The 144,179-nt window shown below is 42.4% G+C and overlaps 4 protein-coding genes across 4 annotated transcripts in view; 3 read left to right on the top strand and 1 right to left on the bottom strand.

Annotated features, from left to right (window-relative positions):
* Positions 1-26,722: 26,722 nt before the first annotated feature.
* On the top strand, positions 26,723-27,262 carry LOC125376090 (probable serine/threonine-protein kinase kinX). Its single transcript, XM_048387686.1, has one exon. The coding sequence runs from the start codon at positions 26,723-26,725 to the stop codon at positions 27,260-27,262; it is 540 nt and encodes a 179-aa protein (XP_048243643.1).
* A 15,172-nt stretch (positions 27,263-42,434) lies between these two features.
* On the top strand, positions 42,435-102,205 carry LOC124149612 (biorientation of chromosomes in cell division protein 1-like 1). Its single transcript, XM_046521314.2, has 16 exons — positions 42,435-42,861; positions 49,722-49,837; positions 74,894-75,053; positions 80,703-80,736; positions 82,057-82,195; positions 84,028-84,753; positions 86,371-86,535; positions 86,880-86,965; positions 88,140-88,240; positions 90,804-90,874; positions 91,563-91,670; positions 91,981-92,051; positions 93,710-93,830; positions 95,176-95,340; positions 95,725-95,818; positions 96,251-102,205. The coding sequence occupies exons 1-16, from the start codon at positions 42,450-42,452 to the stop codon at positions 100,267-100,269; spliced, it is 6,588 nt and encodes a 2,195-aa protein (XP_046377270.2). The 5' UTR covers positions 42,435-42,449; the 3' UTR covers positions 100,270-102,205.
* Positions 102,206-116,035: 13,830 nt separating this feature from the next.
* On the top strand, positions 116,036-116,992 carry LOC125376089 (proline-rich extensin-like protein EPR1). The gene has a single exon (XM_048387685.1). It carries the CDS (start codon positions 116,036-116,038, stop codon positions 116,990-116,992), a length of 957 nt encoding a protein of 318 aa, XP_048243642.1.
* A 26,715-nt stretch (positions 116,993-143,707) lies between these two features.
* LOC125376088 (extensin-1-like) overlaps positions 143,708-144,179 on the bottom strand; it is a 1,056-nt gene continuing 584 nt past the window's right edge. The window contains exon 1 of the mRNA XM_048387683.1: positions 143,708-144,179. This exon is cut by the window's right edge and continues 584 nt beyond it. Coding sequence (XP_048243640.1) covers positions 143,708-144,179 — 472 coding nt within the window.

The following is a 144,179-nucleotide window of genomic DNA, read 5'->3' as shown; positions in this document are numbered from 1 at the left end:
AATTGCCACCACAGTGGACATTGATAGGACAATTCGTTTATTCCGGACGCTGTGTGCAGACTTGAACTAAGGGTAGAGTGAAGATGACGGCGTGAACTATCAGAACTATAACGTATAAAAACAAATGTCTACTGTCGTAGATTAACAGAAATAACGTTTTCTTACCCAAAGGCTGTTCTAACGGAACTAATGGCTGCTAAATTCAAAGACGGTTTATCAGAAAAAAAATGACTGTTACATTTTAACACGGTCTATCCCTGATAATGGCTGCAAATTGACAGGGTCTTTCAGAACAAAGAGCTGCTATCGCAAAACGTGGTCTATCAGGTCCGAAGATCGTGATGACTTCTAGAGCATCACGCGGTCTATCAGGTGCGAAGATGGTGATGACGTCTAGAGCATAACGTGTTTTATCAGATCTAAGGATGGTGATGACTTCTAGAGCATCACGCGGTCTATCAGGTGCAAAGATGGTGATGACTTCTAGAGCATCACGTGGTCTTTTAAATCCGAAAGTAGGGATGACTTCTTGAGCATCACGTGGTCTGTCAGGTCCGAAATTGGGTGATGGGGTCTAGAACATCAAGTGGTCTATCAGATCGAAGATAGTGATGACGTCTGGAGCATCACGTGGTTTATCAGATCCGAAGATAGGGATGACTTCTTGAGCATCACGTGGTCTATCAGGTCCGATAATGGGTTGTGGGGTCTAGAACATCAAGTTGCCTATCAGATCGAAGATAGTGATGACGTCTGGAGCATCACGTGGTCTATCAGATCCGAAGATAGTGATGACGTCTGGAGCACCACGTGGTCTATAAGATCCGAAAATAGTGATGACGTCTGGAGCATCACGTGGTCTATCAGATCCGAAGATAGTGATGACGTCTGGCGCATCACGTGGTCTATCAGATCCGAAGATAGTGACGACGTGGTCCATCAAAGGGTGTTCATGGCTCCACGTCTTTCAGAATTCCCGTGACGGATGTTTGGTATATGTACGTATCTAGGAGACGGTAGAACAATTATACGGTGTCAAAGACAACACTTTCCTCTAACGCATGAAGGCGTTGATGACATTAATAGACACTTTAAACAACTCGAAGAGTATAGCCAATCCAATCGAGTATTTAAAAAATCCATCGATATGTGAAAACTTGGTCTGTAATGACATATCATTGTCATGGATATGTTACGAGGAGATCAGAGAGTTTTGAGACTGGCATTTCTAGGTCGTTGTTATGGTTACGTGTGGTATATATTAGTATCTCCCCATGTTTGTTGAACCATCTTGTACAAATTGGCGTTATTCAGTCCAATGTCTCTGACTCTGATGTACCCTACTACTGAGCATTGATGCGGACAAGACGTGTGAAGATCCGGGGTAGAATAGGTCTTCAGCAACCCATGCTTGCCGTAAAAGGTGACTATGCTTGTCGTAAGAGGCGACTAACGGGATTGGGTGGTCAGGCTCGCTGACTTGGTTGATGCATGTCATCGATCCCAATTGAGTGGATCGATGCTCATGATGTCAATCACTGGATTGTCTGGTCCAGCTCGATTATTTACAGACCGCCGTCATATAGCTGGAATATTGCTGAGTGCGGCGTTAAACAACAAACAAACAAAACAAAACCTTCAGTGTTGTAACCGTTGTGACAACGAACTGTGTCAAACTTAAACCTTTTGATCTAATAAACGCATGTTCATTACATGATATACATAACCTTGGCCCGGTCACCTTGCTTGTATTACGAAGTTAAATAGTGTTCTTCATGTCCAAAATAATAAAAATATGACATCTGAATGTCACAGATACAATTCATCTAATTTAGCGACATTTACGACATACTCAATAGACTCTTAACATATGCAACTCTTTCCATGCACGACGACAGTGTTGGTTCTTGACGATTGCTCTGACATAATAACAACCCAAATGAGGTCAAGAATATTACACACTTGACCTGGAAAAAGTCAGCCAGTCATGACTAAGAGAAAAACACCCTCAAATGATTGATTTATACCATAGCAACTCGCAGTGTATACCTGAACAATATTGACGTCATTGACAACAGGTGTGCGTCCTTATTGCTAATATGACACCGACAGACAGGACGAGTGTTATAAACAACAAAATTGTACGATCTGGTTTAAACGTATGTTAAACTTAAAACAAAACGTTTTCATCTTTGCTCAGGTTATTAAAACGATTTAAGAATGATGTTTTTTCCGTGTTATCAATAATGTTGGATTTTTATTCTTATCAGTTCTAAGGACAATATTATCAGGAGTTTAGCGGAAGAGTTATCTTTCCTTATACAGGGCTAGAGAAACATTAAGTCTCAGAAATAAAGGTATCTTATTGAAAAATATGGATCTACAAAATACAAAAATAGTGTCCATATGGGGCCAGAACAATGCTTAATTTCATAGAGCTAAATCAATCTAGATTTGCGAAAACATTCTCGACGTGGGTTGGATTTATTTTAATATTTTAACTAGGGTCTTGGAGACACGTTAACACTGGCCTCCATAGTCGTTTACGCGTTGTACGCATGAAAGGGAAAGTAAACATACGGTGACCTGATCGTTCTGAAAATAATCAACATTATTTTTACGATAAGAAGCCATTTTAGGATAACTTAAAGATTCAGTGCTTCCATCCCACTGTTTTCTGTCTTAACGAAGCTAGTTTTCACTGCCTCAAGATGAGGTCTCCCAGTTTGATGAACTCACCGAGGGTTAGCGGAGTGTTGTAAGTAGCCGTGCCTGTACACCTGTACTAAATATGGAAGCTGCTTGTCAGCGTCTAAACAAAGCTGACCACATCGGTTCCATTCCTGGGGGGAATACATCTCTTATCGTTCATACTTGTCGATCTATCACCACGAGTTTGCGATAGTCAATCAGATCCCAGCTGAGGGTCTAGTGATCGTGGTCCAAACTAAGATAGGAATGCGTAACTGTACCCCTCAGCACCCCCGGGCCATCAACGTCACCGATCCCACCCTTCCCCAATAAACATTTCCTCACCAGTCTTCTCCGTGGCATTCAAAACAACCTGTTCCAACACATGCGTCTTCGTAATTGTGGATATGTTTGAAGCATGGTCTTGCAGCCTGACCGTGAATCTATCACTCATCCCCGGGCAGTACACCCCTCACCCTCGCCATTTCAGCAATTCCGCTGACCATCTCCCCCCAAGGCACGTGCATGCCATGAGTTCGGACACTCGCCACTCTGAATATAAGAGGTGTAATGTTGGTTGATGGGACCTTATGTTGCACGTGTTTTCCATGCTTTTCGTGTTTGATATTCGCCACCTGTATTTGTATATTGTCATAAACATATTAGTGCTTTGGTTGTTTACATACATACATACATACATACATACATACATACATACATACATACATACAGCGGGATATCCTGACTAAGGGTTGGTATCCTTCCTTGTGTACAGTTATTTCAATCTCATTAAGACCGCATCCTTGGTCTAGTGGGTAGAGTGTCTGCCCAGATATCGGAATGTCGGGGTTAGATCCCATACCAAAAGACATTTAAAGATGGTACTTGTTGTTACCCTGCCTGGCGTTCACATTAAGGGGCTAAAACAAGGACTGGTCGGCTCGGAGTCAGTATAGTGTGTCTGAGTTGGGAATTCGTGTTAAACAGAAGCGTGGTGGGCTAGCACAATATAAATCGGCATTAGTCCGGACTAGTACAAGCATCCACACACGCACACACATGCAAGCACGCACGCACGCACGCACGCACGCACGCACACACTGCGCTTGATAAGTGCAATGGCCTTGAACCTGACGTTAAATACCATTGACCTCACCTCAATCCATTAAAATCGTATCCAAGTAGGGGTAGCGAGCACTAAGATCTGATTTTAATGATATTGACTGTCGATAAATACTTGTCGAAATGTATGTCAGCACAATTTAATGACAACGATAACACACAAATCACCGGCAACAGCACCAGATGTTCATGGAACGTATCTCATTGATGTAACCCCTTTCAGAAATACCTACCCGGTTTATAGAAACTCGCCTCATAAGATACCGATTTGATTTTTTATACGTTAAAAATTGACCCAAACGTTTGTAGTTTTTCAGTTTCGTACCTCAGCCTTGCAATTTATTCCTAAACGTCTTGGTACGATGTACGTTTTTCACAAATGTATTTCAATACTTGAACTTCACCTGCATCCATTGAAGCAAATCAACAAACGAAATACAGACGTCAGGTCTGAGAGGAGACATCAATACCCACATCAGTGGAAAATTACCCCCGTTGATAGAAACGAATAATAATAGTCATTTTCGTTACATTGTTGCCGCTGAACCCTGCATTGGCTTTTATTCAAGCATCTTTAAATTTAATAACTTAATGCGTAAGTCCCGCGCCATAGAGGGGGCAGAGGACTGATACATTGAAGATAAGCGAGTAGAAGTCATTCAGAGCGCACCTCGCCACAGAGGGACATACGACTGGAAAATATCTCATTGTGGGACTTGACTTTCTGTTGTCAGTGCTGGTTCATGGTGTATAACTATTGCCATAACGAGATAACTACTAGTGATTGTCAGGCTATTGTTGTGGGATGTGGCTGAGATCGGCGGGTGGATATTAGCAGCTCAGATGAGGATGACTCATCCATGCTCGCGCATCGCTTCCTGATCTGGGCATGCTGGGTAGATACGGGTCGATGTGTAGGCAGTGAAAGTAGTTTTAGGGTAGGTATGGCATGAGTCACAGTACTGATAGCTCGTAAAACGTATGTAACAGAACTGCCCTGAGACCTCCAGTAAATTAAGAACACAACAACATACAAATATAAACTAAAAACAATGTACAAATTAAAGGGAATTGACAACGGTATGAGGATTTATAACCAAACGTCGCCCATACAGTAAATAAAGAAATTGCCTCTACTAAACATCCGTCAACTTCTAAGTAATGCCTTTAAAAAAAATGTGCTCTGGAAATAAACCGAAGTGGCAGTTAATTGCCTTTACATCAAGTTGTTAACTGAGGATGTTTAATGTCGGCTTTTTAAAAAAAATGCGTGTCAAAATGAATTACTGTGCAATGTGGTTATATAAAAAAGTATTATTAACATGCATATCGTTATTATATATATTAGTCTGTCAGCTATCTTAACACAAAAACCGGGTACAAAAGACGTGTATTAATTATAATCACTTAGCACCGAATATATCGGCTGTGTTAGACATAGTGGCAGGCGTCGAAGATTTCTTAGCACTAAGACTACTTTAACCCTGGACAATCTTACACAGGTGCAGATACAATGCCGGGTAATGAAGGGGTTGGTTTATAGAGTGTGTTGTTTTGGAGAAGGCTTAAGAAGGCTATAAAGGCGAGGGCCGGTGTAGAGGGAGATTATCATGATGTTTGTGATGGTATTCTCATTTTCTATAGTGAAAATGTCGCTAATAATAATAATTGGCATTTACCTATTAATTACCGTCTTAAAACAAATACGAGAAACGATATTTTGAAGTTTTGCAGTGAGTCTCTCGGTAAAATTTAGCAATCTTTACATCTCCTTTTTCATTATTCCCAACCTGGTTCTACCTTTTACATGTAGAAGAGGCATTTCTCCCCCTCCCCTCAACATCCCCTCCCTCCCCCTAACTGCTAGTCCCTGAGTGTACTTTTCCAGCATCATTAATTGCCTGTTAAGACGACGAGAGCCGAGAGAGGTTGACGTGTTTGTGATTTGGGAGCCAAATGTAGTCAAGGTGCTTACTTATCCGCCTTGTGTCCATGGACAACTTGCCTCGTCAGCCTAACATTAACACGGGTGAATCATACCCGTTTTATTTTCTGCCGTAGTTTCTTTGTCGCCTCCGTCTATCTACAAACTTTATTATACACACACACTCAGTCAGCATCTGACAAAACGTAAAAGAGCCCTCTTTACGTTTGACACCCATGTGAAACTCTCCGCGCCTTTGATAATGCTGCATTACTGGAACAGCTATGTAATCAGGTCAGCCACTGCGTCCACACAACACTGACCTACTCCACCACCACGCCCTATATCCCTCCCTGCCTTGACCCCCAGCGTTATCAGTCGCCACGGAGACCAACAAACTCTTCAAAACATCCACACCTCAGGAAATGCTCTTTTGATTTCGGAAATACGTCCGGTGTGATATAGATTGGACAATCAAAAGAGTCGTTAATTTAGGAGTGAAGTGTATTGAATCGCTGAAGGTTTTGTGTAATGATGGGATGATAGCGTCAAGGTGAGATACCGGTATTGTCGGACAGATAGGGCACAGGGATACGTGACAAAGAGCCAGCTTTGGGAACCTTGCCTCGCATGGTGACAGCGTTATTGTGAATATCTAGCTGTTTATTGACACCTGAAAAGGTAAAACAAAGAGAGCCATGAGTTTTTTTAAGCACCTGTGTGCTGTTTGCAGGACGTTACACCCGTTTAGTGTATACTTGAAAGTTGGTATTGGGGTGTCACACTTCGCGATCTTTCTTCTGGTGCACTGGCAAATATATGGCTGGAAAATATCAACAGCACGAGTTCTGGGTACCCATTGATTGTCTGCTACTGTTTCAGACACAACTTTACGTATAAGACTCATAAATCTTCTTTTTCCGACTTCTCTTAAAGCGCTCGATTCTTACTGTTTTCATTATTTTGTTTATGAAATTCGGTTCCGCTTCCGTTTGTTTATAACTTTCATTCTACAGTTGCACTTTTTGATTTAAGCCACCATGACGATGCGCACTGACGCATGTAAAAACGCCCGATACAAATTGTTTTCATTATTTTGTATTTAAATTCGGTTCTGTTTCCGTTTGTATATAGTTTTCTTTCCGCAGTTTCACTTTTTGATTTAAGCCGACATGACTATGAGCATTGACGTACGTGATTTTTCAAAACGGCGCAGGCTTTCTCGGTATCCCAGTGGGGGCGGTCGGGTAGCCTAGTGGTTAAAGAGTTCGCTCGTCACGCCGAAAACCCGGGTTCGATTCCCGACATGGGTACAATGTGTGAAGCCAATTTCTGGTGTCTCCCGCCGTGATATTGCTGGAAAATTGCTAAAAGCGGCGTAAAACCATACTCACTCACTCACTCACGGTTTCCCAGTGGTTGACCACCCGATCCACCTTAAGTCGGCTTGGGGCAAGCATGGGCCTGGACTCCTCATTCGTTTTGTATAAAGATTCGACATGTATCTCGTTGTATGATTTGGGGCCACGGGTTGCCCAGTCGTCTAAGGCGCCGCGATTCGCTGTGCAGAGTTGCGTCCCTTGGAGACGCCAGAAACCTATGATTGTGGGTTCGAATCCCGGTTTGCCCCGATTATGTTTCTAGGTTTGTCAGAACCATACCCGTGCTCGTGGGTTTCACCGAAGTGGTAAACGTCTGAGACCTGCATCACTTCGGGCTTTCCTCCCACATTAAGCTGACACGCCGTGATATAACTGGAATACTGTTAAAAGCGGCGTTAAACCCAACTCACTCACTCACTCACGTTGTGTGATTTGTTTGTTGTTTGTTGTTTAACGCCGCACAATATTCCAGCTATATGACGGCGGTCTGCAAATAATCGAATCTGAACCAGACAATCCAGTGATTGACATCATGAGCATCGATCCACGAAATTGGGAAACGATGACATGCATCAACCAAGTCAGCAGGCCTGACCACCCGATCACGACAAGCATACTCGCCTCTTATGACAAGCAAGGATTGTTGAAAACCTATTCTTGTCCGGATCTTCACATATTTCTCTCGACTCTGAGGACATGTCTCATTATACACGTCCATAAAAATGTCATTCAGAAAAGATCGTGACATTGCGCACACGCTGTTGTCGTTCCGAAGAACGTGACACAGGACAACCACTGATTTTCGGGCACCTTTTTTATGAAATCCATGACCTTGAAACGGACACCATGAATGAAGACGACACAAAAATATCATCCCGTCACGATAAAGAGTCACTATCAATACCTCCCGAATAAGCCGCCATTGTCGTCTGCCACACATGACGACCACAACACTATGTCCCCCTTGATGAGTTTCCAAACAATAGTGTTTTCCTACGACTAATATTGACAGAGTCACACACTATTTACCTATATGCTACTCATCACCCATAACCGACCTTAATTCATCTGTGCGCGGCCTCTAACCCCCGCCTCACGTGCCGGAAGTCATCTTGATGTCCCAGAATGCCAAGTAACTCATCCCTGTAACTGCTGTCTTTGAGCACACAATTACTTTTAGTGTCTCCCCTCCACCCTGATGCCCAAGTCAGGGTTCTTCTCGACTTGCCTTACATCTATCTCACTTAAAAGTAGAAACACGCCGGGTTGAGAGGGTGCATGGCAGAGCTTGAAAGTGTCGATGGGGTTGGAGGTCTTTCAAGACAATGCCACCTTGATGCAGTCTTGATATCGGTTTCGCCCAGAACAAAGACCGACTTGACCTACTTCTCCAGTCATGATATATACATCAGTGGAGGGTTACCTGACACATGGGGCAACAAGCCATATAAACAACATCTGTCTAGTGCAATTACATGTATGCCAAACGTAAATAAGTTTCTACGTGACACAGGTCCTACCCCAGACTCTTGATACATGGACTAGTAACAGGGCAACCATAGATGTCACAGTGAGTGAGTGAGTGGGCGAGTGAGTGAGTGAGCGAGTGAGTGGGAGAGTGAGTGAGTGATTGGGCGAGTGAGCGAGCGAGTGAGTGAGTGAGGTTATGGTGGGTTCGTTGATGGGTGGCTGAGTTATTGGGTGAGTGAGTTAGTTAATTAAACGGTATTGTATAATATCGACTAGACTTGAAACAACTGGAAGTGTAAAATGTTAGATTCAAAATTCATTTTAATACCTGCTTATAACGTTTAACACTCTATAAGACCGACAAAATATGTTTTCGTTCACCACTTTAAGGCAAACATTTGTTTTGCTCTTAAAAGAGGAGCCGAATAATTTTGAAATATATTTTTTTTCACAGGCATATAGCATCTCCAGGGAACAATTGTTTTTTATTTGATAATTTTGTATGAGGGTAGGGGGGTAAAAACTGAGTATTCTAGTATTACTGAAGCATTTCTTCTATATACTGACGAAAAGAAATCAGGGTACAGAGATTTATATATATTTACTACATGCAGGAGTGACTAAGTTTGAGAATGCAGTAATGCAACTTTTCAGTTTTGTTAACTAATAATTCTACACTGGAAAAGAGCCCACGCTGCATGGCATTGTGTTTTCTTATTAAACACCATCAGTATATATGCATTAAAATTCGCTTTCTTGCAAAAGTAGGGCTCATATTCCCTGTTGTGATCATCGCCATGGAGTAGACATGCTGGGCGTTTCAGCATACCCGTTGGCAAGATTTGTGAAGATGATATGCTCGTCTGGGAAATGCGAGAACATTATAGAGAATACATACACGGCCATAAAGGGAACATAAAATGTGCTTCAATAGAACCCCTGTTGTTGAATCATTGAGTGTCATAGGACTATTATATCATAGGGGGTTGTGACGAAACGCAATACATGTCTACGGGATGCAACTCTGGGCATCTACACTACCGGCCAAAAAAAGTATACACTTGAAAACTTCGAATGTACGATGGTTCGGTGTATCTGGTCGTTTAAATCTTTGCCGTGAGATAATTATTACGGCAGTGCGGCCAGTATCATTACTTCGCTTGTGTCGAAGTACGGATAAGCCGATATGTCATCGATGGTGCGCAGGACTTCGAATGTACGATGGTTCGGTGTATCTGGTCGTTTAATTCTTTGCTCTGAGACAATTATTACGGCATTGTGGTCAGTATCATTACTTCGCTTGTGTCGAAGTACGGATACGCAGATATGTCATCGATGGTGCGCAGGACTTCGAATGTACGATGGTTCGGTGTATCTGGTCGTTTTATTCTTTGCTGTGAGAAAATTATTACGGCATTGTGGTCAGTATCATTACTTTGCTTGTGTCGAAGTACGGATACGCCGATATGTCATCGATGGTGCGCAGGACTTCGAATGTACGATGGTTCGGTGTTTCTGGTCGTTTAAATCTTTGCTGTGAGACAATTATTACGGCACTGTGGTCAGTATCATTACTTCGCTTGTGTCGAAGTACGGATACGCCGATATATCATCGATAGTGGGCGGGACCAGACAGTCCACTGATTGACAACGATCCACGCGATTGGGATACAATGACATGCATCAACCAAGTCAGAGATTCTGACGACCCGATCCATTAAGCTTCTTGCATAGGTTGCTAGGGACCTATAGTCTTACCCGGAATCGCTACGCACCATTATGATCAACAGGAGCCTGACCAAGTCTACATTCCAGGTGAGCTAACGGGTTGTAGATGTTATGTATCCGGGGAGCGTCAGTAGATCGCCGCAGTAGACCATGTCGGTAGACCGTGAATGTGTCTGTGTGTGACACCATCATCTCATACCGTATATAATAACAACATGTACGCGAGTGTCTGAAGGTGAGGGGAAATAGGGTTTAAATTCTCGTCCAAGATTATTATTAAATCTGACGGTGCCAAATTTGGTGAATACAGAGAATGCCCAATGAGTTCAATGCCACAGCCCATGCATTGCAGCCATGGCGACAAGAGACTTGTGTACAGATGCTTTGTCCTGGTTGGAACAACATAACTTCATTGAGTTTTCCACGATGTTTAGTCTTTATCGTCTCACGCAGTTACTACGCACTCTCCCTACCCTATGTACTCAGCATACTACGCACTCTACGTACCCTACGTACTCTGCATACTACGAACTCTACGTACCCTATGTACTCTGCGTACTACGCACTCTACCTGCCCTACCTACTCTGCATACTACGCACTCTCCCTGCCCTACGTACTCTGCATACTATGCACTCTCCCTGCCACACGTACTCTGCATACCACGCACTCTCCCTGCCCTACGTACTCTGCATACCACGCACTCTCCCTGCCATACGTACTCTGCATACCACGCACTCTACGTACCATACGTACTCTGCATACTATGCACTCTCCCTGCCATACGTACTCTGCATACCACGCACTCTACGTACCCTACGTACTCTGCATACCACGCACTCTCCCTGCCCTACGTACTCTGCATACTACGCACTCTCCCTGTCCTACGTACTCTGCATACCACGCACTCGCCCTGCCCTACGTACTTTGCATACTACGCACTCTCCCTGTCCTAGGTACTCTGCATACTACGCACTCTACGTACCCTATGTACTCTGCATACTACGCACTCTCCCTGCCCTACGTTCTCTGCATACCACGCACTCGCCCTACCCTATGTACTTTGCATACTACGCACTCTACGTACTAGACGGACGGTTCTCTACAGTGTTTCTCACAATCCTGTCTTTACCAGAGATTCCTATATTTAGCATAAATGTCCGACCTTAGAAGATCATATCACCACATAGGTCCGTTCTCGCGTATTTGACACGTTTACCGGCAGTACGCGCAGAACAAAATCCAATGTTTACCGTACATGTCCGCATTCACCATATATGCCTGTTATCACTATATAGGAACTATATCTTCACCTTACGTCGTAACATTCAGAATTTTCTGTTGAAAGATTATTATGTTCATGAAACACACATGTATTTACCACAGATATGTTTTAATCCACGACTTGTATCAGTTTATTTACCTGTACCCAATAAGCTCACTAAATATCCCACATCAGTACCACACCATGATTATAAATAAATCCTCAGATTCTTTCTATATTTACGGTATCTGTCATGCATACGACGTTAATCCAGTCAACAATGACAGAAAGTCAGATAACCGACATTTTAGTTTTGACGATTTGATATGAAATTCTCCATGAAGCTATTAGAACAGTATTTTTTAACATGTGATCATGCATAATATCTATCGCTTGAGTGATTGTCTGCCAATTTACATAGGAAAATAGTTATGATATTTAAGACTCGTCATTGTGATTTAACTGTGCAGGGAGATTTATGTACCATGCTTCATATTCCCCTGACTTGTTGTGGGCTCCAAACAGCGTGTCGTGACTGGAATAAGCGCCAGTCCCACACTGTGTCGGATAATTAAATCAAACTGTCAGATTTAACATGACTACACACAAGCATTACTGGGTTCCACACCATGAGGTTAACATTTGACATACGCACCTGCAATCTACATGCAGGATACGGAACGTCCGGCAGGCCCAAATTAATGCAAAATTAGTTTTTTTAAACTAAAAAATGAAAACAATTTAAAATTAAAAGAGTAACATTCAACTCAGATGCGATGGATTTTCGTCACGAATGTAAACATATTTTTAACTGTTGTTGATTTATCGGTACAAATATTTTCATGTAGACATTGGGATGAGTTTGTATGAAATATTGTAAGGGACATTCTTGCGATCTCGCATTCTCGCGATAGCATTTTGGCCAAATCTCGCGTTCTCGTGTTTGGGGCATATTTAGCTCGTTTCCAAAGGTCGAGATCGCGAGAATGCGAGATCGCGAGAATCTCCCTTGCAGTATTCCATAAGTTTGTGTGTTTTTCGCAGCTTGTAACAATTACCACAACAGGAGATACATACTATGGGTTTTACACTTTGTTTCCGTGTGGAGAATCGAACTAGGGTATTGGGTGTGACGACTAGACGCTTTAACCACAAGACTGTCCCATCGCACCTTTAGTTGTGGGATTTCCATGGCATTTGAAATGCAAGTCACTACTTCCTTGTTCAAGAATACCGTGCCGTCATGTGTTGTACATTTTACGTTATGTACTTACACTCTAAGCAATGGCCCTACAGTACTAGTCGACTCACTCGACACCGTGACACACACTTGGGATGGGGCATAGATCGTTGTAAAGTCTGGGTAAGAACAAACGAAACTAAATAGACGGAAACTATGTGTCTAAAATGAAAGTCACCGACGCCATGTGATTTTGAAACGGACGCTAATAATAACATCACGTCTTAACAGGATCCCAGACATATTTTTAATAACCACAACAAAACTTTAAATCTTTAAAACCAGCTTAATGACTGATACATATTCATTATATATGAAACCATGACTTAAAATTGTCAACGTGGTGGTCATCCCCCCCCCCCCCCCCCCCCAACCCCAACAACAACAACAACAACAACAACAACGACAACAACGACAACAAAATCCACCTCAAACAATAATATTCTTAGTGGATTGGACATTATCTGCAATCGAAAACAGTCATCATCAATCTTATTTGATTTGTAAAACATATTTGTGACTGATGGTTATCAGTATGAACCAATTCACACGTATCGAGTTTGGCGAAATTCCGATCTGTATGTGTTTAAATACGAAAAAAAAGCTGCTCGAATAACATCCAAAGGCAGTTGTCAGACAAATCTATTCACAGTCCGCCATTGTCAGACAAGGAAAAAACGGAAATGTCTACGTTACTAAACCGGGCAAAATAAGAGAAAAGGAATCGTTAACGGTTGCTTATGTTCGGGTCTGACATTGAATATATCTCCACATTTCTCTGCCATAATGCGCCGTTGTCACTGCAGTGAATGAGACATCGTCCAACTGTAAAAGTGTTTTCCACACCACTGCTTTTTAAACAATCCCAGATCACCAAAATGTGACCCTGGCTTTATTTCTCCCCTCGAGTGATTAATTAACAAAGCAAGACTATCCTATTCCTTCTCAGTTACCTTACACAGGGTTGCAGGTAGGTCCTGCAAACCGCATTGGTGGGGGATCGTCAAAGTCCACACCTGTAGCGTTCACAGCACAGGTTAGCAGAGATGAGCCTCTATAGAAAGGCAAACGTGTCCCTCACCTTAATCTCATCCCTTACGTGAGCTATATGTGGCGTGTAGACCAACTATGAAAATATTGTCTCAGAGGATACAAGCCTTTCTCAAACACATAACTATATTGTCTTGAGACTAATACTAGTTATCACAACCTCTCAAACACCATACGATATTATTGTTCACCTTGGAATAATATTTGTTTAAAACAAGCTTGAAGGAGATTGATATAGCCGGTTATATGACACGTTCGATGACGTTATGAACTCAGAGAATGACGTTGAAAGCACGAGGGTCTTCCATGATTATTTCTTAAACATATTGTTATGGAAAGGGGTTGGTCGTTTTTATTAACTACGGGGGTTCGAAAAATTGAATATGGCGTTTGCTGATGACTATACCTCTGTGAAGACTGTTATTGGTGTACATTGTCCAGGTATAGGATGTGGTATAGCCATAATAAGAATATGAAAGTACAGCGTCTCATCTTAAAGGTTTTAAGTTGTTTGTATAACATTCGAGTTTATTGGTAGCGTTCTTATTAAAACATATGACTAACTCAGCCTTGTTAGAATGAAGTGCATATTCTTCAACATGAATTATGAATCTCCGTTATATAATTATGAAATGCAAACACTGCCTCATATTGCCTCAACGAAAGAAAGAAAGAAACAAACAAAACATGAAAGAAGAAATACTAATTTGAAATGTTGACTAAAAGTTATAAAATATAAAATACCACTGAAAAACGGTTAAAGGTCACCCGATTCTTTTTATGTAAAAAAAGTTTATCTGCCATGGCTTACTTGTAGGCATATGGAATAATCGGGTACCCTGAACCTTCAGAGGTTTTTTTTGCATTCGGAACACACCCGGACGTTGAAAAGTTTCCCTTTCCGTGTATTATTATTCAAAATATATTCTGGAATCGAGGACTGCTTCCAGTCTATAATTGTGAAAATGTATGGTCATATGTTCGTCTGGTTTTTGCTGGGATGAGCGCTGCTTCAGTTGAAATATTTTTCCCTGTCTCCGGTGGTTGATGCAGCTCGCATTGTGACGTATTCAGGGTTATAATGCTTGACAGCTACATGAATAGTTTATACCAGAATCCTGTCAACCCTTACATGTTTTAAGTGGCATAAATAGTTCAGACGGGAATTTAGACCACAGACCCACAATAGGTAATTAGATGTTATAAACCTGCTAAAACCCCGAACCTTTTAAATAAAGTATTTAAAACATAAAATTCAAATTCTTAAAGAGTCTAAAACGGAAGGAATTGTTTATGTTGATCATGTATAATCTGAACAAACATCGTTATCAGAACACACAATGTTCAACCTTCTAGTTCACAGGGGGAACCCTTTTGTCGCGATAAGGGAATATGTTTTACCTGTGCAGGTAATATAGATAGATATGTAGATAAGGGAGACTGCTGCTTTCACTGTACATCAAAGAGCCCACTATTCTAGTCTCGTTCTCGGCATATTTCGCGTTAGTGCAGATTAGCGACGGCCTATCCCGTCAACCGACTGTCCCCATTCTAGTGCTTGGCTTCTTGCGTACCTGTGTTAGAGGACTGTGGGTAGGGTGTAGGATTGCGTCTGAAATTCTTTATATCACCAAGTATGACCCTGAATATTTAATGAAACGTGTCGGGAGAACATCTGTTTTTTTAATATCATCTAGTGTGACACTGAATATTTGATGTAAAGTATCGGGCCAGAATCTCAATATAACAAATTATTTTGAAACGTGACGTGATGTTTACAAAAGGCGTTGAATTTCTATCTGTTTGTTATTTCAAATTTATTTTTGAAATTTCATTGTCATGGTATGATTTTGAATTATTTACACCAATTGGGAAATAATAATTTTTTAAAAAGTTATTAAAAAGGTGTTTTCATGTTTCATAAGTAAGGAAATACATGAACGCCAAGCACTAAAGGTTAGAAATGAGGTAACTGTTATTCGTCATGAGCATAAAAAATATACTTATGACATCATAATCGTGTTTTCCTATTTTCGATTTGTTTCAAACTACAACGTAATCTGTTGATAAACGTCCCAGATTTTGAAAAATATGAAATGTACCTAATAATATTTAATACCTGTTTTATTGGCATGAATACATGTGATGAATACATAATTTTCAATCTTAAAATATCTGTAAGGCTTATGGTATTCTCATTTACCGTTGTAACGGACAAAGTTTCATATTCAAACAAGTCACGTGATCACTTGAGTGAGAGGTCAGTTATTTATCCTAATGTTCACATGTGATAAAAGTACGACTGGGAGTGGCGCAGGGGTGGGGATATATACACATATATGTATACCGGGTACCGCAAACACCATGGACAAAGATCTTGAGTCCGCCCCTGTTTAAGCTGTTGTTAACACATCTCTCTGTTCCAACAATGGGATTGACAAGCAGAACACTCAAGGTGTGGGTGTACTATGTACTGGGGTTTGGCTACAGAGGGTAAATTTGAAAATTGATTCAGATAATTTGCAGGCAAATAGATGTCAAATATTTCGGAAATCAATATTTTTAGGACATAATATACTGCCAGGCAAAAGAAAGTATAAACCCATGGTTGATGGTGCTTAAAATGAAACAAACAAAAAATGGTTATTCGATGGTGATGAATTCGATACGGGTATCACAGTTGTGTTTTTGACTTTACGTTTGCAGTGTTTCAGCGACTGTATTCAACCTAGTAACTTTTTGATGACATTTCATTGTTTTGTCAAATCCAATTTTTAAGTGTATACTTTCTTTTGCTGGGCAGTTCATTAAACCGACCAGTTGGATAGCGTGATGACAAATATACTGTTTGTTGTTTATATTCATCCAGAAGTCACTGAGTGAGTCGTGTTTTACGCCGCTTTTAAACATATTTAAGTTATGGTTTTATGTGGGAGGAAACCCGAAGTGATGCAGGTCTTGGACGTTTACCAGTTTGGTGAAAACCACGTCCACGGGAATGGTGCTTGCAAACCAATGATCATTATCCTGGAGAATCTTAGATTCGAACCCTCGATCATACGATCATGTCATACCTAACGCACGCAAAGCTGCAAATTACAGCCTACGCGACTAGGTAATAATACTGCAGACGAGCACACGAATGTGTGTCTGTCCATTGCTTGTAACGGTGAATCAACAGTTTATTGATAAAATTATTACAAAAAATCTCACATTGTCGTAGATTTAGGTAAATTCAGTTCAGTCCACAGTGGTGGATTGGTCCTTCAAACGTCAGTGTCCAGTAATATTAAGCAAGGGTTCTGTATCAGTTATGAATTGTCTGCTTAAAGGGGTGTAAGAAGGGAACGGTCGCAAACGGGTCATCGCAGTTCAAAAGGCGACACCAGGTGCTCGCGAAAGGGCTCACCATGTTCCACCGTACAGCCAGCACTAACGGTGCCTGGATGAAGGCTGCTATTCAGATGGACGTTGGTCTTACTCGTGGAATAGGTGATACCACGTGGTGTATCCATGGCGGAAGAAGGGCCCCAGTTGGAATAATGAATGATTACAAGAACACAACACATGGTTGACTCCAATCACGGTAGTTAACGAAGAACATTTGTTATTCAGTGGAGCTTAGATGAGTTTCAAACACCACATGGCCACTTCCTGTTCTTGTATGTTTTCTTCATATATAATTAATTATATTTCTTTATGAAGTGATATTATGCATGTAGACAGATGGTTTGCTTGTGTTGTCTAAGGCATGGTTCCTTCACAGATGTTCAAGAAAGAGTATTGTTTTACGCCGCTTCTTGCAATATTCCAGCGATATCACGACGGGGGGACACCAGAAATGGGCTTCACACATTGTAAATCGGGATCGAACCCGGACCCTTCGGCGTGACAAACAAACGCTTTAACCACGAGGCTACCCCATGTCCCCCAGATGTGCAAGGACATGTGAAGGACGAACAGATAGAGAGAGAGAGAGAGAGAGAGAGAGAGAGAGAGAGAGAGAGAGAGAGAGAGAGAGAGAGAGAGTGAGTGAGTGAGTGAGTATGGTTTTACGCCGCTTTTAGCAATATTCCAGCAATATCACGGCGGGGGACACCAGAAATGGGCTTCACACATTGTACCCATGTCGGGAATCGAACCCGGGTCTTCGGCGTGACGAGCGAACGCTTTAACCACTAGGCTACCCGACCGCCCCAGAGAGAGAGAGAGAGAGAGAGAGAGAGAGAGAGAGAGACACACACACACTTTGATTGGGATGACTAACAACAGTTCGTCGAAGATTAGGATCATTTTGTCACTCATTTCCAACTTTAATAAATATGATATTAATAAATATACAAACTAAAAATATATATTTTAAAACAGATATCATTGATATAAGAGATTTGAACAAGAAACCAACATCCATGTCGACCTCAGGTGTTAACCTCGATATCGCGATATAGGATCATACCTTGTAATATCCATATTCAAAACAGACACGATGATAAAGCATGACATAGTTACAAAGCCGTGGTTATTTTAAGAATAACATATCTCTGATGAAAGAGGTTTCAGCCAAAGCCAGCATTCATGTCCGCCTACTGTATGTTGTATGATCAGAGACCATCTATTATATGGTCTCTGGTATGATGTACATGAGACATGTATCTAACTTGTACTTCTCGGGAGTGTGTTCTGTACAGTGTCAGGTAGTGTCTGTAGTCAGAGCAGGTCTCAGTAGGTCGCCCTACCTGTTTATACGACAGGGTCCCCATTATACGCCGGTGATGCTTGCAGTCAGCAAGTGTGGGAGGAGGGGAGAGTGACGCTCTGGCCCAATGAAGCAGCTGTTTCAAGTCGGGTTTACTTAATTAATGCCACACAACTTCAAGGCAAGGGTCGGACCAGCGGAACGGGATGGACCGCAATCCTTGTGTCCAAATATCACATCGTTGACTGCCTCCCTGCTTCATGCCTCTACATAACATTTAATGGAATCATAAGAAACTTCCATAATGTAATAGCAAATATTTATGGTGATGCTGGGTTGCAGATGTTGTGGGAGGATTTTCAGTGGGATGGTTTTCTTTAATCTACAGCATCAATATACTGATGGGCGAAAGAAAGTACACACCCATGTTTGATGGTGGCTGAAATGAAACAAATAAATAAAAGCGACAAAACTCTTTCAATATTCAATAGAAATCTCTGCTAAGAGCAGAGTTGGTTGTATGATTCCGACTATATTCGCGTGTTTGCGAAAAGGTGAGCGTCATAAACACACGCAAAGGCAAGTCAATTGTTTATAGAAATGGTTATTCGATCGTGATGTATTTGGTACGGGTATCATAGTATGGACTTATGTTTGCGGTGTTTCGGAGACTGTTAGCCTAGTTACGTTTTGAAAACGTTTGCAATTTGTGGGTCAAATCCACTTTTTAAGTGCATACTTGCTTTTGTCCCGCAGTTTAATTCACTGAATGCTCTGAGACCAGCATCACTTTGAGTTTTCCTTGCACATGAAGCTGACACGCCGTGATATGACTTCAAGATACATATACTGTTAGACCGCCTCCGTGGTCTAGTGGTAGAGCATCCGCCCGGAGAGCGGAAGGTCCAGGGTTCGAGCCAAAATACGTTAAAAGATGGTACTTGTTGTTGCCCTGTCTGGCACTCGGCATTAAGGGGCTAAAACAAGGACTGGTCGGCTCGGAGTCAGTATACTGTGTCTGAGTGGGGTATTCATGTTAAACTGAGGCATGGTATCTCAGTGAGCTAGCACTATAAATCGGCATCAGTCCGGCTAGTACAAGCAGCCACACACACACATACACACACCTGCATGCACGTCGCTATATAAGTGCAATAATCTTGAACGCGACGTTAAACCCCATTTCACCTCCACTCACCTCACATATACTGAAGTGCGGCAATAAAAGCTGACACTAAATCATATAATTTATGGGCAATGGGTAGCCTTGTCGTCATTCTCAAGATCCGGGGTCGAATCCTAACGTGGGTACAAAACACGAAGGTTTAGCTGCGGTTACCATATCGCCTCTTCCGTTCCTCGTTAAATGTTTTTGTTCTGTACGTCATTACGGGGGTTGGAGGAGTTACGGATCGTAAAGAAAGTAAACGGATTTGTGGTCTAGGATAAGATCGCTCTTCTACATCTCCGATTGGCTACAAAGTTTAATACATCTACATACCAATCTCTTCCATAATCACTTACCTCTAAATACGTATCATCGAAAGTGAAGTTTGAGTAAGGTTTCCAGATCGAAAACATGGGCCGCTTTCTTGTTTTCTAAATCCGAAATCACTCACCATTTAGTTCTGATCGAACTCTCCTATCTCAACACGACGAAAGAACCGTTTTGTCCGGACAAAAGTTTTACAAATTATGAGCATACTCGGCACTTCGGTTGTCTCGGATTTCGGATACATCGACACATATTCGATAGTTGAAGTACTTCCGGTAACGAGGATTTAGTCAATAAAATAAAGAAAAACACATTTTCATAATCACTAGGAATGTCTTCTAAAAGTCAGTCTACTGTCAGACTATATCATAAGCATGTATTTATGAATCATTTTCAAATATTGATAATACGAGATTTTCAAAGAATGAAGAATTTCAACCACCGAAAACAGACAACACAAAAATCGGTTTAGTTCTCCCCTTTTCCAGCGAAAAATATATGTGTCATCTGATGACAATAGAAAATGGCCTGGGGACGCTTAGTGCAGGATGTCGCGCCGCGCCGAAGGCCAGGGTTCGATGCCCCAAACGGATACAATGTGTGAAACACATCCTTGGTGTCCCCGACCGTGATATGACTGGAATATGACTAATAGTGGCACAAAACGTTTTATTCCTAATTTCTACTTCAAAAAGACACTTCTCACTTATCCTTATCGAGCAGTCGTATTCTTTCATCTCCATAATTTTGTAATCAGTCACAACAGTTTATCACGACAAATGTAACTCATAAACTTATCAAATGAAGTCTTTGATGGCATTAAGAAGTGATACACATACGGAGAATTTATGGATGTCAACTTCTTTATTGCGAGGAAACACAACGTTTCGGAGTACATATATACTTACTCTTTATCAGGTGAAGTAGTAAGCATATACTCAAAAACGTTGTTTTTCATCATAATAAAGAAGTTGACATCCATAAATTCTCTTCCTTGTGATCAGGGGGCACGGGTGGCCCAGTCGTCTAAGGCGCCGCGATTCGCTGGGCAGAGTTGCGTCCTTTTGGCACGCCAGAAACCTATGATTGTTGGTTCGAATCCCGGTTCGCCCCGATTATGTTTCTAGGTTTGTCAGCACCACACCCGTGCCCGTGGGCTTCACCGAAGTGGTAAACGTCTGCATCACTTCGGGCTTTCCTCCCACATTAAGCGGACACGCCGTGGTATAACTGGAATACTGTTAAAAGCGGCGTTAAATCCGACTCACTCACTCACTCCTTGTGATCAAATCAACCAAAATCGACCGACTAGGTACATGTTTGAGTGCTTATAAGTCTATTTGGCTGTAGTGTATTCCTAAAGTCGCTTATGACTAGTCCTGATATAGAGTGTTGTTAGTTCACGTCGGTAAAGCACGTCCGTCATATGGAGTTGCCAAGAGAGCCATAATCTAAAGACTACATTCCGCACCTTACATTATATTAAACCTGTGTGTTGGTATATTTGTACTTATATAAGCGACCTTGACAGGACAATCCCTTAGGCGACTCAGGTAATAATCAATAAAATATTGGAGACTTCTCACAACATCCGGTAGGCTTTGTCATCGACATATTTACATTTCACTTGATTGAGGTCTGGCAAAAACAGGTGGAAGTGTCACTGTCTGTTTGAATGGAGGACCGCGCCGTCTACTGTTGCTCGTGTGTTGTTGGTGGAGCGAGGACAGGAAATATGTCAGCAACAATCATGTCTATTGATGACAACTGGTCTATAGTAGTTAATTCGGTTAACGTCTTTAAGTGTGTTAAATGTGTTAAGAGGACTGACTGCATAACCTGTTAGCTCTTAGCAGTACATTGATAACAAAACATGCGGGTCGTTGACGTGTTAATAGTGATCGTTACGCTACTGAAACATAAACCCGGGTGCAAGTACTACCACTATCTCTACCACTACCTCTACTACCACCACTACTACTACCTCTACTACCACCACTACCACTACCTCTACTACCACCACTACCACTACCTCTACTACCACCACTACTACTACCTCTACTACCACCACTACCACTACCTCTACTACCACCACTACTACTACCTCTACTACCACCACTACCACTACCTCTACTACCACCACTACCACTACCTCTACTACCACCACTACTACTACCTCTACTACCACCACTACCACTATCTCTGCTTCTACCTCTACCTCTGCTTCTACATCTACGATTACTTCTACTCTTACTACTACCACTACCTCTACTACCACCACTACCACTATCTCTGCTTCTACCTCTACCTCTACGATTACTTCTACTTTTACTACTACCACTCCTCTACTACTACCACTACTACTACTTCTGCTTCTACCGCTACCGCTTCTACTAACACTACATCTAATGCTACCACTAACTCTATATACTACCACTACTTCTACTCCTACCACTACGTCAACTATTATCACTACATCTGCTACTACCAGGACCACGACCACTACCTCTGCCCCAACCACTACTTCTACTTTTACTAGTTCTACTACTACTACTACTGCTACTACTGCTACTACTTCTACTACTACTACTGTTACTACTACTTCTGCTACTACTGCTGCTACTACTACTGCTGCTACTACTGCTACTACTACTGCTACTACTACTACTACTGCTACAACTACTACTACTACTACTACTACTACTACTGTTGCTTGTACTACTACTTTTTTGTTACAAACCACCACCACAACTACTACTACTACTACTACTACTATAATTGCTTCTACAATTTCTGCTGCTACTAGTATAATTATTACAACTACTTCTACTGCTGCGGAAACCATTAATGTGCCACATGTGCCTGCGTGTCTGTACGACCTCGTGTACCATCCACCACCCCGTTGATATGTAACTGTGTGACCTCGTGGACACCCTCCTACCAGTTAGGTGACCTAAGCAAATCTCAGTGAGACGTTTAAATTAGATCTGTCAGTGTCATAAAGAATTATCCACTCAAACCTGACTTTTCATTAATAAGCATATTTATCATTCATAATCGTGCGTGATGAATGGTTTATTTATTCTCAGCGATTTCTACACAGGAGACACGGGTCCGGGTAAACACTGAACTTCTGTTTTTACCACTTGTGACAGCTGACATTTTTTGGCATAACACATACGATTATTTTACTTTGCAAAAACATATTGAGACATCTGCGATAATTGTTTTACGGCTTTAACAACAACTTGGCAGTTTCCGCTGAATGTATTGAAGTGTGGTGTTTAAAGGCAAGCTAACAAGTAGCCCTGCCCTGTTATAGCTCCAGGTGTAGGAAACAACTGATTACGAGTAAAGTGTTTCTTACCGAAGGTAGAACACAGGCTCTGTATGTTTCTTTGATGTTGAAAGTCCACTTTAAACGCTCTCTCCCGTAAGGGACACCGATAATAATAACAGTAGTTATACGTAGGACAGTATTTAGATATTATCCAGTTCTTAATTTGAATGGACTAATGTTGAACTTAAGTGAGTGAGTGAGTGAGTGAGTGAGTGAGTGAGTGAGTGAGTGGGTGAGTGAGTGAGTGAGTGAGTGAGTGAGTGAGTGCCCGAAGTGATGCAGGTCTCAGATGTTTAACACTTCGGTGAAACCCACGAGCACGACTATGGTGCTGACAAACCTAGAAACATAATCGGGGCGAACCGGGATTCGAACCCACAATCACAGGTTTCAGGCGTGCCAAAGGGAGCTAACTGCGGCGCATTAGACGACTGGGCCACCCGTTCCCCCGAATGAATGAATGAATGAATGAATGAATGAATGCATATTTTCTTATTTCTTCTTGTCAATTCTTATCTTAAAGGTATATATAAATTAGCTTCTTTAATGCTTAAAACTCCTGTTCCTCGATGTGGAGAGGAATTTCAATGATATTCATGGACGGTAGAAAGTTTCTGTCACGTTAATAAATGGACAAAACAAAGGAGTGTGTATCCCTGTTCTTCAACATGTGAAGGTCCCGTGATCGAGTGGTTCAATGTCGTCATTCAAGTAGTTTTGTTTACGACTATAAGGTGGGCTCGTCACCGGTAAAATGCTGGGCATGCAATATTGAGTCAGACATTTCAACAACACTGATCGCAAGTTTGATACGAAGAACCGTCATATGAAATGGCTGTTTGTGTTAAGTAAGACGGGACGGTGTCTCAATTCCACACAGAACACTGAGCACAATTGCTAAGCTTATCCTTTTAATAGACAGTAAGACTCATTTTATATCAAAGTTTCTCAATAGCAACAGTTTGTTGTATACTACACAAAGAAGTTAAGGAACATGTGATTTTTTCATATGACTATAGTTAAGCTGCATCAGAAAATCTGCACTCACCCTGTTCTGTGCTTCAACACATAGAGACTTCTCAAGTACATGATTATATTTATAACATCCGTTATTTGACGGAGGTGGAATAAACGTATATATTTCCTTTTTCTCGAATTCGAAATAAGTAAAAAGTTTTTGCGACTTAACCGTAATTTCGAATAATCGAAGAAAAATGTGCAGCCGATGTCGTATAAATGTGTTTCTTCCAATATTTATGTTAAATTAATCTTATACGAAGTTTTATGTATCGAAAGATCGGCTACCATGAACTGAAGTTTATTCGCCAAGCAGGAATTATGGTGAAAGTTATTTTTCATTCGAGTAATCAATTTCAGGTATAACGGGGTTTTTTTATATGTAAAGTTTTCGCTATATCCGAAAATATCAGCAAATTGTAATTACAAGTCAATGTATATGGTTTCACTGTCTTCACTGTAATTACGTATAATCTGATAGACATTTTACATTGATCATATTTTGTCTTTGCCCAGTGCACCAAGAGCGAAGCACCTATCTGTGTAGATTTGCGTCCCTTTGTGGTACTAGCATCCGTCGATGGCGGGTTCGAATCCTTGTTCGGTCCGATTATGATCCTTCGTCTTTCCTCGGTATAAATATAAGGCAATTATACCCTTTCCATAAACATGAAAAATCCATTGGACGATTTCGACTATATCATATGCACGTGTTTACAAATCACAATCACACAGTCATGATAGCAGGTTCTGATGGTCCTGCCCCATCGGTGGCACCGGCCACAAACACATGCAAAGGCAAGTCAATTATTCACCTGAAAAAACAACAAGGGAATATATGATCATGTCAAACAAAGGAATTGCATTGGACATCATTTTGGTCACTGATGCTTCAAATTTCGAAATTTCATCCACATGCCTTCCATAAAACCTTCTTTTTTTAAATCCCTACTAAGGCACCGAATGCAGTAACCCTGATCAAACAACTTTTGAGCAAGAGTCGCATGACGCCGTGAAATAACTGATTACTGTTTAAATCGACATTAAACCCCTCACTCACTCTGTAATGGACATTTCAGGACGTTCAGACCGCAGATCGTGTGAACACGCTGTGTCTTCTAAATCTGGCTATTTACATGTAATCTCGGGCTCTTCTCGCGAGAGGAGAGAAAGCGAGCTCTCGAAGACTCCGAGATTAGGCAGTGGCGGCGACGACGCTTTGTTCCTTCTCCCTGGTTGGCGATATAGATATTTTCCCCACCTTCCCAACCCCCCTGAGGACTTAAGAGCTCGTTTTAATACATCCAGATCTCTCTAGTCCCCTTGAAAGTCAGATCAATTGAAACTGTTTCTTTACCCATCTATATCTAGTTATTATACTATTTAGAGATTAGAGCGCAGTATCACCTTCAAGAATACTCGACAAACGTGCAAATGGTCACAAGACACGTTCGCATCGAGCTATGTAGATGCCTAGGTCGCTTAGGCTACTCTTATTACATGGGTTTTAGTGACATTACGACAGTCTTATGTTAAAAACCAGTTTGTTTTTCTCATATTTAATTACTACAATTCGTGTTCAGTGGCAAGCCATTCCTCGTCTCGCAAGGTCTTCCTAATGAAACATTATTGCAATACTTTCCTGTAAAGTTAATCTGAGATATTGGTAAGTCGTGACTTGGTTCTCTCACAAATGATACGTTAATGATTTATATTTTTAGTGTGCGAATGTAAGGATTCCTTATAATCTGTCAGCAGGGCCCATAATGCCTTAAATGTGTCTACGTGAAAACCTTTATTGCAATATTTCGTTAGGCAAATAGCTTATTCCAATAGAAGTGCATGTTACGTCAGGACATTCCATTACGCCATTAATGTCTTATGGTCACGTCTTGAAAGAAACGTGATTACATTTTTGTTGTGAATATTTTCATTGTAAAAAACCTGCAGTTACGTAATCAGGTGATGTATAAACACAACGTACGGAATGGACAAAATATTAGCTTGTGATATTGGAGAATGTTTTGTCGCCGAGCACTTGTGTTTCGAGACATGTGACAAAGCCCTTTCCAATATCTTAAGAAATGTCTGCTAAAATCGGATTCTTTGTACGATCCTGACAATATATGTTATGAATCACTATCAAACAGTGATGGTACAAGGTGTCAGCGTATCCTGCCCCGTCACAAACACATGCAAACGCAGGTCAAGTGGTCACCTGAACAAACACGGGGATATATGGTACAAGTTAAAATATGGAATTGCCTCGGATATCAGTTTGGTTGCCGAAACGTAAAATCTGACAATGTCCTCCCCATCAACCTTTTCTATGCCCGTGAAACGTGAAGACCTCGTGAAACGTGAAGAGCCCGTCAAACGTGAAGAGCCCGTGAAACGTGAAGACCTCTTGAAACGTGAAGAGCCCGTCAAACGTGAAGAGCCCGTGAAACTCGTAGATCCCGTGAAACGTGAAGACCTCGTGAAACGCGAAGAGCCTGTGAAACGTGAAGAGCCCTTGAAACGTGAAGAGCTGGTGAAACTCGAAGAGCCCGTGAAATGTGAGGAGCCCGTCAAACGTGAAGAGCCCGTGAAACTCGTAGATCCCGTGAAACGTGAAGAGCCCTTGAAACGTGAAGAGCCTGTGAAACGTGAAGAGCCCGTGAAACGTGAAGAGCCCGTGAAACGTGAAGAGCCTGTGAAACGTGAAGAGCCCTTGAAACGTGAAGAGCCTGTGAAACGCGAAGAGCCTGTGAAACGTGAAGAGCCCGTGAAACGTGAAGAGCCCTTGAAACGTGAAGAGCCTGTGAAACGTGAAGAGCCCGTGAAACGTGAAGAGCCCGTGTAACGTGAAGAGCCCGTGAAACCCATTGGGACGTCTGTAGGAAGGTGTCCCGTCCATATGTCCTCCACTTAAAATATGCTTATGAGTTGTTTAACTCTTTGCTTATTCTTACTTATTCATTCTGATACTAAGCTTATCGCCATGCTTCTGGTTCTACGTGCTTCGGGTAGCCCATAGAGTAGTGTGTTCGCTCCTTGTCGCTAAAGACATCGGGTCGATTCTGTACATGTAAACCACATTCTTGATGTGTCGTGATATAGCTCTCATATATATCTTGGATGGTTGGTTTGTTGTTGGTATTTGTGTATCGCATTTGACACAGGGATTCATGTTTCGATCAAAAAATCGACATGTCATTATCAACAGTACTTGTGTTTTGAATCAGAAATAACAGCACTTGTGTTTTGTTTGTTTGTTGTTTAACGCCGCACTCAGCAATATTCCAGCTATATGACGGCGGTCTGTAAATAATCGAGTCTGGACCAGACAACCCAGTAATTGATATCATGAGCATCGAAACACGAAATTGGGATCGGTGACATGCATCAACCAAGTCAGCGAGCCTGACCACCCGATCCCGATAGTGGCCTCTTACGACAAGCATAGTCGCCTTTTACGGCAAGCATGGGTTGCTGAAGACCTTTTCTAGCCCGGATCTTCACGGGTCTCACATATATCTACCTTCACTGGAGCGAGTGAGTGGGTATGTTTTTTACGCCGCTTTTACTAACGAATGAATGTTGATTTAAGCCGGAATCAGCAATGCCTCACGTCAGACTGTAAAACATACAGTCGGGACAAAACACCAAGGGGCTGATCAATGAGCAACCACCCACGCCGCCGGAATACATGACACCGGCCTGGTTGCACATTAGTCGGGGCTTGCATCTTGTATCCACCTGACCCGCATCAGTCGAGGGTTGCACGTTGAGGCACCTGACCCGCATCAATCGGGGGTTGCACACTGTACCCAGCTGACCCGTATCAGTCGGGGGTTGCACATTGAGCCACCTGGCCCGCATCAGTCGGGGGTTGCACATTGAGCCACCTGGCCCGCATCAGTCGGGGGTTGCACATTGAGCCACCTGGCCCGCATCAGTCGGGGGTTGCACATTGAGATACCTGACCCGCATCACTCGGGGGTTGCACATTGAGATACCTGACCCACATCAGTCGGGGGTTGCACATTGAGATACCTGACCCGCATCAGTCGAGGGTTGCACATTGTACCCACCTGACCCGCATCAGTCTGGGGTTGCACATTGTACCCAGTTGACCTGCATCAGTCGATGGTTGCACATTGTACCCAGTTGACCTGCAACAGTCGATGGTTGCACATTGTACCCAGTTGACCTGCATCAGTCGATGGTTGCACATTGTACCCAGCTGACCCGCATCAGTCGGGGTTGCACAGGAAGCATGGGGTATGGGAACCTGGCGTGACGCGGAGATGATATCGCGAAAGACAATATCAAGAGGTCTGTCCTGCACCGGAGTTGTTGTTATGGGGCTTTTTATACTTCTTTTCCTTCCTATGTTTTTGATGTTGTCACTGGTTAGGAATGCTCTAGATTTGATGTACCGGTGCACGTACCACATTCTCCCACCAGCCATAGCGTTACTCGTGTTTCTCTCTCTCTCTACCTCATTCTTTCTCTCTCTCTCTCTCTCACCTCACACATACATGCACAGACCCCCATCTCTCACACACACACTCTCTCTCACCTCACACATACATGCACAGACCCCCCCCCCCCCTCTCACACACACACTCTCTCTCACACACACATACTCTCTCTCCCTCAAACCTCTCATTCTTTCCCTCTCTCACCTCACACATACACGCAGAACCGCCTCTCTCACACACACTCTCTCTCTCTCACACACACACTCTCTCTCCCTCCCACCTCTCTCTCACCTCACACATACACGCAGATCCCCCTCTCTCTCACACACTCTCTCTCACACACACACTCTCTCTCACCCCACCTCTCTCTCATTCTTTCTCTCTCTCTCACCTCACACATACACGCAGACCCCCCTCTCTCTCACACACACACTCTCACTCTCACACACACTCTCTCCCCCCCTCTCTCTCTCACACTCTCTCACACATACTCTCTCTCACACACACTCTCTCTCACCTCACACCTCTTTTTTTCCTCTCTCTCTCTCTCTCTCTCTCTCTCTCTCTTGCTCTTCTACACACACTCTCTCTCACACAACCCATATTTATATATATATATATCCCTATCTCTGTATAGTGGAACTCCTACAATGCTCAAGAGTACCTATGGTGTCCGGGAGATGTTATATTGCTCTACACCGCGCGACCTCACACTCTGGCCACGCTGAATACATGTGGCCACTCATCGCTCGAGCTTCTATCTGTCCTCATGGACGACCAGGCTTTCATGTTTGCTCGATTAATCAAAGAATGCATAGAAAAAAACATTTCATATACAGTACATAAGGGCATGTAACCAGTAATTTATTGGAGTAAATCGTTTCTTAACCTGATATACTTGTTTACCCGAATTCGTAAAATGAAGCGTATTTTCCATATTGTACCAGTGATGGAGGTCGACCAACGTGGGGAGGTAACGTTTTCATCACATGGCTTACCTTCACAAAAACATTGTTATTGAGCACCCACTCCCACCAAAACGTCGGTCATGAAGAAAAATGAGTTAATATTATTTGTGAATAGTGATGTTAATAGTTAACACGTACAGCACACTTGTTCAGTACCAATAGTTCATCGGCGTAATAATCTTTTTACCAGACATAGTCGTTAAGGAGAAAAGCGAATTCGTGAATCAAATGGAACTACAGTACACTACGGTTAAAACGAACACGCTTATAACGAACTGACGGATATAACGAACTTTCTTTTTGGTCCCGACTATTTGCTGTAGTTATGCTGTATATATGTTTATAACGAACTACGGTTATAACGAACTAAAGTTAGTAGTCCCTTTGAGTTCGTTATAACCGTAGTTTACTGTACTTTTAAGACTCACATTTTACATCCGACTTACAAACAATGATCATAATTGATCCATGAACAAAATCACGAAACTGACAATTTGATCTACTTACATATAAATAATAGCGACACGGCAAAACCCTTTACATATTAAAAAAACATATCTGCTGAAAGAGTCGCTTTAGCATTGCGACTGTATCATGCTTGTGCTTTGCACTCGGCATTGGGGAATAAAACAAGGACTGAACGGCCCAGTGTCAGTATACTGTGTCTGAATGGGTATCCATGTTAAACTGCGGCATGGTATCTCAGTGGGCTAGCACTATAAAATAGGCATCAGTCCGGACTAGTAGAAGCAGCCACACACGCACGCACGCACGCACACAAACACACACGTCGCTATATAAGCACAATAATGTCAGTGGGCTGGAACTATAAAAATGGGTATCAGTCCGGACTAGTAGAAGCAGCCACGCACGCACGCACGCACGCACGCACGCACGCACGCACGCACACACACACACACACACCTCGCTATATATGCACAATAATCTCAGTGGGCTGGAACTATAAATATAGGTACGTATCAGTCCGGACTAGTACAAGCAGCCACACACACTCACGCACGCACGCTGGCACACAAAGACACAGACACGCACACACACACGCGCATGCACGCTCGCACACCTCTATATAAGTGCAATAATCGAACGCGACGTTAAACCCTACACCTCCTCTCCTCACCACCTAGGGTGTTATGAAGACGTAACACAACCGACTGGCGTTAGCTTTTGTTAAGGAAAGCCATCTGAAGGTTCAGCCACCCGCCACCTCGGCGAGAGATACGGAACTATTAATCCCGGGTCTCGATGTCAAACTCAACTTCTGTTTTCTCGAATTGGAAGTGACATGTTTAGATCCCCTAAGTCGATGTAACACATGGCTTGGATACACAATACCTACAGAAGGTCCCTGGAGCTGTCGACTGATGCGTCACTGGGGCAATTTAAGAGACTACCTTGAAAGACGGGCGTATTATCAGAGGAGGATCTTCTCCAGCGTTGTTGAGGCTGTCAGAGAGTCGTCAGATCGTGGCCGACACAGGATCATTACGTTGCTTGGCCTAGCCCAGTTTTCTTTAATACAGGCAATTAGAAGTCCCCGTGTGTCTACATTAGCGACGAGTCTTGAAAACAGTTGTAAGATCGGGACAGGAAGATGGTGATTTTCCCAAATTGTTTGACTGTTTGGTAACTTTGTGACGAATGATACTAATCACGTGATGTGTTCGGTGCCAAAATGAACTGCTGTGTCATAGTTGTTAAAAGTTACGGTACTGACGTTTTACAAGGTTTGTTCAGTTATTAAAGGCGCAAATTTAATCATAAAAATACAAGAATAATCAAAAATAATTAATGTTCAGTGATATGAAAGCATGTCGGTTTGATTTGGGGCAAAGTAGGAAAGTGATGCAATCGGGATGTGTGCTAGTTTGGTGAAACCCACAAGCGCGGTACGGTGCTATCAAACCGATGATCATAAAGAAGGGCGAATTTGGGATTCGAACCCACGATCATAGAATCACTTCATGCTCAAGGGACGCAACTCTGCAACCAGTGCGACACTCTGACTGTTTAACATAGATTTACGACGTACGTAGCTTGGATTTCTTGAAATGGGGTCCAGGGCCCATTTGCACAAAGCGAACGTCCATACGTTAGCCTTAGCGGTAAGGTTGCTTTGTGCACGTAGGCCCAGGTCACCAAGTATCCCATGAACGTCTTGCTTGTAGACCCGTGAAGATCCGGGTTAGAATAGGTCTTCAGCAACCCATGCTTGCCGTAAAAAGCGACTATGCTTGTCGTAAGAGGCGACTAGCGGGATTGTGTGGTCAGGCTCGCTTGATGCATGTCATCGTATCCCAATTGCGTGCTCATGATATCAATCACTGGATTGTCTGATCCATACTCGATTAACATATTTACTCGATTTACAGACCGCCGTCATATAGCTGGGATATTGCTGAGTGTGGCGTTAAACAGCATACAAACAATAACCAGTCTTGCTTGTAAGAGCAGAGTAGTTGTGGTATAAAAATCATTTAAATGGATGATAGCGTGTCATGGTGCCCCGCACGTAGATAGGTTTGCCTGACCAAGATTCGATTACAGGTGGCCGTGATATAGCTGAAATATGCTGATTAAAGTGTAATACCAGGTGAGATGAAAAGGGTTTAACGTCACGTTCGACATTATTGCGCTTGCATAGCGACGTGCATGCACATATGTGTGTGGCTGCTTGTAATGGTCTGCACTAATGCCGGTTTACAGTGCTAGTCCACTGAGATACCATGTCACAGTTAACCTGGATACCCCCTCGCAATTATTATACTGGCTCCGTGATGACCATTGTTTGTTTTATCCCCATAATGCCGAGCGCCATAAAGCGCCATTTTTTAACGACTTTTGGTATGACGCGACCGGGGATCGAACTTCCTCTCTCCGGTCTGACGGTCTGTCCACTAGACCACGGAGGCGGTGATGAATTGCCAAATTCACTACCATTGGTTGTGTTAGCTCATCTTGACTCATTCATAGTCGACCGCCTCCGTGGCCTAGTGGTAGAACGTCCGCCCGGAGAGCGGAAGGTCCGGGGTTCGATCCCCGGCCGCGTCATACCAAAAGACGTTAAAAGATGGTACTTGTTGTTACCCTGTCTGACGCTCGGCATTAAGGGGCTAAAACAAGGACTGGTCGGCTCGGAGTCAGTATACTGTGTCTGAGTGGGGTATTCATGTTAAACTGCGGTATGGTATCTCAGTGTGCCAGCACTATAAATCGGCATCAGTCCGGACTAGTACAAGCAGCCACACACACACACGTGCAAGCACGTCGCTATATAAGTGAAATAATCTTGGACTCGACGTTAAACCCAATTTCACCTCACCTCATTCATAGTCGACACGTCAATCTTCACAGTACTAATAGTAGACATTTGGATGGTTTTGTCTCCTATCTGTCAACATCGCCACATGAATCAAGTTCGTATTTGTGTATCGCATTTGACACAAGGATTCATGTTTCGATCAAAATCGACATGTCATTATCAACAGTACTTGTGTTTTGAATTAGAAATAACAGCACTTGTGTTTTGTTTGTTTGTTGTTTAACGCCGCACTCGGCAACATTACAGCTATATGACGGCGGTCTGTAAATAATCGAGTCTGGACCAGACAATCCAGTGATTGACATCATGAGCATCGATCCACGCAATTGGGATACGATGACATGCATCAACCAAGTCAGCGAGCCTGACCACCCGATCCCGTCAGTCTCCTCTTACGACAAGCATAGTCGCCTTTTACGGCAAGCATGGGTTGCTGTAGACCTATTCTACCCCGGATCATCGCGGGTCTGTGTCTTGTGTGTTTCATGTGAAGCCACCATCAAACGTGGGTGTATACTTTCTTTTGCCCGGCAGTATATGTGCATATTTCGGTACAAGTCGACATGGACGGCTGTGAAATATGACATGACAGGGAAACAACAAGGATGACCTTGTGTTTATACATATAGTGTAGCACTGCGTAGCAAAGGGATGTTCATATACACGGCACGTACGTCCGCTAAAACAACACTGGGCGGGCATTACAATCAGCTGCATGTGACACACGTCGTAACATCGGTGCATCTTTCGTGGGTTTTATTGCTTTGAAATATGTCAGACATGTAATCTAATACATTGAGGAACAGTAATCTACATCATGGCGCAAACAACTGTTCACGGTCTTTTCAAAGTGAGCGAATTGTGTCCGTGTCAGGTTTCCGTAACAAGTGTCAGGTAGAGCATCCCAGGAATCTAGATTCAACTTCATGACTGACACGTGCGCCATAGTTGGGTGAGCATACTGTTGCAACATCATCTACGGAACGTGAACAGTGCCGTTCAGTTGTCGTTCTTGTGTCATCGATGTTGAGATTGGCTGTTATCATATCGATGCGATAAATTTTATTTCACGTCCGACATGCAAACGAAGTCATCTGGCAAGAACTATATTTAAACTGCATACATCGATGCAATGTCTGCTTGCTTGATAAAATATTTGACTGAGGTTCCCAAGAAGTTTTGATAGGGCATTATCAATGTGTGTGTGATTCTGTAGACATACATCGTTGCATATTATTTGGCACTATATAATAAATAGGGCGGTTCACCGCATGTATTCATACACTGTTTCCAAAATTACGTTATTGAGCGTCATTACGTCTTAAATATCAATTGACATTATATGAAAAAGAAGGTATTACACTTATATATCAGAAATGACAAGATATGCATTATGCTGGGGGAATTTCGCTCGAACCATTTTTCTTGGCTAAAGTGAGTGAGTGAGTGTGAGTTTTACGCCGCTTTTTAGCAGTATTCCAGCAATATCACGGCGGGGGATACAAGAAATGGGCTTCACATATTGTACCCATGTGTGGAATCGAACCCGAGTCTTCGGTATGACGAGCGAACGCTTTAACCACTGGGCTACCAGACCGCCCCTCTTGCGATATAAGTAATGAGTGATATATAATTATTATAATAATATTATAATGCATGTATATCCGAAAAAGTTAGAGTTAAGTGGAATAATATACTGTCATTACTTCAATTAATTCAACCCAAATGATCAATTTTGAAAGGCGAAACGTACTTGCGGTTACCTGGTTCAATAGAAGGATTGAATGCAATTTGACAAAATTAGCATCACAATGATGCATTATTACTTAATCTCATTAAAACACCAGTAGCCACAAACACTGTATCAACATACCAAAAACGTACATGTGAAAATTAATTACATTGATTAACATCGCATTACCAAACTAATACCTACCTGCTTCTCTAATTACGTCTGTCAACACACGTCAAAGTTTAATACAGGTTAATAAGGACCTTTGTTTCTATTTAATTTGCTCTGTAAACTAGTCACATGAAACATGAAACATGAAACGGGTGTAGGTGTGTGTGTTAGTGGCTAGGCTCACCTATTCACTAAATAGGTTGCTAATTACGGGAATATACAAAAGGATAACATCATAATCTGACGGATGCTATTAATTACCCGTTAATTAGGCTCCGGCTAAGACAACAACGCTGATCGCTTTGGGATGACGCTGCAGGGGGTAGCTATGGTGACAAATTTCATTTGAAGTTTACCGACGATAAATCCATATTAAGAAAAAGATACGCGCATTTATTTACTTGATTATCAACAGTGTAATTTTACATTTATTAAATCAACAATGCCTTCATTTTCAATTCTCCGATTCCTATTAAACCACAAGATGTAAAAATATTAGAGATTTATTGAATGCATTTTGTTCGAAATAAGAATACCAACAAAGTTCTTCTGGAATAAAATTACTACAAGTCACACAGCTGCATTAATACATTCACAAGAAACATCTGAACCCTCAGCATCAATGGAGATTAAATATGTTTATTTGTATAAGCATTATGCTCAGAACACCCCTGACGCCTTGTCTTCACCGTAACACCGGTACCTCGAGGCTAGGCTCGCAATACGGCCAATCAGTGTCACTGGCTACAAGCCGATATGGACGACAAGCGAAGGTCATATACAAACATAAACATTGAATTAATTTGTATTATTACTTAAATCTGACCTAAACAAACATGTCATAGTTAATAACAAGAGGTGAGGGGTCATGCTCCATCTGTCGCGCTCCGTGGCTTATTCTTGATTGAAACATTATAGCACCTGACAGGTTGGAGTTACTAAAAAAAGATTAACTGGACCCTTTCCCTTCTGACCTAAATTAACGAATTTTACCGGTCCCACAAAGTTATCTAATATTTTATATAATTATTTGATTCAAGATCATGATGTAACTGCAAAATCGTTTAAATGGATAGCAACAGTGAAAAAAATACTAAATGATGTCGGACTGTCAGAAGTATTCATAAACCCATCTATTTGCTACACTTCATGGCTGGTTTCAGAGCTCGAGAAATTTCTTAAAGACCAATTTATTCAACAGTGGCGAGAATGTATCTTATCAAGTTCAAAATGTTTGTATTACCAACACTTTAAAGAATTACCAAAATTCGAAAATTTTCTATTACTTCCCAAAACTATCTACCTGCCGATTTTACATTTTCGTACATTGAATCCTTATTTGCCTATTGAAACCGGCCGATGGCGAGGGTTACCGAGAGAATACCGCGTCTGTACACTATGCAATTTATTTGCTGTTGGAGACGAGTTCACTATGTTTTTAAGTGTGAAGCTCTTCGCCAACAACGACTTCTTTATATCCCCAACAATTCTTATATCTGGCCAAATATGTGTCAAATATCACCTAATAATATATCCACTTTAAAACATCTGTTCATATTTATTGTACATCACCTATATATAATTATTAAGGCATGTTACTATCTTGATCTGCATTGAATATCTATTGCGATCACTTGTAATCGGTGGATATCTATACGTGGCATTCTAGAAGACGGAGATGACTTTTTGATTTTAACTTCTGTATTATTTCAATGCGATGTTTATCCAGATCATTGCGCACGTGTTTATGAATCACAGTTCGCGAAAAGGTGCGCAAATCCTGCCCCATTGTTGGTACCTGTCACAAACACATGAAAAGGCAAGTCAATTCTTCACCTGAACAAACACGGGAACATATGGCACAAATAAAAATAGAGAATTGCATCGGACATAATTTGTGTCACTGATGCGTCAAATTTGGAAATTTCCTCCACCTGTCTACCATAAAAAAAATTGAAAGCTTTACCGAGGCCTTGAATGTTACAGCCTTAATCAAACAACCTCTGACAACAACAAGAAGAGTCGTATGGGGCTGTGTGAAATCTTTGTGGAAAGAGTATGCTCGATTGAATCTCAAAGGTTGTGAAATGTAGACACCAAAGGCTGGAGCTGCTGGAAGATGAAACATCAGAAGTCCTCTCGTACAAACAAACATGCCTACATTAAAATGATATCTTAACTCTTGACCTCATTTGTTCCTTGAATATTGTTGTTGATGGAGATTTTCTCTAAACACGTAAGCTCGTCTTTGATATGAGATTATCTCCCTTAACGAAAACCGATCGAGGCTGTTCCAGTGTCCAAGCACAATAACGACCTGACCGTCATATTTATATACGACAGTAGAAACCTCCCTCCCTCTTTCCGTGCCACCAGTAGTTTTATAAGTCGCAGATATTTCATCACAGTGTATCAATATATTCAGGCATATTAGTTGAGTGTGGAAATTGTGTCCCTTAGTCGTGACAGGAACCGATGATTGGGTTTTCGAATCCCAAATTCGCTCTGACTATGTTTCTTGGTCTATCAAGAAGCGGCCTTTCAGATAAGAGGTTATTGTTCAAAGCTGCGTTAATCAAAACTGGAAAGGCGCAAAATTGATCGAATAATGTTTTCTAAACAATGCTTCAGAGAATGATTAAATATCAGCAAAGAGACAATACACCGTGGTTCCGTGGTTTCATTTCAAGTCTAGTTCTTGACATTTATATCAGACGTCATTTGTGAAACTGAGACATCGCCTCTGTTTAGTTAGGAGGGGGCACGGGTGGCCCAGTCGTCTAAAGCGCCGCGATTCGCTGTGCAGAGTTGCGTCCCTTGGGCACGCCAGAAACCTATGATTGTGGGTTCGAATCCCGGTTCGCCCCGTTTCTGTTTCTAGGTTTGTCAGAACCATACCTGTGCTCGTGGGTTTCACCGAAGTGGTAAACGTCTAAGACCTGCATCATTTCGGGCTTTCCTCCCACATTAAGCTGACACGCCTTGATATAACTGGAATACTGTTAAAAGCGGCGTTAAACCCAACTCACTCACTCACTGTTTAGTTAGGGTCATCACTGAATATTAGTAGGGTACTTACAGTTACATGTAAGTCAGCATCACGGGCAAAGAGACTTGACTCAAGACTTGAATGAAAGTTGCTTGGGTCGACAGCGCTATGTTATGCATAGAACTATTGCTGGCCTGTTTATGATATTCAGCATTATCATCGATGCACAAATACATTGAGGTATCAAGAGAAAAGAGATTTGAAGAGAAATTGAAATTCGTTCCATACCCATGACGCAAGATTTCAAAAACTGTAAAAACCGTTTTCATATTTCAATTTTAAAAGTGCAACTAGGTAAAAGCTACGGAAATATATAATAACAAGTCTATACAACTGTCGTTTCTTACAGAATCACTTACTAATAATTTTCTTTCTCTACGTGAAGCTGATAAGCATACGATATGCTGTCTCTGGTTCAAGAAGTAACGCCCCTTTGTTTATCAGTCAGTGGAAGTCAACGAGTAAGAAGATAGCAGAGTCTTGGTAGCGTCATGACGTAACATCATCGCGTCCATTCAGATAGTCATCGTGACCTCCTACGTCGAGGGTCTTTGTGACCAGGTCAGCCTGTCCCGACCCCCACGGCGCTGTCCCCGCCAGGACATGTAATTAGAGAGTATTGATCCTCATTAGGGAGAAGGATTAGTGATGAGGACACGGGATTATCTCCCCTTGATACAAGGACATGGGATTATCTCCCCTTGACCCTACCGCCCAATACGGGTTGGTAGACCAGTTGACCCCGGTTCCTGAGTAATATAAGCATGAACTCGTACAGTGTAGCGGATTAATATGGAGATGACGTAGTTTGTTTGTTTGTTGTTTAACGCTGCACTCAGCAATATTCCAGCTTTATGACGGCGGTCTGTAAATAATCGAGTCTGGACCAGACAATCCAGTGATTGACCTCATGAGCATCGATCCACGCAATTGGGAAACGATGACATGCATCAAGTCAGCGAGCCTGACCATCCGATCCCGTTTGTCTCCTTTTACGACAAGCACAGTCGCCTTTTACGGCAGGCATTGGTTGCTGAAGACCTATTCTACCCCGGATCTTCACAGGTCACGTAGTTTGACAAGAACAGGAGGTACTGTTCTTGACAATAAGGGGCTGTAGGGTAGCTTAGCGGTTTAAATCGCTCGCCCGTCACACCGATGCTTGGGTTCGATTCTCCACACAGGTACAATGTCTATTTCTGGGCTTCCGCGCCATGATAATGCGTAAATATTGTATAAAGCGCCGTAAAACCATACTCACTCATACTCGAAAAAGTATCAATGACACCGTGTTTGTATTGATATATCATATTACATAACTTCCAACAGATAATCCTTTGACTGAATGTTGACAAAAACTTGCGCTTTTACTTGGTCCGTCAGTGTGAGAATGACTTCAACCTTCGCTTTCAACCAACTGTATACTCACATTTTAAATTGCGACTGTATGAGACCCTACCCCCAGCCCCTAGGGATATGATTACCCGAACACCGCGAGCGCACGTAATGTGACGTAACGTGACGTGCGTCCATCTCATAATCGACCGTCATGCTGATATTGTCGCTTATCCTTTAACGTCATGCACATCTTTCGCATACTTTAACGTCATGCATATAGATATAAAGCAACGCAATGCATACAATTTTTACACTGTCACGGGACGGTCGGGTAGCCTAGTGGTTAAAGCGTTCGCTCGTCAGGCCAAAGACCCGGGTTCAATTCCCGACATGGGTACAATGTGTGAAGCCCATTTCTGGTGTCCCCCGCTGTGATATTGCTGGAATATTGCTAAGAGCGGCGTAAAATCAAAGTCACTCACTCACTTATACTGTCACATCATGCATATACTGTTCCCTATACTTCAATACCATGCATATCGTTCTAATACTCTGTAAAGAAATATCAATATTTCTACCTATGCTTTAACGCCATGAAACCTTTTCATATACTGAAAAGCAATGGATACGTATCTTATTGTCCGTGAGTGAGTTGGATTCTACGATTAACAACGTTCCAACAATACCACAGTGGAGAACACAAGAAATGGGCCTCACAAATTGTACCCATGTGGGGATTCGAACCCGGGGCTTCGGCGTGATGAGAGAACGCTTTAACCACTAAGCTATCCTACCGCATACACGTTGTCTCGATGCATATGTTCTGTCGCTGTAAAGTCAGGAATATCTTCATAATACTTCAACACCAACTAAATAGTTTTTTCACGTAAACACTTGAGATCTTTACCAAATACAGTAACGTCTTGCAGACAGTATTTTATATCTTTGAATTTTATTATATTTAGACTAACATTTAGTCTCTGAAATCTTATATTACACAATATCCTTCTTGACTCTAAAAATAAAATTAATTTCCCTAGCTGATTTGTGGAATAGAGATAGCTTGAGCTGGCTAGACTTGCTTTTGTATGCATTTCTAGATTATCTTTTTTTCATAAAATAAATATATTCCACGGTCATCGTGCAGGACTATATGATATTTAAAGATCCAACTTATTAAAAATCATCTGAAGAAACCATTCCCTATACAGTAAAACCTTGTTAGTCCGGAATCCCGTAAAACTGACTCGGTGTTCGGAACGTTTATATTACTGTTTACCCAAGATTCCTTAAACCGGAATATTGTTAATCCGGACGATTTCACGGGGGTATGTACGGTACGGATTAACGGGGTTTAAAGGAAATAAAGTCAAACATGATAAAACGTCTCTTACAATATCTCTCATGCCTCGTTACCGTATGGAACTGGGACTATTCCCTGAGAGGGCATAATGAGTGCAGACATACTAGTAGTCAGTCTTACAGACCCTGATACAAATATATATCAAATACAGCCCATGCAAGTCTACAATGTTTGGCAAGTCTAGATTACTGCACTATCAGGATATCTGAAAATGAAGAGAGTCACTGGGCTCCCTTTTATTATATTTTTATTAAGATAACTGAACAACTGTTTTTTCTGTACGATATGTTCATTTCAGAGACTAGATGTTAGTCTAACATACTAGGTACTTCCGTGTAATTGCTGGAGTTGATAGAGGCTCACTCAACCATCGGCGTTGTGCAGTACTGCATGGTCATGTTCACACTCTGTCTCATCCCGATTGTGGCCTGCTTGTGGCCTGTACATGCACACAACAACCTACACAGGGTCATATCAGCTTTAGCATCACATACATTATGTTCACGGTTACTACCATACACTATCACCTACGTTAGTCAACTCGATTCATCGACATTAGGAAATCAACAAATGAAATTCCTACAACAAACCAGGACACCGTTCGTCAATAAAACGAAAAGAACAAACGATTACTGTTTTGAATGTTTAAATACAATAAACGGAATTTTGCTAATTACCCAAGATTCGATAATCCGGAATTCTGTAAATACCGTCGATTTCAGTACAGTAATGTTCGGGTTAACGAGGGTAACGCTGACTGAAATAAAACGAAAACGTTTAATTTAAAAATAAAATTAATGTATTAATCCAATTTTATATTTTATTAATTTTGTGTGTGGTTAAAACTGTATAATTATCGAAACTTCGATAATTGAACATTTTCATTTTACCTGGTAGGCACAGCGAGCATGTGGCTACTTTAACAGCTTGTTTAAAGCGTATAGCGACAAAACCGTAATAAAATGTCTCCGCTCTTTCATACACAAGTCTGTCAAATATTTGAAAAATAAATTTACATATCAATACACAACCGAGGAATTTCAAGATAGAAAATCACAGAGCGTGATGGCTTCGGTAAACGCATCTGTGCCCTCCCTCGTATTATGTTTACTCAACAAATGCATATCCACGGGAGTTCTGATATATTAGACTGAAAACTAAACTTGTAAACACAGGTATGTTTCTAATAATAAACCATTGCTCATTATTTCACATGGCCGTGACATGGCTTCTTTATCCCCCAGAAATGTGATATGCATGCCACTCTTTCCCAGAATTATGAAATCCTCCAAATATTGTAATTTTATCGTGCTAGGCGTATGTTGGGTATTTTCAACACAAAATAGTAAATAAAGTGCAGAAAACCTTTCAAATGCCAACCACATATTAGTTATTATAATTACAATTATAACCTGACGCGCATTTGTCAACATTCATTGTTTGGTAAAATTGTACCCACATTAGTTTGTAAATTTTGTTTAATATAAATTATAATACTTAGTTCCTTAATCATACTATCGAATATTATCGGTCGTATCATATAAGTTAAAAGCACTAATCACATCTTTATTTCTTTATTTTCAGGTGTATGAAACTTTCAAAATGGACGAAAGTTACCATCTCGACAATGGCCCAGGCTTGTGTAAGATGAAGCGTGTGATTGGTTACGCTCTTAACCAATCAGCGACGACCTGTGCAGCAGTAAGAGCAAACGATCCACGCATTGAAGTGGAAACCGCCTTAGCGCTAGACCGAGCGCCTCGCATTCAAACCTATATCGCGCTGAAGCGCAAACTGAAATGCGACGACGAATGGCTTTCAGATTTTCTTCACAATCATGGATTGGGGATACTGTTTAAAAGTTTGGACAAGTCTAGAAGACAAAAGTGTGGGAGATTTTACTGTGTGGTACTTCGAATTGTGATTATTCAGTGCATACGGGCAGTCATGAGTTCTCAAACCAGCTTGGATTATATTATAGAGAACGAGGACTTTATACGCAAGTTCTCCACAGGTAAGAACATATCACAGAACACAGGTGAAAATCTGACAACTGCCACCGTAGTCAGAGAATTGCACCACATATGTCCCCGGACAGTCTCACTGCTCTTAGCCAGCTTGTAATGTTTACCGGGTCTAGGCGGCAGCTAACACGGAATTTTGCCTTTAAGTGCGGTTTTAATCACCAATGTGTTGTTTAAAAGCGACAGATGTGCTAATAATTATTAAGGAAGCTGTTTGAGAGCCGAGTTAGAGCTATAAGAACTGTAGGTGATGTTGGACGTATAGAAATGACTGTGACAAGACAAGAGACAACCATACTGTCAACACAAGTAGCCTTTAGGCCAGGTGAAGTGAAGGGGAGGGGGGGGGGGGGGGGGGGATGTTTGAACGCTGTGCGGCGGACGAACGTTCTGGCATTTTGTTTCACCTGAAGAATCCTTTCGTCTCGGGGGACTGGATCATTCAGTTTTGTGAAACTTAAAATTTGAATTATCAATAGAATAGACAGTTCTAGAACACACACGTCATCACCTTTTTAATATGATTTCAACACTTTCTCTACATGTGTCGATAATTATATATATTTTTTTAAATTAAACAATTTTGATTGAATTGTATTTCAATTTTAGACACAACCGCAGATTAGTCATCGGTGGTTTTACTCTGTGGGATCCGTTTCTGTTTCGGGAAAATGTTTCATAAAAATTCTCATATTTTCTCAAACGTAGAACATATCGTTAAGATTATCATTTTTATTGTTTCAAAGTGGAATGTCACCAGATGCTGATACAAGGAAGATTAGATTGCAGTGAAAATGCGAGACTGAGAACACCAGTCAAATCGAGAGCTAAATACTGTCTAATTAATCGCAATAGGTCCCCAGGCTAATATTCGTAAAACCTGGCACGCAGCTTAAACAATACTCCACACCCGGGGATGATGTTTTCGGCCCATCCATCATCACCTAGAGCATCTCGCACCTGGTCTACCTGAGCGACCTACCTGTGATACCTGTCCTTTCAGTTTTACCTGTAGCGTTCTCCCTGGAGTCGAGCCAATTCGGAGTGGTGTGGAAATATTCCTCTGCTGACTAGAGGCGATGCCGGCCAGTTTGACACACATTTTCAAGTGATGACAAACGCAAAAGCGACTCCCTCACTCTGGTTCAATCGTAGCTTTAATATAGTCCCTCCAAATTGATTCGTGTTTTGGTTGAATATTTTATGTATTTAAAAGTGTTAGTTTAACTAATAAGAGAATAAACAACATGCTGTTAAATGTCACTTCACTATCCCCATATTAAACTTTTAAATTATCATATCATGCTCTACCTATTGTGATGATTTTATAGAATATAGTACGTGCATTAAACTGTTATTTAACTTATATTTAACGCTTAATCACTGGTGATAAGTAATACAGTCTTAAACAAACGTGAACGTGATAGTGGTATTTCATTTTGTAACGCTAGGATTAGTCGAGTTTGGCACGGAGTAAATCTACATGTGCTTACTACGTATATTAAATGATATCGTTTTGCAATTAATTAATATATATAATAATGACACACAATACCTGGTATAACAATATACATTCAGATCAAGCGAATCTCTTTGAACTCACAGGTAACCCCTAGGCATCTATGATTCAGTGGTTGTTACCTTTAGGTGAAATGATTCAATAACTTCCGTGTTGAGAAAAACAATTCAGTCAAAATTTAACTGAACCTATACTGCTAGTATTGTAAAATACTGACACGAAAACCTAATTCATAACACAAACGTTGTCTAACCACAAATACAAACAAGGTTAAATTTAGTTTAATCCCTACTTTGTGCGGTAACATTGGTTTAACTTACCAACATGCATAATATATGAATCATACTTGAATAGTTATCGGATATTTTAAATGATCCCCTTAACACGACACTGTTCAAACACTTAGATACATGTGCAGACTCGGTACATGTTCGTTCGTATTCGGCCAGCTTTAGTCATGGTGTTGTATTAAACATGTATTTGCGTTGGGATACTATTAAGTATATTAGTATTCATTATATTCTTAAAGTAACTTCTTCAATGGCTATGCTTGCCCGTTGTACGCTGTTCGGGGTTCATGGTGAGACGTTCAACGTGAGGTGAACAGGGCTATAGAAGGGGTGCTAGCGTTAAGTGTATGGCCTGTGTGTGAATGGGTAGCTGACTGGCTACCCGACGCTCGCTCTGGTAGTTGTGATACCTCATCCACCCGGAGCGTCTACCCGTTTCAAACAAGTCCGCGCCATCTGGTTCGGAAAAGGGCTACAATGATAAAAAGTATAATTTTGATCAAGAATAATGATTCGATTGTATAAAAAGCATTTATTAGATTCACAAATGGTTTGAAAAGTTATTGGTGGATTGAGGTGGAGTTTTTTAAATATTATATTTCAGTTAATTGGGTACCATCTGTAATTGTACAACATTGACGATATGTACATTTAAGGTCCAACAAGAGGCACATTTGTCGCTTCCAGGTTCTTCCTCTATAGCAGAGCGACAAGTCTTGATTGTGAACCACGATTATTGAACTTGCAGTTGCCACACTAACACAGAGAAGTCATGAAGTGATAGTTCTCTAGTTGTTTCAGGGTGCACTGGAAACAGTGTTAAATTGCAACACGGGTTTGAAAATGTGGTGGAAAAACATTTTCATAATTCGTTTTTTCCCATGACGTGCTGCTATCTGTTGTGGATTTACTCAGTCAATACGGCAGATGGCGATGTTGACGTTTTCATTTGGGCTTGTAGGAAAACCAATATGTCTGCGTCTAGCTAACAATGGCGACTTCCCCTTCATGCTTTAATTATGGAACTCAGATATCGCTGTCTGGAGACGTTTTCCTTTTGAGACTGCAGTTTTATTGCTGATGGCAGGTTTCAAATGGTTAATGCGAGGTATAACACCCCCCCCCCCCCCCCCCCCCCCCCCACACACACACACACACTCTCTTATCTCACAAGAGTAAACACAACCCCCGTTCCCCGACTCCCAGAGATCTACCCCGAACACACAAACATCGTTCTCGGTCCTCGTCATCGACCCTATCCCTTCCCCCAACGTTACAAGTAAACAAATGTTATATTTGGGATAACACCTTCTTAGTTAAGTACAGATTCTAGTACTTTTTGGAGTTAAAAAACAAGATTTTTTTTTCTCAATTTAAGCCTCCACGAAACAATCCCCACCCCAAGTGACCGTTCCATCACCCAACCCCTGACGCGGTCATGTTGTTCCATCGCTGAAGCTTCCACCGTCTGTTGATCATTTAGGTCTCTATTCATCTGTCCTTCCTTTACATTATATTCGTCCTGTACCAGTCCTTCGTTCCAAAGACTTAATACCCACATGAACACTAATCCACATTTCTTGTTGGTAACACTGCTCTGTGATATTGTTTGTTTTGTTGGTCTGTTATCCCATGACCTATGACCCGACGGGTCACCCAGACAGTGAGCGGTCACCCCGGGTGGACAAGGAGTTACCTGTCCTGTACCTGTCCAGCTGGACCGTCCAGACACTGGACAATACCATGGAGGGTTACATGGACCTCCAGCCACAGACCGACGTGGATGAGGACAAAAGAGTTCTTTTTGAACGTCCTTCTCCCTTCAAACCTCAGAAACCAAACAGCGACACCTGATGTGAATTCTATCAACAAGCAATATGTTTGATATTTGAATAACTCTAGAAATTGCATATTCATTTCAGATTCTTTTGTGTTTTTTTAAGCGACATTCGTTGAAAGTTCTAGATTTGATCCTGCACAAATACATTTTCAAAGGGCCTTTACATGGAATTACGTTACAGTTGTGGATTAGTATTTATTGAATCCCAACGCAATTTCAAATACTCACATCACGTATTTACCTTAATCAAAGGGGTATTTTCCTTCCGCCACCCGGAGAGGACGTGAGCGGCTTTGAAGTGGTCGTAGAAGCTGAAGACGATAAGGGGTGAATGAGTCACTGTCACCCCCCCCCCCCCCCCCCCCCCCCCCCCCACACACACACATAACCACTCCCCCTCTCGTGTAGTCCGACGTCTACACTATGCCATCATCAGCCAATAAACTACTGCGACAACAGATGCTGATCTTGAGCATCGTCTGACTTTAAGAGACACGTATAAACATAGCCTTTAGTATCTCTCTTTAAATTCATTTTTGTCATGATTGTCTCTGAAAAAAGTTGTTATTTTGAATATACATCAAGTGTGACATGACCCTAACACCATCGTAGCGTTTGATTGAGCGGTGTGGCATTTTTGGACAAACCCCAGTGTGATACTTAAAAATCGTACGAGCTGTTATACTTCAGTAATGTCGGTCCTTACACGTGCTGGTTTTATTGCCAACACTTTCTGGGGACATATCCGAATATCCAGTGTATTATATATCCCTTTTATTATGATCAAAGCCCTGTACCCATTCGCCACCGTAGCCTCTTTACGGAAGTGACGTCACCGTCTCCATTTCGAAAACAACGTCGCACAGAATTTCTCTCGAGTGTAATTTGATTGGATGGCTATTTTTAGCTTCGTTTCATTCGAATCGTGCTCCAAACGACGTTACGTGGCGAATGGGCCTTGGTTTTTTTATTCAACATAATGGGGATATTATACCCTGGATAATTGGAATTAGTCTGGAAAATACTCATGGGATATTTATATCTAACACATGCGGTGATGTATATTAAGATGTTAAAGACAACGCACTCTGAAGTTAAGAGACACGTACAGTAAACTACGGTTATAACGAACACGCTTATAACGAACTGACGGATATAACGAACTTACTTTTTGGTCCCGACTACTTGCTGTAGTCATGCTGTTTATGTACTTATAACGAACTACGGTTATAACGAACTAAAATTAGTAGTCCCTTTGAGTTCGTTATAACCGTAGTTTACTGTACTCGGAAACAAAAGACAACGTCCTCAGACATTAACAACAACGAACACGTTGGCAGTGTTACCATACATGGGCAATATTATAAAGTTGACTGACGTTTGCCTGCTGCATGATGAATCAGAGACTGCTGTTTGTATTCTTTGTGCTGCGTGAGCCCATCCATCGATCGATTACCAACCGAAGTCTAATTCCTGTGTCACACCGACTCGTCCCCATCTCCGTAACACACAGATCTATACAACAATGAGGCAGCTCTGTTGTGGAAAAAAACAGCAAACAAAATTCCCACGTCTGTATAAACACGGAAGATCATTGGACTAAATTTCTTCAATACCATCGCCCATCAGAACAGATATAGGACGTGATGTAAGAATCGCTAGTCTAGTTAAAACTTTAAAAATAGGGAATAATGATATTTTGTAAATGACTAATTCAAGAATAAGGTGTCAAACCTGGTTGGGTGTTTTGGATAGTAATACACCTAAATGCACCACGGGTTCACCATTGATGTCGTGGAAGTGTATGTTTAAGCAAATACAAAGATATGAGCTGGGTTTGTCTTGGCAGAGCCAGGCCCTATGTTTCGAGGTGACATTCTCGGATGATCGCCAGTGTCCGGTCAGTCCGAGATGACAGTACGGACAGATGCGGCGGCGACATGAAAAGGGTCACCTCTGCACGTGCCATTGTGGTCAGCTGATCTCAGGGCGATAAACCACAAAGGGGCGCATGATGACCACGCGGACATTCAACCGGACACAGAAATAACTAGTCTCCGTGTAGTTGTTAATGTAAATCTTACTGTCACAGGTCATTGACGCGAAGCAACAAGGCAAACCATATCTCTATTCAATAAAGAAAATGGGGGCTAGTTCACAAACATGGATATTGAAATCGGGGGAGCTGTGTATGGTACTAAGGACTAGCGCTTCTACAGTATTCTCACGGAAATCACGCCCAAAGCATGATCTGGTAACTACCAGTAGCGGTTCAGGAAGGTGTTTGGATGGCGAAAAGGACACACCGTATACGGAGTTATAATTCATATTAAAATTTTTGTGTTCATTATTTTAAGTTGTTACAACAATTGATTTCGATAAGATTTGGTTTGGTTTGTTTGTTGTTTAACGCCGCAATCAGCAATATTCCAGCTATATGACTCGCGGTCTGTAAATAATCGAGTCTGAACCAGACAATCCAGTGATTGACATCATGAGCATCGATCCACGCAATTGGGATCGATGACATGCATCAACCATGTCAGCGTGCGTGACCACCCGATTAGTCGCCTCTTACGACAAGCATTGGTTGCTGATTTTGAAAAGAAATATAAAGAAATAGCATATGACTTTAGGGGTAATCAAGTCATTTTCTTAAATATATAACCTCAATAAGAAAAATCGGTCACGGGTAGGCATGTCCTACCCTTTTAGCTGCCACTGATGCAATTTGCATAACTAAATACTTGTTTGTGTGTTGCCTGACAAAATGACAGAAAAACGACCTCACATTATTTTTTCTTGCCAGTGGTGGATTTGAGATAATACTGCCATCAACCAAGGTTTACGTTATTTACGCTCGTCCTAATGAAGTGGCATGTTGTAGACGTTGATGAGGGATTAATTAATAAAATTAGTAACACATTCCCGAAAAACAATCCTTTTTGCGCAGGCTGATGCGAGATGATATGGCGTCGAACCAAGGCGTATACTGATTAAACTCAGGCTGTGGACGAATTAATTGCTAGTATTTGTCGTTGGTTGCCCTTATTGGCAATGTCAACAAGTCAACAGAGAACCTGACGACTAAATGCTCCCCTCTCGCCCTTCTCTGTCCCCTCAACACGCCGCTACCCCCCTTCGACTCTACAACCTCTGTATGTGATTAACTGTTTGATCAATATTGACACTCTGTTGCAGGTTTGGATACGGGCGACATTTCAGTGAAGAAACAGATCTTTGAACTTCTGTCGGCGATATGTGTGTATTCCAAGGAAGGCTACGCACGCGCACTCGCAGTGTTCGAACAGTACAAGGTAAGGCTACTTCCCATACAACCATTCAATTCATTTCATTACCGGAAGTATGATGGCGGCAGATTAAAGATGTTGTCCGCAGTCTGCCTGCACAGACGATGTATGACTAGACGAACTTGTTTCTGCTGCACAGTCTATATGTAGACGGATCGGAAAAAGGAAGCATGTTTGGGGCTCCAAAACATTAATGACGTGTTCGGATTTTTGTTTTTTGAAATGATACATAGTCCTTTTGAAACAAATTGTTTTGGCTTTCTTCTCAAAAGAAGCACCGACACCTCATTATCCCGAACCTGTTAAGTAAACAACAGTACACGATTCAATGCGTTGTCCCAGATACCAATGATGGACATTTAAGGACATTTAAGGACTTTTACTCTTGGCTCTTGTCTGTTTAAGAGCATTGTTAGAGGAGCTTTCATTGCCAGCGAGGTTTCACTGTACCTACAGAAGTAGTTGTCTCGGAATAAGTCAACACCGCAACGATACTGTTTTATAATCAACACCCAGGGGAAACTTATGGGTTATGGACTGTTGGCTTCGTGGTGATGGTTAAACACCTTGACGTACGTGGACTCGCTGTCCGAGTTGGCTCAAGTGTGATGACTGTCCACTTCGGATTTTTGGCCTCTCAAGAATCATGGCTGACATTCCCTGAGGGGGTTCAGGGGAGTACACACATGCCAAGACTCCAAACAACACAGCTACAATCCAGGAACTCGCCATCGGGGATGGAATGAAGTAGTATTAAAACAGTCATGCATAGATTCAGCACGTTAGTGTATTGAACGATGATTTCTATGTTTTCAGTACATATACCAGCGTGTTCGCGAATTTATATCAATTCGTTGACTATATTGGACATAAAGTCAGTACATCATCCCCTAGACACCTTATTCTGAAACGACCGCCTCCGTGGTCTAGTGGTAGAGCATCCGCCGGATAGCGGAAGGCCCGGGGTTCGATCCCCGACCGCGTTATACCCAAAGACTTTAAAAGATGGTTCTTGTTGTTACCCTGCCTGGCGCTTGGCATTAAGGGGGTAAAACAAGGACTGGTCGGCTCGGAGTCAGTATACTGTGTCTGAGTGGGGTATTCATGTTAAACTGCGGCATGGTATCTCATTGTGCTAGCACTATACACCTACATTAGTCCAGACTAGTACAAGCAGCCACACACACGTGCGTGCAGGTCGCTATATAAGTGCAATAATATTTGACGCGACGTAAACCCCATTTCACCTTCACCTTACTCTGTAACGTAAAAAAACGTCAGTACACCATCAATACACAATGTACAGTTACAGTCATGTCGTAGTTGAACCTGACCTACATATATTCTGAAACTCAAAACGTCCACACACCATCAATACACTCTACACAGTAATCAGAAATGTAACCGAACGTGACCCAGATACAATATGTTCTGTAACCATGCTCAACATGGCCTGGTCGTGAAGCAGTAAAACATGCGTTAACACTACACTATAGGTGTAACAACATGACGTTGTCAGAGACACACTTCACGCTTTGTTCTAACGAACATCACACAGCACGTTGTCCAGACGCTGAAAGTCCAGCCCCGGGGGATGGGGGGGATTGGAGTCCTCCAAAGCCTTCAGTGTTTTCCCCGATGTAATACTAAAGCCTCGCCAGGGTTAAACTGTCGTAAGCTGTTTTGGTTTGAGTGGTAAAGCCTTGATGATAGGGCATGGACATGGGGCAAGGATATCTCAAAGCATTGGGAGAACAATATGGAAGCTCATTGAATGCTCTTTCAATGCGGGTCATTTGGCGCTGTTTTCTCAAGTACTTGACACACATTCAAACACAGATATAAGTTAAGAAGGCGTACAAGAGCTACCCGTCCCTACAGTACAAGCTCTTGACGTAATATTAGCAGATGTGTTTGAAGCTTGTTTCTTTGTTGTAGAATGGGCGGTAATGATTGGTGAATGTTGTCATACATGTTGGTTGTGAATACGACTAGGAGTCTCAAAGAGACTTTAAGACCTTACCACTTAACTGTCGGAGGACATAAACGTCTGGCTATGTAACACACACCTCCAATAATCACGATGTTTCATTACCATGAGTTGGTTGGCATATTTCCAATGGGTTCCATAAATAATCGTGATTTTATTGTTCCAAAGTTTATTTTATTTTCGAAATATTATTCTAATTTAATATTCAGCCATTATTATTCTTTATAGTACTTGGGCAAAATGTCTCTCTATTCAGAGTCTGAGCGGGAATAATCCAGAAATCTAATTCTCTCAATTTCGCATTTTAGATGATCTCATTATCAATCACAGCCATACCTAATGGTGCAATTGTCTGGAGTCGTGTGCAGCACGTGCGCCTGCATATGGTGTGTTGTGCCACGTCACGATGACTGCATATTATCCAGACAATATGGCATCGACACATTACCATAGGAACGGGGTGGGTGGGGGGAATTGAGCACATGTGTTGTTGCATCGATTGTGTCAACATTAAAATTTTTAAATACCCCAACTGTCGCGCAGGACGTATTAGTCACGCAGTGTCCAGAGCTAAACATCAAAAGTGGCACACATTCTTAAATTTCTATCTCCAACATGTCTGTAATGATATGCTTCATTTATAACTATTAAAACACGGTTCACGTATTATTTCGTTTATGGACAATGCCTGAACACAATGCCCAAACTCATCTTGCATTTTGTATTCTTAGCAGGTGTTCTTTCCTCAAACTCAGCAAACCGGTTCATGAAAACAAAAACACAATATCGAAATAGACACATGACAATTAGCTTTGCACTTTCAAAAGGCTCCATGCTTTTTACACAATTTATTAAATAATTATATAATCATTAAGAATATTTCGCCTTCCATGGAAATCCGTTGTGTTATTGAGAAGTGGAAAGAACAACATCTTAATCGCCATGATGTTATGAATTCACTTTTGATGACATTTATTACCTCAGACAAAAGACATTCCCATGTATTTTCGTATTCTCCCATGATAAATTATCATATACACAGTCCGTAGTTTACGTCACCCACTGTAGATAGTTTGTCATGCAGGCATCTGGCTTGTTCCAGTATTAAACCGGTTCGTTCTAGATTTGACCTCTCCTATGGACCATCATCAACTATGTCGTCCTTGCTGCCATGACGCCCATGTTATGCCTAAAACTGACATTGAATGATAAACGAGTTTAATATGAAAATGAAGTGTATATGTGTTCCTAATACCAGTCTCTATAAGCTGGTATGTGTAATTTAGTTGTTAGTCATAAAACAGTTTTTAATTTGAAGAATCGTCTTCTCGTAACAAGCAACAACTAATCTAATAACACAGAGGTTGATCTTTGTTAAAATAACCTAATTGTGACAACATTAAGCCATTATTATGAGTCCAGGCGCCTATTGGCTGACAAGAAGCAAGTCATTTGACAGACTGATGTGTCACAGCCCCAAGGAATTACTCTCGACCCAGCCCAGAAAGCTTGAAGCATGTTAAAGTACTTTGATTTGTACACGCGAAAATTAACCCTTTAATGTCCATCTCACACGAACGCGCATGCACATGCACACGCACGTACATTCATTGCACACATTGACCACCTGTTCATCTGTCACGCAAACAATATTTCTCGATCTTTTATGTCTGACGGAATATTCCGGGAATACCCGATATAACAAAGGCGAGTCTGCGCGAGCACCTGTTGCACGTGGCCCAGGGAAAGTGACAATGCTCGATAAAAGCAAGTGCCACGTGCAGACAGTGATAAAAACGCGGTGGTCGGCGTGACCAATGGGGCATTAGTGACTCATTAGTAACCTGTGAAAAAGGCCTTGTCCCCGGGGGTAAGGCAAGACCGAGTACCTGTCGATGTCACCGAGATTGTTCACGCTCTACATGTATGTTAACTTTCCAGGTCAAAAGCGATATGTCACGTTGTCCTATAATGCTGTGATATGCTTCAAAATTTGGAAACTTTTAGACTTGGGGAAATTTGAATATGTGCTTAACTGTTTTGACACCGATGTCGCGATGAATTTTAAGGCACTCGCGGTCAAATGTCCATTAAGTCTCAGTCAAGTTTGTGAAATTCTTAACCACAGACATTGTCTCCATGTAATCAGGATAATCACTACCGGTTGTCTAAGGCGCCGCAATTCGCTATGCAGAGTTGCGTCCCTTGGGCAATAAAGAAACCTAGTTTCGAATCCCGGTTCGCCCCGATTGTGTTGCTAGGTTTGTCGACACCATACCCGTGCTCGTGGGCTTGACCAAAGTGATAGACATGCGAGACCTGAATCACTTAGGGCTTTCCTCCCACATTAAGCAGACGCTACGTGTTACACCTGGAATAATGTCAAAGCGGCGTTAAACCCATCTCACTCATTAACTCATACAGTGATTGATAAACACGTACACCAGTTAGCGGATAGAATAGTCACGTGACTTGACTCTTAGGACCGCAATTGGCTAGAGCCAAGCTCCCCTTTAAGAGAGGGACTTTTAATTGAAGGTACGACATTCAGCGTGATTGTATTTGAGTTGTAGCAATTGTAAGCGAGGGTATTGGGAAAAGATAGCTCACACATGTCCTATTCGCGGTGCATGTACATTTACTCAGGTGTGCAGGTAAAGATATACAGGGAGAAGTCACGTACAACAACCTCCATCCTCTTTCATCTTAAGCGGTTTCCCCACGGAGGCAGTGGATAATAAGGCACACACAGGCTCGTCTTTACATGTGTTTCACTGCAGAACGCACCTATACAATCACTAAAGAAAGGGTAACGCACCTTTCTAGCACCTGAAGTTAAAAAACAACAACACACCTGTAGCGTTTTTCTGTCACAACACACGTTTTTAGGTGTAATGATGAACGGACACCGATCCGCGTGAATGGGAAGACTAGCGATGGTTTCGAGTGTGGACGGGGAGGGGGACCGGCGATAAGACTTTCCCTGTACGTGACATTGACAACATGGTAGATGTGTGACATGCCTGGTCTGTGGTCGACTCTGTGACAGCTGTGATCCACGGGGTCACACACATTCATCGAGTGAGGTAGACACAGTTACAGTGCTGATACGAATATTCGCGATGCTTAGACCACACACATACATGTGTATAGTATTATGAGGCACACTTTTGCATTGAGTACATCCAGGCACAATAAGCGCACACTTGTGAGTGAGTATGGTTTTACTCCGCTTTTAACAATATTCCAGCAATAATACGTCGGGGGACACCAGAAATCGAACCCGGGCCTTCAGCGAGACGAGCGAACGCTTTAACAACTAGCCCCACACACTCATGAGATTATGCACAGACTCGATAAGAAGATAGAGTTGTATACACAGTCACATTAAGCACACACACATTCACTTAGTCACTATTATGACACACCGTCTCATTCAGTCACAATAAGTACACATAATCACACGAAATCACAATAATTATTCACAGATTCGTACACACCGTCACAAGGAGCACACGCAATCACACTGAGCAGACAGATACAGTTATTCAGTCGCACAACATATACACATTCATGCTTGCAGTATGAATAACACTAACACTAATTCACTACATTGTTTGCATACTCCTATAGTTGATATAACTTGTACTGCTTATGGGGGCGTTGGGGTAGCCTTGTGGTTTAAGCGTTCGCTCGTCACGCCGAAGGCCCGGGTTCGATTCCCCACATGGGCACATGTGAAGACCATTTCTGGTGTCTCGCAGTGATATTGCTGGAATATTGCTAAAAGCGGCGTAAAACCATACTCACTCACTCACTGCATTGCTCATGACAGGATATGACGTAATGAGACATCTTTTGTCCAGATTTGTGATTTGTGATACTTGACCGACAGAACCACAACACTCCCTCTCCCTGTGCTACCTACCCCTCAATCACTCCCCACACAACTTAATCCCTACCCCTATCGCATGTCCCCTATAACTCTAGCGTCCCCCCATATATGTCAGCTGTCCCAGACCTTACTGTCACTGTACGAGACACCGGTATTCAGAATATTTACAATAGCTGCTTAATTCTGATGAACGGGAAAGTTGGAAGGTTAAATTAATTTCACAAGCGTCATAAAAATAGGTTAATGCGGTCAGAGTTTGACGTGATTAATAACTCGCTGAATGTAACGCGTGTCTAGTTATCCCGTTCCGCCATTATACAACATTATACATTTTCATATAATGTTTAGATTCCAATGAGATTATTTTATATCTCAATATCCATATTAAATGCATGTATGTCTCACATGATAAGTGTTACAGCAGCGCCATTGAAACAAACAAGTTCCAAGAAATGCTATTATCAAAGGATATTACATAATATTGTGTCCTTCTAATAAGCCATGTGCATTTAGTCGACGAATGATTTGTTAGAAATAAAAGGAATACAAATCAAGATATATCTGAACTTGTCTAGACCACGGGCAAGATGGCGACAGTTTGGGGGTCACGTGACAGGAATTTGGCACCCAACTGTGCATGCCGGGAGATTTAAGACCTTTTGTATCGCCGTGTCTCGTTCTAAAGAGCCGGTGTGTCATTTACATTTACACTCCAGAGAACAGCTAAAACCCTCAAATTTAATTGCTTTAAATGCCGCCTGTTAGTTCAATATAACGCAAGTATGACATAAAACGTTATATGAATTAGGTGGTACCTGGGAGTATGGTTTATCCCCTATCGTTTTCTGCAAGAGTGGTTTCTCAACTAGTAGCTAAAACGAACAGGGCGTTTGCTACGGAGATTCAGTCCCAGAATTATGTGTGTACATGCCAACGATACCTTACTATGAACCTTCACAATTACCAGTTATGTGACAATAATTTGAATTTTTTTTTGCAATTGGTTGTGATATGTCATGACGGTTCTTTTCCCACTTAAGTCGAGGGTCATATCCGTTCAGATCTCATGACATTGACACGTAACTGTCGAAGTATTTCCACTGTTTTTTTATACCTCGTGTTAGGAATGCCGTTGCCAATATAACATTTTAGGAAACCCAGACAATTGTTATCATCAGAACTTCGGAGCCACACTAGCGTAAGTCTATCCAGCTAACTGTAGATAGCGACGGTTCCGCAGTAGGATCCCGAGATTGTATCGGACTTCTTTCAAGCAATACAATACAAGTCTTAGGTCATATATCGTCCCCTTTCATGCCAAATCGCGCTGTTTTTATGCTAGAAGAACTTTATATGCAGAGATTTGACCAAAAATACATGATGTTACATTTCTTAGATCATATTGCGAATTCGAGCATGCCAAAAACGTATCCATCAAAATAATAAATGCTATGAGGTGTCAAAGAGATCACCATTAGCCTTAACATTGTTTTTGGGTAATAGCGTGTGTCAATTTGGAAAAAAATCCAAAAATATAATTATATGTAAATTATGTTTTGAAATTATTCAAATATTTTGTGTAGGTACCGTTTTCAGTGTAACTTGATCGAGTGTATATTACATTGATGTTAATCTGAGTCTCAGCCTGTGTTAGTGGTAAATCATTTATGTTCTAGATGGGACATACGTTTCGGTTTCAATAATGGTCCGTTCTGGTAACGTATATGACTATTATAGCACGTTCCCAGTGGTTTGCCGTGACACCTGGATCTAACCCCCAACACATTCCAACTCCACCCCCGGGAGCCCAATCATTGCCCCATGCTTGTCATGATAAGTTTCATTATGTGACGTAAGGCTGACTGTGAAGGCATGAGGTAATTTGCCGTCATTATCATAATGACCAAACACGATCTGTCATCAGATTAAACAAGATCCTTGCAATCCCCGGCACATCTACCTTGGTTTATATGGTCAGAGATTCTATCGGGATCAATGGTAGGGGTGTGGATGTTCGTGCACTAGAAATCATAGTTAGTGAGTTGGGTTTTGCGCGGCTTTTAGAAACATTCCAGCAATATCACGACGGGGGACACCAGAAATAGGCTTCACACATTGTACCCTTGTGAATCATAACGCTCTGGGTATTCTAAGGGATAAGAGCAACGTATTTGGTCTTGAACGTATAAGATGCATTGCGAAGTTGAATTGAACAGGATGCCTTTGTACAAAGCGATCTTAGCGCTAAGGTGATCGTAACTCCCATACCATAACATAGACTTACGACAGTCGTAGCGCTGAGGTTGTTTTGTATAATGCACCCAGGGCCCCGTTCCACAAAGCGATCTTAGCGCTACGATGATCGTAAACCTATGTTAAAGTAGGGGACTTACGATCACCTTAGTGCTAAGATCGCTTTGTGGAACGGGGCCCAGGACTATAAGTACACACTATTTACAACTATCATTGTTAGGAACAGAAAGGTCGTCGTAGCTACACACATTCCAGACACAAGAGGTACACGTGGACATTCGTATACACAGTCACACCACGTACACACATATTCGTAAACACGGAACAGTACGTACACACATACATCCGTATACATAGAGATAACAGAATCTTTGATATGATGTGAGAACTATTGATTAAGGCCGCTGTGTTCCTTCGCGATAGACACTGTTTCGCGTTGACCAGGCTCTCGATCCACAAAGGGTTCGTAGAGTTACGACCTGTCGTAAGTATATAGTTCACCATGTTTACGACTGTCGTAGTGCTGTGAACTCTTTGTTTATCGGTGGTCCTGGGTTCTGTTGCACAAAGCGATCTTAGCGCTAAGACGACCGTAACTCCTGTACTTTAGCATTGACTTACGACAGTCGTAGCGCTTAGATGGCTGTTGATCCAGGTCCTGGCTGGGAATGTGGCGTTCCTCCTGTATACTGTTCATGGTTATTGACCCGCCTATGATAAATGTTCGTATTATCCGCACACCATATCTGCCTGAACGGACGTATTCATATTTCAGATATGTTAATCACTTTTGAGTTTATATTTTACTTTGACATCATATACACACTTGCACCCGAAACGTTTTGCCGCGACTCACCAACATGTCTATCCGGTACCGTATCAGAAAGTTTGTGTGACTTTGGACAACCACCTCGCAGTCAATATTCAACATAAAAAGATTTTAACTATTATATGTGAACAACGGATTTATATGTTTGTATTTGTCTCCACCACCTGGGTAGTCAAACCACCCAAGCAAGACAATCACTTTGTAGTCCAGTCTTCAAATGCGCCGGCTATGGTCATTTTATCAGCGATACCTGGCCGAAATGACGGCCCTTCCCCTCCAGTTTTCATATTCTATAATCGCTGTAAACAAAGCTGTGAAGGCAAGCCGTGAACGTCCACCTACCCTCTTCACTCTCGGATCATAAACTCCAAAGAGATAGCACCATCAACTGTTGGAAGTCATATTGTTGGTATTTTATTGTTACGGTCTTCGTATGGGCCAGTGTCTGCATATATACTGACGGAAAGAACAAACGAACGTCTCTCTCTCTCTCTCGCCCCCACTCTCTCTCACACACACACATACTCTCTCTCTCCCAATCCCACCTCTCTTTTTTCCTCTCTCTCTCTCGCTCTTCTACACACACACACACACACACACACACACACACACTCTCTCTCCCTCTCTCTCTCTCTCGTAAACGTTTATCTGCAATTGGACGAGACTTTAAAGCCTAACCAGGAAGACATATTCGGCACTTTGATAATGACAGGCTGTCCGCTTTGTGCTGTGGGTTAGGTTAACGTTGACTTGTATGACGATAACAAAATAGATCCTTAGAGACTGTCATAACGTGATAACACAACAAAAGAGTATAATATATTGTAATAATTCAACGTGATAAGGTAGTATAGGCTTTGGAAGTTTTACAATTAGATCGACTATGATTATAAACCATTCACACGAATATAATGCAAACACGTCAAACATGAATGATAAACATTCCTATGAAATGTATTTGTATTAAATGCATGACTGACAACTGCTAATATTTATCAATGTGGGTTGTTTTTCAGAGGTTGTTTTGTTTGTTTGTTGTTTAACGCCGCACTTAGCAATATTCCAGCTATTTGACGGCGGTCTGTAAACAATCGAGTCTGGGTCAGACAATCCAGTGACTGACATCATGAGCATCGACCCACGCAATTGGGATACGATGACATACATCAACCATGTCGGCGAGCCCGACCACCCGACCCCGTTAGTCGCCTTTTACGACAAGCATAGTCGCCTTTTACGACAAGCATAGTCGCCTTTTACGACAAGCAGAGTCGCCTTTACGGCAGGCACGGGTTAATGAAGACGTATTTTTACCCGGATCTTCATTGGTTGTTTTTCCAATGTATCTGCCCGTGTTAATAGCCTATCCTGACAGGTCTCACGGTAATCGGTAATCCTCAGTGATCTGTTCCCGTCAATAACCATGACTGTTTAGTTTGTTTTCAAGCTGTGCCGTTTTGATTTAGAACAACTGGCAATGTGCCTTGTCTATGCATACGTAATACGCATTGTTGAGACTGTCAAAACCGCACAAAGAACGTCTGGAATTGCTGGCCACGAAAGAAATTTTAATAATCGCATTCTTAAGACTTAAATGATTTACAGTACGTGACGTCAGCGCCTCGTTTCTGATAACGTGACCTACATTAGAAAGTCTTCTAATGAGACTCGGTTGCGACGGTCTACCGTGTGTTTAGCGGTGGCGCGTTATCCGCCGTCGACGTCGCCAGTTTCTGCCTCATCACACCTTTCACTTCTTCGTCCGCCTTAACAAGAAGTCCCTACACCACATCCGCGTTGGGATACGTCAAATGTATGATACGAGTTATTGAACTGACATTCGGAAAACCTCGACCTAGTTAGGAATTGCGCGTGTTCTTATACCCATGGTTTAAATACGTGTGGGAAAAACACAATCGTGGCTATAGCGAGGCACAAGGGAAGATGGAGAGCTTGATCACGAGAGGAAAGAATTTGCGATTCGACTACCGCTGTGTTTTCCTTCGACTTGTTGACAAAACCTGTTTAGTCAGACGTCTGGCTCAATGGTGTTGTGAGGGATCGCTTCATACCCTGACCTCCAGTATGACCACTCCTACTCCCCATATCATCACAACCCCAACCCGTTACCATCCCCACCCCCATTTCTACATCCCATCCATCCATCCATCCATCACAACTTGCTTTGGCATGATTTAGCTCCGCGTTGACGTCAATGCATTCTTTCATGACAAGTTAATGTCAGAGTCAGCTAAACCGCTTCTGTTTCAATCTGTAAGTACAGTAAACTACGTTTATAACGAACTGTTTTTTTGGTCACGCTATTTGCTGTATATATGCTGTATATACCGAACTACGGTTATAACGAACTAAAATGTGTGGTCCCTTTGAGTTCGTTATAACCGTAGTTTACTGTAGAAGGAAACCAGCCTTAACCAGACATACCAATGATTTCCGTGAGTCCCCTCCAAATTCTGTGCATACTCAACAGCCACTGTGACAACCAAATACACAATTTTATCACCGTGCTTGCCCCGGAATCTCCACCCAATACACAATATATTCACACGTTCTTGTCCCGGAGGGGCGGTGGGGCAGCCTAGTGGTTAAAGCGTTCGTCGTCACGGCGAAGGCCCGGGTTCGATTCTCACATGGGTACAATATGTGAAGCTCATTTCTGTGTCCCTCGCCGTGATATTGCTGCAATATTGCTAAATGCGGCGTAAAACCATACACACTCTTTTCCCGGAATGTCCACCCAATACACAATGTAGCAGCACATACTTGACAAACAATCCCCACGGGTTCTCGAACACCAGATGTTCCTAGTGTATTTACGCATATCGCTCATTTCCCATTGTATTCCAGTTGTATACCAGCTATACAGGTGGTGTCAATACCATGCGATGTCTCATGTCACGGATGCTATGTTACGAGGCAATTTCCCATGTCCAAGTGCAATGTTACATCGCACATGTTCGTGTGATTAATTAGAACACATCAACAAGAGGATCTTGTTCTGCCAGCCAAGAGCAGTGTCCTGCTCCATGTGGTGCAATCCCTCAGCGTGGCAACCAGACTATGAAGTAGTGTTCGCTTCGAGGTGTGGGGACGGGTAAATATATACCCCCTACACCGTGTGCTTGTCGTCTTGTGCATGATCCATGCACTCCTCCTGTTTGTTTAAGAGTTACATTGTCCTTGTCTTTGACCTTCAAAGCGAAAGATTATCGCACGTGACCTTGACATATGAACATGGAGCCCTTGACGCTAAGTTAAACGTGGTGGCTTAAAGTACTGCGAAAACGTGGACTTCATTGACATGCCTTCAATTCGGGTCCACGTCTACTCTGGCGTCCCACATGAGTCATAGAACGACCTTGTTACAGATCAAGAAAGGTGACAGTGACAATCTGAAGAGCTTCTCGTCAAAGATAAAGTTATTTATAAATAATGTCATATAAGGATTAATAAAAGGGAACCTATGGTCTCTTAATGTCAAATCTAGGTCTTATAAGGGTATGGCAAGGGGATGCTAGAGCTGGAAGGGGATGAGAATAGAATTGAGGGGTGTTATTAAATATATGTTCTGACCACTCAGCGAGGGAGGCAACTGGATCATAGCGAGCCTCGATCATGCACGCTTCCAAGAACTCTTTGTCTGAAGGCAACGCTGTTGTCAACACGATCTGGGAAGGGGCCAAACTCGATGGCCAATTTGCACTTGCTCACCGCCTGGACTGACCACTGATCACCTGGACGAACCTTGTTTAAGTAACAGGTGCCCGTTTTGCCATGTGCTCTTTTGGATGAATCCCTAATCTGAAAAGCAGGTGACCGTTCGGTAATTCCCTTTCTTGGCCCCCACCCTACCCTGAATTGGCTAGACCGAGGCACCGGAGTGTCCGTCCTTGTGGTCACTCAGGCGAGGTCATTCCTTGACCTAGCGGGTATTAGTCACACCCACGTGTGCACCCCTACTGACACGGGGTCAGAGATACACGGGATGGGTGGGGTGGGGTGAGTGGGGGTATGGGATGACGATCAGAGCTATGGTTCCAGGTGGGTGGCTGTGTCCACATATTGTCTTTAGAATCACGTACAGCATGATCATTGTGAAGGCTTTATCAGTGCAGAAAGATATCTGAAACCGAATGTTGTGTCTTAAAACAGGTGTGAATGGTAGTGTGAATTTCACACAGAAATTGCTATTGAACTTAATACTCCATCTGACATCAATAATCGCTGTGCAATACTCACCTGAGACGTGAAACGAGACATGGTATTCATTTCAAGATTAATGCTGTCAGCTCAATTACCTGTACGCTATCAGTATCCCCGGAGCGCCTCATCAGCTACCTGTGACTCAGCCCCCTCCCAATCAATCCCCTTTGGGATCGCTGCAGGCTTTGTGGGAGTTAATAGTGATCCGTCACTTCAACTCAGGAGAACAGTTCCCGTGCGAAACTATTGTCCTGACACTCGCGTACCACAGAAGCGAGTTTGCCTTAGCCATGTCCATCCCTTAAGACTGCGGCCTTATAACCCCCAAACACCCACCTTAATGTGAAGGCAAACACCCCTGTTGGTCAGCAATGTCGGACTGAGCGCTGGCCATCTTAGTCAATACTCAGAAGGCATGATAACCTGTATTCATCATTTCCGAACGGTGGAAAGATGTCCAATTAACCTGTTTACCTGTTAAAAGGTTGGGGAAAGATTGAATGGGAAACGGAATCTCAGGTATGGATTAAAGTATCTTTGAGTTGGCAACAATACCCCCAGATCCCGCGGAATGCTCTTTGTAACGTGGGGTTTCTTTTGAGTAAACTTGTCATAAGCAGTAAATCTTTTCGGCTGTCTTTCTCAGTAATTTACACCTTTTTATGTACACGGGCCCGAGACGGCTTGTTGAACCAAGGCGCAAAACATGGCATAGACTATTTGTCCGGTCTATCTTATAATCTCGAAATGAAAGTTATAAATTGTTGTGTGTAGCCTTGCAGACAGGTGTTACCTCTAATTTCTTGAAGGCGTATATGGATTTGATCGTCTATGTTGAGTGGCAAATGACAACGGTTCATCTTGAGTTTCACAGTGACTGTGAAAGTTTGGGGAAATAGTGAAAGGACATTGAAATAGTATCGGGGGTACTTTTAGAACATCATCAGCCTCCGGGATAATTCATTCCCTCCCCGACGGATGAATGATGGCCTTTATTCCGAATCAAATGAAATGCTCCAGGTGGCCATATTGAGTCTAGTCACGCATGCGCAGAATAACAGAGAACGTAACCGCCTACTTCGTGCTATTGCACACGCCAGTCATAGCTATTTTGAAACATAATAACGCGGAGAATTTGATATCTCCTATTAAATCTTGATGGTCGTCGTTTTTTTCGGATTTGGTTTATTCACTGACTGAATCGTGAAAAATGTTCATCAAAGGTACATGTGGTAAGCGACTTATTTATAATGCAGTCACACGTTCAACGCGTGATAGTGAATGCAGAATTCCACATCCATATCAGCCACCGCCCAGGTACAACAGTGGAATCTGTGACCTGCATCATAAACACATTTGCATTTTAATATGTGCAAACAATCCTACATCCAGCTTGCATTTCAATGCAGTAGATGCGTTTTATCTTGTCAAAATCAAGAAACCCGGAGATGGTGTGTGACAAGGTTGCAGTCTGCGCCCTGATCCATTCTTTATTTTTGCGGATTTTATTATCTAACCGCCTTCCGTAATACAGTACGAAAGACACAGTGTTATGCTCTGTAAACTCGAGCTGAATATGATATACATGAATATTTCGCCTTTAAAATTCGTGGCGACATCGCCGTCCAGAAGGGATGGCCACATCAGTAACCTGCTGACACGCATAATGCACCCCTGTAGCTAAATAGCCGCTGTCCAGCTTAAATGTCCACAATTGACATTCAGTGGATTGGTATAAAAGTTAGGTCAATAGGCCGGGATCATTGAATTGACGGGATTGGAAATAAAGCTAAAAGTGGGACTACAGAATTTTCGGTTTTTCACATGTTTGTATAACTTTACACAATACCTCATTAATAATACATGTTGTTGATATTCACATCGTTGTTTTTATTAAGTCATTGAAAGGCATTTAGAAGTGATACACATTAGGAAGAGAATTTATTGATGTCAACTTCTTTATAATGAGGAACGCAACGTTTCGGGGTATATGCTTCCTCCTTCATCAGGTGAATGAATGACATGAGGCAGAGAGCATATAGATGTACACGTAAGAACAACAAAAGTAATAAGATAACAAAAGGTGGAAACTTAAGGGAAACCTACGGATAATTGGCGCTGATACATAATAATTATATAATTACCATCGTGGTTTGTATATCAATGGCAGAGTGGTACATCTCGACCATGCCTACTGCACTTGCTATCATACGTTCAAGCATGATCATTTGCAATAACAGTTCGTCATGCTGTAACATATTCAAATATGCAAACAATTTCGGTGTTGGCTTTTACCCTTCACCATCTCGTCACGGCTGCTATTTGTCAATCTGTCACTCGCTATTGTTCTAAAACAATATTATGAATAGTAGACATGTGACGTGTAAGACATGTACTATCAATAATTGATATCCTCACGTAACATAGACTACCGGTACATAGATCACCCAGCGAGTCAGCTCCCCGCTTTGCATGTTGGCAACGCCCGGTGGGCGACCAGATTCACTTTCAGCGCTAGACGCCATGTTCTGCGTGTGAATACCCCCCGAGGGGGTCGGGTGACACGCTTATCTGTCTGCCACCGTAGCTTGATGACCCTGATATACGGGAGCCCGAGGGTGGGGGCTGGGTGGGACACCAGACTCAACCCAGAATCTACATGACCCGTGGGTGAGGTCTACGTGGTCTTGCGTCGGGTCGACAATGGCGTTGTGACACTGGTAATGCTGTGATGGTCATAACCGCAAGATCGGGCGATTATTCACCACGGGCGTTACAGTCACGGCAATAAACGTTGACTTAGAATACCGTCCACGTCGAAAAGAAATTAATCTTCATTACACGACCAACGACACCGTAAATCTGTACGCATTGTTCTTAGTAACACAAGCCTGGCATATTGACGACATTTAAGACATTTAATTACCACGATGTTCGTAATGGACAAATACGTTGTAGGCATGGCGCATATTGCAGGATATTAAAGACAATTCCAGCAAATCATATCCTTGAAGTATTTACGCAGATCTTACAATAATCCGTTGATGTTGGACAAGTGACACAGCTTGAAAACAACGCCTCTCGAAGCTCATGGAGAATGTTTGTTGAACAGGGTATGGACTAGGGACTTATTCTTGTGACAAGGAGCACACTGCTGGCTATTGTATACTTGGAGAGCATTCCTCACAGCCAGCAATGTGATAGGCCATACGTAATGCTGCATAAGGGTTCTTGGATCTGATTAAGCTACATCTGACACTCAAACTTGAACATATCAAGTGTTCCTTCAGTGGCGGAATGGCGTAACGGGTTTATCTCTGCTGTAACCTGTACTACGGTTATAAGTAATATCTTTTACATACATTGTTGACATGTACCTGTCAGGCTGGACGCTGATTTGTGGATGGATCTGGTAAGGCTGGCTTCTGAAGCCTGTGTGGTGGCTGTACGTCCTCTTCGCCCAGAACAAATCTTTATTTAATTTCCCTTTGGCTTAAACTAAAGATTTATGGCTGTCATTGCTGTTACGGAAGCTTAAAGCTCTTGAACATCTCCAGGAAAACGATGCAAACTGCGGCTTTAAGTGTCTACCTTGTACTAGATACTCACTCCTAAAGGGTGGAGTGCGCTATGAATACAGTGACAAATTGGAGATACCCGAAAAACCAGGATGCATGTGTGTCCCATTTAAACCAGTCCAAATCAATCATTAGGTCGAAAACTGTTCACGAGTATCTTAAAAATACTCAAATGCATGATAATCTATTTTTTTCGCAACACCTCTTTTCCATGTCGACAAGTTTAAAGTAGCTTGTTATGAAAACAAAAAGTAATGTATAATATTTTTTTATGATCCTTATGAAAATTGTGCACTGTTTCACCACCCTCTCCATGAAACTGTCACGTTTTTTTGTGTGTCATCTGTTGATTCTCCTCACCCCCATTCCCAACCCCTACAATTAATGAGCAATATGTGTAACATTTGAAAACCCACTGCTGGCAGCCCCCGAGGGCAATCTACTACCGACATAGTCAACCGCCTTAGTTATATATGCATCTATTCACATCCATAAAATGTTACATTGACATAAGATTTCTCTCTGTAAACATGGTCTATATAGTGAGGAAACCTGGCTATTGAAAGTGTTTGATTGGCAAAAGCATGGTCACACTTGGCGGTGTCTTACCGGTGTACCTGTATAATCATCCCCGGATCTTTTTCAATGGTTGTCAAAGTTCGTTGTCCCTTGTCTGACGATACGTCATTAACAGCAAGCAATCGTGCTATCATCGTTACAATAGGCGCCGTTTGAGTAGCTATCACCTTGGTCGACAGCAGTTATATTGGTGGATTAGTGATTACAATGGAAATATATGTTTCATTAAATAACAAAGGTATAGAATTATGGTTTTTATGCTTAGATTTTAACAAAGGTGACTTGAGAGCTCGGGACGATAGCCATAACGGTCAGCCATAGATCACCTATATAGTCAGCCATATAACCTGTCTATTGTATAACGTAATTAGGACCATCACGGAGGATGGTATGGGTGTCAGGTGGTCGTCTCCCTGTGTCAATCCACTCACATACATCAGCGTAATAAACAATCACCTAGTGTTTTTCTCACTCGTAATGTCACAAACTTGTCGAACGTCCAGGCCTTCAATCACTGGTTTACTTAACAAGTTCGCCTTTCTGTTTACTTATTCTTCGAACTGCGTTGTCACGGTAACGAAATATTCCGTGAAGCCATCTACGGTTTGTGTTAATGAGTGTGACAAGTTCATATATTGTATTAACATGTTCACGTAGTTCCGTGTGGAGGTTTTGCTGATGGCTAGTTTCTCAGTGTTAGAACTATATACCAACAAGGGCAAAAGAGAGCGTGGCTCACTAATACCCCCGACCTGCCTTGTGTGTCAGTAGTTTCAAACTAAATAATAGATAGGGTTAGGGTTTGAAAAATTCAAAAAAAAATTGGAAAATTAATAAAAACATTTTTTTTCTTTTGACTGCACCACTCCATATGACACAGATTATATGTACTAAATTTGAGATGAATCCACTGAATAGTTCAAGAGAAATCGCGCGGACAAAGTTTTCGGACGGACGGACGGACGGAAGCTTGGTATAACTATATACCCCCGACCTAAAAGGTATAACAAACCCCAATCAAGATGATGCCAAGAACTTTTTTCTCGTGTATCCTATTTTCGATATGTCAGATTAGAGGCATATAAATTTAGAATTCAATATAATCATTTCTATGGTTGCCAAAGACAGGACCTGAAAGAGTATAAATTTCTTTACCAGTTTAATTTTATTCCCGGGAGTTTCATTTTTTCCTGAATGGGTCTACAGAATAGATGTCCCTGAAAAATGCCGAAATGATTCATTTGCACCGAATGTAATATTAACTGCAACAAGGTCAGGTCAGATGACAAATTAGTTCTACATTCTGACATAGTGTTATCTGCGAATGACATGCGTTAATATCTACTGCTATAACAACGTAGTCAGCACACCACAATGTCCTTCACATTGCCATTCAAAGTAGCGTCACGGTTCTGTATGGAAGCTCCTTACAGCGCGGTGTCTTCCTGACAGGTAACGGTGTATTCAAATATGTTTAATACATTGCGGTGACCGAGAGGACCTACGATTTCAATGCATGTGATTATGCGAGTCGTGATACTGCTGGTTCAAGATACGAGGGTCATATGGAAAGATTTTATAACCGTGTCCTGTCTACCCTGCAATGAACAGCAAGAAGTCCGGTGGTAGTAGCTTTCCTTGTCTCACACCGGTATTGTATGTCAAAGACAAGATGCAATACGTGAAATAGAAGGAAAACATTAAAAAACATGGTGATAGCTGATCATTTACATAATTTACATTTGTAAAAACTTATATGATTTGAGAGTAGAGAACATTTGACCAAATCAATTCCAGTGGTCTAAAGTATCTCATTTTATGAAGGTCTCTAATACGTATCCAAAGATATTGGTGAGTGTTATCGCGCTTGCATTAGAGTACTTTTGACGCTTCGATGGCATGCATATTGCGAATAATTGATCAATGTTAATAACATGTGGGATTATTTGATGTAAGACCACTTGTGAAAAAGCCCCTTCAACCATGAGGTCCATTGTTGGCAATTACACAGGTGGTTTACACGAGCCGTATTAATCCTAATTTTACTGTAGAATACAATGTACCGTAAATAAATTGTTTTTCCTTTTGACTAGTAGGCTCGAAATTGTCGTTTCAATCACTGGTGGTATACACAGCATTAGAGAGATAGGGAACTGAGAATTGGGGTTTAGGTACGGGTAATTGACGCGGTCTCTACAAGTCCCTTAATTCTGCCCCAGTCAACACTTTGTTCACAACCTGCCGCCATCTTTCATGAGGTCTCACTCATGGCACTGATCCAGTTGCCCGAGCTGTGGTAATCCAGTCGACGACCTTCTCAATATTGTCGTTGGTTATGTACTACAAACAAAGTTGACCGAGTGGCAGCCATTTAGTGGACACGATGAACAATGTAAAGATCTTTTTAACTTGAACACGATCATATTTTTAAGATACGTTGTTGGGGCAACTGTTATCTCGAACATTATTTGTCGAAGTTAAGGTTAGCACGGGAACAGCTAATTTATCCAAGGAAGTCACATGAATTTCTTATTTGTGTATAATTGACGATTCCCTGTATCATTATGGTCGAGGATGTTTAGTTAATATTTTTGTATAATTTTTCAATGAATTACTCCTTGTGACATATATCAAGAAATATGTATAAAGAATATGTTGAATAAAGAAAAAAACAGAAGACTTCATCAACGTTGGATTTATATGACTTGTAGTTAGTCATTGCCGGGGCGGTCGGGTAGCCTAGTGGTTAAAGCGTTCGCTTGTCACGCCGAAGTGACACCCGGGTTCGATTTCGGATATCGGTACAATGTGTGAAGCCCATTTCTGGTGTCCCCGCCGTGATATTGCTGGAATATTGCTAAAGCGGCGTAAACTCACTCACTCACTCACTCACTCGCTCACTTTCTTACTCAATCACTCACTCACTCACTCACCCACCCACCCACCCACCCACCCACCCACCCATCCACTCACCCACCCACCCACCCACCCACTCACTCACCCACCCACTGCCAACCGTCACTAAAAATTATAAATACCAACTTAAAGAACTGCCCATTGAATTTGTATAATAGATAAGAGATGTGTAATAGCACGTATACACACACCCATTCAGTGTGATCTATTGATAACCACGCCTATTGGTCCTAAACGGTTAAATATATGTTTAACACAGAGGTGTATTTGTGGTTCAGGCTAGAGGCGTCACACTTTCACTCTCTGTTCAATGTAGGTGCACAATGGCTCCAGAGTTGTATGTTCACGGCAGTGTGCAGTTGTAATGAGCTCCCCTTATGATTTTTAGTGTGCCTACTCCGCCTAGATATAGACTGGATGGTGAGTCATCGGCCCGTCCAAGCAATCCCTGTTATCGACCTATAGCAACAAATTAAACATCTGTTGTCAAACACGTCCACGACAAGCGGGAGTTTGTTGCATCATGTGATCTATATTATATATCTGATATAACCCCATTAACCGAATATCTGTATCATACGAGTATGGTCCACGTGTGGGTTTCACGCTGACGCTGCAGATTGTTCTTGACGCGTGTGGATTCATGAAATTATTACGAGAAGAATATGAAGGGTATGAGATAGGGTGAAAAAATATCGACAGTGTTGCGCTGAGGTGACACAGCTATGATTATTGACTCACACCGAAGCTTTTTGTAGACAATGTATGTTACAAGCAATATCAGACAATAGATATCACGTGACCGTAGACTTCGTAATCCGGGTAACGCCGGCCGCCATTTTGGAAGCTTGAAGGTTAAGTACTTTTGACTGTTGTACGAGACATTGTTTTGGATATGTTATGTTCTGCTTGTATCATAAACGCCAGAGTAGTAGATTAAGTTTTAAGACATTTGTCCTATCATCGACGTTGCTGTGAATGATAGGAATGCAACTGACGTAAGGCTAGATTTGACGAACTTGACGTAACAGTATTGACTCTCTAGGAAGGCTGCTTGATACATGTGATGTTATTTGGAAAAAGAGCGGGTGGTCTTTGATACTGGACATTAAATATTGGACACACTGACCGCCGTGGATCAGTATTTGTACACGCTGTGCCCAAGCTGTTGATGCTGTTGGACGTGCCTGTTGGTGCTGTCATCGAGGGGTCGCCTTTCTGACGTAACGTCATCGCAGGGTTCTAAGAAGCCTTTGTGTCCAAACTGACCAGAGTCACGTCATAGGGTTTACGGTATCCAATCAAACATCGTCAGCGTGACACCAGAACCATGAACGTTTGACTTCCGTGATTATAAAGTCAAACGAAGAGGAAGAGGGAGGAAGAGAAAGAAAAAGGGGAGGGAACACAAACAAGATGGACACTTTCATTTAGTAACAGTATCGGCTTTGTTTGAATCCTTCAATTGTCGACATGATGTTAGACCAAGTCGTCACAGTGTCATGTTGACGGTGGAGCAGCTGTTGACGTTGGTTGAAGCCTCCCAACACGCTGTCTCAACACGGCGGATCAACATACAGCGTCTGAATGAGCGCCCTGCGGCGCATGGACCACAAAAACGCCATGAACCTCACGACGGTGGAGACGGTGACGTAGCCCCCATTCCATGCTTGTGGTACACATACAAATTATCCTCTCCTCGGGCTGCTCATATATTGACTTAGATCCACAAGGAGGAGACGACGTATGTCCTTCTGATGAAAGGACCCTTATCATGAAAACACTTCAGAAACTAGTTGACGTAATGGCGTCCTACCACGCCGCCCCAAATCCAACCCTACGCCCACCTCCGTGTCATCTATACAGGTCTCGTTTGATCCTCCCAAAATCTGAAAACCCTGCTCTCAGTCACATCTTAAGCTGAAACGGAGCCTATAATGAATATGTCTGTATTTCTCTATTTATGATTGATATGAAAGTGAACGCTTCGGGTCTCCCGTGTAAAGAAAATTGAAAGTATATGGCGACAGGCGACGGATGTAAGAGTGTTTGTGGTTTGTTTGAAGCCACGCTGAGAAATATTCCACCAAATGTTGGCATGTCAATAATACAGCCTGGCCAGACGAACCAGTGATTAATGAGTAACGTCCCATGCCGTCGGGGAACGCTGACCCGCAATCAACCAAAATTCACCTAGCCTGACCATCCGATCCATTAAGTCGCCTCGGACGACAAGCATAGGTTTCAGGGAACTAATTCTAACCTGGATTCCCAAAGAGCATCCCAAGGGGACATCCCCCCTTTCAGGCATCCCAAAGGGAAAAGGACAACGAATTGAGAAATCCTGTCTCATGCCTTCTCACCATCAGCCCTGGTGATGATTATAACAGTTTATTCCAATATTTATATAAGTATAGTCAACAACACTGAATAGGCCGGGGGCGGATCGGGTGAGTTAGTTAACAGAATATGGCAATGCACTATTGTTTATGATATGGCGGGGCAAGCGTACGGGCTGATACTGTTTGTGTGAAAACTGCTTCAAAGGTGTGGCAAAGCCTTTGCTGTGCTAACATCTCTAACTGAGCTGTAGTTTGTCCAGTCGTGAGGACAATAGGATCCCGGCGAGAAGGACAGTGGCTATCTTTACCCAAGCTTCAGGGCCAGGATACGAATAAACGCAGCAATTTGAACATCGAACACACTTGGTCCTAGTGCATGGTTGAGGATTTGGCAGCTTACTGGGGCAGTGATGTTCCTAGCGGTGTCAGGGATGGGTTTATACAAGGCTTGACAGTCGACTTTGGCTTCGGGGCTCGGAATAAACGCTTGTGATGAACACTGACGGACCAGAACGTGGGACGAAACTATGAAATGTTGAATTTAATCAGCATCCATTTGGTTGTCTATTTGTGTTAAAAGTGAAATGAATAGATTGTTTGATGGTGCTCAGTAAATACATATTTTGCTGGATACAACTGGGACAAAAAATAGATTGTTCTGAAAAGAATCATTGAAAAGAAATTCCCGAAAGGGTCGAAGATCTTCAGTTGCAGAGACTATGGAAGGCCAATATAAGGGTTGTTTAGGGTTTAGAGTCATATTTCGGTTTGCGTCACTTGTGGCAATATTCCATCAGTATTGTGCGAGGGGACCGCGAGTGAATGTTGTTTAACGCCGCAGACAACCATATTCCAGCTTGGGGGTTGTTCTTGTGAAAGTCACAGCCAAAGTCAAAGTCCAACGCCGTCGGAGTACGATAACGTGCAGACAAACAAGTCACGGCCACCCCATCATATTGTCTCTTACAATATGCAATACACTGCTTGAGATGTGTTCTAACAAGGGTGCAGAGCCATGCAAACATTGTACCCATGTGGGAATCGAACTTGGTATTGGTCGCGTCAAGAGATCGCTGTATCATCCAGGCCACCCAAACGACCCTTAACATGGCTTCGAAGGCCATCATGACTCACACCCATTCCCCTCCCCCCACCCTCTCCCACTCCCCCTCCCTTCCGTGATATATACAACGGCATACATTATGTCCATTCCAGATCCGCCATGGCCTCTGAGTCGTGAAGTCCTCTTGTCTAACGGTCAATTCCAATAGATGTTTGGCGTTCCAATAGTAATTAGTGTTAAGGACAATGTATTTTGGTATTTACCGTTACACTGTGTCCACAAGCGTGTCAAAGGTCACCCCGTGTCCACCCTGTCTAACGATGTCACCTGAGACGACCCTGACAGCGTCTTTCCGTGCTAATTACACGTATATCTCGCCCATCAGGCCTCCGTGTTTTAGTTCAAGCAGAGCGTGATACATGTATGTCTTGTCTCAGTCCATCTCGCCGCCATCAAGGCCAGTGACAACACTCCAACACTCCAACACGTGATTCACGCGAAACCCAGGGACACAAACTCAGTAACAACAGCGAATTATGTTTATCACGTTTCCAGAAACAAGTCAATTATAATTTGAGCAATTATAGAAAATTGCAGCATTTTCTATCACGGTATACCCACGCACGGCCTTTACATGGTGTACATAGGGAAGTAGTTAAGTTAGCCGATCCCGATCGCTCTTGTGGGCTTTGAGATCGTGTGATAACCCCACAGTGATGAATGCAGAATGAACTGCCTCTGAACTAGTTCATATTGGAAACGCAAGTTACTATTGACTTTACCTTATCGTCTAATGAGCTACAATTACCCTGTTACACGTTCACCTACCCCTCGTTACCCTTAACGTAAGTGCATCAAGTTTACCCCCACCAAGTGGGTCAGCAATGAGGTTGATCTTCTATGCAACAACATGTTTACCCTTATAAGCATAAACAAATATATCATCATCTTCCGCATCTTTAACACATCTATCCTTATAAGCATCAGTAAGTCTTTCCTTACCACACGCATCAGCAACATGTTTATTGAGCATTAGCGATATATTGTCTTTACCATACTGATTCAGCAACAGGTTTAACCGTATCATATTAATCAGCAATAGGTCCTCCCTTTGTTCATCAGTAACAAATATGGCTTATGGTTCAACAGGAAGTTTTTACATATAGGAATCGGCAACAATTGTTATTGCACCAGCAACAAATATGTCCTATGTCTTAGCAAGACGTTTGTACTTATATGCAGCAGCAACAAGTCTATCCTTAGTGCATCTGCAGCAACTCGGGCATATGTCCCAGGAGGACGTTTATACTTATATAAATCATTACAAAGCCTAGCCTCTTCCTATGTTATTATTTGTATCATCATGCACTGTAAAACCTATCTCTTGTTACAGACGAGCAAGAAGAAACGATACCGCTTCTCCCTGGTGTTGGACGAACTGACCCGCACGGACAATGTCCACTACAAAGTCATCCTGCTCGAGTTCATCAACTGTGTCATCATCTACACAGAGGATGTCGAAGACCGAATCCGGGTCAGGAACGAATTCTATGGTATGTAACAAATTACCAAATGCTACTTTCATACCTTGGAACACACTCCCATTACAATACTCTTCAAAAAGTGCAATTGGGACGTCTTCATTATATTAGTTTAAAAATGGTTAAAGTGTCCCTCGGTATCCGACACAATTTCAAAATATTTAAGGCTCCTTGGCTTAAACCAAAAGTTACGAAGAGGATACTTAATATATTACATCACGTCAGATTCGTTGAAGCGAGCTTCGACCAACAAGGCAGTAGCAGCTGTGTCTGTGTTAGGGGATGGAAATTATTATTGTAAAGATCTGTAGAATGGGGATGATACACTATGTTGATGTTGATCCTTTGCATCCCCTCAATGATATTACTGGAATAATGCGTCGCCAATCCTCCCTCCCTCACTCAATCGTCGAACTGAATATACAAATACAGTGTCGTATAGTAGTGACGCATGCGAGGGCCCTGTCCTCCGTACCAGCAGCGTTGCGAACCCTTACTGTCGCATCTCGTGCCCTCGGTGTGACGAATAGGTCTGTGTGCGGCATGTTGCGCTGCGTTTTATCACGATCGGTGGACATTCAACAAACCGGCGGTAAATAAGTCGAGAAGTCGCTACAAACCCTTCACCGCTTCTCGCTTTACGCGCCGTATTATACCCCGCACGACTGAGAAACGTTGGCGTAACGCCGTGCCGGTAACAGCCTCATCCCTGACTCCCCCCTCATTCCCCCACCGGGAGACCAGCGTTGAAAAGTGTTTTTTTGTTGAAGATTGTCATAAATATATTATTTGTTAAACAAGAAGAGCGGTATTGTCAAACCTTGTCTCACCCCTACACCCGTCCCCACCCTGTGTCTGTCACGCTAACGCTCAACATGACCTCTAGTCATACCTGGCCCCCTTGCATTATACACCCCATTCCACGCCAGACCTTTAGGGGTTACAATGTGTTTGTTACGCATCTGCGCTTTGTGAAATTTGCATATATTTCTGAAGGGTGTAAACATAATTGTTGAGACGCCTGTGCATGAATATGCAACCCCTTCAGTTATGATGAGGGTATTTCGTAAGTAATAATTTCGTTTATATCCCGGTGTCAGCGTTCTGGGCCAGACAGACCATCCCTTGTTAAAAGCAACTCATCCCGCATCCCTCCTACTCCTGCTCGCATAGTTTAGTAGACTTCAATACAGACGTATCCAACCTCAAGCCAAGTGTGACGAATACCAAAGTTGTGCTTCAGGTGACCTCGTTCTTGAAAGTCCAAGATAACCTAGCACCTGCACCCTTAACACATATAACTTTACTGTATAGCTGATTATCTTGTCTGACCACGTGTACCCTCAACCGTGACGAATAAAACGCTAGCCCCGTGTCGAATTTTAGCGACTTCGGAGACTATTATTCATATATGAATCTTCAGCCCCTGAATCTAATCAGATTAGTAAAATCAAAGACTATTCTACATATATGAATCCTCACTGAATCTTATCAGATTAGCAAAGTCAAAGACTATTTTACATATATGAATGTTCAACCCCTGGATCTAATCAGATTGGTCGAGCCAAAGACTATTTAACATATATGAATGTTCAACCCCTGGGTCTTATCAGATTAGTCAAGTCAAAAACTATTTTACATATATGAAACTTCACCAATCTAATCAGGTTAGTAGACGACCTTAACCTAAATATATTAAGGAGCGCCCCTCTACCCACGCACGTTGGAACGCTGGCACTGTGATCCCCAATACCTTATTCAGTCTATCTACCTGTTTAATTGCTCATACGGGGGATGGGCAAGATAGTTCAAGGCCTTTCACTCTCCAGTGCAGCTCCACAAAACGGGTGCAGCTTGAATAAACCTGATCAAGGTACACAGCACTGTCAAAATCGTATCTAAATATTTTCTGTTTATCAAATGATAAACACTAACCCGTCTTATAGCCATGTTTATGAACACGAAGACTTGAAGACGGATGGCAAACAGACGTGTTTGATCCTTCTCACAGGGGCTGTATGGATGGTCGTCTTGGCCATGCTTGTGGTCATGACAAGGCCTTTGTGAAGAAATCCTTGATACTTCTCACTGATCCTCTGGTCGGGCTCGCCTATTGATGGACACAATAACATGTATATACTGATTGTTGCTGGACCATGGCCAGAGTTGTGAGGACAGACTGAGGTCAGCCCTCGACTGCCCAACACTACATACTCATAAATACAAGGCGATGGTCATTAGGCGAGGTGATAGGGTCAAGAGACTTCATGAATATGGTTTAAGTTTCCAGTGTTATTTTGGCCGTGAAATACGTCCACCCTCTGACCCGTGTCCACTGACATCAGGAGGTATTGGTCAAGGATCTTCTCTTGATATGCGCAGAGGGGGTCTTGTGGTTCTTCTGAAATGGCAGTCATCCTATTATAATTACAATAAACTACGATTATAACGAACTCAAAGGGACCACTCATTTTAGTTCGTAAAACCGTAGTTCTTTATAAGCATATATACAGCATATATAAACACATGGACGGGACTAAAAATAAGTTCGTTATATCGGTCAGTGCGTTATAGGCGTGTTCTTTATAAACGTAGTTTACTGTTTTTAATCTGATCACAATGCAATCTTAGCGCAACGACTTGTAAGCATATGTTAAAGTATGGAGTTACGATGGTCTTAGCGCTCAGATTGCTTTGTGCAAGCGGGCCCAAGAATGGGTTGGGATTTGAACTGTGTGCTGAGACAACGCTATAACCACTAGGCCTCCCAACCGCCCTTTTCCCAGATCGACAACACAGACAGAATACATAAATACTTCAGCATTGTTGTCAACGTTTACTGTCCGCCACCATTTGTAGAATGTACTCTTGTCAGGGGTCCTTTCGTAATTAAGGTAATTCTACGTCATCAAAAACACTCCAAGCCAATACAATAAGTTTGCTTTACCTAACACCAACCTTACCCATCAAAGCAAGTCTGGCTTTCATTCTCACATTGAGCAAATAGAAAGATGCTGGGCAATTCCGTACAAAACACACAACTGTTTCTTGGGGTTTTCGGGACTATTATGTACCGGGATTAAATGGTTGCAATTAGGCGATGTCGTATTGTGCTCGGTGCTTCCAACTGCCTTAGTGGTACTGTCCCCCGACAACTAGAAATAGCCCGGTCGCCAGTTCACCTGACGACTTCTCCCCTGTACATAGTTCCAACAAGTCGTAGGTAAATATTGTCTCTAATTGCTGCGTAACGAATCGGCCTAGTTGACCTTTCCGCGGAGGCGTGACGTGGGGTTATCCCTTTTCGTCAACACAGATCGACACAATGTGTTCCGTAAAACCATACATTAGCGTGTTTTGAAACAGATAAGAAAATAAGGGTAATGGTACCGAGGAAAGTCGGATAAACGGGTAATTGTGATGTAACAGAAATGGTAATCACGTTATCACAGAATGGCAGTCATTATGCACAGAACAGGTTATCCTGATGTAACAGAAATGGTAATCACGTTATCACAGAATGGCAGTCATTATGCACAGAACAGGTTATCCTGATGTAACAGAAATGGTAATCATGTTATCACAGAGCGGCAGTCATTACGCACAGAACAGGTTATCCTGATGAAACAGAAATGGCAATCACGTTATCACAGAGCGGCAGACATTATGCACAGAACAGGTTATCCTGATGTAACAGAAATGGTAATCACGTTATCACGGAATGGCAGTCATTATGCACTGAACGGGTTATCGTGATGTAAGTCATTATGTAAGGGGTGATCATGATAGCAATGATGTCACAGACATGGTAATCACGACATCATGATAACAGAAAAAGGGTAGCCCAGGGGCGATTATCATGATTTAGAAAGAACACTCGTGACGTCTCAGAAAGACTTTCAATAACTAAAAAGGGGTAGTGATGATATCATAGAAAGGATAATGCTTCAAAACATTTATGACTGACTATAACGGTAGAAATTGAAAATACATGCATGCATGCATACCTCAATGCTGAATTCATTGACCTCCCATCTTACAAAGTACGTATCATGCATGATCACACACCGGCATTTTCGAAATGTTACGTATGTGAGGAATATGTTTATTCTAGTTTTGATACACTCATTAGAAGTATTTTAATCACATCTTGTCTTGTTAGCTTTGATTTGCATGGCGTCCGCTTGCCAAAATTGCGACCTTCAAACTTGTGACTTAGCACTTCTCTACACTTCACAGGGATGAACGCGACCCTTGAAGAAAAACCAATTTGACATTTTAACTAGGTGTTGAAATAGAGCTTCAGTTTTCGCTGTGCCTCTGGAGCTCGACGCTTGCGACCCCTGTGTATGTTCATCCGACTCATTTCAGAAGAAGAACTCTCAAATACCACCCATCCTTTGTTGTACTACAGTAACTATTCCTAAAACTCTTACGCGACTCGACGTCTCAGAGTCCTCACTGAGATAATTATCTCTTCTTTCTTGTCGAGATTCGTTCTTCATTCTTTAGAGACTATTGCATCTATAGTTACCTGTATACATATGTATATTTGTACATTGTATACATCTGAATATTGTCTGTATAATACCCTGTATACAACTTTCCCCAATGTGTATACGACGGTATGCATCTGTATAATCTATATTTTGGAATACGTGTGTACATGTACTTGTCTTATGACGTCGTTATACGCCAGGGTGCCGTTGTTCAAAGCAATCTTAGCGCTGAGGTGATCGTAACTTCCATACCTTAACATAGACTTACGAAGGTCGTAGCGCTAAGGTTGTTTTGTACAACGGCACCCTGATCTTCATACATTTGAATATGGGTTTTATGCGTCTGAAATGGTATCTTTTTAAATAACAGATAGTGGGGGGTAGATGCTTCACATTTGGGGATGAGTGAGTGAGTGAGTTTGGTTTTACGCCGCTTTTAGCAATATTCAAACAATATCACGGCGGGGGGCACCAGAAATGGGCTTCACACATTGTACCCATGTCGGGATTCGAACCCGGGTCTTCGGCGTGACGAGCGAACGCTTTAACAACTAGGCTACCCGACCGCCCCCATTTGGGGATGACATAGCACTTTCCTTAGTAAATGGATGTAATACCGCGTTCAAATAACGTCGTTTCTTTCTGAAGTGAGTATATGAGAGTTTTAACAACCAACACTCCCGAACCTAAGTTTAAAACATATAAAAAGTGAAGCTTCCTCGTTGGTTTAAATTAACGTTTGTGCGCATGTGTTCAATTGAATGGACGCAACACTGGGAATTTTTCCATGCGATTGAATGTTTTTCATCCATGACTTGCATCAAACATTGATAGAATCTACTGATGACTATCTTCTACCTATCATCTCATCCTTTAGAAACATCCTCGTAAATAGTCCTTTCGTCACCCATGTTTGAATGGGTGTACAGACACCTTGACAACATGAATAACAGCTGTGACCTTCAAACAAAACAACCCGTATATCCCGGATGTAGCTTCTGTGAGACATGGGTGTGCCTTCGTTCCTCACTGTAAAAAAACAACAACATATATTTATTTTGGATGCTATATCTATATAGGAACATTATCAATAGATAAAGTGATAACCTCAGGGCGTTGAAGTACATATAGATTTTAATTCCACGTTTTTCCTTTATTTCAGGTCTCAAGCTACAAGACGTCCTAAATTCGCTCAGGTAAGACGAATCACTGTTACGTGACCCACCTATTACGTAGTTAAGCGTTATAGAAGGCATGCATGTGTTTTCGCACTGGCAGTAAACAGGGAAACATGAAGATAGGAATGTATGTGGGGTACCGTCTTGCGTGTATCATCTTTTCATGTAAATAAAGCGACAAAACCCTTTCCATATCCAATAGAAATCTCTGTATAAAGCGAGTCGATTGTACGATTCCGACTATATCACGAGCAGGTGTTTATGAATCACTATCAAATAGTAATGATACCAGGTGTTCGCGAAACGATTAGGGTATCCCGCCCCACCTGTGACACCCGTCACAAACACATGCAAAGGCAAGTCAATTGTTCACCTGAAAAAACACGGAAACATATGGTACAAGTCAAAATAGGGAATTACAACGGACATCATTTTGTGTCACTGATGCGTCAAACTTAGTTGTATAATTTCATTAATTTATTGGTGGTTGTGATTGGCGTACGGACGAAGATGGTTTAGGTTCTGCCTCGCCATGAGAAGCTGCAAAATTGCTGATGCGGCGTTAAACAGTATTCAATCACATGTAAGCTCTGAATACCCTTTCTCCTTTCCGAATACCACCTACATAGTAACATAGTTATACCAGTCTCTTTACATCGCTTGACGACATGGAAACTAACGAATAATTCAAGTTGTATTCGGTCATCTTGTAGGTAAAACATATAAGTAGTTTTATCAAAGTTCATACAACTTCTGAATTGATAGAAAAAGAAATATGTTAGTTCAAATCCACACTAATGGGCACTGAAATCGGCTTAGATGAGCGTGTATGTAAGACAACGCTGTATTCGATTCAGCGTTCATATATTAAGGTATATATCAAGGATATAAAGAACGAAAAAACAAGTTAAGTTTCAAAAGAACTAAATACCATCAAACGATAACCCGGTGGCTTCAATATGGAGTTCACAGTGCTTCGCCCTGATGCCATGATTGCTTAGCTGTTAAGATCCCAAATACAAGACCTTTGTCCAGTCAAGGCCACGTGGTCATTTGTCTCTGTCCAATCCAAGTTTAGACAACCTAACTCTGCTGATTTGTGACCAGTTATTTGCAGGTTGAGCTTGATAAATAAATTTCAACTTAAATTAGCAGTCACCAGCAACATTTGCATTAGACTATCCTTGCCAAAATGGCGTCGATGGAGACCTTTAAGTTTGAGCTGGATTGTTCCAGAGCAAACTTGTTATGTCACTTCCACGGCAGCTATGAGTGGATGTAGATCCACCCGTGGGGGCAGTTTAATATGTCGCTGACGTCGTTGTTAACGTGTTACAGGAAGGAGGAGGAACATGGCGTTACGCTACAGCTGCAGCTGTTCGAGGAACACAAGGCAAATGATGATGAACTTCATCCTGCTGCCAAGAACGTGGATCTCGGTAGCCCCATGGACGTCTTCCACGCCATCTACAAACAGGTGAGTCGACGGTCCTTATCTCGAACGTCGTTATCTCAACGTAACGTTTACGTATCACTCGGTATTTTAAAAACGTTTTTCTCGAAACTGCTTTCTTTACTTGTCGAGTCATGGAAAGTTGCATTACTTCTTATGTTATGTTCAGATGAAAAACTTCCTAATCCTTAAGTCGAGTGCCTTTATGTTTGCTCCTAAGAAGTTTGATCAAGGTCAATTCTACCATGACATACATAATATTTACCTCTAAACTACCTTCCCTTAACTGTTAAAAATAACAAACGTTGAATTCATATTGTCACGCGTGGTACATACATTTTCAGGAAATGTTTGTGTATTTGTTAGCTGATGAAAGAATAGGATCTTTGTTGGTTCACTAAATATCTTGATACTATAAGTCAGATCAGAGCGAGTATTGATGTCAGAGCAAGAGTCAAATATCACAGGTATTTGTCCTCCTAACCTTTTTCAAGTAACCCCCTCCTGTTGAGTAAGACCCGTATACTTCTTAGAAGTCTTATAGATCTCTGCAAAATGTCAAAGACAACAAAGTATCTGTGCCCCTCGCGTCAAGGCACGGTTATTGCTTTACATATTTACCAGTTGTACGGGGGATAGTACAATAGCGCACGAGACACATTGACATTCATCATATGTCACTGTCATAGCAGTACAGGTCACGTGCAGTGCAAGCCTAGGACATGACATGTTCTACACAACTGATGACGATGCTTGAAATTCTACCTGTCTTTGGGACATCCATCAGTAAATATTTACTGTCTCTGAAACATGTTACAGGAAATTTATCACACCTCGTTTATTGGCTGTGTAAACCAAGTAGATACTTAAAACGAACCAACTCAATATTTTCCTATATGGATTTGGTCAACAGGTGTTGAAAATATAGCCAGGTATACTAATTATTACTGAAATCTATGTTTTGAAAATATTTACCCGTTTGGGGACTTGTGTGACTTTTTTTTAGAAACTGTACAAACTGTACGACTTAGTTTGCCTAAGGTGTTGGTGGACGGTGATACGTTTTGGTATCTATGGTAACAAAATATTTATAAAACATGTTCGTACTCCGATTGAAAACATAGTGACTCGAGAGGCATGCTGCGCAGGTCAATTGCTCTTCTAGTTCGTCCCGTGTAGACCTCGGTTTTAATGAGCCTGGAGTTTTCACGTGTTTGAGACACCGTGCATACGTTAACAGTAATTTAAACTCTTAAAGTTCAAACCGAAACTGTGAATTAAAAAACAACGCGGAAGTTCCAAAGGCTGTGACGTAAGTTCTATGTAGATGTAGAGTATTCAGGTGTCATGGCGGCTTCTATCATCAGTCTGGTGCCAGCCCATAGCAACAGGTCCGGCTTTGTCCCCAGAAGAGGGAGGGCGGGGTAGGACTCAGGTGCGAGACGGTCCTAATACCTCGACTACCTGTACATATCTTTACCTTCACTGCAAAGCGCGCACCTGCAGCGTTCGGCTGATTAGCATGCAAGCTACAACAGGTAGAAACGATGTGCCAAACGCCAGGCTGCATGCGCTGGATGGGATGGACCCTTCTGACCCTCATACGTGATGTGTTGTAGACTTGTTAATCTGGTTAGTTAAGGGGGAAATGCAGTTAGATTTTAAGATCAAGTTTTCAATCTGCTGTAATGCCTTTTGGGGCCAGTCATATCCGCGATCTTAAAGACGACTTTCTCAAGGACATGATGAAATCTTGATGGAGGACATGAATACATTTGCAAGGTTTAAATGTCATGAATACTTTGTAATATTTTGGGTAATAACACTTTGGTATAAATCTTTGTTTTTCGTAACAGGTATGCTCAACGCCCCAAGAGTTGAACTTCCTCACATGCCTGCAGCATCTCCTGAAGATAGATCCAAACGATCCAATCAGTGACACTGTCTGGCAGAGTGTGGAGCAGTTGGTCTCCAAGGCAACGCTTATAGAAAATGCTTCAGAGGCTCAGAAACTTCTCGTGTCTACATCCAGGAAGCTGGACAGATCGGGGGACCCTAAGTGCTGTTGTTCCTGCCACAAGGAAGGTGGGGATGGTGGACACGGAAACCCAAAACAGAGGCTTGGGAGGGGGTCAGCGCCAAGCACACCTGACGGGGAACGACCTCCTCTTGGGTCACCACTTGCTCCCCCTCCACCCCCACCTCCACCACCTCCTGCCTCCATCCCTCCGCCTCCTCCACCCCCTCCGCCACCACCAGGAGGACCACCTCCTCCACCTCCACCCCCAGGATGTCCTCCTCCTCCCCCACCTCCGGGATGCGCACCCAAAGCACCGGTTTCTAACCTCCCACAGGTCAATGTGCCCAAACCTAAGTCAAAGATGAGGACGTTCCAATGGCATAAAATCTCAATGAACAAAGTGATGGGCAAGAGTAACTTGTGGACATTGGTTGGCAAACTGTTCAACAACTATAAAATGGACTATCATAAGATGGACGAGTTGTTCAGCGTTGCACAGCCTCGACCAGCCGCCAGGCAGGACGGCCCAGGCACCCCAGAGAAGAAGAGGGAGAGTAGCGAGGTGAGCATTATGACGTAAAAATGACGTATTTTGTGACGTCATCAGTAATGGATACATCATGGTTCTAGCTTTGTGCAACAAAGTCATATGTTTTATGAATCTGGTACCCGATTGTGACTATTTGTCTGGGGACACATGCAAGACAATGGTAAGACAATGCCTGTCTGTGACACAGATCAGGAACAAGAGAAGATGTCGGAAGGAGCTAGCCGTGCATGACGCTGGAACAACTTGTGTATCACCTCAACAAACAATAGCAGTCTGTCGTTATAGTTATAGCCTCTCTGGGGTATTATGTCACCACAGCTGTCGTATTCGTGACTAGGTTCCATCCACGATATATACTGTTGCAGGAACAGCCATACGCTCTACTTCCATCCCTGTTCAAATTTCAGGGTAAAACGACTCCATGTTTACGACCAGTTTAACGAGATTCCTAATATCGAGTCGTCCTCCGGTTGACAGCGAAGATGTGCATGTTACGGATAGATCACTAAGTCCATTTCCATGTTTGTTATTAACCCACCGACCGTCTGTCCCCACTCCTGTTCCGTAGACACGTAAATCTGATAGCAGTGGTGAGATGGCACGTTGGGTAGACAGCGTGTGTGGGGTCTGGCAAAGACGTAGAAACATTAGGGTGGCGTGGAAAAATATGCATGGGGGTTGCCGACATTACCCGCTCGTCAACCTCCATTGTCTGGTTGCACAGGCATCAGCTTAAGTGTCGTCTGCTTACCCTTCCAATGTTAGAGATGAGACTCGGAACCGCGCATGCGTAACGTAGAAGAAGATCGCCGGGTAGATACTTTCAAGTCATTTAGCCCCGTCAATTCTGACCCAGAAAACCAGTGTCTTTCTCAGCATAGACAAAAGAATCCCCAGCTCTGCGAAGGGACGGGTTGGGTATCACTGATCTTCACTGATAAATGATAATCGTGAATGGAAATATGACTAGGCATTTTTGTCAATATATCAGTGTAAAAAAACTCGCAGATCGGACCAACTTTGAGGTTTACGTAACGTTTTTCGAGCTTCACCACACACACTTGCGTGTCTGAGATGTCGCCCTAGCACTGATCCAGTGGCAGACTCGGGTAGTGAGGGACCGGAGTTTAGGGGGCCTGATTGGGTGATAATGCGTTTGACACAGGCCCACGGGTGTATGAGTCATCATTACTGACGGGTGTTTAGCCTTGATATAATCAATATACCTTCACGTATTAAGCAGACGATCAAAACATTGAAGCGTGTCAATATATCCCTGGAGTGGTGGATAGTATATGAATGGGCCATAGCTATAGTAATGTTAAATGTTGCGACAAATGTACAAACTACCCATTTCTCTCAATCTGACTAAATTATGTTTGCGGGTGTATAGATGCACAATCTTCTATTAGACCTTTGTAAAGTGTCTTCCAGCAATACTAGATCATTTACGTTGAAGGCCTCCTTTGTGACCTTGGCCTTGATCAAAATCATTGTCGGCAAATGTTTTGCTATATATTGATTGTCCCCCTTGGTAGCGCTCTCTTTCTCAGATCTAACTTCTTAACGTCAATGGTTAATGGATATTCCGATTGTCTCCCTTGGTAACCCCGACCTTTCTATCTTCAGATCACCCTTCTGGACGGTAAACGAAGTCTCAACGTCAACATTTTCTTGAAGCAATTCAAGATGCCGAACGAAGAGATAGTTCGTCTGCTGAGAGAAGGTAGCAGTGGCAAGTTCGGAGCTGAAAAATTGAAGGGTCTGCAAAAGATTCTCCCGCCAGTTGATGAGGTACCTACAACTCTCACTCCTCTTTGCGTCTGTCCCCACTCGCTCTGTCTCTCCCATCACCTCTGTCTCTCCCTCTTCTTCTCAAAATCTATCTCTCAAGTCATCTCTCTGTCTCTCGCCCCTCCCTGTCTCACTCTCTCCCCCCCCCCCCCCCCCCCCACCCCACCCCACCCCACCCCACTCCCCCAAACACCACCTCTGTCTCTCCTCTTCATTTCTGTATCCCTTCGTAAGGACATATCGACCTGCCCATCAAATGTCGTTCAATTAAATAACAACGTACCAGGTCCATCAACCATTTGTCTTTGTTTAAACATTCATCATAACGCATTTTGTCTTTCCAGATTGAAGTCTTCCGAAGTTTCGATGGTGATAAGGAAAAGCTAGGAAATGCTGAAAAGTTTTTCGTCTGCCTCCTAGGCTTGCCAAAGTAAGTTAGACATGATGAATACACCGAGGATCATACATTTATATGTACTGAAAACCGAGGATATATCATGTCTGTGAAGCTCTCTTTGCTTAATTAAGAGACATTTCTAATTATTGATGCGTTCAACATAAACTTATTCACCAGTCTAATGGTGTGCACGACATAATCTTGTATGACAAATCGGTATTAGGCGAGATCTACCATATCTTAACCTGGAGCAGAACAATTCTGAAAATGGTCCATAATTCGTTAATCCAGAAAGACAACCGTCTGGATAAACGAGGTTTAGTTGTATCTTCCATACAACTGATTTCAAGTATGAGAACCTTCTGAAGTACTTGTGATAACCATGTAATACACTGCTATTGGGGAAGGCTATTAACACCAGCTAACCCTTCAGAACATTGTTTAATACCGTATGATAAACAATCGCTGCTCGAATAGCTTTTTGATGGGATGTTTATGATCTAGACGCCCATATATTACGGGAGCACCCGGATATGACATTGTGATCCTTCGTCCCCCAAAGCCTGGTAATAAATCCTATACCCCTACACCCCTCAGGTAGCCGGAGGGGGAGACAGGTGGACTCATGGACGGTGGGGTCATGCGGCTGGTCGAGAAGACCCTTTCATCTTTTTTTATATGTAATAGTTGTCTTGGTAATGTCATCTCAGCCTTTGCTGACCATACTTCTCGACCACTTTAACTTGTTGTTCTGCGTACTCCATATGATCTTCACAGAGGTGTAATATTGTGTGTAGTTGGGTCTATGTATCTGTACCTCCTCGGAGTTTTATGTGTCTCAGCTGTACGGGGTATTTATCATTACGTGGTGTAGGTTCGTAGCTCGAGCAGCGAGTGTATTTGATTGACAGAATCTGTTCTTGTTACAACATTATGGGGAAGCTAATTGAAATACACATATATATCAAAGTGAGCTGGATTAATGAAGCTTCTTAATGTGGCATTTATGCGTGTGCCTGTAGGCGGATGTTTTTGCCAGACGCTTAATTGTCAGCTGGACGGTGTTTAGTGTGTTTTTAACGATGATTCACAAACAATGAATATATTAATACTTCAGAAGCGACAGAAAGGTCCGATACATATAGGATTCTTTATATGCGTTGTTGAAGGTGACATCAAATGTTTAGATTCCGTTGTATTCTTGCAGCTACAAACTCCGCATCGACGGGATGCTTATTAAGGAAGAGTTTCACGCCAACATGGAATGGATAGGGCCCTCTGTGGAAGCCATCATTGCTGCCGCTAAAGGTAGGAGCCGTGATGATGATGATGATGATGATGATGTTGATGTAACAATGATGATCTTCATTTTTATTGTTGGTCTTCCTCACGAAATAAGTGAGTGAGTATAGTTTCACGCCGCTTTTAGCAACATTCCAGCAATATCACGGCGGAGGACACAGAAATGGGCTTCACACATTGTACCCATGTGGGGAATCGAACCCGGGTCGTCTTCGACGTGAAGAGCGAAAGCATATAGCTGGAATATTGCTGAGTGCGGCGTTAAACAACAAACCAACCAAACCAAACCCACTAGGCTACAAAACCGCCCCTCACGAAATGACTCAACTGCAAGCTGAACCAATGTTGTTTGAACATCTTTGGGTTGAAACAAAGGAAAATAGTTAATCCTGCACGCAAAAGTAAACTGAAAGACAAGAAAGTATACACTTTCATGAACTGGATTTGAACCAAAATTAATAAACGTTATCAAAACGTTACTGTGCTGAACACAGTCGCCGAAACACTGCAAACTTAAAGGCCACAGCTATGATATGCCTATGAAATACATCACCATTGAATTTAACCATTTTGTGTTTGTTTAACCACCCTCAAACATGGGCGTATACTTTCTTTTATTATTAGAGTTTTATTATTACCATAATTATCAACCACAGTTGTTATTAATGTTGTTGTTGATGTTAATATACTCACTTTCCTTGTGCTTAAATACATGTGGATGAAAAAAATCAGCAAAATGTTGCATTGGCCGAATTATATACTCTGATATTCAAAGAATGCGGTGAAGAGTGTTTGCCTCCGTGTATACCGTCCTGTAATTGTACGAGCTGTTAAATACGTTGTTTACACCCAAAATACCTCTTTTCAATAGTGCTGGACACCTCCCCCCCCCCCCCCCCCCCCCCCCCCCCGAAATTATCCCCTGTACTCTGATACTACCCCCTAAATCTATCCCCGCCCCACTACACAATCGTCAGTGTTGTTAGTGATGGGATTTTACAAATATATCCTGTAGTTCTTCACTCTACCCTGAAATCTATGCCGCGCACTGCCATGTCTCTGCCTGTGATATGTATGTAGATCAGCACGCCCCGCTATGATCTTGTAATTGGGGAGGAGGATTTGTATAAGTGGTTTTGAAACCCGACCCTGGGGTTGTGTTCCCCCGCGGTCAACATTTCTGGACACAGCCCCAAGTCTGGCCGTCACGCACGGACACTTAACGGTTAATTCAATCTCCCATCCAGGCCCGCTGTGCTGATGGTACGGTTACGCCATGTCGAGGCTTACATAACGTTGACATATTCCTCTGCCGCACGCGAGTGTATTATATGTATCAATATTATGAAGAGTTCAGTTTCTGGTAAAGTAAACAGGGATTGTTTTGACAGGTTGATATATCCCCGTGTTATATTCCCCCATCCCTCATCTCTGCCCGCTCGCCCCCCTCCCCTCCCCCCTCACCATCGCCCCCATCGGCTCACATCACTGCCGCCCTACCCAATCTCTATTTCCACCCACTTCTCTGCTCCCCCGACCCCTCCCTGATGCCCCCCCCCCCCCCCCCACCTCTGCAACCCCATCCCCCTCTCTGATACCGAACCCAAATCTGTACTCCCCCAACTCTCTGCTACCCCACCCCGATATGTGCTCCCCCAACCCTATCTCTGCCCCCCCCCCTCACCAATCTGTGCTCCCCCCTCATTCCCATCTCTGCATCCCCATCCAAACATGTGCTACCCCAATCCAAACTCTGCTCTCCCCCTGCCCCTACACCATCTCTCTATCCCACATTAATCTGTGCTCGCCCCAACCCAATCTCTGCTCTCCCATGTCCCTCTCTGCCCAACCCCCCAACCCCTCTGCCCCACAACAATCTATGCCCCCCCCCCCCCCCCCCCCCCCCCCCCCTCCTCCCTAATCCCCACCTCTGCAGCCCAAACCCAACCATCACTTTATTACGTACCTAAAGCATGTTACATAGTCAAACATCAGGACCCCTGTCATCGGAAATGTTCAACAACCGGTTATCTAAATAAGCCCCAATACTTACACAAATACCTATAGTCGAGCGTAACACTCGACTGAACATCTCCAGCCCTAATGATATGATTACGGGGTTTCAGATGTAGAGAATGTTGCCAGGAAGCATTATGAAGGCACATGCAATTTTCTGCAAAGTTAGATCAGTGATTAGGTGATCGCTGTGGTTGTTACTGTGTAAATGACCCTAAGACCACGTGTATGTGGACTATGAACGAATTTCACCTCCTTTCGGAGTTGTATTACAATATGCACCGAGAGACCGCACCCTTTACAGAGCTTCTGAAACTACCCTCAGCGATTTGAAAAGATTACTTTCAACACGAATTTTCTGCTGTTTACAGTTGTATGTGCGGGAGTCGTGTTTGGACGCTATATATTAGGTTTTATCGCAAGAGGATCAGATCCCTTGTTGTCGTGATGTTTAGTAAAACAAGACGGGCGTCCGGATATTGTTAATGTCAATCAAGTATATAAACGCACATTACAATGAATTAAGCTAATCACCTTTCTTTGTATATTTCAGAGATCAAAGAGAGCCGGTCCCTTCGTGAGCTGATTTACCTGGTGTTGATAGCTGGAAATTACCTGAACGCTGTAAGTCGACCGCCGTAACCGAGTCATCACACTAGCGTTTACTAAACCCGCGTTATGTGGGCCGTACAGCGTTGTTCAGGGAAAGTTAACAAACTAACTAACAAAGAGACACGACCTTCAGTTAGATTTGTAAACAGAGAGGTTAATTTCTCACAAGCAATACCGCGTTGCAACCTCCTCTCACACAAGTTGTCACAGAATCACGTAATGTGTAATCGCTGTTGCTGAAGTTCAAAATACAGCGAACCTCGTTAATCCGAGCCTCGATAATCCGAAAACCTGTTCATCTGGTCGATATTGTATGGGGTTATTTAAATATGCAGATTTGATAACCCGGACGTTTACTGCGGAACGGTAGTGTCCGGATAAGCGCGGTTTAACTGTACATCACTGAATGCACATGCTAATTTACAATGACAGTGCAGAAAGAATGCTCATCTTCCCACTAAATTATTCTGACAGGCTCATCATGCATTTAACTATCACCATACAAAGAGCAGAATAGGTATTGAAGGAATAGGAAGATATGTAATTATCGTCTTTCATTTTTCATAATTATAATAAAAAGAGACGCTGTAAATTTAATCCTTTTATTGAGAAGAGATTATAGGACCGTGAGTAATACCTGCTTCAGACTTCTTGAAGGTTGTGTTATATATTTTAATTGAACATAATTATCTCCTTTCAGGGTAATTATGCCGGCAATGCTGCAGGGTTTAAGCTGTCATCACTGCTGAAGCTCACCGAGATCAGAGCCAACAAACCTCGGATGAATCTACTCCACTATGTAGCACAGGTGAGCTTAATGTCTACCGTGGTTTCATTAAATAAAATTTATCAGTGACATAGATCAACGAATCCTGTACATTGTTGAAAAAAAGTAAAGCAATGTGTCATTGTTCTGTGATGTATGACATATCGAGGGCAACGTGGTAGTTTCCCAGACATAGAACAGTAGCAAATTTAAATACCACCACACATCCATGCCTGTAACTGGGATGACACTAGGTGTTGCGTAAAGGCGACACAGCTAAATTGTAAAAATATTTTATATATGGGGCATTGAGAAAATTGTTTCATTTGTTAATTTATATTCTCATTACCAGGAAGCGGAAGAGAAGAACCCAAAGCTTCTGAACTTCCCCGAGGAGATGACTTTCTTGAAGGATGCTTCCAAGTAAGTTTTTATTGTAATTTGCATAATAATAATAATAATTTATGCATTTGTATAGCGCAGCATTCACTGTGCATAAGTGCTCTGTGCGCTATAATAATCCTTTAATGTCCTATAACATTAATATGCTCTCTGTGTTGTGTTAGATCAACCACACAGCTTGGGCACGCCAGAAACCTATGATTGTGGGTTCGAATCCCGGTACGCCCGATTATGTTTTTAGGTTTGTCGGCACCATACCCGTGCCCGTGGGTTTCACCGAAGTGGTAAACGTCTGAGACCTGCATCACTTCGGGCTTTCCTCCCACATTAAGCTGACACGCCGTGATATAACTGGAAAACTGTTAAAAGCGGTGTTAAACCCAACTCACTCATTCACTCATTGCCTTTAAAGACCTCTACTTCAGAGGACCGTTTCACAAAGCGATCTTAGCGTTAAGGCTATCCTAAATCTATGTTATAGTATTGGAGATAGGACAGCCGTGGCGCTGATTTGGCTTTGTGAAACGCCCCTGGTTCATTCTTTTGAAGAGACAGGAAGGCAATATAAAGAACTGTTTCAGACCAAACCACCCCTATGCATTGTTAGATAAGGTTTGTGAGCACAATCACGTATCTAATACGTGAATGCATTTCTTCACGTGTTGGCTGTGTGTCACAGCGCAGGAAAGTGCAGTTGTTATGAAATAACGTTGAGGGTAAACAAGGCGAAGTGTGATACCCTCTTTGATCCAGGTTATGTCTTGTAGAATACAATACCTCTGATATTTCATTGTGAACCGAACCAGACCCAGTGGAGACACACTACCTGCTCTGTGTAGAGTTTACTGGAATGTTGTGGTGTCGCTGCTCACTCCGCACGTCGTCACAGCATTCCTACACTCATCGACATCGGGGGTAGCGTTAGGGCGGGTCAAGAGGAACAGACTGTCACACAGGTTTGATGTTATGACCTGTCGCAGAGGCAACATGGGGCTCCATCATGACATGACCTGACCCGCAGTATCAATGGTACATGCACAGAGTGCATTCGGGTCCTTTTATACGCTTGATGTTATTCATTCCGAGAGTGCAGCCAGCGAATCCATTAACATACACAAAACCACGCACTTCAAGACCATAATAAATACTCAGCAGTAGATGACCTTTAAGTCAATGTGTTGTTCAGGAACAGACTGCATTCCGCTACGGACGTACGTTCGTTAAAGAGGTTTTTAACATCGCCTGTGTGGGATCCTCTCTTAGTAGTCACGAGTATTGCACTTTAAAAGGAGGTGTCAGTGTCGAACGAATGATTGGGTAGCATAGCTCTTGGTCGGTTCTATCCAAGGGATATTACCCATTGTCCATCGCTGGCGCCCCTGTGATGCTTGTGCAATAGTGTAATTAAAATCCTCAGTCTGTCAGCAGCATACCGTGATCGTTTTCAGGTGGTACAACTTGTGCCACTTGAGGTGTGTCTCTGGGTTTAAGCTGAGCGCCGTGGTTTAACTAGAATAGTGTTCAAGTGGCATTAAAGTCAATTTACTCACACACTTGCGATGGTATTGAAACGGTCGTCTCTACATCTGTTCTGGGCTATGATGTAAACCAGGTGCGTGGTAGCTTGAGTTGTTGATGCAGGGTAGTCGCAATAATGATATCACTTTTCTCTCTTACAGCACCGCTATGGACAGTCTAATGTCCGACATCAACGGCATCACTAACAAGGTCAAGGACATATCTGACCAGATCAGCAAGACTGGCGATGACTTCAAATCCCAAATGGCGTCTTTCCTGATGGTGAGTTTATTTGTGTGGATCACAAACCCAGAAATCAGTTAGTTAAACGAAATGGAGTCTTATGTTTGTTGCAGATGTGGTGAATTGATGTTTGGGATTGTAATGCCAATATACTAGATTGTAATGGTGTAGGGTAGCCCAGGGGTTAAAGCGTTCGCTCGTCACTGAAACGACCAAGGTTCGATTACCTCATTGGTACACAGTATGAACCCAATCCTTGTCCCTTCTCCCATGACTATATCACAAAACGCGGCTTAAACCCTACCCTCTTCAGATCATAGATATGTTCATCCCGCTTCTTCAAATCATACTAATGATACTCCGCATACGTATTCCGACCTTTGGTCTGATGGCTTACCCAGCGTGTAATTTGGAGGCTGGCCATGTCAAACTGTTACAGTTCTCCTCCCATGCCCATGTTGGTGCTTGGCGTGTTCCAGTACGTTATTACACGGGTGTGTTTACCCAGGCCAGGGGCGAGATATGTGATACACAGCTATAATGCCCGAGCGGTTATGGGATACAGTTATGTCATCAGATACCGTGAGAAAAAGCGAGACTATTTTGACGTTATGGCCACCACGCACAGAATTCACTTACCACGATAATTGTTTGGTGGTTAGAGTGGGATTTCGAGTAAACTTCAGCGTTTGATATTTGACAGTTTGTGAAAACAGCAGAGGCCATGTATGTTATGTGTGAGTCAACATTGGAACATCGGTAATACCAACGTACACATCCCCTGAGTGGTGTATGTGTTAGTGTATGTATATATTTTGGACAGTTGATACTCTATAACTGTTCTTCAGGTCAATGTGAATATTTTCAACGTTGTAAGTAGAAAGGATGGACAAGATCTGAAAAAAGTTCTCATTGAAATGAATTTTTTAACATCCTACCATCGGAAACGATCAGCCTACTGCCTCAATCGCGGACAGTTATTGACACTGAGGAGTTATGTGAACATCTTCCTAAATTTTAGGTGCGTTCGGGTAGCCTAGCGGTTTATGCGTTCGCTCGTCACGCCGAAGACCCGGGTTCGATTCCCGACATGGGTACAATGTGTGAAGCCCTTTTCTGGTTCTCCCCCGCCGTGATATTGCTGGAATATTGCTAAAAGCGGCGTAAAACCATACTCATTCACTCACTCCTAAGTTTTAAGAAGATCAGATGAAGACTTTCTCAATAGGAGCCTGTTGAATTAGTTTTGTATCAACAAACACAATGGTGGTCAATGTTTTAATTGTTTTGCAGGATTTTTTCAAATGAGCGAATATTCATGTAAGATGCTATTAGTGTTATGTAATGGTATCCAAGCAACTAATCATATGTCGTCATATTCCAGGAAGCAAATGAGGAGGTGCTGGAGCTGCAGGAAGACTTGAAGGACATTGATGCCCTCCGTCTGGAGTTGGCCGACTTCTTCTGTGAAGACGCAGGAAGCTTCAAACTAGAAGACAGCTTCAAGACTCTGCAGATATTCAGAGATAGGTTCAAGAAGGCTATCGAGGTGAGAGTCCGAGGTTGATGGTGATTTATATATGGATACATTGATAGTGATTGATTTACATTTCAAAGTAACTCGTAATATGGATCGGGTGATCAGACTCAGTGACTTGCATTAGTTGTAACCTGAGGGGTATGGTGCCTGTCGTAATATTAATCACTGGTTTGTCTGGCTCAGTCATTTGTATAGATGAAATATTGCAGAGTGCTTTTGTTTTTGTGGGGAGGGGATAAATTAAGAAATGTATTGAGACAATATTGATATGTATTGGCTAACAGTATCAATTTAAATCCAAGTGACTACAACATCAGTGAAATCAAATATTAGTGTTTGATATATGATACTATGATCATCGTCACATATCTAATGTATTATATCTGTTTGCAGGAGAACAGGTCGCGACGTATACAGGAGGAGAAGGCTGAAGCCAGGAGAAAGCTGAAGGAGTCGGAGAACTCCAAGAAACTTGCTGAAAAACAAGGTCAGTGTTGGTCATGTCGTGTCATGCACGAGTGTTTATGCAACGAATATTTACATAATTACAGTTACAGTTATACACTGAACGTTGGAATACACTATCGAGCAGAAGAAAGTATACTTTCATGTTTGATGGTGGCTAACAATTAAACAAAAAAAGAGAAATGGTTATTTGACGGTGATGTATTTTGGACTTGTACACTTATCTTGAAGTTTACAGTATTTCGTCGACTGCTTTCAGCCTAGTAACGTTTTATTAACATTTGTAATTTTTGTGTCAAATTTCATTTTTAAGTGTATAGTTTCTTTTGCCCGGTTTAGTTCTGACAATGTTTTTATTTTTTTATGTCATCTTACAAATGATCTGGCCTTTTGGGTGAACTATTCCTTATATACTGTATTATATAATTCTAAGACATATCTTTTTCTCTTGCAGGTGAAGGTTTGAAGGAACCAGGAGATATGTCGATGGACCGAAGTTCCCCAACTAGTCCAGAGAACGGTTCCATTGTGGATATGCTGTTGGCTGATGTGAGGTCCGGGGTGACCAACAACAAGTTCAGTGATGGAAGCTTCAGCGTGAAGAAGGTTCAAAAGGTGAACCTGGACCTTGCTAGTGGCCTAATCAGTGGGCTTGGAGATGCTGCTGCGGTGGCTGACAATCCATTTGTTCGGAATGGGACTGGGAGGAGGAGCACGAGGAGAAGCATGAGGAAGTCTGAGAAGCTGGAGGACAAGAGTCTGGACACAACGGACACTGAAAGTACCTGTAGTAGCCTTGAGGATGCCATTCCTGACATCCAAAAAAACAGATCCAGGAAGAGCTATGCCACTGAGGATGACGCTTCTCTCATAGAATTCCTGAACGATAATGTTGGTGAGGATAAGAAAGGACCAGATCTTTCGTTTGATCGGTATGGTAGCTTAAGGCGGAAGAGGAAGGATAGAAAAGGATTGTTGGACATAATAGACAGGGAAAGAGCACCTTCTCCTCGAGTGACAGATCAGCAGAGTCGTGCTTCACCAGATCCTAATTCTGGGAAAGAGATGAAGGTGGCATCCGCTGATCGCTCTTCTGAATCATCACTAGATGATGCTCCAGTGCGTCCATTTAGAAGGACACGCAGCATGTACGACAAGACGACATCAAGGCGTTATGGCAGCGATAGTGACAGTGTTGCATCTTCCTCATCAGTAAAAGCTGACGACGATGAGAAGGATGACGTTCTTGAGAGGGTTAAACGAAAATTGTACTCAAAAGGTAAAAGTGACGGCCCTGAAGCAACTAAAACGCCTCCTCCATCAGATGATGTTGAAAAGAGGGTGAGGAAGCTTCCAGACACTCCCAAGAAGCTTGATATTCCAATAAATTCTGGGCCAGATTCTCCCAAATCAGCTAATAGGTGGAGGGTTAATATTTCTGGTGCCGAATCTCCTCGAGCTCTCCAGACCATTGATGAAAAATCCAAACTTGAGACTCCTGTGATCGGTGTGGGTAAAGATACCAGCATCAACGGAGATACTAGTTCTGATATTATTGGACTTGAAAATAATAATAATAATACTGACTCAAATCAGAAAATCGTGAAAAGCCGCGAAAGACTTTTTAAGCGTTTCCAGAGCAGTTTAGATCCTGCTGAATTAGACATATTCTTAAAGTCTTTCAAAGAGAATGAGAAAAGATCTCGTGATGATTCTGATTTAACTTCTGGGAAATTGTCTATCCGTGCTCAGATCAGTCAGAAAATGGGCACAGATATCGATCATGTTTTGAAGAAGATTGAAGACACTGACCGAACTATAGACAGTGTTGGTGTTTCCCGGCCGATGCAAAAGAGGCCTGTAAGTGCTGGACCTGAACTTATGTCGAAAGAAAGTGACAGGTCTTCCACTCCCAATTCTGAAATCGTTCTCAAAGCCAAAAGAGAAACTCGAAAGAAACGGGCTCATGTTTCTCTCGATGAAGTACAGAGTGCCTTAAAACAGAAGATGCCAGAGCCAGATACAAAGCCACATTCATCAACAGAAGGGCCAGATCCTTCCAAAAGTCCTATCATTCCCCCCAGAAGGAAGTCCACCGGAGAAGCTGATGACAGCAAGGTGAGCCCCGACAGAGAAAAGTCTGGGAAGCTGACTGGGAAGCAAAAGTTCAATAGAGACCGGTTCGGTTCAAAGAAAGCTGAAAGTGATTCAGTCAGTAGCAGATGCAAGAGCAATGTGGAGAAGGATTCAGTGGACAAGGCCCTCAAGGAGCTGGAAGTGGGGATGAGCCGGTCTAAAAGCTATGATGAATCTGTGGCAAGGAACGCGATGAATGAAAAGGATGAGTTTACGATGAGAAATAGTGGTAGTGCCCCTGATACCACTGACGAGAAACGTGCAATACTCAGAGGGAGTGCTAGTCGACTGTCTATGGATCCTCGTCGGCATGGTGTGTATGTTCCTAGCGATGACAGTGACAATGAAATGATGAAAATACCAGAACGACGTCCTTCATCCGCTAAGAGCGACAGCCCGAAAAGTCAGAGTCGTCTCTCAATCAAATCTACCAACACTTCCACTGAAACTCTGCAAGCTGAAAACCTAAGTGATGGTGACTCCTCCCCAGAACAGAGGAGAAGAAGTGTGGGTCTGGAAGAAAAGACCCAAAGAGTTTCCCCGATACGTCAAGGTAACTCAGAGACAGATTACAACTCAAGTGTCGAGCAGTCTGTAGCTCGTCTTAACGTTAGGAATCGCCAGTTCGATGATGACGATGAAAGTCCTTTATTAGCCATTACCAAATGGCGTCAGAAGCGAAACGATAAGAGAAGGATCAGTGGTTATGAAAATGTCGCTGACCATGAGGGACATCTAATGCCTCATAATCGTTTACATCATGACCACGACCAGGATCTCAAGACCGAAGTTGGTTCAAGAAGCAGCTATGCCAGTAGTTACGCCAGTAGCAATGAACGTGACGAAGGCTTTGAAAGCATGTCAGGAACTGTCTCACAAAGAACGTCTCTTAGTAGCAATGTAGACTCTGAATTCCTAAGCACACCGATTCTCTCAAGGAAAGCCGACTCCTACCGATACAGGCCTGCCAACAGCGACCTAATAGCCAATGTAGCCCTACCTGAAGAGGACAGTCGCAAGCAGAGGACGGAGAGCTGGACTGCGTCCGTCATGGCCAGCAGTCAAGGACAGAACAGCAAGAACTCCTCTCTGGATTCATCGGTAGACTATTCAGCAACATCTCCAGATAGTGGTCATGGCACTTCAAAGGAAGATGTCTGGAGTGATAAAGAGTCTAAATTGGCCAGCAAAACAACAACAACAACAACAACAACACCGAAAAGAGCAGCTTCTCCAAAGACCTCCAGACCATCTACGCCTAAAGATACACCTAAGTCCCAAACAAAGGCAAAGACGGGTCGCTCAGTTCCTGGTTTCATGAAAGGCACAGCTAGCGCCTCGGCTAGAGTTAGAGCAGATTCCACTGGCACTGATAGCGGCAGGGCTTCACCATCGCCTAGTCCCCTCAGTCGCAATATCTCTGCACGAGCATCGATGCGGGCAGAAGCAGCTACACGTGCATCTGCTTCCGCATCCTTTACCAGAAATACAGCGGCAAGGACCTCCATCCGTGGGACAAAGTCTCGTGCCTCCACCGGCTCCCCTGTTACAAATCTGAACAAATCTAAGGTGGGAGGTTCCAACACAAGCTTGTCTTCATCGACCTCTACAGCCAGTTCCCCAACAAAGACCAGGCTGAACAACACATTGTCTCCATCCTCCCGACCCACAACCCCAGCAGCTAGCTCCAGACCTACTACTCCTTCCACTCTCAACAGGACCCAGTCTATGAGGGTCTCGTCGTCGAAGAGGAGTTCTTTATTGGGGCCAACCTCAGCTGAACCCAAGAGAAGCTCAACTCCCGTGACATCTGAAGGAAAGAAGAAACCCTCCTTCATGTCACCTACTGCTTCATCCAAGGCGCAGAAAAGCACAGACTCCGCCTCACCATCCGTTCCTCCCAGGACCAAAAGACACGCCCCTCCACCTCCATCAGCATCATCGGGGCGGGCCATGTCTCCAGCAACAACTTCACCCCTCTCTCGGACCTCCAGTCTGAGGCTCCCGTCTTCCAGGTCGTCCACGCCCAAGCCATCTCACACTGAAACTCCGGTGACAAATAGGGAGAAGACCCAATCGGAGAAGAAAGGAAGACCTTTCCTCAACAAAATCGGAGGTGTGAAAAAGTCTGAATCTCCAGACAAAAATAACATGAACAATTCTCTTTCGACTGTAACGGAAACCGATTCAGAAGGAAGTTCTATGGACAAATCCCCGTCCTTCTTGAAAAGAATGGGACTCAATAAACCGAAGGAGCGCCTCTCCATGAGAGGAACGTCCTCCACAAAAACAGATTCCCCTGAAAAGGCGTCAGTACGAAGGAAAGCCGTGAAATAAGGCTTAAATAATGACTGAGAGACTTCCCCTGACGTCAGATCCTGGCGCATATTATTTATGTGATAACTGCGGCTGTGTACTCGAGTCTACAACTGATGGACTCTAGAGATTGGGCTGGCCCAGTTCCTATTGGTCTCAATGTTTCTCGTGGTCTCACACCATACATGGCGAGGTGGCGTGTCATTGGTGGAGCAATGTCACTTGATTCTGTGATAAGAGAAGTTGAACCAGTGCGTGACATGCGCGTGACGTTGGTGGTCCTAGCCGCAAGTGCGACGGACACACAGACAGACTAACAGAGGGACGAGACAGGACGAGAGGTGGGACGAGAGGTGGGAGGGTGACCTAGCCACCGGTTCCATACCCGGTGCTAAAAAATTATATAGTCCTTCGCAGAGCCCTTATGTCTCGGCTAATGTATTCAATTAGCAAAATATGTAAATAGTGTACATTGAGTTGATAGAGAACACGACTTGACACAATGCAACGAAATTCTTCCAGCTGATGACAGCACGTGCTTCTTGCCACGGAAACGACAACGTGCACGACGGGTGTTGTAGTAGCGTAGATCTGCGACGATACGACGACGACATCCGAGGTTGATAAACGGGTACAAAACGGAACGCCGCATTTATTTATGTCTGATAAACATTGAAAACTACAGTAGATATAGCGTGTGCTTACCGACGCCGCCTGATGCGAGAGTTCTTATACAGAAGTTCAAATTACCTCGACAGTGACACTATGACCCATAATGAATGCATTTGATAGATGAAGAAAATGACTTCCTGATGTACTTGATATTAGTGTGATGAACATTTATAGGTATCGTCTTTTCATTCAGAAATGTAAGTTGTATGGCTTGGATGGTGCAAATACGGAATAAGTTAACCAACATGCCTTATTATGCCTGCTTACAAACGTCCAATGACGTATTCCACAATAGTGCCTTAAAATAATCCTACAATCATAGCGTGAGTAAACAACTCATAAGTCTTTCAAAATGTCATCATATGTCGCATACATATATATCTAGATGTATATTATTTAATTTCATACAATGTACAAATATGACTATGCATGTTTTGTGCCTATATCAGTTATCAGTGGAAATTGTATATTTCTTACTGCGACTTTCGTTGGTGTAAACTTGAGTGGCAGCTCGTCATTGGATAGTTTTGATACAGATGAGGACTCCTTGTAACTTGTATATTCCAAAGTGCTGAACATGGAGTCACGTCCGACCCTGCGTGTGTTGCGGCGCGTTATTAGTTGTATACTGTCATCTTCCCGAGGCAAGGGAGTTAACTGACTATAAAGGTCCAGTTTCAACCCTTGCCGAACTAGGCTGGTATTATGGACTTACATTTTGGCTGGATTAACGAGGCTATGCATAGTCCAATCAAAATCGTGCAACGAAATCGAAACCCGGTCAGTAAATTGTCGTGTAGATTTCGGTCGATTGCAGGATTTGAAAAGCATGTACACCGCCAACTCGTTGTCAACAAATATTTTCAAAATCTTTTAATGTTTCTAATCAAGGTGTTCATCAATTTTTGATGCACTTCGCGATGTTACACCCGTTTTATTACACTATAAAACTTGATTATCGATCAGATCGTCTTGACTGGACGCCGCCATTTTGTTTGATAGAAATGCAAGTGATACGAGAGGTGGAATCTGATTGGTCCATTGGAGAGGCCCAGAAGGTCCATGACTCGTAATAAAAGCCTAGTTCGGCAAGGGTGGAAACTGGACTTTTACAGTCAGTTAACTCCCTTGCTTCAGGAAGATGTATACTGTAGATAGAGGAAGAGACGACTCACTTATATTCCTTGTTTAATACTGAGCACACATCGCGATGTGGACATCCACAACCTGTATCATATGTTGTTATATTTTGTTAATAAACCAATCCCTTCATCTGAAAATAAAATATTTGTTGTTTTTCCATAGCGAATATTTTGAACTACCGGAAGCAGAAATAGATTTATTCGATGGGATCTGTTTGAGGTTACAGTTGTTGGGATCAGTTTGAGATAACAATTGATGGGATAGATCTGGGGTCACAATTGAGAGATTTATTAAGGTCACACTGTAGGGAATCTCACACTTGATGGGATCTGTTTAAGGAACAGTTGTTATTTTGTTGCGGAACAATTGGAGAGATCTACTTGAGGTCCAATTAAGGGAATCTATCTGAGGTCACACTTGGTGGTACCCATTTATGGAACAATTGTTGGGATATTGTTAAGGAACAATTGATGGGATCTAATTGAGGTCTAATTGATGGCATATGTTTGAGGTCACATTTGATGGGACATATTTGAAACCACAATTGAGAATTATATATTCCTTTGTCTCGGAACGAACGCAATCTGAAGGATCGATCACATCCCGCTAATCCGGAACCCTAACGTTGTAGGCAATGGTTGTCTGGAATGTTTGTTTGTTTGTATTTAACGTCGATCTCAACAATATTCCAGCTATATCTCGACGGTCTGTAAATATTCGACTCTGGACCAGACAATCCAGTAACTTACATCATGCGCATCGATCTATGCAATTGGGATGACATGCATCAACCAAGTCAGCGAGCCTGACCACCCGATCCCGTTAGTCGCCTCTTACGACAAGCATGGTATGCTGAAGACCTATTCTAACCCAAATCTACACGGGAGTGTTTAGAATGTATTTGGACACACAGTTTCTACAATACTGAGTACCCTATAATCCGGACTTTTGACTGGTTCCGGCTGAACGGGAATCCGTAGTATGCTGGAACAATAGAAACGATGTTTAAATTAAAATGTTGTTTATATAATGACGTTAAGTCATGGAACCTGGATCACACAGCGGTCTTAGCGCTACGACTATGAGATGTAAGATCCCTTTTTGAAACATAACCCAGAAAACGTCCTGACCTATGTCACGTGGTTCTGTAACGGCATCATCTGCGACAACAGTCGATGACATCCTCAGATCTGTAACGGTACTTCTAAGCTTTCAATACCCAAGCAGATTTACCCAGAGGTTATCTTATAAGGAAAGCGTTTCGTTTCTAATGTTCTTCAGTATATTAGGTACATATAAATGAAAGATCAACAGGCAAAATACATCTTCAACGAGAATTCTGAAGTACTGTAATGGGTCAAAAGATGATCTCGCACTTCAGAAAGTAGGGTCGTATCAGTACCACGCCCTACACGCTGGGCCGGAAGGTTCTTAAACGAAGCCAATTGTGTCAAGATTTAGTACACGTGCTCCAAATACTATAACAAAGTCATTATAAACTGTTTCATCTTTTAAACTGATTGTCAAAGGAGGAACACACACCTGGTGGCTAAATATGAAAAAAAGAAATGGTTATTCGATGGGGATGTATTTGATATGAGTATCATAGTTTCGTTTTGGACCTCAAGTTTGCAATGTTTGGGTGACTGTTTAAAGCCTAGTAACGTTTCAATAACGTTTGTAATTTGTTTTCAAGTGTATACTATCTTTTGCCTGGCAGACTACTACGAAGCAGATACTGCTGTGCAAACTTTCCACAAAAAACGACATGAAAGTTATACTATCGAGTGGTACTTTTTCTTAGAAACGTTTGTATCTTTGATTGGAATCAAAGAGTGTCTTTTTCAGCCAGAAAACCTTGAAGCATATTTTCCGTCAGTGGCTTTTAAATTTCTTTACAATTGGAATTTGCGCTAATTTGCGCTGAAATCGTCAACAAGTGAGTGAGTGAGTTTTGTTTAACGCCACTTTATGATAGTTATATCACATCAGCTTATGGGAGGAAAGCCCGAAGTGATGCAGGTCCCAGACGTTTACCACTTCGGTGAAACCCACGAGCACGGGTATGGTGCTGACAAACCTAGAATCATAATCGGGGCGAACCGGGATTCGAACCCACAATCATAGGTTTCTGGCGTGTCCATGGGACGCAACTCAGCACAGCGAATAGCGGCGCCTTAGACGACTGGGCCACCCGTGTCCTCTCTTCAACAAGTGAGGGTAGCCATGTGGTTCAAGCTTTTGATCGTCACGCCGAACATCCCGGTTAGATTCCACGTGTGGGTACAACGTGTGAAGCCTCTTCTTGGTTATATGGTCGGAATATTACGAACAGCAGCGCAAAAAAACCATGTTAAACAATCAACACATACCTGTACATTTTCAATCATTAATAAATAGATTATATGATTCCGTGGTAATTGGGTTGCTAACCAAGCTATTTGTAAACCGAAAAACAGACATCCCAAACTGACTGCATGTTTCTCGTTTGGCTGACAGTAGAATGGGCGGGGCTTGTGTTGTATTGTTGATTTAAGAAATGTGACTGGTTGATATCAACAGTTTTGTGTGTGTTAATGATTAAATAACCAATCTATGAAGTTATTATTGTTTATGTGTTTATTGATAAGAAATTACAGTAAACTACGGTTATTACATGTACGAACTCACAGGGACCACTTATTTTAGTTCGTTATAACCGTAGTTCGTTATAAGCATATATACAACATATACACAACAAATGGCCGGGACTAAAAAATAGTTCGTTATATCGGTCAGTTCGTTATAAGCGTGTTCGTTATAAAGGTAGTTTACTGTACTTCAATACGTTATTGCGTTCATGGATTTACATCCATACCTCCAAATATATATTGAAGTAAATTCTTGAAAAACACCTAACCGAAAGATACACATCTGTATCAAATAAAAAATATATTACAAACTAAAACAGATTGAGTTTTACTGTAATAAACTATGACGGGCATGAGGTGATGAAATTGCATATCTTGAAATAGTTTACGAAAGTTTTTTGACGGTATCGATTGTGACAGAATGAAGAATATTAAGGTGTACAAAATAGTTTAGGCTTTAACATTTGTAAATTCGTTACAACAATATTAGGACATCAAGCGATACAATGACGGTAAACAGTCATACTGACGTCACATCCGGATTAATTAAGAGGTGAGATTATCTGCTGCTTGTTGCACAACGGGAACTTGATAACACCCCAGCAATATGAGACAAAGAAGTTGCCCCAAACAGCGAAGGGTAGTAGGTAGTTGTCGTCGAGCAAATTTCACGTGTGCAATCACACAGGCGGGGGAGGAATGTATCGCCAGTGTGGAGAGCTGCACTTCCTCTCGTCATCTCCACCTGCACACCTCTCACAGTGGACACTAGGTGGCGCTGTGTGTCGAGGGGCGCGTGACTTCAAACACAGTCCGTCATGTCAGCTGCGTGTTGTTGGCGCAGCGCTAGTTGAACGGCAGAGTCACCTTGGCGACTGATGTAACGGGTCTTGTCTTATCCAACCTCCCTGTCCATCTTGACCTGAGTGTTTTGCCACACCTGCTCGTCAGGGAGAGGGGACGTGTGTAGGAACGCTCCCGTTATTGTCTCCTGTGTCATACTCTCGTTACGGGACAAGCGCACTGGACTTGACACCTTACAATGGCGAAAACAAGATGGGATCTAAACAAGATTTCTCAGTAGACGATTTGTGTGAATAAACTGTCTGGCAAATGTAGGGTCATAGCCGTGCTACAACCCCCCATGGGAGGCAGGAAGGTTCCTACGCGACGTCAACAGTGTCAATCAACTATTTCCTATTTTATACTGCTGGACAAAAGAAAGTATACACCTAAGTTTGATGGTGGTTTAAATGAAACAAATAAGAAATGGTTATTCAATGGTTTGTTTGTTTGTCTGTTGTTTTAACGCCACAACAAATTCCAGCTATATGACGGCGGTCTGTAATTAATCGAGTCTGGACCAGACAATCAAGATATTGAAATTATGAGCATCGATTTTGAGATACGAAGAAATGCATCAACCAAGTCGGTGAGCCTGACCACCCGATCCCGTTAGTCGCTTCTTACGACAAGCTTAGTTGCCTTTTACAGCAAGCATGGGATGCTGAAGACCTATTCAACCCCGGATCTTCACGGGTATATTCAATGGTAATGTATCATAATTGTGTTTTAGACCCGAGGTTTGCAGTGTTTTGGCGACCGTTTTCAGGCTGGTAATGTTTTGATAACGTTTGTAATGTTTTGGTCAAGTCTAATTTTCAAATGTATACTTTTTTACTCACTTCTGCTTGACGTCAGCGGCCATTAACGGGATCGGGTGGTCAGGCTCGCTGACTTGGTTGATGCATGTCATCGTATCCCAAATGCGTGGATCGATGCTCATGATGTCAATCACTGGATTGTCTTATCTATACTCGATTATTAACAGACCGCCGTCATATAGCTGAATGCGGCGTTAAACAACAAACAAACAAAGAAACACTTCTGCGTGCAGGATTAACTGTAGACGTCCGACCTAACTGATTCAGTTTGTCATATTTCGAACATTTATCTGAAATATTTGGCCACCATGTTTTTATTTCGTTATTGTTTAACGCATGCAAGTGGATATAACTATTACTTATGCGTGCCAGTTGTCTCTGGTGATCAGGGTTCCTTTTAATCGCCGTACCAGGATCCGCTAAGCCTGGGTGGCTAATCTCATACCGAGACTGAGTCATTGTGTTTTGGTGACAAGGGTAATTAACTGATGTGCCGTGCATCATACTATTTGGAGTCGCAGACAAACATGTATAAACTAGTGGTTATAGATTGGGCTCGTCACCCCAAATGTCCGGGTTCGAATTCCAAGATGGGTCCTTAGTGGGCGCTTTTCCTTGTGAAATGGCTGGAATATTGTCAAGAGTTTTGTAAAACCATCTTAACGCTCTCTTCCTTCACTGATTAGCCATCCAAGTTACCGGTAATCATTCCACGGTCATGGTGCCACGCATTTCCATAGTGGACGTTTACGACAGCTCGGGACGTCACGGACCGGCACACGACGTCACGGACCTGCACACGACGTCGGACCCCGCAGCGGAGATACATTGAGGCTACTACGCTTCAGCGTTGCAAGGGATGGGGCTACACCTCATAAAGTACACACTCGTGACCATGTAGAAAATTCTTATTCAAATTCCGTCGTATAAAAGAGTAATATTATTCAAAACTTACAGTATGAGAGACATTTTAATTTTTACGCTCACAGTCAAGTCACACATGAATCATTACCTTCTCGTGTAGCTGTACTCCACAGCGGTTGTCTCCCCTTAACTTTAGACCGTAGAAAAAGGGAAAAAAAAACATCCGTTAATATTTTAGAATTTAAACGTATGTGTCAGTTTTGGTTTACGTTGTATGTTAAAATGATTAAATCTAAAGATTAAGACAGGGATTTTTGGTTAATTCTGTTCAACTGATTTGGAAGAACACTCTCTTGTTTGTCCCAAGTCTCGCGAGACGTAAGCGTGCTATGAGACGAACCATCACACCTCCGTGTGAAAACTTTCTGTCAGGGTTCACGCTATCACGTTGACACCTGTCCGCCCCGCCCAGGTAGAAAATGCATTTACATATTACCTGCGGCAATGGGTTACACAGGTAAACACACATGTATAATAGCGCTTTGTTTCTGTGGCTAATTAGTATTTCAAAAAACGCTTTAATGTATCATTGTTTACGTATGACTATGAAGTGCAATGCGCAAAGCATAAAACCTAAAGAAAATACACATTTTTAAACATTAATTTTTTTTAATGATATGTGAATAATGTAAACAAATCTTCGCATGAAAACGTAATCACCATGTATTCTTTTGTCAAGATACACTACTCCCAAAAGGTAAAAACTAGAATGAATGATCGAGAATTTGCACAAAGATCCTAATCTTGCTGTTTTTGAGCTTCTTGAAAACTATCACTCAAAAGTGTCTTTTGTCTCATGACAACAGATTTATACGCGATAAGTGTAAAAATATGAATAATATTCATACATAAACGGAGGAGCAAATGAAACTATACCTATAGCTGAATTTATGTTTGATTTTTTCATTTTAATAATAATTAAGGCTTTTAAAATTAAAAAGAAAATATTTTGCATAATTCACTACTGTTAATGGGTATCTTCGACTTCTTGTCTCTTTGAAAATCAATAATTTTACAACATTTCAAACATGGTAGGGTTCATGTGATTGCAAATTTATTTGTTATCCCAGTCTTCATTAAACTAATATATTTTTACACAAAAAGCGGCACAAAACACTATTCGTTGGCTCATTGTGAAACACAAATCAAACACACACGCACACATGCACGCACAGGTACGAACACGCACGCACGTACGCACACACGTATCCACACTGAAAGTAACAAAGTCTAATGTGACCATGACTGTGATCATATAAATTAACTGAAAATAAACAGTAATTATATTGATAGTATCTATAGAGACTGGTCAATCTTCTATCAATGCACACAACGCAACATTTGTCAAGATCGGCCAGAGATGCTTGATGTCCTACAGGTGCAAATAAAAGTCAAGTCACATTTTCTGTCTCTTTCAAATTGCTGTACATCTTGTTGGGGATGAAAGTAATCACCTATTTCACAATAACGCGTTTAAAGGGCTTAACAAATGCGCTTTTATTTAAGAGTTTAGTTTAAAACGATCAGATCCTTCATAAAACCTGCGAGGTCCATCTTTAGCTCCACGCGACACCACAGCTCTTTACATCGTCAAAGAAAAAGAGCGGAGTGTGGAGTTGTATGCTTTTAAATAATCCGAATATGACAACAACATGTATTTTATTTATCAAAGTAACTGTTGGTTTTTAGTGTATGTAGTATTGAGTATTGAAGACTTCTTGTGTTAATCTTTTATTGCCAATATTTTCAACATCGGGGTTAGGCATTTCGTTCAAATTTCGAAAATCTACTTACCAAACGCCTAAGATACCTGGTTCGTGTTTCTAGAACATAATCCGATAGTCACTATAATGTTCTATATTTCATCCTTCGTTCTCGTTAATGACCATGTTCCCAGGGTGTGTGTCGTATCAACGGAAGGGAGAACTTCAGCTCAGCTAGAAAACAGATATTATCAATATTAAGGAATACAAACCACGCGTTGTGTTACATTAAAGTGCCATTAAATTCGGTTTCAATGTATTGTCTACATCCGCCAAGGCCCATTCCGTGACGCGGTGACATTTGTCACGCCTGGAGCCGGGGAGTCTGCCCTTCGTGATAAAGAGTTGTACCGGTAAATGTGAGAGAATCATATACTATTTGAATATTGTGCCAGTTATTTCTATTTTTGTTTTAAAGAAATAACAGGTATTATATGAAAAATTAAGTTTTTTACATTAGGTAGTCAAAAAATGTTTCTGTGAGAAACATGCATTCTAACAGACTGTCCAACACTTTTCAGGTGCAATGTTGTTGCATTGGAGGTGAGGTGAGGTTAAATGGGGTTTAACGTTGCGTCCAAGATTATTGCACTTATATAGCGACGTGCATGTACGTGTGTGGCTGCTTGTACTAGTCCGGACTGATGTCGATTTATAGTGCTAGCTCACTGAGATACCATGCCGCAGTTTAACATGAATACCCCACTCAGACAGTGTACTGACTCCGAGCTGACCAGTCCTTGTTTTAGCCCCTTAATGCCGAGCGCCAGACAGGGTAACAACAAGTACCATCTTTTAACGTCTTTTGGTATGACGCGGCCGGGGATCGAACACCGGACCTTCCGCTCTCCGGCGGACACTCTACCACTGGACCACGGAGGCGGTTTATTGCATTGGAGAAGATATTCTACTCTCTTGACTTGGTGTAGTGTGACATTTCTGTTAAAGAAATATATTTCGCCACCTCGCGCAAATTTGATTGATTCCTTAAATGACTTTGCAGCAAACCACACCGTTTCTCACTCATTGAAACCCGCCGACAACCGGGACGTAACAAGTTTGCGTGCACAAATTCCCCACACGGGTATAGCGTTTCCTACCCTTAACAGAACAAATGTGGCTGGCGATGCAGTGGAGTCCTCACATGAAACGAGCACTCAGAGCTCCAGATAAGCCGTTGGTGTTGTGGGTATTTTACCCATGCATTTTAAAATCATTGGGTATCAGTAATTCTATCTGGGTATTCAAATTTCTGTTACCCACTAGTTTTTACACATGTGGGTATTTAAGTTATATATTTAAAAAGACTTTATCTAGTCCCTGCAAACTGGTGTCGTGTGGGTTCGAGAGCTTTATAGGACTCAAAAATACCACGATACTTCCACAAGAAAGTGTGATGGCAAATGATCATGATGTAACTGTCATCGTGGAGTTTAGCAAGGTTGACGAAATGCCCGTTTATAATTTCAAAATAGGTTGCTGATTTGCTAATCGATTACGCAGGGTTACTTCACAATATTTTGATGATACGCCCAAGTTTTATTTTTGTAGCGTATCTGTTCGTTGCGTATTTGATACGCTTGGATTTTTTTCACTGCGTATTTCTGCATTTCTGATGCGTATTTAACGCAGATACGCAGCTTATCTGGAGCTCTGGTCCGAGCACCGACTCTCTTCGCCGTACTACAATTCGATGTTTGGATACTTCTGAACACAGAAGAATGAAATAAATAAATTTGAATTATTTTCTCACATGAAATATACCTTCGACAAAAATATGAAAAAATATACTTCACTCTTTAATGATAATTACAATTTTCGCACAACCATGTTTGACCAGCCCCGGAATTCCTAGCTGCAAGAAACATCTTCGTGCTGTGAGAAGCAAATAAAATGGATCGTGTGGACAGGTTCAGTGACTTGGTTGGATGCCCGCGGGAAGGCGTAAGACGTTGCTCATAACATCAACCACTGGTTTGTCTGACCGATACTCGGTTATTTGCAGGTCGCTGTGATACTGCTGGAATATTGCTAACTGCGGCGTAAAATGACATGATCAATATGAGACAAGATAACTCATACACAAGTTGATGGATGTTATAGTTAAAACAAGGCTGGGATGAAAATGTAAAACCTCGAGCGAAGGAAAAACCCGTGGGCCGAATGCATGAAATACCAGAATGAATAAGACAACATCGGTTTGCCTTATAGCGAAACAATACAGTGGTCGCGGTATGAAACACATTCGACGACACTTGGCGAGAGAGTGACCACGTGAAGTCATGACATGTAAGATTGAACACCCTTTCATCCCTGCCCCGGTGTCTCACTGGGAAAACTGTAGGTTACAATACTAAACATGATATGCGAGGTTGCAGATTCGATTCACAGCTTGGAATGTTTATGTGAAGGAAAGTGTGACTTGTAACCAGTAAAAAAATCAACATTTAACAGATTCATATAAAAATGCTGTTAAGCCCAACGTAAAACACCCAAGCAGGTGTTACAATTCAAACGTAAAACCTCTAAGCAGGTGTTACAATTCAAACGTAAAACCTCCAAGCAGGTGTTACAATTCAAACGTAAAACCTCCAAGCAGGTGTTACAATTCAAACGTAAAACCTCCAAGCAGGTGTTACAATTCAAACGTAAAACATCCAAGCAGGTGTTACAATTCAAACGTAAAACATCCAAGCAGGTGTTACAATTCAAATGTAAAACCTATCAGCAAAAAATACAGGCAGGTGTTACATTTCAAACGTAAAAAAATACAGGCAGGTGTTACATTTCAAACGTAAAACATCCAAACAGGTGTTACAATTCAAGCGTAAAACATCCAAGCAGGTGTTACAATTCAAATGTAAAACCTATCAGCAAGTCTCGCTTGAAAGCAGTCTCACTCACAAGGCAACTATAAGATAGCAAGGGTACCTACAGTAATATAAAGTGGCAATAGGTTTATGATATTCTTGCATGCATGTAGGTTTGCGTTAAGCTTGATACAGTTAAATAACATGCAAGTTAGGGCACGAGTTTGTTTAATGAGTTACACGGTAATGTCACTGATAGTTAGTCATCGCAGCGCAAAAACATATCCCGCCAAAATAAAAACTCGTGTCGTCGTGACCTCGTTGACAACTTCCTGTCTACGTCTGAGTTCATAGCGACGCTTCCCAGAAACCTCTGAGTCTTGTGGCATGCGCAATGACACACTCGCTGTTTCAACGAGATTGCACTTTTCGTTGGGTACACTCTGCTAATAGACACACCATGTATGTTATACAGTTTACACTTACTTAAGAGCTGTACATGTTGGGAGGCATGTGTCGAAGGTAGTCCTGCACTTTATTTAATGAAAAAATCGGTATAAAACCTACACACAAGCAAGCGCAGCTTGCTATATGAAATCAGTCACCAGTTTGTTTGTTTCTTTGTTGTTTAACGCTATATGATGGCGGTCTGTAAATAATCGAGTTTGGACCTGACAATCCAGTGATTGACATCATGAGCATCGATCCACGTAATTGGAATACGATGACATGTATTAACTAAGTCAGCGAGCCTGACGACCCGATCCCGTTTGTCACCTCTTTCGACAAGCACAGTCGCCTTTTACGGCAAGAATGGGTTGCTGAAGACCTTTTCTACCCCGGATCTTAAGGGGTCGAAATCAGCATTAGAATTGTAAATTGTAAACTTTAATCATAGACATGTATATCATAGGCCATTAGTCTAATTATCTGACTGCTCATGTGCAGCATATTGTCTGTTTTCTACAACAGATATGTATTGGAAATGCTAATGTGACAATGTCCAATCATGTCGCCACAACTACATCGAACTACGATTTGTTTGTTTGTTGCTTTATGCAGCACTTTGCAATATTCCAACTATATGACGACGATCTGTAAATAATCGAGTCTGGACCAGACAATCCAGCGATTGACATCATGAGTATCGATCTACGCAATTGGGATACGATGATATGCATCAACCAGGTCAGCGAGCCTGACCACCCGGTCCCGTTAGTCGCCTCTTACCACAAGCATGGTTTTCTGAGACCAATTCTAACCCGGATCTTCACGGGTTCATCGAACTACGACGGAAATTCTGCATCAACGACGTCATATGCTACTCTGCTTCGGCCGCCATTGGCTGGGATATATTAAGCTGTGGCGTATCATGAGGAGACTACGGTTTAATGTACCCGTGCACCGAGCCGGAGAAAGTTGAGACGAGAGACGTTTGTTTGTCGCCATATTGCCGGGTAAGATCCACACACGTACATCAAACACACTGGTATTATACATTACGGAATCCCTTAAAGAGAGATCAAGGAAAATGTCTGTTGCTATGACTGCGGAGTGTTTTGACCCAGTTCAACACCGAAGTGGCAGGATGTATGGGAATTTATCAAACACCATTGTCCAATAATATTCAAGTATTTTACATGTTATGTAGGATAAAATATTTTTCGAATATCTCTTGCAACCTGCATGGTACGGAAGCGTAGTGGGGCCACGGTGATTTTTTTATATCTAAGTATTTCCTACGTAGGACTTAGTATCTTCTACGTAGGACTTAGTATCTTCTACGTAGGACTTAGTATCTACCTACGTAGGACTTAGTATCTCCAGCGGTCGGGTAGCCTAGTGGTTAAAGCGTTCGCTTGTCACGCCGAAGACCCGGGTTCGATTCCCGACATGGGTACAATGTCTGAAGCCCATTTCTGGTGTCCCTCGCCATGATATTGGCGGAATATTGCTAAAAGCAGCGTAAAACCATACTCACTCACTCACTCACTTAGTATCGCCTACGTAGGACTTACTATCTCCTACGTAGGACTTAGTATCTCCTACGTAGGTCGTTTCCCCACATGAGTACAACGACGGGGTCATTTCCCCAAAATGGTACAATGACGACGTCGTTTCCCCACATGAATACAACCACAATGTCGTTTCCCCACATGTGTACCACGACGAGGTCGTTTCCCCACATGGGCACAATAACGAGGTCGTTTCCCCACATGGGTACTATGACGAAGTCGTTTCCTCACATGGGTACTATGACGAGGTCGGTTCCCCACATGGGTACAATAACGAGGTCGTTTCCCCACATGGGTACTATGACGAGGTCGGTTCCCCACATGGGTACAATGACGAAGTCGTTTCCTCACATGGGTACAATAACGAGGTCGTTTCCCCACATGGGTACAATAACGAGGTCGTTTCCCCACATGTGTACAACGACGAGGTCGTTTCCTCACATGGGTACAATAACGAGGTCGTTTCCTCACATGGGTACAATAACGAGGTCGTTTCCCCACATGGGTACAATAACGAGGTCGTTTCCCCACATGGGTACTATGACGAAGTCGTTTCCTCACATGGGTACAATAACGAGGTCGTTTCCCCACATGGGTACAATGGTTAAAACAGCAGGTGAAGTGTAATCAAAGGCAGCAACGAACCCGGGCCTTTAGCGTGACCAACGAACCCTTTAACCACTGGGCTACCTAACCGCCCGTATGTTCTGGTTACTCGAGGGAAGTCATGTTTTATTAACCCTCTTTAAATTTCTGATCAATGACCCATTTTGAAACCTTGGTATACAACAATTGGTACGGGTTTGTTTTTTATCTCGTCTTCCAGCAAGATGTTACAAACACAAATAATCATAACTATAGTTATTAAAATAATAATAAGTTTCCCATCTTTGCGTTCCGAAGCATAACGTTTGATGTTATTGTTGCAAAGGCGACGAAAATCTACAAACATCTGCTCTCACTGCTTATGTGTATTTTATTTGCAAAAAAATATTTAAACATCCAAACGTTCTACGGATACACCTTATGATGTGCATCAGCAACTGCTATTCAGAAGCATCCACAATGGCCGATGATGTATGCTTCTTTACAAAGTTGAGTCATGATCCATTGAAGTCCAACGATTGCTAATAACCTACGGTTGTCCGTGATATCTATAGGGAGACATAAAGAAGACCCTTTAATGCACTCATCCTATCTTCCCGCCGACAACACAGCGTGGTGAACACAGCCCTATCGGCTGTCAGTCATTGGGGCAATTCACAACGATATACAGCCTGAATACCGTCTTTTATCCCTTGCTGAAAACGGACATTAACGTGCAGCATCCGTGCTGTATGTGGACTGTCTGGTCTCTGGTAAATTAACTTTAATTGCCGTCGACACATGACTCACAGCACAGCTTTATGTGCCCTTCACGGAGCGGTAAATGAAGACTGCCTCATGGTTGGGTAGAAGGCAGTGGACCAAGACTCGAGGCATTCATCTACTCCCACAACTTGTCTGTTTGTATGTCCAGCGTTCATTTCACCTGGTGTCGGGGTGGAATAGGTCCCCAGTGCCCTATCCTTGCTGCCTCCTCTATCTATGTCCGGCGTTCATTTCACCTGGTGTCGGGGTGGAATAGGTCCCCAGTGCCCTATCCTTGTTGTCTCCTGTATCTATGTCCGGCGTTCATTTCACCTGGTGTCGGGGTGGAATAGGTCCCCAGTGCCCTATCCTTGCTGCCTCCTCTATCTATGTCCGGCGTTCATTTCACCTGGTGTCGGGGTGGAATAGGTCCCCAGTGCCCTATCCTTGCTGTCTCCTGTATCTATGTCCGGCGTTCATTTCACCTGGTGTCGGGGTGGAATACGCTCCCGGTACCTTATGCTTGTTGTTGGTTGTATGTATGTTCTATCTCGTCACGTCTCATCACTTTGTCCATCCATTTCATCACTTTATTCATTTCACAAGGTCATCCCGTCTCATCACTTTATCCGTCATCACGTCATCCATTTCATCACTTTATCCTTTTCATCACTGCATCCATTTCTTCACTTCATCCATTTCACTACTTCATCATTTTCATCACTTCATCCATGTCATCACTTCATCCTTTTCCTCACGTCATCCATTTCTTCACTTCATCCATTTCATCATTTCATCCATTTCATCACGTCATCCATGTCACCCCACATCACTTCACCCTCTACCCCATCACTTCACCCCTTCTCTTCACTTCAACCCCTCCCATCAATTCACCCCCTCTCGTCAATTCAACCCCTCCCATCAATTCACCCCCTCTCGTCAATTCAACCCCTCCCATCAATTCACCCCCGCTCGTCACTTCAACCCCTCCCATCAATTCACCCCCTCTCGTCACTTCAACCCCTCCCATCAATTCACCCCCTCTCGTCACTTCAACCCCTCCCATCAATTCACCCCCTCTCGTCAATTCAACCCCTCCCATCAATTCACCCCTCTCGTCACTTCAACCCCTCCCATCAATTCACCCCCTCTCGTCACTTCAACCCCTCCCATCAATTCACCCCCTCTCGTCACTTCATCACCTCCCATCAATTCACCCCTCTCGTCACTTCAACCCCTCCCATCAATTCACCCCCTCTCGTCACTTCAACCCCTCCCATCAATTCACCCCCTCTCGTCACTTCAACCCCTCCCATCAATTCACCCCCTCTCGTCAATTCAACCCCTCCCATCAATTCACCCCCTCTCGTCACTTCAACCCCTCCCATCAATTCACCCCCTCTCGTCACTTCAACCCCTCCCATCAATTCACCCCCTCTCGTCACTTCAACCCCTCCCATCAATTCACCCCCTCTCGTCAATTCAACCCCTCCCATCAATTCACCCCCTCTCGTCAATTCAACCCCTCCCATCAATTCACCCCCTCTCGTCAATTCAACCCCTCCCATCAATTCACCCCCTCTCGTCACTTCAACCCCTCCCATCAATTCACCCCCTCTCGTCAATTCAACCCCTCCCATCAATTCACCCCCTCTCGTCAATTCAACCCCTCTCGTCACTTCAACCCCTCCCATCAATTCACCCCCTCTCGTCACTTCAGTCCATCCCATCAATTCACCCCCTCTCGTCACTTCAACCCCTCCCATCAATTAACCCCCTCTCGTCACTTCAACCCCTCCTATCAATTCACCCCCTCTCGTCACTTCAACCCCTCCCATCAATTCACCGCCTTTCATCACTTGGTTCCTTCATTCTGTTACTTCATCCCTCCATCTCGTCATGTGATCCACTTTCATCAGTCATCATCCCCTTTCTTCTGCTTCATCCCCTTTCTTCGTCTTTATAATGACGCCCGTGCTTGATTCCCCAAGCGAGCGCAATGTGTCAAGACCATGTCTGGTGCTCCCCGCCGTGATATTGCTGAAAAAATGCTAACAGCGGTGTTGTAACATAATAATTATCATTCACTCACTCATTCTCTGATGAAAAAGAGGCAATTCCGAACCATACGTGGCATTCACTTTCCTCGAGCCCATTGCGCAAGAAAAAACACCCGCCATGCCCCAAGCTATGATGAAAAGATGAGCGTTTTTTGTCGCTTGCGCCTTGGCGTTAAATTAGAGGGGCTATTCAGGAGGGTATTAAGATTCAACAAAAGTTGTTAGAAAGCATTTTGTCGACACCGCGGGGGGTGACGGTGACAGTTTTCATCGCGATGTTGTAAACATGTAAGCCCGACAAAAGGTGCAGGCCCCGTTTCATACTGAAAGAAGTATTGCATTACCATGAAGTTAGTTTCATTTCTTGTGTCCTCATTCTGCAGGAGCGCATGCCCCAGTTCACAGCCTACATACATTTACCCAACAGACAGACAGACAGACAGACGGGGGGAGAGGGGGAGGGGGGGGGTTAGAGAGAGAGGGGAAGGGAGAGCGAGAGAGGGCGAGAGGGAAAGGAAGAGAAAGAGAGAGAGAGGGGAGGGAGAGAAAGAGGGCGAGAGGGAAAGGAAGAGAAAGAGAGAGAGGGAGGGAGAGAAAGACAGACATGAGAGGGAAAGGGAGAGAGAAGAGAGAGGGAAAGGAGAGAAAGAGAGACACAGAGAAAGTAAAAGAAAAGAGAGAGAAGAGAGATAGAGGGAAAGGGAGAGAAGGGAAGGGGAGGGGAAAGGAGAGAAATAGAGAGACAGATAGAGAGAGAAAAAAAGAAAAAGAAGAGGGGGCGAGGCGAGTAGATGTGTTGAAAATGTTGCAAATGGGATAGAAAAGGGACAATTAAAAGGTGGTAGGGGTGAGATTGAACATGAGAGGGGTCTGGACTCGTAGAGGAGAATGAGTCTGAGGGGGGAGGGGGGGAGGGATGTTTGAGTGGGGAGGAGGAGTAAGGCGGGTGAGAGAGAGAGAGAGTGAGAAACAGAATATGATTTTCATATCTACCAGGCCATTAACACTAATATCCGTTTATTTCGATAATAATAACTGAAATTCAGCACTGAAACAATACGAAGACAGTAAGTTCTACATATCGTCTTTAATATGGCGCCACTGTGAGGCTCGTCCCGTGGGGAAATCAGTCTTCAACGACATCATCATAGGCAAAATATTTGCAAAGTCACTGAAGTATAAACTACTCTCAACATATATTGGCATAATAAAGCCAGGTTGTCGAGTTAAAAAGACCTTAAAGGGTTTAAATATAGCCTGAATATATCAGCGGATACATATCAACGTTTACAGTGACAATAACCTACAAAAGGGAGAGAATCGGTGTGGGGAAGAAATTGTGAATGCGCGTGTATGGTCCGAAGACATTCTTAACAGGTAGATATAAGGAGGATAGCAAAAGGTGATGGCTACAGAAAATGTAATTAGTTTTATAGGCAATTTATCCTCACAAACTTTGAAGTGGTCACTTCTAGAACCCCTATCTTGACTGACCACTGCCCCCCAGCTGACCTCCGGCGAGGAGATTGATGTGAGGTGCCAACACTACTCAACACGCATGCGTGCAGCACTGCTCATCACAGGGAAATATTTCATTATTATCGGGAAGAAAATATCTTAATTTTTTTATATTTTTTTAAAACAAATTAAATAAGTTCGATTTAGCACCCATACTTTCATATTTGGATTATTGTATAGATGCGAGGATGGGGATATTTAATGTATATACTACAGTGAAACCTTGTAATCTCGAACCCAAGTTCGAGACAAGCGGTGTGCCGATATATGTTAGACCGTTGGATCGATAAGGGTTTCCCGGGACCATATTGTTACGTCGTCCTAAACGAAACATCGGATTAAAGGAGTTCGAGATAACGAGGTTTCAGTGTACTATCAACGCCAATTAATATTTAAGCTCACAAAAATGAAACTGGAAGAAAAACCAGTGGACTTAATCAAAACAGAAGTGTCTAAAAAAATCGTGTAAAATTGATAGCACGTGCATGGTACGTTTTATGCGAGCCCCTGTGGTCAGTCACATGACCAGTGGTCACTTGGGTCAAACAATCGCTACGGGGTTGAGAACACATACCATTTTAAATGATGAAAGTGCATTTTCAATTATCGAAATCCATCTACGATTTTTTACCACCAGCTGGGCAGACCATTACCTGTATAATCTAACGCTGAACTGTCCCTCTCGTCCGTGTGGATAATTTGGACAGCGCGAAAATGGGAAACACGTTCCTAATCGCCATCTTAATGGCCCCCTATCTTGGACCACCACTCTGTCTCTCTGTCCACGCAGGCTCATATCAAGGATGGTGCGAGAGTTGATTTAGGGGAATTAACCCTGCATCCATGTTCGTACAATTGTAAATGATGGACAAATACCTCACTCGTAGGGGACAAGACCCCACGCAGACACTAGAATGTAAATTACGCTGACTTTAAATGAATTATTAAACATATTTTGTCATGTCGAACTGACAAAAGTGTCACATGTTATATTTACGTGACCATATACTTTAATTATTTATTGAAAGCATGAATTCTTAATTATCAAATGGTCGGCCATGTGTGTTTGTTTTACAAATATCTGTGATTTATAGTCAGGCTACTTACAAAATAAATAAGTTTAGGAAATTATTAGATTAAGGAAACTTAGTCTGATGAAGAACACTGTGGACATTTCAATACACTTATGCATATTGGACGAATGTCGTTCACTATTGGTATCAATAGATACAACAACAACATAATAATAATAAAAATAAAAATAATAATAATAATGATGATGATGATGAGGATGAGGATGATGTCGATGATGATGTTGTTGTTTATTGGACGAAACTTGACATGACAATGAGTATTGACACCCTCCAACGAAGAATCATGTCAGACAATAGATCCCACCACCCTCGCTCTTCCCTCAATCGCTTATATTTAGCAATCATAGTGGGAGGGTGTAGTTTGATTAATGTGGGGGCTCTTCACGATATAATTGTTTTGTGCACTTTTGCACAACATTATTTGTCTGATGATCTTGTGAAGCATGTCAAGACTCTTGATGAAAACAAGGCATTCCACAGTTTACTTAAACGAGCCAATGTTGTGGGATATAATCTCAATGTCAGTGTTGATTTTGTTGATGGTTCTGTACTGCTGGACGGTACAGAAATGAGTGTCAACCAAGCGAAGTGCCATATCAAATCGGCCCAGACTCAGCTATCTGAACGACCACTGCATCGAGTTTATGTGCAATGTGTTGAGAAGATCAGCAACCCTACATAGTCCTTCGCTTGGATGAAGTCGGCGTGCCTGAAAAGTGAAACAGAAGGCTTTCTGTTTGCTGCTCAGGACGAGTCACTTCCCACTCGAAACCGTCAATGTGTGATTTTGCATCAAAATGTAAATAATGTAGATTATGTAATGAATTTAATGAGACTGTTTAACACATTGTCAGAGGATGCCCCGCTTTGGCACAAACACCGTATCTTAAGCGACATGATGGAATGGCTCGATCCTTTTATTACCGTCTTCGCAATGCTTGTGGTTTTGACACAGAGGTCCATCCATGGTACGACCCGGAATATGTAGAGGGCGTCATGGAAAATGATAAATACAAAATTCTTTGGAATAGGCCCATTTACAGCCTCAGACGTATGCAGGCCAACAAATCCGATCTTGTCCTTTTTGATGAATCCAATGAAATCATTTATATCATTGACTTTTCTGTCCCTTTGGACGCTAATGTGATTGACAAGATTCGGGAAAAACAAGTTGTCCGTCTGCCCATTGTTCTCGGTGCCTTAGGTTTGGTACCTCCCAATCTGTTGAATGACATTGGGAGAGTATCCGGGTTTGCTACCAAGAATACAGCCCTTCTGACAATCTGGACAAGAAGGCTGCAGGGTTGTTAAGCCTAACCAGGATCTGTGCCAGGATCACCCAAACCCTCTTTGCTGCATTTTTTATTTTAATATGTAAATAATAATAATAATAATAATAATAATAATAATAATAATAATAATAATAATAAAAATAATAAAAATAATAAAAATAATTATAATATTAAAAAAATATAATAACAATTCGATTTCTTTCATAAAAATATTTAACAATGTAAATATTTTTTCATATATATATTTTATGATCTTTTAAGCAAAGTATGTCTTTTCACCATTTATAAAGCGATGTTTCTAGAACGGGGTGGCTCCATGGCAAACTTAAAAATTTGTAGGCGAGAACATGCGTTGTAAACCACATCTTCACATATTAAAATCTATTCTAAGTTTACTGTCGCATTAAATGGTCCTTTTAAGATCTGAACATGTATTTAGGAACAAAATAAAACGTCGGCGTTTTGTGATGATTATTTTACTGCTTGTCCTCATGCGTGACCTTTACTGTGACCTTGACCGCTAGGACGTAAAACGTAGTTCAGCGTTCCAGGTACATCGGACAGGGGTCAGTTTCACGAGGCGACTCTAACCACCGGTCACTCATCGTACCTCGTTGGCTTAAAATATCATAAACTGCCGCAATTATATGGCTATAACTAATAAATATCAGCCTGCGATATCGCCCCTCCTCAGTACCTTTGTGGTCGGCAGCTATCAGCACTGAGATCCCTGCGAGAGGCGCATATTTCAATTTAATATCATCTCTATAGTGTCCTCTTCCAGTAAAACGTACATCGATAGCGTTGGCGGCTTCGAAAACCTCCTCTACGAAAGGCCTGGATGATTGAGTACTCCGCGATGGTGAGGTTAATGTTCACGCTATCGACCATTTATTTACAGTAAACTACGGTTATAACGAACACGCTTATAACGAACTGACTGATATAACGAACTTATTTTTTAGTCCTGGCCATTTGTTGTATATATACTGTATATATTCTTATAACGAACTACGGTTATAACGAACTAAAATAAAGGGTCCCTTTAAGTTCGTTATAACCGTAGTTTACTGTACTTCATTCAGGCAAACCACGCGAAGTAGAAAACTGGTCTTTGTTGTACACTAATTATGACTCATATACAAGTACATAAGTTACTATTGAGACCGCCTCCGTGGTCCAGTGGTAGAGCGCCGCCCGAAGAGCGGAAGGTCCGGGGTTCGATCCCCGGCCGCGTCATACCAAAAGACGTTAATGGATGGTACTTGTTGTTACCCTGTCTGGCGCTCGGCATTAAGGGGCTAAAACAAGGACTGGTCTGCTCGGAGTCAGTATACTGTGTCTGAGTGGGGTATTCATGTTAAACTGCGGCATGGTATCTCAGTGTGCTAGCACTATAAATCGGCATCAGTCCTGACTAATACAAGCAGCCACAAAAACATCACACACACCCGTGCATGCACAAGTGCAATAATCCCGCACGCAACGTTAAACCCCATTTCACCTGACCTCACCTCACCATTATTATTGATGCATGTGAAAGTCTAAGAACCATCACAAACACGCAGAATACATTAAGGTTAAGTACGTAGATTGTAGCCATGAAATAGGGCTGGTAAAATATGACGAGGGCTTGCAACATTTATTACATATTATCAACAAACCATCCTGGCCTTGAACTTTGGAAACTAATTTATACACCGAGTGAGTATGGTTTTACGCCGCTTTTAGCAATATTCCAACAATATTACGACGGGGTCACTAGAAATGGGCTTCATCCATTGTACCCATATGGGGAATCGAACCCGGTCTTCGACATGACGGGCGAACGCTTTAACCAGTATGCTACCCCACCGAGCAGAATCCATATTGGTAGTAGCGTTACTATCATATTATATCCTCTATAGTGACCGTGAAATATTGTTGAAGTCGTTATCAGTGGATTCTTTATAAAATTTCTATCAAACATACGATAAGCTGTACGTGAAAACGTCCGTCAAGTTAGGCGAACTACATGCGGCGGAATCTGGCGGTAAACAGGTACTAGTGATGGTGCGTGATATCACTACTCCAGTGATATCAAATGTATCGAGAGGTCGCGGAACAGACCGGGAAGTCACGAGTGAGATCTTGTAATCTTCTACGAAGTGGCTGATATCGCGATTAAAATAAAGAATTCAGGGCTCACTTGAAACATCAGGTAAATATTACACTAATACTGCAATGATTTAGACGAGGTCAATTGGGTAATATATAATGTATTGGAATGCTAAGGATCATTCGGTGAAATCTAGTATAGCTTTACAAACAGAAAACAGAGCGTGGCAATTCAAAAACGCCATAAATCAGTGGTTAAGAGAATTGATGTAATGCCCCTACTTGAGTTGTTCGTATTTTAGTCAATACAATTTATCACATATTTGAAGATCGCAAACAGAGAAAAGGCGCCAGTTGGTTCACAGATAGAGTGAAGAGTATTTGTGTATTCCTTTGCTCGGGACCATTATCATCTGAACATACTTACCAGCATGTGTGTACGCAATTATTCCCTGGCCATCGTACGCGCGTACTCAGCGTCCGTATTGACCACCGTACGTGTATATACTCACCGTCCGTGTTGATCATTGTACGCGCGTACTCACCGTTCGTTTTGACAATCGTACGTATATACTAACAGTCCGTATTGGCAACCGTACGTATATAGACACCGTGTTGACCAACGTACGTGTCTACTCTGAAATGTGTATTTCAAAAGCCGCAGTTTCGAATCCCAATTGTACAATATGTGAAACCTTTCCCCCTCTGCTGAAAAAACTGCGTGGTAAGTATATAAACATTGTCGAGCTAGTTTCTAAATCCAGGATTATAATTTCCAAAGATGTGAATGAAAAGATGAAGCACTTGTTGTATCACCTAGATGGGAAACACATGCTGGACTGGGTTATCTTCGTTACCATATTAGGCTAGATAAATAATACACATATATATTTTATTTGTCTGTTTGTTTGTTTGTGTTTTGTGTGTTTGTTTGATTGTTGTTTAACGCCGCACTCAGCAATATTCCAGCTATGTGACGGCGTTATGTAAATAGTCGAGCCTGGATCAGACAATCCAGTGATTGACATCATGAGCGTCGATCTGCGCAATTGGGATCGATGACATGCATCAACCAAGTCAGGGAGCCTGACCACCTGATCCCGTTAGTCGCTCTTTCGACCAGCATAGTCACCTTTTACTGCAAGTATGGGTTCCTGAAGACCTATTCTACCCCGGATCTTCACGGGTCTGAAACACACGAATCCGATTTCAACGGTGCACGCTCAGTCTCATGACGAAAGACGCTTTGGCGTCGAAGAGCCCCAAGGGGCGGTAATTGGACCAGCATATTGAACGTGACATGTATTTATAAGGTATAAGGTCCCCTCTACTCCACCAAAACAGACACTCAGTTCCTATTCTCTATGGGTTCCAATAACAGTTATTGTCCGGTACACCAATATACCCTGATGGATAAGACTGCATGCGTCATGGATGTCTCGTCACTCATCAAAATGCACAGTATTGGGATTCCTGACGTTTTATCATCGTGCACCTGACCGCCTCCGTGGTCAAGTGGTAGAGCGTCCGCCCGGAGAGCGGAAGGTCCGGAGTTCGATCCCCGGCCGCGTCATGCCAAAAGACGTTAAAAGATGGTACTTGTTGTTACCCTGTCTGGCGCTCGGCATTAAGGGGCTAAAACAAGGACTGGTCGGCTCGGAGTCAGTATACTGTGTCTGAGTGGGATATTCATGTTAAACTGCGGCATGGTATCTTAGTGAGCTAGCACTATAAATCGGCATCAGTCCGGACTAGTACAAGCAGCCAAACACACACGTGCAAGCACGTCGCTATATAAGTGCAATAATCTTGGACGCGACGTTAAACCCAATTTCACCTCACCTCACCTCATCGTGCACCTTGTTTAGCGTTGATTGATTGACTTTTTTTCGCCAAATATATACCATACGAACTTTTGCAAGACATTAAAGTCAAGGAATATTACTTAAGGCACACAGAGCACTCATTGACTGCGTGCTTAATGTCAAGTCCGCGTCAACAGGGATCATAATTGAATATAGTTACTGAAATGGAAACATGATAATAAATCTTGTAGAATGAGTATGAACTTGAGTGAGTGGATAGAATTTTATGCCGGTTTTAGCAATATTCAAGCAAAAGCACAGCACGGGACAACAGAAATGGCTTCACACATTGTACCAATGTTGGGAATCGAACGCGGGTCTTCCGCGTGACGAGGCATTGCTTTAACCACTGTGCCATCCCACCGCCCGGACTTGGCTGAAGACGACAGTGAATACTGTGACATTTTATTTCTTTAAAGGCCCGTTCTACAAAGCGACCCCACTGCTACGACTGTCGTTGTCAACGTTGAGGTATGGGAGCTACGATCGTCTTAAGAGTTAAGGCCGTAAAAGGCGACTATGCTTGTCGTAAGAGGCGACTAGCGGGATTGGGTGGTCAGGCTCGCTGATGCATGTCATCGTTTCCCAATAGCGTTGATCCATGCTCATGATATCAATCACTGGATTGTCTGGTCTCGACACGATTATTTACAGGCCGCCGTCATATAGTTGGCATATTGCCGAGCGCGGCCTTAAGCAACAAACAAACGAACAAACAAAATAAGAAAGGTCGATTTGTGGAACTGGGCGTAAGATGCAAATCATGTTCGGCGGCATCGCATGTCAAACCGATTGTCTGACTTAAGTACCGGTGAATATGAACTCGTCATTTTCTCCTTTTTAACTTTAAAGGCAACATTCAATCTCAGACCTTTCGCGAACTTCGACCGACCAATGAAATGACTAACAGGAAGTCAACATTAGCCAATCAAAAAGCAGCTTTTTCTAGCTTTACGGCATTAGGTTCCAAATGGCGACTTCTGGTCAAGACTACGCTTTTAAAAAATATTTTGACAAAGTTCTCGATTCAAAATGTGAAAACTGAACAAAAGAAAAGCGTGGAATGTTTTGCAGATGGCGGAGATTGTTTTTGCAGTTCTTCCCGTGGAAAATCTCCTCCGTTTCTAATGTTCATCCCAAGCGCTAGATAGACAATGACTTTTATGAATACAGCTCATAGCTGTCGTTCGGAATACCCCGTGTAAACTTTATCGAGGTTGCATGATTTAAAAAAACCATTCCGAATTTCACCTTCGCGATCTCTAAAGCGACGATCTGATTGGACGGATGAAAGGTCGTTCTGACGTGACCTGTTTTGCGATGTCGTCAGGTCTATGTGCAGTCATAACGAGCACTAAGATCTGACTTTAATGAGATTGAGGCAACATTCTTTTCGACAAACATTGTAAATTTTGGTGTTTTCAGATTTTTTTAAAATGTATTTGTGTCCACTTATCGATTATAACAAGGACATGTTTTATTTCATTGTCAGAATTGTTCTTTTCTAATGCTTATACAGTAAACTACGGTTATAACGAACACGCTTATAACGAACTGGTGGATATAACGAACTGGTTTTTAGGTCCCTGCCATTTGCTGTATCTCTGCTCTACATATGCTTATAACTAATTACGGTTATAACGAACTAGAATTTGTGGTCCCTTAGAGTACGCTATAACCGTAGTTTACTGTACACTTATAATACCTAAAATCTCCCAAATCACTTTTTATAAGTATGATATTTTCGTAGAAATATCGTTCTCCATCTGTGCTTGTTTACGTCCTTTTTTTTATCCTTTTCCCACATTCCCTGCTTTATGCATGGTGTACTTTTATGAATATGTGTGACACTTCATGAATAATTCATACACAGACATTTCATGTGCATATCTGTTATCTTACAATCCGCCGCCCACTCGGCACCCCTCGGGTAAGTCCGGTATAGCAGGTATCGGGACACACATCAGGACTGCGACACGGTGGAGTTATGGTACGGCGAGGAAACGAGGTCACGGCATTCCGATGATGTTACGTTTTGCCAGTTTCCGCATTCTCATGTACTGTGACCATGTCTTGGATATTGAATAGGAAAATGGGTTGGTTGCTACAGCATCTGTTCAGTTATAGTGCCATATATACACGTGAATCAATGTTAAGGTGTACCTCTTCTTTGGTCTCATATATCAGGCAGTTCCACGTGCATTTAGGAAATATCTACAGATGACATTGACCTCATTTCGATAAATGGCTAAGACCACCGATACCTGCTCAAAGGTCGGTACAAGGACACTTATATCTCCAGGTGGTCGCAGGTCCAGATATAGCAAGCGGTGGTCAACTATTTTTCGACCCTTGAAGATCCGGGTCTTCAGCAACCCATGCTTGCCGTAAAGGCGACTGTGCTTGTCGTAAGAGGCGACTAACGGGATCAGGTGGTCTGACTCGCTGACTTGGTTGATGCATGCCATCGTATTCCAATTGTTTGGATCGATGCTCTTGATGCCAATCACTGGATTGTCTGATCCAGACTAGATTATTTACAGACTCCATTATTTACCGTCATATAGCTGGAATATTGCTGAGTGTGGCGTTAAACAACAAACAAAACAAAACTATTTTGCATAGTGACTGAGTTAGTGAGTGAGTGAGTGAGTGAGGTTTCACCACGTTTATATTACTATTCCCGACATATCACGGCGGGGGACACCTAAAATAGGTTCACTGGCTGTATCGAGAATCGAACCGGTGACGTCGGCGTGACGAGCGAAAGCTTTAACTACATGACTATACCACCATCCGACCTTTTCTTAGAATATTGTAAAAAAGAGAAAAAAATAGATTATTTATGAAACAATTTGAAATAAAATAGCATTAGTCCAGCTATCTGACGGCGGTCTACAAATGTTTTAATGGGAGCACAGGCGTGAGATAATATCACGTTTGTTAAGAGGTACACAACCATAAAACATGACCTCACAACTTATAATGAATGCAATCCTATGCATACAAATATTAACGTGAAGAAACACTGCACAATATGGTGTCGCCAAGGTTTGCAATAGATCATGCCGATGATGAATATCTTTAAGCAGGGTTTCAAGAAATTAACATATATGTGGACATGATACAAAATATATCTTTCAAAAGCTGACTGGCTGAAGTAAAAACGATGCATTCCGACGTGGTGAGTGTATTACTGTTAGGCGGTGATTCACAGATAGTTACTGTACACCCCAGTATTTGCCACGAGCAAAGTATGACATCACTCAACATATAGCAGAGATGTGATACTTGCTTGGGAATCGACTCGGGCAAGCTTGTTCAATAAAACATGAAATTCAATTATTTTCATAGCCTCTGGAAACGTATCGCACAAAGACGATAAACTCAAATCTTATGTCGTCGCTGCGTTACCCAGAAATCAATCATAATTACGTAGTTATCTTTATCATCATCGTCATTATTATTATTATTATTATTCCTTAGTTGCGTGGACCGCACCCGTGGTTTAGTGCATAGAGCGTCTGCCAGGAGAGCGGAAGGTTGGTGGTTCGAACCCCTGGCCGCGTCGTACCAAACGACGTTATTCGATGGTACTTGTTGTTACCCTGCCTAGCGGTCGGCATTAAGGGGATAAAAAAAGGACTGATCGCCTCGGAGTCAGTATAACGTGGAATATCCATGTTGAGCTGTGTGGTATGGTATCTCAGACGGCTAGGGCCATAAAACCGGCATAAGTCTGGCCTAGTACACTCAGCCACATACACACGTGAATGCACGCCGCATACAAGTGCAATAATATTGATCGCGACGTTAAACCTCAGTTCACAACACCTCACCTTAGTTTCGCGTACAAGTATGTATTTCCTTGTTGAGAACTCTGTATGGGCTTGGTCTGACGACGAGGCAATTTATAGCTTGACTGTAATAACGGTGAATAAAATGAATCACGAATGAGACAAAAAAAGAGACGTTTAGCATTCATTATATAGATTTCCTGCTGTTGCGAGTGTTTCTATTGGCGGCGTTTCGAGACCTGTTTCATTACGTTTTATGAGTTCGCAACGTTTTGGTTATGTTCTGTTTATGTAGATGCATTAAAAATGAAACAATTGAAAGTTTTCACGCCGCTTCAAACAGCATCGCTGTTACCTCTCGGCATGTCAGCTTAATGGGGTTAAAAGCCAAGAGAGGCAGGGGGGTTAAACATCGCGCGGTGAAGACGTGGCACGACTAAGGGGAGTAACTCTGGACACGTGTTCCCGCACGAGGTGAGGTGTGTTGAGTTGAGGTGAGGTGAGATAAAAGTGGGTTTAACGTCGCGTTCAATATTATTGCACTTGTGCATCCACGTGTGTGTGTGTGGCTGCTAGTACTAGTCTGGACAAATACCGATTTGATAGTGTGAGCCCACTGAGATACCATGCATCAAAGTAAGATGAATACTCTACTCAGACGCAGTATACTGACTCGGAGCCGACCTGTCCTTGTTTTAGCCCCTTAATGCCGAGCGCTAGACAGGGTAACAAAAAGTATCATCTTTAAATGTCTTTTTGACGCGGACTTCCCGCACGAAAGAATGAAGTCACGAAGACACTAACAACACGAGGCCAGCGTCACGAAGACACTAACAACACGGGGACAGCGTCACGAAGACACTAACAACACGAGGACAGCGTCACGAAGACACTAACAACACGGGAACAGCGTCACGAAGACACTAACAACACGGGAACAGCGTCACGAAGACACTAACAACACCGGGACAGCGTCACGAGAAACTAACAACACGGGAACAGCGTCACAAAGACACTAACAACACGGGAACAGCGTCACGAAGACACTAACAACACGGGAACAGCGTCACGAAGACACTAACAACACGGGGACAGCGTCACGAAGACACTAACAACACGGGAACAGCGTCACGAAGACACTAACAACGCGGGGACAGCGTCACGAGGACACTAACAACACGGAAACAGCGTCACGAAGACACTAACAACGCGGGGACAGCGTCACGAAGACACTAACAACACGGGAACAGCGTCACGAAGACACTAACAACACGGGAACAGCGTCACGAAGACACTAACAACACGGGGACAGCGTCACGAAGACACTAACAACACGGGGACAGCGTCACGAGAAACTAACAACATGGGAACAGCGTCACAAAGACACTAACAACACGGGAACAGCGTCACGAAGACACTAACAACACGGGGACAGCGTCATAAAGACTAATAAGCTATCGTATAATTTGTCTTACCGCGTGAAAATGTTGATTTATCACAATTGCCTCCCAGAGAAGACAAAATGGATAATTTTGATCGATTAACTGACTTAAAATGTTTCACATAATTATTTGTTCAAACTCTTATAGACTGTCTAAATAATCTTTCCGGAAATAAAGTACGAAACATATCTTTCCGAAATAAACGTAAAAATGATTGCACACAGGTGCAAATATATTTTGTAACAAGTTTTCTATATCTGTATATATTATTTTAGTTTCTTATGTACAACACATCCATAATAAGACGTTCGTATGTACAGCTCTTCAGATCCTGTTTAAAGTGTAAATTTGATTGGTTGTGCACAACGATGTGGTATGTGACGTTAATAAGGCATGGTTATAACAAAGGCGATTGTTCTTCTTATGTTATCACACGGTATGTGTTAATGCGATGAGTTAGTTACTGGACCGGTTCTAATAGCATATTCATCCAGACCATACGTGCCCCATTCGCAATGCAGAGTTGCGTCCCTTTGGCGTGCCAACTACATGTGATCGTGAGTTCGAATCCCAGATTCGCTCTAATTGTTTCTATGTTCGCCAGCACCATATCCCTGCTGATGAATTGCACCAAAGTGGTAAACGTCTAAGACCAGCATCATTTCAGAAGCATCATATATCGTCTGTAGAGTGGTGGGTGATAATTGTATATACTACGTTGAAACAAAAAACTTCGGCTCCCCTAAGCCTATTAAGTGAGGGAGTGAGTTGGGTTTAACGCCGATTTTAACAGTATTCCAGTTATATCGCGGCGTGTCAGCTTAATTTGGGAGAAAAACCCGAAGTGATGCAGGTTTCAGACGTTTACCACTTCGGTGAAACCCACGAGCACGGGTATGGTGCTGCCAAACCTAGAAACATAACCGGGATTCGAACCCACAATCATAGGTTTCTGGCGTGCCCAAGGGACGCAACTCTGCACAGCGAATCGCGGCGCCTTAGACGACTGGGCCATCCGTGCCCCCTAAGCCTATTAAGAATGGGACATGGCTGTAGAGTTATTGGTTGGACAACCAAGTTGTTAACACGTACCTACAGGGCCACGGGTAGCACATCGATCACGGCGCCACAAATCGCTGTGTTGAATTGCGTTTCTTAGATTCTCCAGAATCATATGGTTTCGAATCCCAGATTTACTCTGATTATGATCCATATAATAATAGATCCGTACACGACAAACTATATCACTTCGGTTTTTTCCTATCATCAAACTGACACTCTGGAATAATGTTCAAAGAGGCGCTAAATCCTACTAACAACGCATAAACTCCGATCCATTCTAACCCTGACCTTGACCTTGCCGTCTTACATCACGTGACAAAGTGACACAGTGTCATCGCTGCATTAGACATCACTCTAACTGCTTGGGTACCCCTCTCACGTTAATCCAACCCCAAACATAACGCATCAGAATTTTCAATACGTTTAATCCGTCGTAATACCGGCTCATATATCACACGAACATATATTGTATAGTATTGAGCATCGTAGTCTCGTTCAACTCCTTACGCCAAATCTACGCATCGCCTTAAGTGTCCATAAACAGGGTGTGATTGAAAAAAAGTACGTTTTCTAGGCCTCGGTCCCCCCAGAGAACCGAGTCACCTGTCTGTGGTTACAGCTGGGGGGTGAGAGATGCTGCTGTAACTGTTATCAGACCTACTCCATCATTCATGCTTCATAACACTCCTCTCATCTGCGTTCTACATCATTTGTTGAGTGTTTGTATTCTTCCATGGCTCGTTACACCCGTAACCTAAGATAGGTAACCTCGGGACAGGTGTGTGTAACATTTGGACACTGAACTGTAATCTTTGGAGTCTTATTTGAAACCCGAACACTCGTTATTTAAGCTTCAGGCACGTTTATAGGACGTTTAGTCATAGGACAGGTATATGCTGTCTCCTAGCATTGCTGAGGATGACCTAAGTTAAGGACATGTATCTATAACATTGGCACATGTATATGTAACCTTGGGACCTGTATCTATAACCTTGGGACTTGCATCTATAACCTTGGGACCTGCATCTATTACCTTGGGACCTGCATCTATAACCTTGGGACCGGTATCTATAACCTTGGGACCTCCATCTATTACCTTGAGACCGGTATCTATAACCTTGGCACATGTATATGCAACCTTGGCACATATATACGTAACTTTGACACGTGTATACGTAACCTTGGGACCTGTGTTTGTAACTTTAGCACGTGTATATGTAACCTTGTGACATGTATATGAAACCTTGGCACGTGTATATGTAACCTTAGCACGTGTATATGTAACCTTTGCATGTTTTTATGTAACCTTGGCACATGTATATGTAATCTTGGCACGTGTATACGTAGCCTTGGCACGTGTATATGTAACCTTGGGAACTGCATCTATGACCTTGGGACCTGCATCAATCACCTTGGGACCTGCATCTATCACCATGGGACCTGTATCTATCACCATGGGACCTGTATCTATCACCTTGGGACCTGCATCAATCACCTTGGGACCTGCATCTATCACCTTGGGACCTGCATCTATCACCTTGGGACCTGCATCTATCACTATGGGACCTGCATCTATAACCTTGGGACCTGCATCTATCACCTTGGGACCTGCATCTATCACCTTGGGACCTGCATCTATCACCATGGGACCTGTATCTATCACCTTGGGACCTGCATCTATCACCTTGGGACCTGCATCTATCACCATGGGACCTGTATCTATAACATTGGCACATGCATCCTGAAAGCTTAGACTGTTGATATGTACACAGTTACAAAACTAATCAATATTCATAAAGTTCAAGTCCGCAAGTATTATTCATTTCCATATATGATCACATCTCTGATATTTTCTTTGAAGATGCACTCTCATATAATATGCGGATGCATATGCGTACTTAACACTTTCAGTAAAAAACGGTGGACCCGTAACTTATTGCACATTTTACATGTGACTTCTTTTCTCTTTAACGTCAACGACCTAACACCATGTTCAATCTCACTTATCCTCTCTAAGATTCTTATTTTTGTGTGCTTCTACCGTACAGGCGTTCTCCGTTCAACGGAACATTTCTATTGGTTTCTTATTAAATCTTGAACATAAAATATTCACCAGCAAAGCGTCTCTTTTATGTGTGTGTTTTCAAAACCAAGTCTACTATCATTGGGGACCGACCATTTCCTATTCGTTTGGGGGGTGGGGGAGTAGGCGGGAGGGGGTGCTGGAATTTGTATCGAGGTTTGATATTGTTTCGACTACAGCTACAGAACCCAATATTATTTCATTTAGAACTGTGAGCCTTAACTTTTTAAAGAAAAAAAATCTTGCAACAATTATTTTTGTGGCACGTAATTTCTGTTTTATTCAACAGTCTGAAGCATAATTATATTTTTCAAAAATAATTCGGGGACAGTTTATATTTTTTCGATAAATTCCTACCTGTGAAAGTAGCTGTTCACTGCCGCACAAATTAGTACCATTGCTTCCGGTGTTACGACAGCGATACTCCGCCCCTACAATGACCGTGTTTGAAGATGAAGTAACAGCTATGCTTTGCAACAGTCCAGTTCAGTTAGAGGCCGGTGGTGCGACAGTGAGTGAGGTAATGATTCCTTGTGTTTTGTTGTGTCAACAATAGCCTACCTCTTTATTGCGTATCAATTCACTCTTTATTGCGCCACGAGTACTTCTGATTGAGGCTCGGTACCCATTAATGATCTTCTCAGAGGGCATAATGATTGCCGTCTTCTTCACAACAATCTGCGAGTAAGCCACTGTGATAATTGGTCAATTTTTCACCGGCGTTACGGAACATTGACCCTTCTACCAAAGACAGGCGTACTGACCAAGGGCCATTCCTTGCCTAACATTATATACAGCTCAGACACAATGCAATGTCGTTCTGAATCACGCGTGTGAGCGATCGTGGGGGCGTTTGCCCTGGGGTCAGCATCCGATGTGATGTATCTTCAGAAGATGAAAGTAGTTTTGTGTAACAGTTTATTGCAACAGTTCCAGTGGCCAAAGAAAACAATGTCAACGATTCCGATAATCCCTTGTTTGGGCGTGATGTAGACCTTTGGGCAGAGAAAACATTGAGGTTGGTGATGCTGGACACAAAGGGTCTTCATGGAATTAACTGCAAGATTGGTGTAACCTTTTGGGTCAGAAGAAAGAACCCTCCTGAATGTCGTGTCGTCCTGATGCAGTTACATCAAGTAAAGAAATAAGACGGGGCGTTTGCATTCAGAGGCGAATTTCGTGGAATGGAACCTCTGTAACAGTCGTCTTTGATTGTTTAATCATACGAACCGTGCCCTCATCGTTTGTCACTGGTTGCAAATTGGAAATGATTCAGCCGTTACATTCAGTAACATGGGTAGCTTGTGATGTAACGAGTGTTAACTAATAATTATGTTAAATGTGTGAATTTGGTAGTTGTCCTGGAGAGCAAATCTGAATTACAACTGAATGAAACGCCCGGGTCGGGGACAGGCTAAAACGGCACCTCAGCAAAACGTCACCGATTTCTCGGGCGAAAACGGCACCTCTATTTTTAATAACGATAAGAAGTAGTATGTACAAAATTTATGTAGTAGTTTATAGGATTTATTTACATGTTATTTGATGTATTAACATGTTATTTGACGTATTGTCATTTCCTGTGACGTTTTGCTGAGGTGCCCTTTTAGCTTGAACCCCCGGGTCGTCCCAAGGTGACATAATTAACAATGGGGGCACTGTTGAACACCTTCTTAAACTCACTTAAATGTCGTTCTCTCTCGTTTTTCTACTCTCTTCCCTTCCCAAGTATCTCCCTGCTCTGCATTCCTTGTCTTTCTGACCCTCACATTCTATATTTCTCTCTCTCTCCCTCCTCTCTCTCCCTCCCCCTCTCTCCCCCGCTCTCTCCCCCCTCTCTCTCTCTCTCTTCTCTCTCTCTCTCTCTCTCTCTCTCTCCGTGTGATAAGATCTCGTCAACACCACCAATACGTCTATGCCAGTATCGGGGGTTAAGAGATCGAGTGACCACCTTTGACCATGCCACCCAAGACATCACCTCCATTGTATGACAAGACTGAGTTGTTCCTAATGGGCAGTTGGCCTTTTTCATCACACATGCAAGAGAGAACCCACATAATCTACATAATGGTTCTCCGTAAGCGGAAGTGCCCAATGCACGCATGGCCATCAATCAGAGACAGGCAGACGGACACTGTCGCACAGGCAGTGACATCGGTAAAACATCCGGAACACATCCAGGCAGAAAAGAGCTGGATTATCTCTAATCCCCGATCCTCTTAATCATGCAGTGACAAAAGGTCAACAGATTGACCTTAGTGGCAGCAGGGATAAGCAGGAGTCGGGGACAGGCCCCCGACAGTACCGAGGCGATTCCTGCCATTAACTACACAAGGGGGATTACGAGATGAGCAGGCTGACTGATCGCTATCGTTGGAGATGCGCTCCCGTGTTCTGGCCACAACCTCAGCATCCTGTTTGGAATAGGGTCCGTGGTCACGCTGCCCGACCCCCAGGCCAACTAGAACACCCCAGGGGCGGTGGGTGATCATTGTACGGGGTATTAGTCGGGTGTGATACAATGGGGAGTGGAGGGGGATTAACTCTCGGATTCATTACATTGTGGGGATGGTTGATGGAGATACGAGTCAGGAGATAAGCTGGTTAGAAATACTTGATTTTAGTATCAAATAATTTAAAGCAAATGCCAGTCGAACAGATTAGACAAAGACCAAAATGAACATGTTAGATACGCCTTGGAAGAAATAATTCTACATCTTATAAAAATTGGAAAAAGAAATTAAATATCTTGAGAAATAAAATGAGTGTGTGGGTAGGGTTTGTTGTGCCTTTGATCAATGTCCAAGCAATAACGTCGGGGGTAACATGGATAGGCCCGTGATAGAACCAAAACAGGGGTATTCAGCGTAGTTAGTTAGCGAGTTAGCTCCCAATATATCCTATTTCGGTACACAGTTCACAATTTTACATCAACTGGTGGTTTATTCAAGTCTTTGAAAGGCATTTAGAAGTGATACACATAAGGAAGAGCATTTATGGATGTAAACTTCTTATCATGAGGAACACAACGTTTCGGGGTATATGTTTGCTCATCACCTGATGAAGGAGTAAGCATATACTCCGAAACGTTGTGTTCCTCATACTAAGAAGATGACATCCATAAATTCTCTTCTAGTGTTTTTTTTCCTTCAAAACAACACTACTGACAGCAACATACCACATCAAAGACAATTTACCGAAATCCGAAAGATCTACTTCGTGGGAATATACCCCCAGCGTGACGAGTGAACGCTTTACCCACAAGGCTACCCCGCGGGCCCAGAACAAAAATGGAAATCCACATAATAGTTTTAAAAATTACAGAAGCAAGTGGGACAAATGTACAAAAAGTAACAATAATTTTAAATAAATAGATTTTATGAAAATCGCATTTTGATAATAATACATTTGTATATAAAATTTATGAAGGATTATAAATACTGTTGTACATAAATTTACTGCCAGCGTGAAGTGTGCAAGATTAAATGGAGTATTATGTCAACACTGCCTTCATATCCAACGATGTTACTGTTATAACACCTCTGTGATACCCGCGTCAAAGACTTCACCATCGAATTACCATTTCTTGTTTCTATCATTATTAGCCACCATGAGATATGAGTTATAATTTCTTTTGCCCTTCAGTTTGTCCATACAAACACCTCTCCTATGATAACACATGTTTTAACACACATTATTTTTACCTATCAGTGCTAATTACCCCCGGCCACCCGTTTGTCCAGTGTCCATTGCCATTAACCTATATCAGTGAAAATTTAGTCCTGGCTTCCAGTTGTCCATAACTATCAGCGCTAATTACTGTAAAGTGTTGGCTTCCATTGTTTACTGCTAATCGCCTATCAGCGCCAATTACTGTTGGCTTCCCTTGTAAAGTTTCCAAATTTTGTTATCTTATTACTTTTGTTGTTCTTACATGTACATATATATGCTCTCTGCCTCATAGCATTCATTCATCTGATGAAGGAGTAAGCATATACTCCGAAACGTTGTGTTCCTCATAATAAAGTTGACATCCATAAATTCTCATCCTTCTGTATCACTTCTAAATGCCTTTCAAAGACTTGATTATTTTTACTGTTACGATAGTTATTGGGACATCATTCCTTTGATTTATTACTTTGCACCAATCCGCAAATACTGAGTGAGTTGAATTTGATCCCGACTGTTATTTAGCTGTATCGGTGCTATGTACTTACAAAGTATCTATTGGTGATGGAGCAGATTCGATTAATGAATCTTAAAGACGGAAATCTCGACAGCTGAAACCCTGGTTTCGTCTTGAAATGTTTTATATTATTTGTAACATCTTTCCCGGTCCCTGAAAAAGTAGCATTTACGATAATTTATACATGCGATCGGAAGCAGAACGTGTTAAAACCCACGATATCGCTAAAGGCTTGAACTGGGAACCGTCACATTATCTACTCATTAATTGCAATGCTAAAAGCGCACATGGGTGGTCTCCGCTTGACTGGTCACTTATGGTCAAAATATCCCCGGGGTTAGATTCCAGGCCTTTATTCGTGTAATTTCTTGTATTCTGGAGTGTTCGTGAGAAATATGGCAGTATTGTTGTAAACAGTGTCAATTTTCGGGTGATTAGTTCTCATTGAGACAAATGGTAAGTGTCACCGTGGTGCGCGGGCCAATCATATTCTACTATTGCTAAGTGGCAGCCCCCTATCAAAACAACCATCAAAAGACTATTGTCATTTTTTAAAGTGTTGTTGTTGTTGTTAGATTTATCTGATTTTACGCCCATGTAACGAGAAGGGGTTAGGGCAATTTTCTCATGTCAGTTAAGTATTTCGGAGTAACCCGTTGTAATACATATATATGGTTTCATCTTGGGAATCAGTGTACCGTTTTGAAGGTGTTTTCTTTTCATTACTCCTTTCCCGTTTTAATCACAATCCCGAAATTTGTATTTTTGTTCCGATTCCGAAACTTTGATGTACCCAATAACACTATTCATAGTACAGGAGTACTTATTATATTGTTAAATAATCCCGCTCAGCGTAAATCAAGGTGAATGGACAGACACGTTTAAATATAAATATTCAAAGACCTAATAATATTAAGGTTAGACTCTCACATGCTTTTTTTCTTTGCGATTAAATACGCATAGACATGCATCAGGATTGATATATTCCGCCTTTTAACTATTGTTGTTATACATATGTGGTTCTGGCGTATTATGTTTTACAAAGTTTAAAATCATTATGGAATATGTAGAGAAATGGAGAGTTTACCGAGTCAAATCCAATCGTTACGAAAGTGATGATTATGATAGGATAGCAGGGTTCGAGAATGAGACTACCCTTAAAATGTCATTTTTGTCATTAACTTACAATTTACACCAATGTAAAAATTAATAACCGTCAAATAAATAATTTTTTCACGACCTTTTAAAAAATCGTACATTTTCACAACCCTGCGTTATTGTTGCTAAATGCTGGTCAGATATCTTAAAAAATAAGAGAGTTCAGTAAATAATCGCGTTTGGGCGAGACGAACAGGGAATCACGGCCATATCTTTCATAGACTGACGACAGTCGTAGCGCAACTACGATGGCTTTGTACAACAGACCCCAGCTACTTCGGAACTTTTTATTCCTCCATTAACCACAACCCGTGATACATGAGCAATGTAGTACACTATCTACATATTATATTGATAACAAGATAACTATAATTTCTTACATCTTATATTCGAGCATATAATTGATATGAATCTGGTAAGAGAGTTCACTTCCTTCAAATTAGATGTAAAAAACAGACGTTGGAAAGAAAGCATATTTTGCCATATTTTAGATATGAATACACAGTGCCATTTAGAAAGTGGTCAAATGTAACAAATGTTATATTTGGGATAACACTTTCTCAGTAAAGTACATATTCTCGTACTTTTTTTTTGGGGGGGGGGGGGGGGGGGGGTTGAGTCCGGGATTCGAACCCACCTAATCGCCAGCACACAAAGTCAGCGATCTAACCTACTCAGCCACCGAGGCTTCCACAAAAATGAAGGCCGACAACTGGTAGTCTAGATCACGTACTTTGAGTACCCCTCTGACAAGTGTAAATTGGCACGGCTCCCATGGCCGAAAGCTATGAATACACAATGCCATTTAGAAAGTGGTCAAATGTAACAAATGTTGTATTTGGGATAACACTTTCTCAGTAAAGTACAGATTCTCGTACTTTTTTTGGGGGGGTTGAGTCCCGTCCGGGATTCGAACCCACACTTGCCAGAGTGAGGCACCTAATCGCCAGCACACAAAGTCAGCGATCTTTGAATACTTCACAACGAAACATATACATGTAATGGAATTCGTCGGCAATTGCTGGTAATACATAATGTGCAAGCTCTTTGTCCTCTATGGATCCCGTGCCAACAGCTTGTTTCATTGTAGATCATGATTAGTTGTCATTCATCTTAAAATAAGCTATGATTTATACAATTTTTTATTCAATGAATCTGGATCGGAAACAAGGCAAAAGACTCATGTTAATACCCTAATAGGGTATGAAATCGCTCTTGGACTGAAATATTTCCTGAGAGATGGAACTTGTTTTACAAAATTGATAGAGATTACCTTTCGGACTAGCAAACGTATCGCTTCTCCGTTTTGGGCAGATTATATCCTTTAGCACCCGTTCTACAGTTAAGGCAATCCATTCGTCATGAAAAAATTGAGGTGCGAGAAATATCGGTCAAGCTGCAATTATATAGTAACTGCTCTACACAGTTTAGCCAAGGGTAAGCGGTCGAGTTTGCATCACGCTTAGCCATCATTAATTTGTATAAATACAAATAATTTTTTCCAGTTACTTTATTGCAATATTAAGCCAGTATCTGGCCATTGTTTTTTAACTTTGGATTTCTGAAGTCACGAAGCCTGACCACGTCATCCATTTTCGTTGGCGCATGATTTACAGGGGCCTTTAGTCTGTCTTACAGACCCTGATACAAATATATATCAAATACAGCCCATGCAAGTCTATAATGTTTGGCAAGTCTAGATTACTGCAGTATCTGAAAATGAAGAGAGTCACTGGGCTCTCTTTTATCATATTTTTATTAAGACAACTGAACAACTGTGGGTTTTTTCTGTACGATACGAGTATGTTCATTTCAGAGACTAGATGTTAGTCTAAGGGGCCTTCGCTGATCCGGAATTCCAAAAGGGTTAAAAACACAACACCCGTCATTAAACCTGTTTTAACAAGTGGGCCCAATTTGAGAGGGTTTTATGTCCTTTAAAGATAAGGTTAGTTGTATACTGTCATACCCTGAACTGTCCTTCCTAACTGCCAAGACTTGCCATAATATTTTTAAAAATAACGTGCTGCCAATTTGTATATTCCTACTTAATAGATATTTTATTGAAATTGTTTACGGTTTTATCTAAAACCCTTAGTTCACAGTTTGTTTTGTTGTATGCAGAATAGTCTCTCGTGATTCCGCATGGAATGGCTCAACTTGTTTTTAAGAATGTAAGGCTAATTTTATGGATCAAACGTTGAGGTGAGACTTCAATAAAATATCTGTCTGTTTTATATGTTTTGGACCCCATCCTGATTCTCCACACCCCAAGACCCCAAGACCACGCCGCCCCACCCACATAACAATAATCTAACACATGACAGACGCTTAATATTTCTTCTTTGAGAGGCATATAGAAGTTGGAGTTCTAAGTACGGATAAGAATTAATGGATGAACAACTTCTTTATTACAATTAAGAGCGACGTTTCGGTGTAGGTTCTAACACCGTTATCAAGCAAGTGAGTCGGTTGATGGTTGAGATTGCCATGTCTCCATGAAAATGACGAATAACTTCTTTGATAGGCATTTAGAAGTTGGAGTACTAAGTAAGGAACCTACACCGAAACGTCGCTCTTAATTGTAATAAAGAAGTTGTTCATCCATAAATTCTTATCCTTGCTTAATATTTCGTTAATATGATATTGTTTTGCAAGAGTGTCGTATTATTCCATATCACACATGTTAAATTCATCTTTAAAATTTTGTGATACGGTTTAGCGTCATACGACATATAACCGTCTCTTGGAAAGTGGGTCTTATACATCATTACAAGATTGTGTGTTGGGAATGACCACAACGAACGTCTTGGCCGCTTCTGTGTAAATAATACCCCAGTTGAAGACTGCCAAGGAGCCATAAAATTTCATCCGTATTTCGTTCAAGGGTTAATTTATACTGAGTAAAGTGTTCGCAAATGGATAAATTGACTAAATTATCTAAATTGCAGACTTAGCGCCTGAGCTGTCATCGGCCAGAACGAGGCTATTTATGGCGTTTTCACCCCAAAGTTAATAACGAATACATTTGTGGGAAACTTGTAAAGTGTGTTCCATGAGGGGTGGGAACGGTCTCATGCTATCTGACACTGTCTTTGGGTGTTTATAGCAGGGTGGGGTTCACTGCTAGGTCACGGGTATATTTGAATGTACACCGTCTACGCTGGACAATGGTCAGATAAGCACGAAATGGACGTGGCCGTCTCGTCCGCGGTCCGTGGTATATCATCGTTATCCCCCTTCCTCTCCTAATTTGAAATCGAGAGATACCTGACAATGTTTATGGTCAATTTGAAACAATTACGCGTGACCGATGGACGGTACTGGTCACTCTGCTTGTTTACGTCGCCTGGACAGAACTAGACTGGTCATGTTACGGTCTCCTTGGTGGCTGAACACTGAAGCGATCCCGTGGGACTTCATGTCAGGTCATTTGGGCATAGTTACAAGAATTTCGTGTTGTTTGTTTGTTGTTTATCGCCGCACTCGGCAATATTCCAGCGATATGACGGCGGTCTGTAAATAATCGTGTCTGGACCAGACAATCCAGTAATTGACATCATGGACATCGATCTACGCAATTTTTATACGATGACATGCATCAACCAAGTCAGCAAGTCTGACCACCCGATCTCGTTAGTCGTCTCTTACGACAAGCATGACTTGCTGAAGATCTATCATAACCCGGATCTTCACGGGTCGATTCGTGTATTTGATCATTGAATACACTTTGCTTGTGCATTAAGTAGAAAATGTGTAATATACTATTCTTAAAATATTCAATCATGATAATATATATAAATATCCATCCCTTAAAGAAAGATCATCAAATCGTTCCCCCTTTCATGGATCAGTGGGTTCTAAATAAATTACATCCTCAGCTCCCTGGGGAGTATACAACCCAAACTGCCTTTTTGGCCAGAATCTTTTGCATTCACTTTACAAACATCCCAAAGGACACTCATTCGCTGCTGGATGAACACTTAGAACAATCGTAACAAAATCTCTTGCCTAAGGAAATATCTGACACCATTAAGAACCCGTGGTTCAGTGTGAGGCAGAGCCGTGGTTACCCATCCGCCTACTCTCCGTCGCCGGCGTTGCTTAGCTTCACCTTATTTGTGACTTGTGCTCTGTGTATAGGGTAACGTGCCACCAAAGACTATTACCATGGAAACAAATTCAAACGACTTTGATAGGTATAGGTCCTTTAAAGGTTGAGGTGAGGTTTAAATGGGGTTTAACGTCGCGATCAAATTTGTTTCACTTGTGCATTGACGTGCGTGCGTGCGCTTGTACTAGTGCCGGTGTTATAGTGCTAGCCCACTGAGATACCATGCTGCAGTTTAACATGGGTACCCCATCCCGACACTTTATCCTGACTCCAACCGATCAGTCCTTGTTTTAACCCCCAAGGGCGAGCGTCAGGCGTCAACGTTTAACGTCATTTGGTATGACGTAATCAGGGGATCGACGTGGCCAGACAGTCCGCCCTCCCTTTACTTGTGGACTATGCTTGGATAAATTGACAGTCCTGGAAAGTTGAATTTAAGACATTCTCATTCCATGTTGGTTGTCTGGAAACTCAAGCTTTGAAATATATATCTGTCTACCATACTGATATCCCGTCCCTAGGCAATATCCTAGTGAGAGGGAGGTCTTCACTCGCAACGTCGGAACGTTGACTCGAAATGTTTGTTTGTTGTTTAAAGCGACATTATTGCAGATATATGACGGAGGGTGGCGGCAAGCTTGTGGACCTGTGGAGATGTTGACTTGAGGACCTGTGGAGAATTGGACCTGTAGACTTGTGGACCTGTGGACTTGTGTACCTTTAGAGATGTGCACTTGTGGACCTGTAGACTTGTGGACCCGTGGAGATATGGACTTGCGGACCTGTGGACCTGTAGACTTGTGGACCCGTAGACTTGTGGACCTTTGGACCTGTAGACTTGTGGACCCGTAGACTTGTGGACCTTTGGACCTGTAGACTTGTGGACCTGTGGACCCGTGGAGATGTGGACCTGTAGACTTGTGGACCTGTGGGATTGTAGACTTGGGGGCTTGTGGACCTGTAGACTTGTGGAGATGTGGACCTGTGGACCCGTGGACTTGTGGACCCGTAGACTTGTGGACCTTTGGACCTGTAGACTTGTGGACCCGTGGAGATGTGGACCTGTAGACTTGTGGACCTTTGGACCTGTAGACTTATGGACCTGTGGACCCGTGGAGATGTGGACCTGTAGACTTGTGGACCTGTAGACTTGTGGAAATGTGGACCTATAGACTTGTGGACCTGTAGCCTT

This window comes from Haliotis rufescens, unplaced genomic scaffold (assembly GCF_023055435.1).
Source record: "Haliotis rufescens isolate VD_foot unplaced genomic scaffold, xgHalRufe1.0.p SCAF_7, whole genome shotgun sequence".
Taxonomy (NCBI): Eukaryota; Metazoa; Mollusca; class Gastropoda; order Lepetellida; family Haliotidae; genus Haliotis; species Haliotis rufescens.
This window is presented reverse-complemented; position numbering and strand designations above follow the sequence as displayed.

Bases quoted from the DNA above. Each gene is read 5' to 3' on its own strand.
- LOC125376090 (XM_048387686.1), top strand. From the start codon at position 26,723: ATGTCCTCCCCATCAACCTTTTCTATGCCCGTGAAACGTGAAGACCTC.
- LOC124149612 (XM_046521314.2), top strand. From the start codon at position 42,450: ATGGACGAAAGTTACCATCTCGACAATGGCCCAGGCTTGTGTAAGATG. The intron at 86,536-86,879 runs GTACCTACAACT...TTGTCTTTCCAG, and splicing joins TTCTCCCGCCAGTTGATGAG to ATTGAAGTCTTCCGAAGTTT. The intron at 93,831-95,175 runs GTGAGTTTATTT...GTCATATTCCAG, and splicing joins AAATGGCGTCTTTCCTGATG to GAAGCAAATGAGGAGGTGCT.
- LOC125376089 (XM_048387685.1), top strand. From the start codon at position 116,036: ATGTCACCCCACATCACTTCACCCTCTACCCCATCACTTCACCCCTTC.